This window comes from Lupinus angustifolius, chromosome LG18 (genome assembly GCF_001865875.1).
Source record: "Lupinus angustifolius cultivar Tanjil chromosome LG18, LupAngTanjil_v1.0, whole genome shotgun sequence".
Lineage (NCBI taxonomy): Eukaryota > Viridiplantae > Streptophyta > Magnoliopsida > Fabales > Fabaceae > Lupinus > Lupinus angustifolius.
In genome coordinates this window covers 297030-438103 of record NC_032026.1, presented here as the reverse complement: position 1 = coordinate 438103, position 141074 = coordinate 297030, and the positions used below count along the sequence as shown (strand labels likewise).

At 33.4% G+C, this 141074-nt stretch overlaps 18 protein-coding genes across 34 annotated transcripts; 8 read left to right on the top strand and 10 right to left on the bottom strand.

The window, feature by feature from the left end:
* Window positions 4493–5361, top strand: LOC109332702 (defensin SD2-like). Its single transcript, XM_019567724.1, has 2 exons — window positions 4493–4647; window positions 4947–5361. Exons 1-2 carry the CDS (start codon window positions 4584–4586, stop codon window positions 5222–5224), a joined length of 342 nt encoding a protein of 113 aa, XP_019423269.1. The 5' UTR covers window positions 4493–4583; the 3' UTR covers window positions 5225–5361.
* LOC109333477 (actin-related protein 2/3 complex subunit 2A-like) lies at window positions 10841–16305 on the bottom strand. The gene is made up of 10 exons (XM_019568979.1): window positions 16159–16305; window positions 16002–16068; window positions 15572–15779; window positions 14175–14344; window positions 13275–13352; window positions 12912–13044; window positions 12737–12828; window positions 11593–11649; window positions 11009–11083; window positions 10841–10901 (listed from the first exon to the last, which is right to left on the bottom strand). Exons 1-10 carry the CDS (start codon window positions 16218–16220, stop codon window positions 10866–10868), a joined length of 978 nt encoding a protein of 325 aa, XP_019424524.1. The 5' UTR covers window positions 16221–16305; the 3' UTR covers window positions 10841–10865.
* On the bottom strand, window positions 17918–27910 carry LOC109333332 (phototropin-2-like). 4 transcript variants are annotated; one of them, XM_019568770.1, is made up of 22 exons: window positions 27137–27904; window positions 26838–27020; window positions 26427–26518; window positions 26066–26354; window positions 25638–25854; window positions 25281–25351; window positions 24840–24946; window positions 24507–24556; window positions 24273–24377; window positions 23986–24045; window positions 22874–22963; window positions 22539–22615; window positions 21864–21948; window positions 21680–21760; window positions 20860–20963; window positions 20445–20494; window positions 20196–20302; window positions 19830–19952; window positions 19568–19619; window positions 19063–19175; window positions 18710–18854; window positions 17918–18165 (listed from the first exon to the last, which is right to left on the bottom strand). In XM_019568770.1, exons 1-22 carry the CDS (start codon window positions 27832–27834, stop codon window positions 18137–18139), a joined length of 2928 nt encoding a protein of 975 aa, XP_019424315.1. In that variant the 5' UTR covers window positions 27835–27904; the 3' UTR covers window positions 17918–18136. The 4 variants fall into 4 exon arrangements, with proteins under 4 accessions (XP_019424315.1, XP_019424314.1, XP_019424316.1 ...); XM_019568769.1 differs by having other exon boundaries at window positions 18714–18854; window positions 27137–27903; XM_019568771.1 differs by lacking the exon at window positions 17918–18165 and having other exon boundaries at window positions 18777–18870; window positions 19000–19175; window positions 27137–27908.
* Window positions 31892–37518, top strand: LOC109333337. Its single transcript, XM_019568780.1, has 10 exons — window positions 31892–32133; window positions 32637–32706; window positions 33464–33588; window positions 33814–33922; window positions 34015–34078; window positions 34163–34218; window positions 34672–34779; window positions 35594–35743; window positions 36794–36964; window positions 37041–37518. The coding sequence occupies exons 1-10, from the start codon at window positions 31928–31930 to the stop codon at window positions 37272–37274; spliced, it is 1293 nt and encodes a 430-aa protein (XP_019424325.1). The 5' UTR covers window positions 31892–31927; the 3' UTR covers window positions 37275–37518.
* On the bottom strand, window positions 38020–40761 carry LOC109333338 (protein RMD5 homolog A-like). Its single transcript, XM_019568781.1, has 2 exons — window positions 40693–40761; window positions 38020–39454 (listed from the first exon to the last, which is right to left on the bottom strand). Exon 2 carries the CDS (start codon window positions 39407–39409, stop codon window positions 38246–38248), a length of 1164 nt encoding a protein of 387 aa, XP_019424326.1. The 5' UTR covers window positions 39410–39454; window positions 40693–40761; the 3' UTR covers window positions 38020–38245.
* On the top strand, window positions 45246–48999 carry LOC109333446 (ASC1-like protein). Of its 2 annotated transcripts, none has more exons than XM_019568937.1 (7): window positions 45246–45419; window positions 45509–45738; window positions 46037–46192; window positions 46980–47165; window positions 47507–47691; window positions 48180–48256; window positions 48678–48999. In XM_019568937.1, exons 1-6 carry the CDS (start codon window positions 45258–45260, stop codon window positions 48209–48211), a joined length of 951 nt encoding a protein of 316 aa, XP_019424482.1. In that variant the 5' UTR covers window positions 45246–45257; the 3' UTR covers window positions 48212–48256; window positions 48678–48999. The 2 variants fall into 2 exon arrangements, with proteins under 2 accessions (XP_019424482.1, XP_019424481.1); XM_019568936.1 differs by having other exon boundaries at window positions 48595–48999.
* On the top strand, window positions 52052–57671 carry LOC109333274 (plastidal glycolate/glycerate translocator 1, chloroplastic-like). Its single transcript, XM_019568670.1, has 8 exons — window positions 52052–52393; window positions 53327–53642; window positions 54678–54939; window positions 55555–55670; window positions 56007–56116; window positions 56513–56690; window positions 56870–56999; window positions 57293–57671. The coding sequence occupies exons 1-8, from the start codon at window positions 52067–52069 to the stop codon at window positions 57441–57443; spliced, it is 1590 nt and encodes a 529-aa protein (XP_019424215.1). The 5' UTR covers window positions 52052–52066; the 3' UTR covers window positions 57444–57671.
* Window positions 58906–62528, top strand: LOC109333301 (protein WEAK CHLOROPLAST MOVEMENT UNDER BLUE LIGHT 1-like). Its single transcript, XM_019568712.1, has 4 exons — window positions 58906–59060; window positions 59558–59628; window positions 59947–60093; window positions 60696–62528. The coding sequence occupies exons 2-4, from the start codon at window positions 59602–59604 to the stop codon at window positions 62346–62348; spliced, it is 1827 nt and encodes a 608-aa protein (XP_019424257.1). The 5' UTR covers window positions 58906–59060; window positions 59558–59601; the 3' UTR covers window positions 62349–62528.
* On the bottom strand, window positions 65655–66167 carry LOC109333346 (auxin-induced protein X10A-like). The gene has a single exon (XM_019568792.1). The coding sequence runs from the start codon at window positions 66054–66056 to the stop codon at window positions 65784–65786; it is 273 nt and encodes a 90-aa protein (XP_019424337.1). The 5' UTR covers window positions 66057–66167; the 3' UTR covers window positions 65655–65783.
* LOC109332681 (SUPPRESSOR OF ABI3-5-like) lies at window positions 73633–81806 on the bottom strand. 3 transcript variants are annotated; one of them, XM_019567702.1, is made up of 16 exons: window positions 81650–81804; window positions 81178–81299; window positions 80914–80954; window positions 79844–80654; window positions 79690–79761; window positions 79503–79595; window positions 79347–79426; window positions 79083–79218; window positions 78806–78893; window positions 78634–78725; window positions 78454–78522; window positions 77695–77865; window positions 76939–77110; window positions 75521–76450; window positions 74890–75068; window positions 73633–74021 (listed from the first exon to the last, which is right to left on the bottom strand). In XM_019567702.1, exons 2-16 carry the CDS (start codon window positions 81226–81228, stop codon window positions 73845–73847), a joined length of 3162 nt encoding a protein of 1053 aa, XP_019423247.1. In that variant the 5' UTR covers window positions 81229–81299; window positions 81650–81804; the 3' UTR covers window positions 73633–73844. The 3 variants fall into 3 exon arrangements, with proteins under 3 accessions (XP_019423247.1, XP_019423246.1, XP_019423248.1); XM_019567701.1 differs by having other exon boundaries at window positions 79083–79221; window positions 81650–81803; XM_019567703.1 differs by lacking the exons at window positions 73633–74021; window positions 74890–75068 and adding an exon at window positions 75223–75437 and having other exon boundaries at window positions 79083–79221; window positions 81650–81806.
* On the bottom strand, window positions 83191–89833 carry LOC109332682 (probable leucine-rich repeat receptor-like protein kinase At5g49770). Of its 2 annotated transcripts, XM_019567704.1 has the most exons (20): window positions 89564–89833; window positions 89401–89501; window positions 88514–88637; window positions 88330–88401; window positions 87778–87852; window positions 87623–87694; window positions 87391–87552; window positions 87061–87135; window positions 86899–86970; window positions 86700–86771; window positions 86534–86602; window positions 86268–86342; window positions 86111–86182; window positions 85882–86016; window positions 85321–85793; window positions 85082–85234; window positions 84809–84948; window positions 84450–84669; window positions 84076–84311; window positions 83191–83805 (listed from the first exon to the last, which is right to left on the bottom strand). In XM_019567704.1, the coding sequence occupies exons 1-20, from the start codon at window positions 89575–89577 to the stop codon at window positions 83284–83286; spliced, it is 2934 nt and encodes a 977-aa protein (XP_019423249.1). In that variant the 5' UTR covers window positions 89578–89833; the 3' UTR covers window positions 83191–83283. The 2 variants fall into 2 exon arrangements, with proteins under 2 accessions (XP_019423249.1, XP_019423250.1); XM_019567705.1 differs by having other exon boundaries at window positions 89401–89833.
* Window positions 91369–111595, bottom strand: LOC109332680 (protein PHYLLO, chloroplastic). 6 transcript variants are annotated; one of them, XM_019567695.1, is made up of 27 exons: window positions 111231–111595; window positions 109947–110155; window positions 106917–107034; window positions 106625–106741; window positions 105090–105191; window positions 104201–104260; window positions 104012–104080; window positions 103214–103318; window positions 102941–103135; window positions 102516–102614; window positions 101643–102209; window positions 101263–101487; window positions 100680–100982; window positions 99975–100042; window positions 98839–98997; window positions 97591–97716; window positions 97370–97501; window positions 97131–97248; window positions 96328–96483; window positions 95784–96026; window positions 95541–95708; window positions 95262–95405; window positions 94097–94558; window positions 93245–93538; window positions 92839–92996; window positions 92625–92732; window positions 91369–91867 (listed from the first exon to the last, which is right to left on the bottom strand). In XM_019567695.1, the coding sequence occupies exons 1-27, from the start codon at window positions 111567–111569 to the stop codon at window positions 91621–91623; spliced, it is 5091 nt and encodes a 1696-aa protein (XP_019423240.1). In that variant the 5' UTR covers window positions 111570–111595; the 3' UTR covers window positions 91369–91620. The 6 variants fall into 6 exon arrangements, 5 of the variants coding, with proteins under 5 accessions (XP_019423240.1, XP_019423241.1, XP_019423242.1 ...); XR_002105916.1 differs by lacking the exon at window positions 91369–91867 and adding an exon at window positions 91913–92245 and having other exon boundaries at window positions 92280–92732; XM_019567696.1 differs by lacking the exons at window positions 109947–110155; window positions 111231–111595 and adding an exon at window positions 107245–107541.
* Window positions 113997–115627, top strand: LOC109332683 (mitochondrial carnitine/acylcarnitine carrier-like protein). Its single transcript, XM_019567706.1, has 2 exons — window positions 113997–114424; window positions 114885–115627. Exons 1-2 carry the CDS (start codon window positions 114033–114035, stop codon window positions 115384–115386), a joined length of 894 nt encoding a protein of 297 aa, XP_019423251.1. The 5' UTR covers window positions 113997–114032; the 3' UTR covers window positions 115387–115627.
* Window positions 116287–119387, bottom strand: LOC109332685 (cadmium-induced protein AS8). Of its 4 annotated transcripts, none has more exons than XM_019567708.1 (4): window positions 119278–119387; window positions 118017–118263; window positions 117529–117804; window positions 116287–116572 (listed from the first exon to the last, which is right to left on the bottom strand). In XM_019567708.1, exons 1-4 carry the CDS (start codon window positions 119278–119280, stop codon window positions 116562–116564), a joined length of 537 nt encoding a protein of 178 aa, XP_019423253.1. In that variant the 5' UTR covers window positions 119281–119387; the 3' UTR covers window positions 116287–116561. The 4 variants fall into 4 exon arrangements, with proteins under 4 accessions (XP_019423253.1, XP_019423254.1, XP_019423255.1 ...); XM_019567709.1 differs by lacking the exon at window positions 119278–119387 and adding an exon at window positions 118389–118453; XM_019567710.1 differs by lacking the exon at window positions 119278–119387 and having other exon boundaries at window positions 117529–117642; window positions 117736–117804; window positions 118017–118377.
* Window positions 121259–126587, top strand: LOC109332315 (phosphoenolpyruvate carboxykinase [ATP]-like). The gene is made up of 12 exons (XM_019567259.1): window positions 121259–121560; window positions 121826–122004; window positions 122816–122969; window positions 123235–123319; window positions 123854–123954; window positions 124345–124643; window positions 124771–124944; window positions 125009–125074; window positions 125261–125439; window positions 125531–125700; window positions 125796–125964; window positions 126190–126587. The coding sequence occupies exons 1-12, from the start codon at window positions 121319–121321 to the stop codon at window positions 126331–126333; spliced, it is 1962 nt and encodes a 653-aa protein (XP_019422804.1). The 5' UTR covers window positions 121259–121318; the 3' UTR covers window positions 126334–126587.
* Window positions 126676–128372, top strand: LOC109332387 (protein TORNADO 2-like). The gene is made up of 2 exons (XM_019567357.1): window positions 126676–127393; window positions 127953–128372. The coding sequence occupies exons 1-2, from the start codon at window positions 126896–126898 to the stop codon at window positions 128262–128264; spliced, it is 810 nt and encodes a 269-aa protein (XP_019422902.1). The 5' UTR covers window positions 126676–126895; the 3' UTR covers window positions 128265–128372.
* LOC109332637 (RING-H2 finger protein ATL52-like) lies at window positions 128978–131217 on the bottom strand. Of its 2 annotated transcripts, XM_019567649.1 has the most exons (3): window positions 130970–131217; window positions 130374–130939; window positions 128978–129177 (listed from the first exon to the last, which is right to left on the bottom strand). In XM_019567649.1, the coding sequence occupies exons 1-3, from the start codon at window positions 131059–131061 to the stop codon at window positions 128984–128986; spliced, it is 852 nt and encodes a 283-aa protein (XP_019423194.1). In that variant the 5' UTR covers window positions 131062–131217; the 3' UTR covers window positions 128978–128983. The 2 variants fall into 2 exon arrangements, with proteins under 2 accessions (XP_019423194.1, XP_019423193.1); XM_019567648.1 differs by having other exon boundaries at window positions 130374–131217.
* On the bottom strand, window positions 134249–136713 carry LOC109333504 (heat stress transcription factor A-1d-like). The gene is made up of 2 exons (XM_019569020.1): window positions 136356–136713; window positions 134249–135533 (listed from the first exon to the last, which is right to left on the bottom strand). Exons 1-2 carry the CDS (start codon window positions 136626–136628, stop codon window positions 134292–134294), a joined length of 1515 nt encoding a protein of 504 aa, XP_019424565.1. The 5' UTR covers window positions 136629–136713; the 3' UTR covers window positions 134249–134291.

Below are 141074 nucleotides of genomic sequence, written 5' to 3'. Positions count from 1 at the left end.
GATTCCAATTTTACCCTTAATTAAAATTAACACTATACTTTTTCGAACTTATGAAGAAAATATGTTTAATTGGACATTATATCTATACTAACTTATAAAGCCAAAACACTTGATAACCATCCCATGGTGTAATTTTAATTCCAATTTTACTCTTAATTAAAATTAACACTATACTTTTTCAACTTGTGAAGAAAATGTGTTTAATTGCACATTATATAACTACTACAAATATTCCATGAAACATGAGGAGCAGTTTTCTTATTATACATCAAACTAAAAAGACTTCTATCTTTTGTTTCATTATTCTATTCTCTCCGACTTTCTATAGATTACTATTTGTTCTATTGTTCATGGATATTTTTTGGAGAGATACTGTACTGAGAAACCAATTATCATTTTTATTTTCTCTCTTCATTGTTAATGACTTGTTTCTTCTTTTTAAAATATAGGTGAGTACCATGATTTCATCTATATAAGTATCAATCAAAATATGTTACTTTTTTGTTTTCCTAATTTTTAATAATCATCTCTTCTGCATATTCATGTAACATGGAAATGAAGAATTTATGTAGAAATTTGTGCACTAAACATATTTGATAAAATGCTTCACTCATTGCTTTTGGAGATAAATACTGCACTGAGAAACCAGATAAGTATCATAGTTTTTCTTTCTTTATTGCTAATGATCACTTCTATTTTCTCTCTTCATTGTTAATGGCTGCTTCTTCTTTTTAAAATGTAGCTAAGTACCATAGCTTCATCTACATAAGTATCAATCAATATATGTTACTTTTTCGTTTTCCTAATTTTTAATAATCATATCTTCTCCATATTCATGTAACAAGGAAATAAAGAATTTATGAAGAATTTTTTTCATCAAACATGTTTGATAAAATGCTTCACCCATTGCGTTTGGAGATAAATACTGCACTGAAAAACTAGATAAGTATCATAGCTTTCTCTTTCTTTATTGTTAATGGTCACTTCTATTTTCTCTCTTCATTGTTAATGGTTGTTTCTTCTTTTTAAAATGTACGTGAGTGCTATGGCTTCATCTACACAAGTATCAATCAAAATATGTTACTTTTTTGTTTTCGTAATTTTTAGTAATTGTCTCTTCTGTATATTCATGTAACATGGAAAGGAAGAATTTATGGAGAAATTTGTACACCAAACCTGTTTGAGAAAATGATTCACTCATTGCGATTGGAGATAAATACTGCACTGAAAAAACTAGATATGTATCATAGACTTTTCTTTTTGTATTGTTAATGGTCACTTCTATTTTATCTATTCAATGTTAATGGCCGCTTCTTCAAAGAATCATGCATATAACTTATAAAGGCAACACACTTGATAAAGTTTTTTTGCATGAGATTCTTTCATTAAATTTTAATTTCTACATTCATAATAAATCTATAACAAATCAATTTTGCATGAGATTCTTTCATCACCATTTAGGTCTTTCATATGATTATCAACTTAACCTAACATATTTGTCTCTTATATTCTTCGGAAATTCAGGAATAAATGATAGAGATTCGTAGTTATAAGTTAAATTTGAGAGAAAGTGGTTCCATTAGAATAATTAAGTTGCCCAAAAACAGAGTTATAATGTAACAATCAGACATTAAAAATTATGTTTTTGGCAGTTTCTTAATATAACTTTGTAATTATCTTTTTGGCAGTGATAGCAATATGATCTTCCATTTTTATGTTTTAGTTCTCACCTTCATCCTTATTTTTAAATGAGAAAGATCTTTTCAATTTTTATCTCTATCTATTGATGGAATACTTGGACTTGAAAATAGGTACCATGGAGAGAATGCAAGGGGTACCAAACACAATATGGGTGAAAACAATTGTGAGCCAAACCTGTTTGGTGAAAAAATTACACTAAATGCATTTGGAGAGAACGCAAAACAATCAAACAAATACGAGTTCTCTTCTAAATTCCAAGGTATATTCATAACCTAATTTAATTTCAAGTTTGCATGGGATTCTTTCATCACCATTTATGCAATTTATATGATTATCAAGTCAACCTAATGTCCTAGTTATTAGTAAGATTACATAATGCATTGCATGCTTCTACTCTATTAGTATGACAATCACATTGATTTATTTTTTAAGGTTCATGTGATATATCGCTTCTTCAAGACTTTCTATCTTTGTGTCTGATATGAAGGTATTGTTTATCCTTTCCTCCTTAATTGCAGGATATGGTAAAAGTCCAAATGAGTAAAGCTTACATTTTTTGTTGTTGTGTTTGAAAATAAGTTTCAAGTACAAAGCTTTCATTTTTTTGATGAAATTTTTATTTGTCCATGCTCTATTGTTATTTTTGTTTGGGTAAGGCATAATTTTGAAGTATTATATTAAGTAAATGTATGTTAAAGCACAAATTTCACTATTTCTTATGGACTTTATATAATCGAAGTTGTCATTTTAAATGAAAGTATATAAATCTTTGATTTTTTTTGTAAAATATTCATCTTTGTGCTGGAGTTACTATTATTTATTTGCTAAGATAATTTTTATTTATATAAATCTTCTATAATTCTTCATTCTCTTAGTGAAAGATGATTTGGTATTAATATATGCAGGTATGTTCAAGTGTGGGAATAGTTGTAGGCTCAGATGCAAGACGCTGCGACTTTTTTCGTTTCTTTTTAATAGTTTTCTTTGGCGCATATGTAATCAAACATTCAATTTCTATAATTAATACAAATAATTTATTCTCAAGTCAAGTACAAGTATTAGACATGTAGCAATAGGCTATATTATCAAAAGCCTTTTTTAGCTTGATAACCTTTCAATGTTACCTCTCTTACTGGTTTACAAACTCAAAAAATAAAATATTTGTTGCATCCTCTAAACTATTAATCATGTTGGTGTTGATCTTTGGAATGTCCATGATGGCTATAAGAACTAGCCCTATGAGAAGCGATATGGTTCGTGCCGTTTCTCGCACTATTATCTCTTAAGTTATCCAATAGTTTGAGTCTTCTTTTTTTATTTAAATGGTATATGAACATGAGATTTTGAGGTTCCATGAATTGTGTTAAATAATTTGAAATTAATATAAAATTTGATAACGATATGGTTACAACCACTTCTTTCTCTTTGAACATGTTAGACCAAGATGTAGAGATTTTTTACTTAAAATTTTTGGAGTAACACTTTGAGAAACTTAAGCTAAAATATTTTAATCAATAATAGTGTCATCATTACTTTAAGAACCAACATCATTCATTCAAGATTATTATATTCTTCTTTATCTTATCCTACTATTTTTTTTTTGTAACTCAATTACAAAAAATAAGAATGAAGTTTACAAACATTTCATGATGACCTTAACTATTACGTTTTAAACATGATAACTTTATTTCAATGATTACACCCTAATTATATACTTCACTACAAAGATAATTGTGAGTGATGCACTTATTCGAAAATTCAATTTTTAAAAATAAGATTGAACAATTACCTCAATCGAATATATTCAACTATAAATTATAATATATAACACAAATTACTATATCTGACATTTACTATAATGTGTAGTCCTATAGATTTCAAATTTTATGCCCTTATTTTACCTATTACGTTTTAAACATGATAAGTTTATTTCAATGATTATGCCCAATTATATACTTCATCTACAAAGATAATTGTGAGTGATTCAATTATTCGAAAGTTCAATTTTTAAAAATAAGATTGAACAATTACCTCAATCGAATATATCAACTACAAATTATAATACATAACCTAGATTACTATATCTGACATTTACTATAATGTGTAGTCTTATAGATGTCAAATTTTATGCCCCTATTTTACCGTACATGCTTATTTACTATATTTGATATTTATATCATGTAAACTATATATTAAAAACGATAGGAAAATGGGTTGACAGGCATGGCAGTGCCTGTCAACACGCTAGTATTAATAATGGTAATGCTGAAAGATTAATTGTTGGATATTTACTATGAAGTAAATAAATAATTTCAAAAAAGATATTCTTTGTTCTATATATATATTAATCATAAATATTTAATAAATTGTGAAATTTTATACTGATAAAATAATATATTTATCATATCTGATATTAGTCTCTTAAAATAAATTATAATAAAGATGAAGGAGGGATGGTGAATTTATTTCTTTTTCCTCAAATCATCTTTGAGTGATGATAATACTTTATTTTTACTCCTTAAAATTTGCTTTTCATTAAATAAAAAATGAAATAATAAATAAAAACATTTTAATAAATAGTTAATATAAAATAATAATAAAAATAATAATATAACTTATTTAATAATAAATAGTAAACGCCAAATTAAATAAATATGAATTTTTTATTACTTTATAATATTAAAAATATTCATAAAGACTAGCAATTTTTTATTACTTTATCTTAGTTTGTATCCAATAAAAGGACCTCAAAATCTTTAAGAATGTGTCTTGTAGCAACATAAGAGTACTATTTAAGAGCCATCAACTTTGTTTGCATAGTGCACCAACCATTCCAACTTGTTCACTCTCTTCTAAATCTCTTTCAAGTGCCAACCTCAGACATGGCTCGTTCTGCTCCTATTGTTTTCACTATTTTCTTTTTTGTTATAGTTCTTCTTGCCAATGGTGGGTATATCTTAATCTTTAATACTGTTAGTTTTTGTATTTTCAACTAGGCCTTTATATCTCAGTTTTTAAAATTGTTCGCAATTTCAATATATGGCTTTTATCAAATAAGATGCTACTATTTAAATTTGACTCTTATATATATCTATATATTAAAGTTTTGGGAATTGTTGAAATCATATTGCGATCGCAATTTGGAAGTTTCCGAAAATACAATCATTATTTAAAATTTTGGTATTATATATCACAAACGTCTCTATGGTTTACCCGCTTTATTGTTTGTTTTGTGACTTGAGCAGAAATGGGGCCAGCATTAGTGGCAGAAGCAGGGACTTGTTTGTCTAAAAGCAAACACTTCGTAGGATCATGTTGGAGAAATGCCAATTGTGCTGGTGCTTGCAAGAGTGAGAAATTCTTCGGAGGGCATTGTAAAGGCTTTCAATGCCTTTGTACCACAAAATGTCCTAAAGATTCTAAAAATAATGGACCCCCACCGCCGAATCAAGATGGTGAACGCACCCCACCCCCAAATCAAGATGATCAATCCACCACCCCCCACACCACCAAATCAAGTTGATGAATCCACCATCTCTTGACTTATGGATTTCGTGTTTGAGAATAAATGTTAAGCATTCTAGCTATTTCATTGTCATATTTTATTTTGTTTGTTTTAAATCTTATGATCATGTGGGTTAAAATGAAGGAATAATGTAAAATTTATGATTCCTGTGTTCTATTATCTTAGTGATTTTTTTAATCTATATCTTATCATAATTTTAAATCAAAATCAAAAATCTAATTTGTGTTCGATTTGAGTAAAATATGCGAATTCCTACGAGAGGATTGTAAAACAAAATCAAAACTACAGAAATACCTATAATAATAGGGACAGATGTCACAACTACATAGCTCCATAGCCCTGCAATAGAAATAATTTCCTTAGTTGAAAGCTCAAAAGGTTGTCCAAATATAAAAATAATAAAATAGAAAATAAATATGACCCACCTGAACCCAGTCTCAAACATTATTTTGGAAATTTTTTAAATCTTTTGGTATAAGAAAAAGTATTCATGCATTTTACACTTTGAAGTGTAAATTAGCCTGACTTTGATAATCATAACTACAAAACAAAAAAACAAACTCTTTCTATCAAAGTTTTTTCATAGGCAAATTTCTTTCTGGGAAATTCTACAGCTCACACTTTTCTTTTTTTCTAATTTACTAAATATAATAGAAATATCACATTGTGATAATTCAAAAATAAGTGGAGGAAAAGAAATGAAGTCACGTTCCTTCCTAAAACTTTATATTGCTTTAATCATCAAGTTTGATAAAAAGATTATTTAATAATTTAAATTAATTAAAAATAATATTATTATATATCCTTCTATACTATATATAAAGTCAAAACATGATGTTACTACCATTATGATTTAATTTTTATATTCATATTTTGCCCATAATAGTTTTTTTTTATTTCTACAAAAAAATCATGCAAAATAAGGTAACTATATAAAAATTACATAAAGAACACTCAATATAAAAAATTATAATTCTCTAAAATAAAGTATATAAAAATTTTAAATATTTAATACCATAAAATAAGAATGTTGATCAGCACACACTAGTATTAATAATAGTAATGTTGATGGATTGACTATTGTGCATTTATAATTAAGAGTAATTACATAATTAAAAAAATGATTATTGATCATGATACATCATTTCTTTTTCAAATTGCACTTAGAGATGCATAACTATAAGATAAAATAATGTCTGACACAAGAGTAAAAAATATAATTTTTATTTTTAAATAAATAAAAGAAATAAACAAACAACTTTATGGTATAAATTAATTCATACAACTTACTGCTTTAATATGGACGAACGATGTGTTAATATTTTCCCGATCCATAACCAACTCCTAAATCTAGATCCCTAATTTAAAGAACAACACAATATAAAGATGGTTTTATATATTTTATCTGCAAAAACATTATGGGTACTCAAATCTATTCAAAGAGGTTATAATTTCCCCTCTTGCTCCCCTTAAGTCATGTAATCGATGCTAATCAAAAATTAGGTCGCAATTCATATTTTCCTTGTCCAATATCATTAATGTGTATTTTAAAATTCATGTTTTCCAGATCTAATGTTCTTGATGAACATTTTAAAATCATGCTTTCAAGGTCCCATACACTTGATATGCATTTAGAATTTCATGCTTCTCTGATTACGTACTCTCGATGTGCTTTAAAGAATAATTTTTTCATTGTCATGTACTCTATGTGTCTAACCAAGTTATGGGCTTATGGCATTACCGCAACATGGACTCTAGGTGGTTTTTTATTTCTCTTTCTCAAGTACCCACATTACTCCGACTTGTGTTCTTGGTACTTTTTATTCTTGTTCTCAAGTTTTCATATTACCCTGACATGCATTCTTAGTTGTTTTTAATGCTTGATCCTTGTTCCTGAGTTCCAGCATTACCTGACTTGTGTTTTTGGCAAGTTTTTTTAATACTTGTTTCCATGTCCCATGATTATATCGTCTTGCATTCTTGGTGGTTTTTTATTCTTGTTCCCAAGTTCTAGCAATATAATGACCTGCATTTTTTGGAGCACATCTTAAGTTCCAAAATGTGTAACACTCTATGTACCATTTCATTCTCATTGGTCAGAAAATATAAAGTTAACATATATTTATTTTATGTTTTACTTTTCTAACCAATGAAAAACAAGGGATACACAGAGTGGTACTAACTTTAGGACATAAGATGTAACTCTGTTTTTTTTGTGGTTCTTTATTCTTATTTCCAAATTCTAATAGTACCACGACCTACCATTTTGGTGTTCTTTCTATTCATATTTCCATGTTATGGAAGTACCCAGACTTGTGTTCTTAACCAATGATCTTGAAATCGGAGCAATGAAACTCTAGGAGGAGTAAGATCGTGTTATGAACGTCTTGGTGATGAAATGTTGATAGGTGAGTTCTCTCTTACTAGTTACTTATCAAGATATTATTCAAAGGATGACACAATGAAAATAAATGAAATCAAAACATTATCATATTAATTAAAAGTTAAATTCTTATATTAATAATGGCAATGTTGAAATATTAATTGTTTGATATTAGTCTCTTAAAATAAATTATAATAAAGATGAAGGGAGAATAGTAAATTTATTTATTTTCCTTGAATCAATATAATAAGAATCAAATCAAAATTTACACAGAAAATAAGGATGAAAAAATAATAACTAAATACAAGAAATACATACAGAAATTGTAAGTTTGGTAAATCTCCAAAGTCTCCAACTAGATTCAACATTCATAGATTCATATGTTATAAAATAAGTAGTTAACGTGGATGTAAATGTAAGTAGCAAGAGTGAATTAAAGAGAAATAAATGAGATAAAATAAGATAATAATTCACCTTCTGCTTAAAGAGAAAAACCTAAAAACTGATAACTTATGTGAAGAGAGAAACTAAACACAAAAGAGAGAAAAATGATAATATGAGAATAGAAAACGAATGATATGTGTATTATTGTGTGTGAAGTTTTGTTTTTAAATTTGCAAAGATTCATGCTCACTAAAACAAGCGTTGTTTGAATGTATGACTTTTAACGGCACAGCAAGCACTGTTGAATGTATGAGTGTATGACTTTTAACAATGCTCATTGAAGCAAATGTTGTTAAATGTGTATTCACCTTTCATATTTAACAACGTTTACTTCACCGAGTGTTGTTAATTCTCTTCCGCCTTACATTCAATAGCATTCAACACACAAGCATTGTTAAATATCAATTTTGGCATAGCTAATTTTGCTTAACATGTGTTACACTTTTGCCAATGCTACCCACTTTTTGTTGTTCCTTTTCATTATGTGTTTGTGTTGTGTTCATTAGAATTACACAAGGTTTAAATTCGAGTATTTGACTCTTATATACACCAATATGTTATAATTTTGGGAGTCGTTAAAATCATATTGTAATCGCAATTTTAGAGTTTCCCATATTGTAATCATTATATAAAATTTTAGTATAATATATCACAGCATCCATAGGTATGTGGGGCTAACTCTCTCAGACGATATTTTTTCCATTCACAAGACTCGAACTCGGGTTCTTGCTTAAGAGGAATCAAGCATGTACCACTTGAACCAACGCCCGTTGGTACTTGGATTTTATGTTTGATAATAAATGTTAACCCTTCTAACTATTGTGGTTGTGAGTTTGTGTCATTGTCATGTTTTATTTAGCTTTTTTAGATCTTATGATCATGTGGGTTAAAATGAAGGAAATGTGTAAAATTTATGATCTCTATATATTAGCTAATTTACCTAAATAATGCATTTTTTTTAAAATTAATTACGTAAATATAGTAGTTTATAAAGTATTTACCAATTTGTTGGTAGTTCAAAAAAATATTTATTAAAATGGATCAATCAAACAAAACTATTTACCAAAGAGGAGTAGTCAAGGGATTATTAAATTAAATTTGTCATGACACATGTCACTTTCTAATTGGTCCAGGAAAATTTAAAATAAAAACGTGAAATTTAAAGTAAAAAACATTTATTTATTTATTTATTATTTAAAAATAATTGGGTGAGACCTGCTGTCATATGTCGTCACTCTAATAGTGCCACGTGTTGCTAAAATTCAGTTTTTGTTTTAAATTTTTCTGGACCAATCAGAAAGTGACATGTGTCATGGCAAAATTAATTTAATAATCCTTTAACTTTGACTGCCCTATTTGGTAAATAGTTTAGTTTGACTGCCCTCGTTTTGATAAATATTTTTTTGAACAACCCACAAATACATAATTAACTTTAAAAAGTCCATTATTTAGGTAAATTAGTCCCTATTATTTGTATTCTATGGTCTTAGTGATTTTTTAATATTTATCTTATCTCAACTTTAAATCCCAGTTTGTGTTTTTTTGTTTCAAAGAAAAAATTTGAAAAGAGAGGTGGATGCCTTTTTCAATGTCATATTTTATAGTAGTGTGTGCAGCCTCATTCTCTAAAGAATCTATCCAATGAACTCCACTCATTCGCGCTCATCATGATGAGTGGACTACATTAGGTAGATTAGATAGAGAATATTGCTATCACCTTCAAAATATTGATGTTCAAATTCTAATATAAAGCGGTTTGGTGCACGAATTTCCATCTAATGGAATCTCATGTTTTATATGTCCCACAGCTCTACCAACTAGTCTCTTGCAGCCATAAAATATTATGATCTTATGTATGCAATACCATCAACAAACACATTAGTAAATCAAAATTAAAAAATGAAAATCATCAAAGTAAATTAAAAAATGAAACACATATCCCTATACTAGTTTTTTCGTGGGAAGCTCCAAAACCTACATGTTGGCATGAAAATGCAATTAAGAGTGTTTGTGAGAGTTGTGGTTATGGAAGGTGTGAAGATAAGATTAAGATGAAGGAATTGAGGATGGTTTCTTCCCACACTTTCTGCTATCATTAATATTTGAGATACACATGGTTGTGAGATTTGTTAGGTAGAAACAAGAATATGATAGAGTAATCATAGTCAATATGTCTTAATTATTATAACTTAGAAGAATAGCTTAATCAATTGATCACCCCAAAGGTTTTAGAGAATTTTCAATTGATTGTAGTCCCCAAAAGTTACTTGAGTTGGTAGAATTGTCTAGATTGCAATGACATAATTTTACTTCAATGTATACAAGAAATCATGATTTGTTTGAGCTGCAATCAACAAAAGCATGTTACATGATCTTCTTGGTTTAAAACCCCTCAAAGTCAAAGACTAAAACAGTTATAAATTAAATACTACTAGATAATTTTACAATAAAAGGAAAAACTAGACATTGTACCCAGAAAATGAAAGAGAGAAAAAGCACATGAAAGACCCCAAAAAATGGAGGTATACACAATACACATACAGGTCATAAATAATTGTACATTATTAACTAATTTTGTTGGTAGTTTATCTTGTCCCTTTTTTCATGAATAAATTACAGGCACCTTGGAGCATTCTGCAAAAATAGGTTAGCAATTCCTTTGATACTGACCCTTTAGAGTTCAGAAGGAGAATCATATCTTCAAGTTACAAACAACTGAAACAGTCCTCATCTTTACTTGTTTGGCAATGAACATTGCATAGTTCAAACGAAGCACGAAATCTTTACTTCCTCATCAAGCTTTCACCATTTTTATGAAAATGAGTTGCCTCTTGAATCCTTGAGGCTCTATAATCAAGTACAAAAAATTTCAGAAGTATTATTATAAAATAGCTACAAGAACGATACTGGTTAAAATACCATTGCCACAGTCATTAAGCATGCAAATAACGAACCAGTCGTTTGAAGGATCTGTTCTGTGATGTTGTTTTCTTTGCATCCTCGAGATCTGGTTTGGCACGATCAAGAGCCTACAAAACAAGTGTATTTTCTCTTGCAAATTAAACTGAAATTCAACAAAAATGGCAAGGGAAAATGGCAATTAATGCACATATGTCAGAACAAAAAAGTAATTGATAAAAAGCACAAACTTCATTCATCATAGGCCAATGCCCAAAGCATGTTCACTTCTACCATACAAGCTCTTCAACGGGTTGTGTGCATTGTTTAACTTGTTTGGGATTTATTTGGGGGTCTAGGCTACCAATTTAGTCTTTCCTAACTAGGTGCTTTATTTTGCTACAACCAAAAACCAATATTAGGACAGCATATAAAAGGAGAAAGTGAACTTTCCCTACTGATAAAATATTTTCAACACAGCATACCAGAGAGTAACCAAACCATTAATGTAATATATATATATATATATAACAATTAAGCATATCGAACTGAAAAGTCAAACGTAAGGTACAAAAAAATCATTAGTATGAGCTACCACAAAGATTTATTTGAACAAGCAAGCAGAAAAATGTTAGCTTACCTGAATCAAGGACTCCACTCGACGCCGCATCCGTGTATGCATAAATCCTTCTGAGCACTGTTACAAATATTAAAAATCTAAAATTGGCTAAACATCTTTTATCATTGGATGCTTAAACTATATAACAATGTTAGCAGAAGCTTCAAACTCCTTTACACAATTGTTAAATCTCTCGCTTTCACATTACTCCTTTCTTCCATCAATTCTAACACACAATTTCACTATAAGTATTAAAATATATATGAATGAACTCCACTTGCCTAACTCAACCCAAATTTTTTTATCAATTCCAATATTCCCAAAGTACACAACTAATTGGGTACATGTCCAGGATCTATAGGTTTATCTGTACAAGATATTTAAAACCAGCTGCATATGCCTAAAATGTATGAACATTTGACACTGATCCCACTCTTTTTATAAAACAAAAGTTCTAAACTTGTTTAGAGATTTAGTTCTTTAAACTTGTATTTTTATTAATGAGTTAAGATTTGTATTTACGTATTAAACATTAACAAATACACTAAATAAGTGTCATACAAAAATAAAATAAAATTACATTATTAGAGACAATTTAATATTTAGTTCAATGGGATTATTATAGTCCTATTGGGATAATTGAGGGTAAGCTGGAACTATAGAGACAAGCTCTAGAAGCACATGACTTCCATATATGTATATTAAGATGGAGTATAGAATTTAATTTAAGCAAGAAGTGCACTAGCTTAGAGGTGAAAGTTGGACCATCCCACAAGTTACAGAGCTAAGTGTCATGGATCATAGTATCATAAAAAGAGATAGAGATGTAAACAATAGGATGCAAACATGGTGCATACAAGAAGACTATTGAAATTATCGACACGATAGTTTTGTAAAGATGATAGTTAAAACCCCTAGCTTCATATTGCAAAGTAATAATTCTACGCAAAAGATGGTAATTGTTGAACTGGAGGAAAAGAAATAATAGACTCAATAATGAGAATGATATCAATACTAATATGATGATAATATGATATAAAGACAAACTTAATAGTCCTACATTTTTCAGATTTTTTAACAATCATTCCTTATGACCTCAATACTGAACACATGAAAGTAATATCATATATATGCAACTAAAAATATAGTTAAAAGAAATCCCCACCTTAACATGATAGCTGACATATGCGTGGAAAGTTGATAGACTCCACACTGTTCGGTCCAGTTTCTGTCCTTCAACATGACGAGGGAAGATAACTGCAGATTTGAACATATTACATTGTGGTGATACTGGCAAAAGGAAATGCAATAAACATTGAGACACTTTTCCAGACACTAACCAAATGTTACAAATCCTGCATTTGCAGATAATGCATCAGAAGAAACTCCTTTCAGTTCCAGTGGAGAAGTATGAGACCACGAACAAAGAGGGGTATTATTAAGTCCAGCTGTACGCCTGGCTTCGACAAATTCCTAAATTATAATAAACCTTGAAAGTTGAAACCATCAAACCACCCAACAAAAGAACAAAGCACCACATAAGAATGATTGTCAAGATTAAACAAAAATGCCCCTCTATTTCTCTATCTCCGGCCACCACTAGGTGACAGCCTTGTGCACGGAGCTACCCTTTTTTATCTCTCTCCACACTCTCTTACACCCCAGTGACCCTTATAAGAATAGTGTTAACTAAGAAACCAAACCTGCAAGAATGAAGTTGCAAGGACAATGTCTATTGAGTCGCTGAATCTCATAGGATACACCACAGTGACTTTATCAGCCTGTCAAAAGAAACTGTTTATCATATAATCCTAAGAGACTCCTCACAATTAACTAACTAAAATGGACCAATTTAAACAATGCAGGCATCAAATAAGTCAAGACATTGACAAATCTACAAAGCCAGAGACAATATATACTTTTAAACATAACAGAATTGAAACCATAGCAAATAAGATTTTCCCAATTTCACATCCACATGTTTTATTAATGACTTCTCATTTTCTTTATTTTCCAAATTCCAACTGAAAAGTAACATTAAATATGTTGGAATTTTGCAGACTACACAAACAGCATTATATCCTAACATCTGTGTTATATGCTTACTAGATTGAGGAGGTTTCTTTGGCACAGCAGCCATTTGATTCTACTTGGTGTTAAGTGATTGGTCTTCTTAGGGGTTTCCCTAGGAGATATTGCTCCATTGGTCATCTGTGTTATATATACCCCAAAAACCCCAACAATCAAGCCTTAATCTCACTAGGTGGGTCAGCTACATGGATCAAACGATGTCATAATGCTCTATCATAAATTGTTTACATTGAGAAAACATTGATTCCTATGAAAACAACCAAACACTTAGGAACTAAGACATTTTGTCATGTAACATTGCACACCATTGTTTATGTGTGACCTCTTCTCATTTCTACAAAACTACATTACATTGGATAAATTAAAACTGACGAGGAACAGCATTAAAGCTAAAAGTTCATCCTGCGTACAGTATATTGTTATGGAACTTCTGCTTAGTGCAAGAAAAAAATCTAAATGAAATACTCCAAGCAGCAATAAAGTGAAAGTAACAGTTTCATCTACTATCACACCTGAGGAACAACAAAGAAAGACTCCTTTGGCCGATGAACAAGGGCAACAAGTGGATCCACGTTCGGAGCTACAGTTCTGGAAGCAAGATGCTTTAAAATTACTCTCAATGGTGCACCAAGGACAACCTCTCTTATTGATGCAACCTTGACCAAGAAAGCATGTTTTTGCTCTGCACAAGATCAACGCCGCCAACTGTTAAAGAACAATATCAACAACCAAATAATTGAATATACAAAGTCCTAGTATTCTTTTCATACAACAACAATTTCAAGTCAAGGCAGACTACAAATAAGCAGAGTGAATAGAAGTTATTTTGACTGCCATTGGGGAAAGAGATTATATTTAGAAAGATTATTATGATAAAAACAAAAGCAAAAGGATAGAAATATATATTCTTCTATGCAATTTATTTAAGCATGAGGTACATAACAAACTTAAAACTAACTCCACCTATATACTGTCTAAAGGGAGATTATGGAGGCTTGGCAGAAGAAGACAACCTTTATAACCCTGACCTAGTTTGAACATAAAAGCCTAAAAGGTCAGAAGACTTTCTAGTAGATATTGTCAATTACCAATTATTCCAAAACCATAAGTTGTAAGGTGGAGACTCATGAAAGGTTTATTATCTAACATGCCCCCTCACCAAAGAGAGCGCGCTTTGGGCTAAAGCGTTGAAAATGCAGAAATCCAACCAACTTTGTGCTGAAATCCAACTTTTATTTAGACGAATGGGCCCAAAAATAAGCAAAATCCTAATCACTTGTTCATAGAGACTATGAAACCAAGCCAATCACCAACTTTCCCAAAAGCTTAATACTTGGAAATAAAAAAACTGGATAATGTTGAACTTGAAAATTGGAGATCAGCTACTTACGACAGAGGAAATTCGTCTTTAAACCAGAAAATAAAATAACAGCACAACAGTAACTACCACCCAGAAAATGTGCAGAAACCAAGCTCACCAGGGCCAAGGCCTCCCTAAACTACAATTAATTCTGTGATACCCCCTCCCAAATTTTGATCTCCCCAAAAATCATTTGCGCCCGTAATTCCCAAATCCAGCTCCCCACTTACCCTCTGGCAGCTGTCCATTCCATTCTGTTATGATTTTCCCAAAATCCTCCTAGTGATTCCTTCACTCTGCTCATTAAGATGCATATTACCCTTCTTATATTCATTTTTCCTCCTCTCATACACACTTAGGCCACTGTTATTGACAGGGCCATTCTTCATTCCCACCTCATTCTTAATGCATATAAAATACAGCAGCTAAAAAATTCCGCTTAAGAGGAAAAAACTTCTAAAGAAGGGAATATCAGTTAAAACTTTGAAACAATTTTAACTATAATAAAATCCTCAAAATATCATCAACCTATACAGAAACACAGCATACCTTGATTTGCAGGAAGCTTTGAAAGATTAATTTTCAACGTGAGGTTAAAGGCATCCCTAGGAGGATCAAGAATTTGTACAAGACCACCATACGCAGCTTTTATCGCTTCTATAGCTCCAAAAGGAAGTCCACGAATAAAAATAGTTTCCGAAGATGGAGTAGGCAATGATACTGATAGCAACAAAATATGAGGATTCTTGATTGACACCTACAACAATTGACACGTACAATTATTATATCTAACAAAAAACTATCAAATGCTGAATTCATAGTTACACGATAAGCCGTTCGGCTATATCCTAAGCGATTCATGTATATACACAGTTCGTCATTTTTTACATTATTACGACACCAATGAACTCGGCTACGCAAGTTAAATGAAAGAATTATGTAACTAGGGTTAAATTTAGTTGAAAAATTGAAATAATACCTGAACATGATATCGAACATCATCAAACTCAACCCAGTGGTGATCAAGTTCAACAGATTTTTCAATACTGGAACATAAATTAGGGTTAAAAAGCAAAAACATTAGAATTGGTTAAAAATGAAGAAGTAAAAAAGAGAGAAAAGTGGAGTGAGAATACTTTTGAATACGATTGAGCAATGTGTGAAGAAGGAACCTAGATTGAGATTGCAAAAGTATCATGGTGCGTGGAAAATGCAGATCCACACACACTCACTGTTATTCTTTTCTTCTTCTTCTTCTTCTTCTTCTCTCTCACTTTTTGATCAAATCCCAAATCAATTGCGTTATTACTTCGTTCTATTGTTTTGTTTACTTTTCTTTTACATTATTTATTTTTTTCTACATATATTTATAGAAGAATATATATATTTTGATAGTATAAGAGTTTTTTATGTTGTCATTGTACCACATAGTGTATCATTTATTTTTATCAATCCTGTCCGAGTCGGGAACATGTATCACTTGAATCAAAGGCTCATTGGTACATGTAACTATTCTTTGAGAAAAATATGTATACATTTACCGTATATGAGTTCTATACATTATCGTTGTATTACATGCTGGTCATTTTCAATCATTATTGACTATTTAAAACAATTAACCGAAATGAAGGGTAATTAATGTACAAACTATGTATAATTTTTACATATTATCAGTACATAAATATTACTCTCATAATTATCATTAAATAAATAATTATCATAAACCTTATTATATTATTACTTGAGTGGTTATTAGGATGGTTGTGTTCTGATTTTAATTAGTTTTTAGGAGAGAGAAAAATAATTTGATAAATTAAAATAAAGTGTTGAATTCAATTTGATCCAACTTCAATTTTGTAGCATGAGTTAATATACTAAACTTGATTACTCTATTAAGAGTGGTTGGAGTTTTTTTATATTTAATATTAATAAAGACCCAAAATCTTTTTAATTTATTTTGTTTTTTTATATTTAATATTAATAAAGACCCAAAATCTTTTTAATTTATTTTGTTTTTTTATATTTAATATTAATAAAGACCCAAAATCTTTTTAATTTAGATTAAAATAGATAGCAAGTCTCCATATAACATTAGAATTGTTAATCTAAAGGTCATTGATTCAAATTCCGAAAACAATTTCTTCCGATACTAAAGTTACATACTTCTACTATTCATAATTCTCATTAGGTGGAAGCTTACATGTAGATATTACATTAGGTAATATCAAAAGTGTGATAACTTACACTGATACACACGTGTGTATATCAAATGTGTGAAATTAAGTAGCCAGAAAATTGAATCATACATGTGAAGTAAGTATTTTTTAAGATCATGTTAAATGTATATAACTATTTATATAAAATATATGCAAGAGAATAAACATAATAAATATTTTTTGAAGTTGTCAAAAATCTACTGAGATATAAAAATTGACCATTGCAGTATGAATTATTTTATGATTAAAAAAATATTTTTGAATCTAATGCGGTCCAAAAATCGGCCGCATCATTGTGATTTTGAATCACATCGCAATTGCGGTGTGATACGGTTGCGGTGTTCACCGCAAAATATGGAGATAATATAAAAGGTGTTGGTGTGATATACAAAATATTAAGTTTGATTATTGGTGTTCTATCAATGAGCATAACTATGAAACATCTTCATTATACATAACAACTGATCCGAGAATATCTGTTGTCTCAGAAAAGGTGTCACTTGATGTGATTGGTTGAAAAATTTTATTTAAGTTAAAAGTTTAATGGTTAAGTATTTTTTCCTGATCAATCACGGCCGATGGCAGATAGAGTGACACACTTTATGGGACATCAGATATGCTCACATCCTACCCAACTTGTTTGGATTTGGTTCCTAGTTTTCTATTACCAAATCACAAGTTGGCAATGGATTATAACCAATTTGAATGGATAGAGAAATGTATCATTATACTTGAAATTCTCAATGATTTTCATTGTTTCTTGAAGCACAAGTTAAGGTTGATGATAGCATAAAATCTTCCATAACTTCAAAAAATCTCCATATCATCAAGCTTGTTAACAAGCACACCATCATCTTCCCACTTCACATCCTTGGCTATTGAATCTTTCCCTATCAATTCAAGAGGAACTTCTAATGGAGGTGGACTCTGCAGGCATACAAATAACTCGAAGTGGTTAGGCTCTAAATATCGAAAATGGTTTTCGAGTGTGCGTTTTAAATTTGCGGAATCACAAGAACGTGTTGTCGGATTTGACATAACTACACTCAGTGTCAATCTTCTTTCAAAAGTTACTGTTGTTCGCGTAGCTCGCAACAATTCTAAATGACACGAAATAATCCTTACTGTCTGAGTCACGACCATGTCGCTCTCTTTAAGACGTTTCATGGTACTGCTAAAATTGTGCAAGGAGACTATCAACCACGCCGTTCCAAGATAAAACAGCCAAACATCATTTTTTCCAACAGTTACACTAACAGACTCTGAGGTTTCTATTATCATTGTACTCGGCACTTCTGAAAAGGGATACCGAAGTTGCACCGATAGCCGATGTAATTTTCGAAACAAGAGTGGTGTCAGGAGGGGGATTGGTTCTCCTATATTGATCTTACCAGTTGGACCAACCTTGTATTGGCTTCTTTGAAACAGTAAAAATGTTTCTAATCACTAACAGAAATTACAAGAATACTACCTACCACGTTGCGGATTAAAGGCCAATTGATTCCGCGAAAAAACGGATGTTGTTTGATTTCACTGGATCCGGCCTTCGAGCCTAGACGACTGCCCGGATCTCTTTGCAATAGTGCATTAATCAATTGCCTGGCTTGCAGACTTGCCTGAAAAATTGTGAAACTGTATTAGTTCATGCACAATCAGAACATTAGGTATGCATTATAAGAACTTATGGATGTAATTTATATCTATATATCAGGTTATGTATTTCAGTACTTGATGCATGATGAAACCAGTGCATATGTTTACATGCTTAAGGTCCTATAGACTATAGTTTTCCACCACAAATATCAAGTAGTATTTTTCGTATACCGGGATACTGCTCGGAAAGGTAAGATCCTTGTGTAAGATGTTGGAAAATGTCTTCTGTCTATTCTTTCCTCGAAACGGTGTACGACCATAGAGCATCTCATACAGCAAGATACCTATAATCGGAACATGAAAAACAGAAGTTGAGGATATTAATTCTCTTATGGAATCAAAAGATTCAACAAATATTTTGAGGAGAAGAAGCCTAATGCTGTCACTAAATCAATAATGAATGGTTTCATTGCAGTATTCCATCGAAATTTACTGATGCATTCAAAAGAATTCGATATATAAAACCGTTTACGACCGTGCAATAGATGGGCAAGCTTTAATGAATAATGACCATTTCAACATTGATTTTCACTAAAATAAACTTTATTGGAAAAGAGTTAGAAACTCATAAAGGTGGACTATAACAAATCTTTTAAGAAACGCAGCAACAAAAGATGAAGAAAACAAAGAAATCTCATGATTTTTCGTATTCGAACATTAGTGCGGCATTGCTTACCGAGGGTCCACCAATCTATAGCACTAGTATGCCCAGCTCCAGTTATAATTTCCTGATATCAAGTAATTTCAAAGCATCATTGAAACAAATTATGAAACTGAAGCCACTTGTTTCTAAAGTTAGCACTAGCGTGACAAACCGATAATTTATAACAGGGATGTCGATCTAACTTTAGAAACAAAGGAGATTTACACATTAAACCTGAATGCAGATCTTTTTAGATTACTGAGATATTATGAAGTATAACTAAATTTCAACTTACAGGAGCTATGTACTCTTCAGTGCCGACAAATGAGTTTGATTGCGCAACTGGCTCTGCAACTAAGGTTGGTAGAGGTTGACTCCGCGATTTTCTTCTATTGCTAGGTAGTGGCTGTTTCACTACCTGCATGCATAAATTCCATCTTTAGCATTTGACAATTATCAAGCCGAAACAAAACACCGGAATATCGTTCCTTTACTAATTCAAAGATGCAAGCCACATTATGTAGTATGAGAAATAACATGGCAATGCATTCAATTTTCATGTAGTGATAGTTAAGAAAAGTTGTTTTACAAAAGATCTTGGTCAAGAATTTCCAATGATTTACATAAGTGGACTAGTTTATACCCGAAAAGAAATGCATACCTGGGGTTTACAAGGTGTCATGAATGATAGATCGAAATCAGTCAATACAACATGTCCATCCTTCTGAAGTAAGATATTTTCAGGCTTCAAGTCTCGATAAATTATACCTAGATCGATCCGGTACAAGAAAATTATATTCTGACAACATAAAGAACCATAATCTATTGATGTTGTGAAAAATAGATTGAGGATATATAAGCACCAAATTGCCTAAGCAGGTAATATGAACTAATAAAATGAGCAGCATACCTAAACAGTGGAGATATTCCAAACCAATGATAACCTCTGCTGCATAGAATCTAGAGATGAGATCAAAGTTAACATCAAATATATGAGTATAAATTAATAATAGTAATACATATAAAAATCTTTTTTAAAAATCGAAAGGGTGGCTCAGTATGCTAGACTCCCACCTAGTCGGATTTAGGGAGGTAGATGTATACAGGTTTACCCCTTCAAGCGGAGAGGTTGTTTATAGGATTTGAAATCGTGACCTTTTAGTCACTAAGCAGCAAATTTACCGTTGTGTCGAGGCTTACTCTATTATGTAGAGATCTATTTAAATAAGGATTTTTCACAAGAATCATGTACATGAATACAGAAAAATTCAAGTAATCACAAGGCCTAGGACAGTTGACTTAGAAAAATGGAAAACCAAAAATACCTCGTCGATTCTTCGTTAAAGAGTTTCATGGGTTGCTTGTCGAGCAAGGCAAACAACTCTCCCCCTTGGCAGAAATCAGTAATCAAACATACATGTGTAGAAGTCTGTCAAGTCAGAAAACATCAGAACAGTTATGATCCTAAGTCATCCTGAACATACAATGGGTTAAAGTATTAAAGATGCACATAATGCTCCAAGTATTCAAGAGTCCTAATATTCGGCCAAAATGACTCTAATAAAACTTGTTAGGATCGGGACTATAATACCAATTGTTAGGATCAGAGCTCTAATATCACTTGTTAGGAACGAGGCTCTAATACTAGCATCGCAAGGAGCAAAAGACTGGGAGATCTTCAATAATTGGTTAAGCTAAGAAACACATGATAAGTGTTATGACCGAAAGTCCAATAGCCGAGGGATTTTCCAACCAATGGGTCAAAGAAGAACTACAATAAGAGGATTAGACATCACATCTTACTCCAAAATCTTAAGGCATTGAGTGTAATGTGTCCATCCACTTATAAGGCTTCCAAAGTACCCGTAATCAACCAATGTGTGGCTTCTCAACCATATATGCTTCACACTTGAAATTTTCAACAATAAGTAGACCCAACATCATATCTTGACCCAAAACTTTAAGGCAAATAGGGTTCACGGGTCCTCGATGTGAGACTTATTTCACTCACTTAGATTCCTAAGATTTCTTTTTGTTAGAGAAAAGGTCATCTTGGGCAGAGACAGTTGAAATAAAGAACACTTTCACATGATACATAGGTTTCTGGATTATAAGGTGATATGAAAGTTAAAAGAAAAAGCATACCTGAAATGAAGTGTATAGTGTTGGAAGAAAAGGATGATCAAGTAATGATATGATCTCTCTCTCGATGCATGCACGGTGAACCTGTCATAGGAGTCACATAAACATATGATCATACTTGTTACAAAGACAAGCATGCGAAAAACCGTTAAGCAAGATAACTACTAACTCTCTTGCATATCCGGACCTTATTACGATTTAGCATTACAGATTTTTCCATTGCCTTCATTGCATATAGTTCGCCCGTACCTTGGAGTTCCACCAAATGAACACTGTAACACAAAAAATAATGACACCTTGATCAGAAAAAACACCAACTGTCTTAAAAGCTTAGTGCTTTAACCTGGTAGATAAAAACACAACATTGGTTTTATATCTTCAACACACACCCTCATGCAAAAGTTCTTTGGGCTTTGTTAGAAAATTTTAGTCATTTTGATATCTGAATATTGTTAGTCTCATTGTCCTTATATATCAGTGGAAATAGTGATATGTTATAAGTATCATAGGAAATTATGAGTGTTAATGTTTTTTTGTAAAAATTAGTCATAGGAAATAGTGGATAAGTCTTATATATGCAAAATGTATTTACACTTTTGTGCATATAGAAGTATCAAAATGTTAATGCTAATAACTCAAGAAATTCACCGATGTTACATCTTCCAATACATTGCTATTGATCAATCAGATATATATAAAGATATGCACTATCCAGAAAACACATCAATGAAAAGGAAAAGATGATCAATAGCAATGTATTGCAAGATGTGATGAAATTTGATTTTGAGGATAAATCTGGAGAATGCATATGCCATATATATACAACCTTGTAATGCAAGCTTGGGAGAGTAAAACAAATTACCTGCCAGTATCTCCGCAACCCAATGGCCTTATCGGTGAAAAATTGTGCAAGCCAATCTTTCCGTCTCTTGCAGCTATCTAAAACAGTCAAAGAAATAAAGCTAATGAATCAAACAAACCAACATAGACCAATTTATAAACACATCAAACACATTCAAATCATGGCAGAAAAAGACTCAAGTTTTAATGAAGATAATTGTATAGAATAAATCAAGTGTATTTCGACATTTACTCCATCAATGAATCAAGTTAGACAAGGAAATACATATTATTACACATGCTTTTGCTTTTTGTATAAATGAGATGATAAAGTTGGTAGAATACATAAATTGGTACCTTTTGTATTGCTACCCAAGAAGGATTGTCCCTTTTGTGGGGTAGTGGAAATACAGGTTGAGAATGAATTGCCCACAAATCTTCTGGTCTCTACAATAAGAAAGACCTATAAGATATCATAGAACATAAATACAAGACAACTTCTTCATTTGACACAGCTATAGAAAAAGTAAAATAAAGTGATAAAACCATTCGAACAATAATCTAGTCTTTCGGTTGATAACTTGACACGAGGAGATGTTGAAGCAGAAGCAGAAGCAGTTAGATATATGAAACCATTCACAATGCTTTACTTAACATCTTTATCTATTAGGAGACTTGGTATGAAAATACCCATTGAAATTTGGATGTATTTAGGGAAGAAAAGGATAACTTGGATTACTAAGTTTGCGAAGTGAGATAGCGAGGTTTATGAAAATGGAGATGAATGGAGGAGGAGCACTTCGATGCCTATTTATAAGAACAAAGAAGACATGAAAAATGTGTACACTAGAGAGGAATGAAGCTCAAGAGCTACACTATGAAACTTCAGGGAAGAATAATCAAGATTCAAGAGTATATTAATACAAGAGACTGCATTCGGTTGATTTTATGTCCAGAGATCAACTACGTGCTAGCTTGTGGCATGACGACTAAAAAATGGCTCGAGTTAGAACATTCCCTCGTAGCTTGAGCCGGAGTGTTCGAATAAACATGTGTTTCACATATAAAATACATCTGTCCTACATAGGAATTAGATCCAAGGAAATAGTTCAATGCTTATAGGAAATCCAAATTGTATATACTCCATATAAATATCAGTGTATAGAGTGCAAATCACTTGAGCAATTCTCAACTCTTGAGTTTCTGTTCCCTCTCTTTCTATATCCTCTCTTCCTTTTTCCCTACCTGAAATCTACGAGTTCAAGAAGCTTATTTATGGCACACCAAAAACGGTATCGATACGAGATTGTATAATTTAAAAGAGATCGGAGGGCTAGATGACATTCATGATATTTTATTATGCAACAGTTGTCTTGTCTTTTGATGAATAACTTCCTATGATACAGAAAATCAGAATGAACCAACATTAGTTTATAAACCTATATGCCATTCCGAAAGGAATACCTTACCAAGTTGGCATCCGGAAGTTCTCGGACAGCTCCATCAACGTTTTCTGCAGTAGCTTTAACCTGATAAGAGGGACAAACAAATATATTCATGTAAATAAGAGTAAAAGTGATAAACATTTTAAACAGCTTCATTAAGAACTTATCCAATAAGTTACTCCGAAATAAGCTAAGAAGAGCTTATAGTAAGATCATAAACTATTTTCATAAATTTATTTCCGTAAGTTGTTTTTATAAGTTCGTCTAAGTTCCGCCTGAGAAAATGAGTTAAAAAATTATGCAACACTCACCAACTTAGTACTTTGTAGCTCAGCTCTTTCGGACAGACGATTTTGTAAGGGTTCTACGTGATCGCTTCCGTCTAATTGAACACCAATGAAGTATTGAAGTTCACCCTAAACATAAATCATTAAAACTAACATAAGAAACTAAAACAAAGGTGTGAGACAAGGGATTAGTGAAACAAATTCCAAAACTTTTCATGATTCAAATAAACTTTCTTTCTAGAAGAGCATCACAATCACCTTTTGGTCACGCATAGGTTGCAAGTGAAACAAATTCCAGAACTTCTTTCCTATTGATTATAAACCAGATACAAGTTAGAACAAAGCAAACAGATGTTGAATACGAAAAACTTAGCTCAACAATGTCCATTTTATTGCAAACTTTCATGCAACTTTCTTTTATAAAGAAAGGCAGGAATGCACGAGACTCTTACTTAGTGAGGTCTGATGCGGCAACTTTCTTTTAGCTTCCGAAAAAATAGAGAAATACAACTTGAAGAGAGAATAACTCGTCCTCAAAAGATGCAAGATAGAGAGATGGAGCTAGAAGTAAAAATAGTTTAACTAAAGTACCACTCTTGGTATAGTTGATCAATTGAACAGTGATCTCCCTCTGCTCTTTGATAGCATCTCTAATCTTATCGACGGTCGACATATCTGTTTCCGGTCCTTGAAGAAACCTATGAAATAGATGAAGTGCACTGAAATGTCACTGGCCTAGTAAAAAAATGCTTGCATGAAGTAAATATTAATTACGAATATCCGAAACATGACATGATATTTAGTCTGTCATATAATATAAAGCTATGAATATAAATCATTCAGAGTTCTTTTGTATCTCAGTCTATAAATTTTCATGTCATTTTGTCTATAGAAAGAACTTTTGAGTTTTAGAAGAAACTAGCAGAAAGTGATATGAGGCCACACAATCAGGAACCACTGAGACTAATTTATATAGTTAGTAACAAGAAGTGAACTTGTTTAATATGCAGATGTAGTGAAAAAAAACTATACCGACAGTTTCGTCCCAAAATTTCTTCTCGGGTATATTCTGTAAGTTCAAGAAAGCTATCGGATGCAAATATCTGCACATGAACCAACATTAGTCACTTAAAAGGTATTATCAGAACACTCCACAATTTCATACTTTATACACACATGATCAATGACTTTTTGCATATGTGTATGCAAATACATGCTTGGATGCCACTTGAAGTACCAACTCTCGAAAAGTTTAAGCTATTAGATAAACGTCGAAGAATGCTTCTATATCCTTAATATATAGTATAGATATAGGTTAGATAATGAAGCTGGTTAGAAAACAAATGGGGACAATGGTCTAAAGAAAATCAGAAACAACATTCATCTTACAATCGGGTTATCGGGAAGTCTAGGATCAGAAATCACAAAATTCTTTTCTATACGCTCCAATGTTGTTGCTAAATCAATTCCCTGCCTTATATCTCTTTCTCTTTGCGAACGCTCCGAGCTGTCAGACCGCTCTATTTCCTTAGTCATCAAAACCTCTGGTTCAACAATTGGTGTCTCTTCCTCTCCCCTGGCAGAACTCAGAGATTTCCGTTTGAAACTGCGATAAAATGGGAAACATATCAGGCATGTATTCTGAATCCTGAAAAAGTGTTCTAGCTAAACATTCATCAAACTCGATAAGGGAAATATTCAAAAAAATCAAATCTAAGAAAGCACAAAAGGTTTCAACATATTTTGGTTAGTATTCATTTCAGGATATTGAAGACAAGAGCTGGATTTCGGATAAAATTCGAAGAAAAGTTAAATACCTCGTGGAGGAATTCCGTCCTGATTTTCTTGATGACTTGCTCTTCCTATCCTGAGTAGAACTCAGGCGTGATACATCACTTTGGATGTTAGTTGAAGAAGGTTTTCTACCAGGTGTACTTGTATTCCTTGTTTCAACAGACTTCGGCAAAACAAAATCAACATTGACCTTGTCTTGCTCTACAAGGTTGTTGGAAGTATCATCATTCCTAGCCCGAACAACGGATTTTGGATCCTTAACAGTTTGGACCACCTCGGTCATGGAACACAGAGCTGTCTCCTTCTGACGAGCTGACAAATCAAATCAGATGATTAAATATATAATCAGAATCACACACTGCCAAGAATGGCTCGATATATTACCATCATAACGAATTAATGATTTCGGCAATCCATTTGGCCGTAACGCCTTTTCATTCAGACCTTCAGTGTACTTGCTCACTTCAACCTGCATTCTGTATTAAGCACACTTTAGATTTTAATAATACCATTTTTTTGCTAAAAATATTAGATAGTTATATCTCTAACAAAGACCAACTCTCTTAAAAACTTATACTACGATTTTAGTATCGGCAAAGAAGTGATTTTATATCTCTAACAAGTATCTTGTTTCAAATTTCGAACCTTTTGTTTAGCGAACGCAAAAATCAGTTAGGCAATTAGAATTTCCGTATCGTGTGAACTTTTATTAGAAGTGTCACGAGTCATTATACGTAATATAGTGATCAAATGCTGTGATATGCAAGAAAAACCAGTTCGAAAGGCTAAACTGACCCTATGAATTTGATTGTATTGCCATTATCATCTTTGATGGGAGTGATAGTGAGAAGATTCCAGAACGGAGTTCCATCTTTCTTGTAATTTAAAAGCCTGCCACAATAACTTTTCCCATTTCTAGTTGCATCCCGAATTTTCGCCACTTCATTCGTATCTGTATCCGCCCCCTGAAGAAATCGGCTGCAACCAAAAAGCGGCGCTTTGAATAAAAATTAACTACATTTTCTAGCTAAATACCTCCTAAGGAAAGATTACATATCTTGCTATCTATATATAAAGGCAGAGCACATTCTCACCAGTTCCTTCCAATAATCTCCTTCGACGAATAACCGGTCATACTAAAAAAGCCACTGCTGGCATACATGATTGGACAGTCCGGCTTCGTTGCATCTGAGACGACAAATGTCTGTTGTAGCGTAGCCAATGCATTCTTCAACTCTTGTGAGACCCTTGGGATCACCCCTGATGATGACTCGGACTCGTAATTTGATTCCCCGGATGTCCTTGCCGATTCACCGAATCTATTGGATAATTTTTTGATCCTATCACCATCAAAAGAGGAAGCAGTTGTCTTAAAACTCTCCGAGTTCACCACAATACCCCACTCATCAGTTCTCTCATCTATGCTTTCTTCAGTTAAAATTTGACGATGACCGGAAGATGACTTCCCATTTTGATTAGTCCTCAAGTTGTTGTCTTTCGTTATATTTTCATCCCCGGAAATAAACTTCGCTGAAGAGTTTCGATCATCAATTTTGGGCGCCATAGCAAATGCCATCCACTTGTTGACAGATTCACCCCTCCTGCTTCCAGAATTAGAGGAAGCAGTTATCAATTGTCCATCAAATCTTACATCTTCTGTATCATTTTGCTCTCTTCTACTGCTTTCCTGTCCAACATCCTGCCTCTCCGATGGTTCGAATACACGAAATGAACCCGACCGGTCCATGCTGGCATCAAGATCATAATTAGCAGATAAGTTCAGTTTCTCCATTTGAGTTTCCACTACCTACAGACTAAAGGGTAGCACCTGCCAAAAACTGAAAACAAAAACATTTCTCACAAATTCTGAGAAATTTAACAAAAAAATATACAAAAAAAGAATCATTACAAGACACACATAGAATTGTAAGTTAAATTAAATGCAAAATAAGATGAATGCTGATATTTTTATGATGAATGCATTCTTATAATCACAGTAAATTACATATTAAAGAATCAGCACTACAGTGAAAGAGGTTACGAGTTCGAGTTTCGTCCACAATAAAAACAAACATACTAACATTTGCCGATCAAAAAAAGAGCAGCTAGGGGAATTGGAATAACATACCATACCATGTTCATCACATCAAATCATGCAGAAATTGAGAGATTCTCTTTTTTCTCACAACATCAAGAGGGAAAGCAATAAAGAGATTTTATGAAAAGATACTTCAAACTTGAACACTCTAATGGTTTATATGTTCTGTCTGGCCTTATAAAGAAAGTGACAAAGCATGAAAACTAACATGAGTCTTGTGTTTGGATAACTAACCTTATAATTGTTTCCGACATAGTTACATGGTTCCTTCGATTACGCGTATGTACGACATTACATGTCGCATACCTTATTAAAATAATAATAATGTAAAAAGTGACAAACCGTATTGAATCGAGTAATGCGGACAGGAATCATAACTCTAACAATTTAAACTATAGTTTGACTTCACTTAAAAGCTCAGCCTTAGACAAAAGATAGCGTTCAAGGTTCACACAAATACAAGAAACATGATTTAATTGTGACGTATGTTACTCTGAAAAAATCTATAGTGTCAACTAAAGTAATCATTTAACTTTTACACTCATAAAGTGTAATGTGTATTAAGAATGGTATAGATTACATGTTTAAAATCTATTCACGACATTGTAAAGTTTTTTACACTATAGCACATTATTCATCGTTGATTTGTATTACTTTTGTTTGAAAGTCAATTAGTTGTGATTAATATATGAATGGTTGATAATTTGATGATAGTGTATACATATTAAATCGATAAATCATTCTAAAGTTATATCATTTTGGTTTTGGAATTTAAGATTTTTTTTTCTCCACTCCTCATAACTAAATATATAGGCCACATAATCAATCTCTCATTCTTATATTATGATGATTTGGATTTCAACCTTCTGTTTTTTTTGTACTAACAAGTGTATCTCATACTCTATGGCTAACGCTCACAGAAATCGAATCTTTAATTTTTTAAGTTTTTTTGTGAATCTAGTAAAGCATTAAGTCAACGCCTTGTTGGTAACCTTCGATCTAAAATCGAAGTTAAGATTAAAGTTAGAAATTAAAAAGGGATGGTGTGGTGTGTAACATTTATGAGGCCATAGAGCAAGTGGGGTTTAAGATAAATTTCATAATCTAAATTTAATGAATTTGGAACTTTACAAAAAAATGAAAAGGATGAATAAATAGAAATGTGGTGATGAGTAGTTCCACGTAAAAGTGTAAGGGAAACCGACATAAGTCACAAATATGAGAAAAAGACCATAGTGATGAGTCATTGCATTACATTGTATTGCCCTTGTTCCCTTCATCATGACCCACAATGGGGACTCTCATGCACCATTGTCCGATGTTCTGTCCCAAGAGGATTATGTCTCCATGTCTCTGTTTATTGAAATATCACCAGATAATATAAAAATATCAATTTATATTTTTATAACTTTTTTTTTAAACAGAATAATATATTTTGATTAGCTCGAGACTGAGAACACCGATAAAGACAGATGATCATCCCCATTACCTTACCTCTATCCTCTATTATGTTTGAGGACTTGAATGCATATTTTTATATATGTATATCACTAACAAAATTCCAAATTTATAATTCATATTTCATAATCTATTCAAAACTCTCTAAATAACCGAATATATTATAACAAATTTATATTGTATCATAAGACTACAAATATCTTATCACACTTAAAAAGCTCAAAATATCAATAAAAGCATTGATTTACATTATGGAAGAACCTTATCAAACCTCTCTCGAGTTGACTGAACTCAAGAGAAGCACACCTGTAAAACTCGCCTAGGTCTTGCGATATTGAACTCGCTCAGACTGGCTAGTTCGACCAAGACCAAAACAAAAAATTCTTCTATCTCATTGTTGTGATGATAATAACCTCTACCAAGTAATTTGAAGTATAACAATAGGGGTTATACACCAATAGATATGCACGAATATACATTTCTTATAAAATGAATATCGATTGTAAAATTTATTTACCAATAGCCAACTAATGATATTTAGATTTGTTGGGAGGGACAATCACACATCCTGAAATAAATTAATTCATTACTCAAAAGGGTGAGAGATATATCATTTGTAGTACCAAAAAAATGACATTTACACTTCCAAAAGAAACCACAAATATGATAGTACCTAACATCAAGAATCAAGAAATATATATTCCAAATGAAAATAATCAATAGCAAAAATGTTTTTCAAAGAAGCATTTACATTTTCAAGTTGAGTCAACCAAAGAACAATTAGAAGTATAATAAAAGATGTGATGTCAAAAAATCCTACACCAACTAGTGTTCATGCAATATCTTGAAAAAAGGCACACACACACAAGTAATGAAGTCCATTCCACAATTATAAATAGAAAAGTATTTTAGCATTTCAAAACATAATGAAGGTGAGAATGGTTACCTAGAAGCAAGAAATCACACAATTATAAATAGAAAAGTTTGAAAATGAGCAATTACAAATATATTTTACCGGTTCCAATTAGGAATGGAAGAGAAAGATAATATGTTTTTGGTTTCCCATATGTATCATCGTACTGGAGGCAATCATATCCGAGTTGAGAACATCCACAGGTACGTGGGGCTAACTCTCCCAGTAGACATTTTTTCATCCACAAGACTCAAACACGATACCTTACTTAAGCGGAATCAAGAATCAAGCATGTACTACTTATACCAACGTAAAAAGAACACATTTTGGTTCCAATACACTTTTTGCTAACTTTAATGGCTATCACATCATTTATATCACATGCAACATGTTTCATTTGGTACTTGTACTATCATATTGATTATCAAAAAGTTGTTATCTATAAAATAAAGTATATGTCACATAGGATCAGCTTTAGACATATTTTTCTCATGATCAAATTGTGATTGGTAGGGGCAGAGGCACTTTTGTCCTGAATTTTTTTATATAGTACTCTTATAATTCAATATTTTTTTTTGCATTTTGGTTATATAAAATTGCACCAATATCATTGAGTTGTTCTCTTCTGATACATGTTGGATCGTCTAATCAATGTTATTAAGTTTAAATCGGGTATCGACTCGATTAATTATTTTATTATTAGTCGGACTAATGAGTCACTAGTTAGATCATTTAATTTGATTTACATTAAAAAAATCAAAAAGTTTTATAATATTACCTAATATTATTTAATAATATTATACTTGAATCTTAAAAACATTAAGATCATACAAATATCCAATTAATCGATCAACAAAAAGGATTTTATAAAACAAAATGTTACAAATAAATTAAAAACAATATCCAATGGTATAATTTTTACATTTTGATCACATCAAAGCCCACAAATAATTTTAGAAATTAATTAAGCAAATTAGGTTTTATTACAAAATAAAATAATAAATGAAAAACAAAATTTCAACAACCGCAAACATAACTATAAATATATTGAAAATACAATATGTTTTTTATCACAAGACAATATTTTGATGTTTTTTTAAACGATTGATTCGACTAGTCCGACTATTTCAATAGTCTGAGTCATCGAGTTTTAAACATAAAATAACTTAATCAAACCAATTCATACAAATTTTAGTAACTTAGATTGGGGTTAAGTGTATGTTCTATATTGAACTGACCAGTCCAATTAAGTTTAGTAAACTACATTCATTATAACTGACACAAATTGCGGGATAGCAGAAATATTCGAATTCGAGTTAAATGTTAGAAGAGTTGTGTGGAACACTACTACTACAACACTATTATTGACCATTCCATTAGCATTTCATCAATCTAACAGAAATAGGTTGATAAAGTATGAGTACATCATATTCATGGACACCAAGCTTGTACAATTTCACATCCAAACCTAACTCTTCTCCTCTCTTCATTTCATCACTTCCTCCTATACGTCGTCGTTTTGCTTCTCCCCAAACCACTATCATTTCCTCCAACATCAACAACAACAACACACCTTCACAACGATCCAATAATTCAATTCAACTTTACTCTCAAATTGAAAGGTTCTCTCTCTATATATATTATATTATAATATTATATCTAATTTAACTGACTCAGAGTCGGGTAGATGTATGCAGTCTTATTATTTTTTAAATTAATTACGGACTCACTTAGTAGGGTCTCGAGCCAGATATTGTTTCCGAGATTTGAATTCATGAAACTCTATAGGTCACAGAAGTAAACAAGGTTATCGTTGCGCCGACTTATTCATCGTGTTAGTCCTTGGATGATGGAAACTACATTCATGGTTCCTGATATGTGTTTCATCATTCAAATTAGGCTTTGTTTAGATAAGGAGGTAATCCTATTCCATGGGACTGATTTGAATGACAAATTGTACATTGAAGGATCTGTGGAGTAATTGCCATCATTCAGGGTTAGGTAGGGTCTAATATGACCGAATTTGATCGTTTACTCGATGGATATTTGACTGGTAATTAGGTTACCGGGTTTTATGCGATTGACTGCGGTTTTAAACTCATGGTTTTCCTTTGTTTCTTTGCAGACTACTTACTGATTCCGTTAGACAGTCACAGGGTGCCTGGTGGAGTTCCGGAGATTGGACCGAAGTTGAGGTATATACTACATATTGTTATTTATTACTTTATATCCACCGTCATAATCATATAGCTCGGAAATCGCCTCTTCGAATGTGAGGGTAAGACTGCATACATCTACCATTCCTATACCACACTAGGTTGGAGCCTGAGCCGACCTTTTTTTTATCATAATCATATTGTAAAAGTTGTATTGAGTTGGGAAATTTGTCAATCTATATTTTGTACTAGCAGTACTTATTTTGGAAAAAGGCTCTCACTTCTTGGACAGTCTGATAAAGATGATTCTTTCTCGCTGACCATAATGTTAGAGAAGGTTATATCATAATATGCATGAGGAATTTGAGTCTTAAGCGGAAGATTGCCTTTTTAATCATGAAAGACATAAACAGAGAAGTCCAAACATTCATATAAACATATATGTATTCTGTGATTTGCTTTGGATTAAGGACTTTGACTTCTTTACCTGTAAAACCTGAGGTTCTATATTAACATTTTAAGTGAGTTTTAGTTATTATATAACCTTAAACACTTTTAGTGCCACAGTGTCATTGAAACACAACCAAGAAGTGAAAACTATCTCAAAAGTTTAAGCTATTACGTGAAGGCTCGTGAAAGGCTTTATTACACTTAACAGTTTCTAAAATACCAAAAGCAGCGACATGGTTTTGGCTTTTTCCAGAAGCCCATTGGAAGTGACAAATTATTTTTTCTTATCCCTTTGTTTTAAAAGTATTCTCCATAAACATTGTATATGTTCAATGTATAATTTCAGGGAGCATGGATTCTAAAACCCAAAAACATCAAACCCGAGTTCGTTGTACATTTTATCGGGGGTATATTTGTTGGAGCCGCCCCTCAGCTAACCTACCGTTTGTTTCTTGAGCGCCTCTCAGAAAAGTAAGTCCGTGTTTCTGTCCCTGACATCCACCAAATTACATTCTTATCACACAATTTTGTTGAGATATTATAACTAATTTTTGGAAGTGTGCTTCTCAGATGCCTATTTCTTTTTTGGATGTTTCAATTCCCTGACAGACTCTGTTGTATGAAATATCCTTATTTCTGCAAAATCCTTGATCTATCAATGGAGAAAACTAATCATAAAATCCTTTCTGTTACTAGGGGTGCATTGATCATTGCAACACCATATGCTAGTGGGTTTGATCACTTTCTCATTGCAGATGAAGTACAGTTCAAATTTGACAGGTGCTATCGTTTGCTCCAAGAAACCGTAAGTTTCAACTTATGATCTGAGTGCTAGTTTAGTTCTGTTTCTATTTTGGTTTTATAAAAGGGAATTATTGAGGATACTCTCTGATTCAGGTCCAAGACCTTCCTATTTTTGGTGTTGGCCATTCTTTGGGATCAGTTGTCCACCTTCTGATTGGTATGTTAAAAAAGATCTTCAAACTTGATTGTAAAAAAATTTGAGGTGATTTGTGACTACTCAATATTTTGCTTACTGTACCAGGATCAAGATATGCAGTGCCAAGATCTGGAAATGTTTTCATGGCATTCAACAATAAGGTATTTCATACAGAAAAGAGAGAAAAGGGAGGAATACTTTTCTGCTGTCTTTTATAAGTGTAGCTTAATAAATGGAAATAAGTGGAAAAGTTGAAGATTAACTTATCCTTGGTGATCTGATAAAATAGTCACTCTACTTCGTGACTTGGTAAAAACTCAAAGGATTGAAAAATCTAAGTTTTCAGAATTAGACTAGTTATTTTTGTTCTTGATCTATCATCTTCAAATATGATCTATTCAAATCTGTGGTGTAAGAAATCTGAAGATAATGGGAGAAACAAGATGCCCTTCCCCTTAATTCGTTGTCCCTTCTATTAGTTTCTTTACTGCTTTAGAGTGGCAAGGACATATACAGTCTACCTTGGAAGAAGGCACATTTTGTCAGTATTTCCTAGGTAAGTATCTTCTTTATAATGTAATCGTGACTAACTAGATTCTGTTTCGTTGTTGCAGGAAGCAAGTTCAGCCGTCCCTTTGTTCTCTCCAGTTATTGTCCCAATGGCTCAAAGCATTGGTCCAATTCTATCAGATATTTTATCATCACCAACACTACGTGCAGGGGTCAGTATTGCTACATAACTATCTTGCCCGGAAACGGAGGAAGGCATCTAATTAATATTTTCTAGGAGAAATATGAACAACCTCCATAGAGGTATGTCGAATAGAATTTGGCTCCTTTGCTGTTGATGTCATTACAACAACCTTCCCTTCAGTTCCAGTTAGACGTTTTTCAGTCAAACTCTTGGGCAACTCAGTTGGCTGTTACTTTATTTTTATGAAAGACAAAGCTGCAACTTCGAATAAAAAGTTTTTTAAGAAAATAAAATTTCTTTCATGACATAGGAAATTATTATTTCTCCTGCTTCAATTTTATTACGAAATGCTTTCAAAAGAGAACAGTGGAAAATAAATTGCAGAGTATCACCAACAAATTTAATGATGAAGGACCTGTGATTTTCTTAAGGGAGGTTGTTGCTATATGATATTAAAAACTTAGGGAGTCAAGTTCTATGTTAGAAACATGGGGAAAAGTCTTGGTCTCGAGAGGTTACTATAATTTTGCTCAAGTGCAATACTGTAATTGCATGGTAGAAGTTAACAATGTTTCATGGCTCGGAAAGTTGTTGCAGTAAGGGAGCCAACTACAGTATTGGAAACAAAGTGGGCAGTCTCTTTCATTTGACCATATCTCAGGATATTACTTTAATTTTCCCTATTCTTTCAGTAATCCTTGTTCTGACAGTGCTTGTCGTATCTTTAGTCTTGGGAATTTCATTCTAAAATTACATAATGTTTTGCAAATGCCTTCAAATGCTGCTTTTCACAGTATTGGTGTTACTTCTTTAAATGGCTAATTTTAGATGCATGTATGCAGGCAGAGATTACTTTGAAACAATTAGGAAATGTTAGTCCTCCCATTATGAAGCAGGTTCTACCTTTAGTTGAGCAACTCCCTCCCTTGTACATGGACTTGGTCAAGGGAAGAGAAGATTTTACTCCAAAGCCTGAGGAGACACGTCGACTTGTATGTGACTTCTCTAATTACTAATGTTTCTGACAATTTGATCCTTGTAATAAAAAAAAGGGTTTGTTTAACATTCATCCTGCATAACCTCTCACCATTGCATTTCAATTCTCTGTCAATGAAGATATTTTTTTGCTAAGAATGAAAATACCCCTCTTGCATAAATTCTATTTTTAATTAAAATAGATGTTACAACTATGTTCCTAACTGCATCAAATTCTTAAGGTCTTAAAATTTGATCATATTTTTTCCAAGGATTATATAATCACGTCATAGAAGACAATTTTAATTGAATGTCATTTTAGGACCAAGTTTCTTTAAATTTAGAGAATCCTGCAGTTACTCTCATGCCTTACATTATATTTATTGGAACCTTCAAAATTGTGTGTGGGTCGATGGGGGTAAAACCATAAAAGTCTGTTATATACTTATATCATACAAAGTAGAATAGACGAGATTGGCAATATTGTCAATCATATCCAACTAAATTATGGTATTGTTTGTTAAGTATCAAAGTTCTATGTTGGTTGAGAATATGAACAAAGATTCATTTATCATGGCTTGGACCTTCCTCCTCCTATGAGCTAGCTTATGATATGTAGTTAGGCCCAAATGTTCTAATATGATATTAGAGCCTACATGATGGTGGTCCACCTGTAGATGTTCATTATACGCTCCATATGGGTAATTTTTCGGCATGAAGGATGTGTTAAGTAGGGGTGGAAATGAGTACAGTCAAGCTTGACTCAGCTCGACTCAATAAGGATTAGCCCGAATCGAGTTTCGAGCCGAGTTTAAGGGGAACTATTTTTTAAACTCCAATTCCACTCTAGTTAGGCACAAACACGCTAACATTGTTAAAGTAAAATTACTACTCTAAACTCTAAAGTAGGTTCCAAACACCACCTTTTGTGAAGCATTTTATTGAAATTCCATGTAATTCTTGAGAGCATGAACTTTTTCTTTTCTTTTCTCTCTTTTTTGTTGTTGGGAATCTCATTTTCTAGGTTTGCATATAATTTCCCTAATTCTTTGTCTCTTAATTCTCAGATAAAATCATACTATGGCATATCTAAGAATCTTCTGATAAAATTCAAGGATGACTTAATAGATGAGACTTCAACTCTAGCACAGGTGCTTAGTGCAGAATCAGCCATTAGCTCAATTCTAGACATGTCAATACGCAAGTTGCCGGGAAATCATAGTCTTCCATTGCAGCAGGTAGTTCTAGCTAAATATAACTTGATTATTCTAAATAAGCTGTTATCCTTAATTTCTTTTATTTACCTTGTTGCAGGCTTTACCGAATGTTCCACCGGCAATGGCCGATGCAGTTAATCGTGGAAGTGAGCTTTTGTCAAACCTCGCAATTGGAACACCATGGGAGACAGTTGCCAAAGAAGTAGGGAACACACTAGGCATGGATTCAAGAGTCCTTAGTGCAGAAGTATCAAAGGACATTGATCTGCTTGTGGATGTGATCTCATCTTGGATAATCTCTAATGCAGGGCCTAATCTTCTGAGGCCATAATAAGGTCACAATTTCTTCAGCATATGCAAATAGAAAGAAAAAAAATGCAAATAGCTCTATTAGTATTGTAGAATGCCAATCATGTTTATTCCATACATAGACTCAGGGAATCACTTATTCACCCATTACTTCAAAAATATGATCTATAGGTTGAAAAATAATTGTCATATTGAAAAGTTATAAAAGAACTTTGATTTAATTTTAAAATTATTTTCATTTATTGTTGTATTATAGATATTTACTTAAGTTTAGTTAGATTAAAATGAAATTGACATTTTATCTAGTACAATATACCAAGTAACATTATGTTTTATTGATAGTTATTGAAGTGAGATATGGAATACACATTAATGGTACTTCAGAATTCACAGAACTTATGGTTTATGTAATTTATTAATGGAAATTCAACATTGAAAGTAAAGGAAAATTAACATTAGGAGTTAAGAAAAACTTCACTTGATTAAATAATAGTTAATGCAACTTCAATGACTTGTTTTAAAAAATACCTTCCAATAATTAGAGAAACATTTGGGTTCCATTAAAAAAAATGATACAATGAGAACACGTAATCACCAAGAAATATTGAAAGAAATGCTCTGACACGTAATCAGGCGTTGATGTAGTGATGTAAGGTCCCACTAGATCTCCAAAACAATTGAAGAGTCAAAGATTCGATTCATGTGAGTGACATTTGATGGAAAGGATAGTCACACACCCGGAAATGAATTAATTCCTTACCAAATGGATGCAACTTGCAAGTGATATCCAACTTTTAAAAGAATTTCTATTTACAACTAATGTATGAAACTTACATACATCACCAACTAGACATGGATTTTTGCAATCACCATACACAGGTTATGCTTAACAAAACACTATTCAACCCATGATTTTCAGTACAAGAGTAAATCCTAAACACTATTTGACACATGTTTTTCAGTACAAGAGTTTCATACAAATATCCATGAACATCACAAATGTAGCTGCCTACACTGTGCTGAATCAATATCAGAGGGACAATATGAGCACTTGAATACCCTTGTGCTATTCCTGGACATCATTAAGATGGTCTGCTTACAAAGGACATGGCCACAGGGCATCAACATCGGAGGGTTATCATCGGTTGCTTGGATTTTTGAGACCGGGCAAACAAAAATAGAATGGAACTGGAATTCACAGTCCACATCAATTGGTACAGGCAACTGGTTCATAGAGTGCCAATCCTGCTTCATCTCTACCATGATAGTCAAGAATTTAAGGATAATCGGCAAAACCTGGACCCCTGCTGCTACGGTCACACGCAGTGGACTGGTGTATGATTTGCCCAAAAGATTGCAGAACTGCCTTTTGAGATCCTCAGCCAACCTTTCCCAGTTAGACGGGGATGTTAACTCATTGTATGGAGATTGATCAAGCTTTCCGATCCACAGAAGACAGATCATAAGATTCTGGATATCAGCCGTGTGAGTGGAAGCGAAAGGGGAAAGGTAAGTTCGGGCATAATCAAAAGCTTCATCTCTACTTCCATTTTGAATTACTTTCATAAATTCCATGGAGCGAAGTTTCAACACAATATCAGAATCACTTTGAGCAAGCTTGTCAGAATTAGTAGCAGCCCAGTTTAGAGCTGGCTCCAGGTTTTTATCCTTCATAGCTTCAAGTATTTGATACATTTCTAGGAATGAAGATTTCATAATGGCAGCAGATTCTGGTTCTCCCACCACACTTACAAAATGGTCCCCGACATCGAAAAAGCCCTCGTGATAAAAATGGTTGGAAATTATTTGGTTTAATGTGTGTGTATCAATGTGAAAATTTTCATAAGCCTTGGATATATTAGGGTTGAAATATTTCTCAAGAAGCTTCCCATGCTTGCTGAGTTGTGCATTTAACCCCTTCTGTATGTCTTCCATTCGGCTAAGTGGAGCAATTCCAAGTAATCTGTTCTTGAGCTTATTGAGAACAGCTTTACAATCAAGTCCATGCTCGGTATAACGCATCGTGTTTAAAGCAATCTCAATTTCCAGTCCGATCGCATCAATCACTTTGTCGGTCTTAGAACTAGATAAATTCCGCGTCTTTGTAACAAGATCAAATGCATCTTTAATAATACTCAGCTCCATTTTGAGTATCATCTGTTTTCACAGTTTGTGATATCTAAAAGCTAATATGTCATGCACCTGCAAAGGTTCATAGCATTAATACAATGAACATTCAAAACAGAAGTGTACAAACTACTTGTTCTACACTTTCTTATGCTTTTATTCTAAGAAATTAGATCAAATAAGGCTTCATTGAGAGAAAAGGAATACAATGCAGAAAGTAAACAACAAAGGGAAAATAAAAGGAAAAAAGTACATTGGTTCAAAACAAAGGTTGAAGATGGAAAAGTAAGTGCAAATGTGTACATGTTCAAGATAGAACAATCTCGGATGGTTGCACAAAGCGACATAGCAGTAAGAGATAGAAACAGGCTAGGCTGTCTATTGGGGTCAGGCTACGACTTTTTAAATATGTCAAGTTTTATGTCGTCTATAAGGTCTAGTTAACCTAACAAGTCAGCCTATTTAATTATAATATATTAATATTTATATTATACTATTTTAATATAACTAAACTGATTGTATATTAAAATTTCATGTTAGAAAATATATATGAAGCGTATTTTAATTGTTGGTGTTCAATATGCTTATTTAAAAGTATGCATTTTAACCTATTTAAAAACAAACTTGTTGGCCTATTCTTGTAGCATAATAGACTTTTAAATAAGTTTATAGACCAAACTTTTAAATAGATTCGGCCTCACAAAATTTAAACAAGCCATACACATGCTTCTATATATTATATAGGTTGACTAAAGTCTAATCTACTCTATTTCCACCTAATAACACATAATTATGATTAACATGAAGCATAACTAATAACAAAAGAGAAAAAAGATGTATGCATGGAAAATATATCAGTTTTTTACACTTTCATTATATCATATCTCATTCATTTTTAGTCATGGTCGACTCTTAAATAAAAGTAATACAAATGAATAATAGACGATGTACTGATTGTACATAAATCTTTACACCGATAATGCATAAATATTAAACTCATAACCAAAACCATCACAATACAAATGTGTGTTTGGCCACAGAAAATTGAAACAGAAGTATCAACTTGTGAATAGCAGCACAATATGAACACTGAATCACAATAATTTCACTTTCTTTCTAACCGAAAAAATATTAAATACAATCACTGCCACAAGATCAAAAATAATGCTAGTATAGTTGAAACAGAAAAAGAAAGATTACAATAAAAAAAATCAAGATACCTAAGAAAATGAGGTGAATAAAACCAATTCAAATCAATTTAACAATGAAGATAACATGAAAATGAAGGATTATGGATAGAGAGAGAAGCTTACAGAGAAAGGAGGAAAAGAATCTGTTGTTGAAAATTTGGACAAAGAAAGAAGAGAAAATCAAGATTTCAAATTCAAGTCTCTTTTATTTTCATATATTTCTTTTTAGAGAGTAATATTTATACACAATTACGATAATGATTACGATAAATATTTATTAAAGAGTTAATAATGATTTAAGATGAATGATGTAGATATATATATATATATTTTCATTTCTACTTGCAAACTAACTTGTAAACACATTTACAAAAAAAATAGTTATTAATCAATGTAATATGAGTTACGTAATTAACCAAACATAATAATATGGTTCAGTTTATCTCAATTAACCGTAAGTTTTATTACATGAATCGAACTAAATCGATGATGAATGGTTTTTTGTACTATTGAGAGTATCCCTCATTTTATAGGTAAAAAACTAATTCATTTCGGACTATATAAATGTCGCTCTCATAAATCGAATTATTAACATTTTTGTCATATTGGAAATCTCATAGAACCTTACACTACTGTATCAATATCTCACAAGGCCTTACTGTCGAACGGTTGATGAATGGTTTCGTACAGTTTTATTCCATTATGAAAAAAATTAGTTAATATTATAAAAAATTTAAATTTTTTGATGTAAATCGGGTCTGTCAGTCTAACCAATAGCTCATTAACTCAGTAGCATAACCCGAATCATTGATTGAAAAGTGTTAGATAAAATGATTCAAAGATCAATTTAACTAATGCTAATAAGTTCTATACATTTCATTATTTTAAATTTAAGTTATATTATTTTATTCATTAAAACATTAATTTATAATGCTAAATTTAACCAATTAAAAATTGATGGCAAACTTTTATTATTTCTTAAATTGTCACTAAATATTACTATTATTGCTGTTAAGAAAAGTGATGAAACAATTACTATGAGGTAAATATTCTATAATAAGTTAATAACAAAGTTCATCTCCTTATAATAAGTAAATTATCATCTTTTTATCATGTTATGTTACCCTCTCTAAAACTATGTCTTATCTTCACTTTTAATTATTTTCTGCTAAATTTTATATACTCCATTATTTTAAAGTTTATGCTTGGAAACATTAATCTACAATATTATATTTTGTCAATTAAAAAGAATACGAACTTACTCAGTCTTTCAGCATGGACTCGACTCGATCCTCCTATCATATGACCTAGTTATATTGAATTCAAATAAGGTGGTGTCTCATAGGGTATAGGGTTGGTGTTGGGTTCAAAAGTTAGACTCAATCAATATATAGGGTCAGATAGGATATAATAATGACTCGTCCCGTCTCATAGTCACTCACTCACCACGTTTATATGTGTCTCGGTTCAAATATGTACAAAGTGATAACATTGCTTTAGTCAAAAATATCATTGATTCTCTATTTTCCCTCATATATGCATGATTACCAATATATATACAAATATAATTTTATATGTCAAATTACATATTCATAATAATAAGAGTCATAAGGTGGTCTGATGGTGAAGATGGCGGTCGTAAGAAATGAAGTGTAAGAGGTTGTGGGTTCGAGTCATTACTAACAATTGCCGATAAAAAAATATTCATAATAATAAGTAGTATTCAGTCTTTATCTAAAATTGACATACATTATATTTAATCGAGTCTAAGATTGATTTCAAAGGTTGACTCAATCGATATTTAAGGTCAGGTTAGCATCATGTATAAGACTATATCCGAGTTCAAAAAATGACCCGACTAATAAGTGTGTATGATTAATTCAGTTGCATATATTTCTTTTTTGAAGACAACAACTTTTTGGTACAATTGCACATAAATAAGTGTGTAAGATTTTTTATATTTAAAATACAAAATAATTCAAAAGTCCCAACAAAGATTTTATTAATTGTAAGAAAAACAAAAACAAACTACAAAATTTATTTTAGAATTGAATATAGAAATCCTTTGACAAAAAATATATGGACCCATAACCTATATATTCTTAACACGTTAATATATAATCAAACGTGTCTAAAATCATAAGTAGTGGGAATGCACAAGATTCCTTGACCAAAGGAATTTTTGGATTTATATAATGAATTTATAAAATGAATGCATGACGTGGACACGCCGGAGTGGTTATCGAGCATGACTAGAAATTATGTGGGCTTTACCCGATTCGAATCCTATTTATATAATTATTTGTTTACGAAAATAATATAATACTTAACTTTAGAACGATACTTCATAGCATCTATATTCTCAAGCTTGTTGTTAAAGTTGATAGAGACACAACATTAAGAGAAAAAGGTTCTTTAAGTTCAAACATTGCTTTCACGTAATTGAATAATTTGAAGTCAAATAATAAAATAGAACTCTAAATGGTTAAGTCATGTCATTTATTTATTATTATCATCACATATTAAACAAAGTCTTGAAGAAGAAAAAGTAAGTTAAAAGTATACTAAGGAAAATGATAATTTTAAGAAGTAAGTTAAAAGTCATAATTTTTTTTAGTACTATGAAAATTATAAGAGAGAAAAAAACAACAATAACTAGGAAGGCAAAGAAAAATCCAAGTCAATAAAGAATTGACAAACCAATGGAACTAAAGTCCAGGAACTCCTCATAAGAGTGAGATCTTAACTTAACCTCTTAACTTAGCCATGAAATCTGTCACCATATTAGCTTATCTGACAACAAATTTAGTCTCTATCACCTAGTCATGGGTCAGCCAAAACCGAATATTGTTGGCTATAGATAGAATGTGTGAAATTCTAATACACCTGTTTTCTCACGATTTGTTCACATTGCATTAGTTGTGAGCAAGACCCAATCCTACCTGCTCACTCAATATAGTTGGTATTGATTGGGTCCAAATAGGATTGAATTCATCGGATCTAGGATCATCCACTCATCATATTTGTATGTATCTGTATTCAATTGTATACAGAATAATGATACATTTTTTTAGCGAAAATATCATTTATTCTATAATTTTTTCATAATATAAGCATGATTACCCATATATACATATACTATTTTGTATGTGTAATTATATATCCATAATAATAAGTAATACTAAAAAGACTTTATGTAAAATAAATATGCATTATATTTAATCAGGTCTAGGGCCATATTCGGGTTTAAAGGCTGACACAATTGACATTTAGAATCAAATTAGGGTCAGGTCTAAGTTCAAAAAAATGTCCGACCCACATTCAGGATTAGATAAAGGATAAATTTTACCCAACCTTATATTACCTATGCTCACCTCAACCTCATATTAATAATACCTTATGTTATTAATGGTATGAAGATTTTTGGTTATATGGTATAGATCATATCCATCGATTTTCTTCAAAATAAAAAAATAAAACGACTTACTTTTTATTTATCAAATACTATATACATAATTTTTTTAGTAGAAAGAGTAACTGAATTCAAAACATTTATCATATTCTAAAATAAAAATTATGAGATTTGAGTTTTACAAATATATATGAGTGATTAAGATTAAAAGTAAGTTAGTTATTTGTCACATGATTACTTAAACAAACAAGTCATGTTTATGTATTTTTTAATCTTGACCGTTCAAATAAATTCTAATAGTTCATACTATCTATTCTCATTTTTCACGATAACAATTGTTCTTGCATCACTTCTTTTGGTATATTTGAAATGATAAAAAGAATCAACTAACTAGATCCATCCATATCTAAAATGTTTTCCACTCCTTATAAAGGAAAACACCAAAACTATAGATTATCGTAGGGCTGACAATGAACCGAACCGATTTGACATTCGTTCGAAATTCAATTCGTTAGTTAGCTTGATAAACTTGGTTCATGAACCAAATGAGCTGAACTTAAGTTAGAAGTTGAGTTCGTTAAATAAATGAGTCGAACTTGAGTTGAATATAGTTCGACTCGTTAGGTTTATGAGTTGGTCCGATATATATATATATATATATATATATACTAATTTTTATGTTTATTATGACTCATACATTATTTTTATATTTAATGTTATTATATATATATAAATAAGATTATATTTATATATAAAACTTTTTGCATTATTTTTCAAATTTTAATTACTTATTTAAGTTGTCCAAATGAACCATTCAAACTGAACCGAACAGTTCGCGAACTTTAATCGAGCCGAACTCGAGTTAAAAAAAATAACTCGTATCGAACTCGAGTCGAATTTTGAGCCAAACCAATCTTTATCGAGCTGAACCGAGCTGAGCTCTGGTTCGACTCGGTTCGACTCATTTCCAGCCCTAGATAGTCATAACACGTTTCTAATTTTTGCTATAAAATCTGCCTCAACTTCAACCTCCTTTAGAATAAATCGAACTTGAACAAACCCGCTATGAGCAATAAATAACTCACAAATATTTTTCACCACGAATGAAACCGGATTTACGCGAACTAGATCCTAAACCCATTCATATATAAAACTTTATCGGTATATAATTTAATTAGCGAATATCCCGATCCGACTTTTAAATAAATAAAATAAGTACAAAAAAAGAAAGATAAAGGGTAGAATAGTGAAAGAAAAGGATGTTACCAAAAGAGGAATGAAGAAGCCAATGGGTTTGATTGAGGAACTGGTTTTGTACTCTTCTTCCATTGATTGGCACAATGAATCTTACCCTCACTACCATGATTTTCTTCTTCTTCCTTTCTTCGCTCTCTTTTTCCCTTCTGTTCGATTCTTCCTTGATACTTTCATTTTCGAGGTACTGATTCAGTGATTCTATCCCTTTTTTTATGAATTCTGTTGATTTTTATACATTTTTGTATGAATCTGAAGTGATTGAATTTACAGAAAGTGGCGAGAAGATTGATTTTCGGAAAGGGGAATGAGATGTTGGATTTTCATACAGATGAAAGGAGAAAGAAGATTAAGAAATTTAAGGAATCAGCATGGAAGTGTCTTTACTTTCTATCTGCTGAGATTCTTGCTTTATCGGTTACTTATGATGAACCTTGGTTTACTAATACTAGTCATTTTTGGGTGGGACCAGGGACTCAGCTATGGCCAGATCAAAAAATCAAGTATCATTATTATTGCAGGATTTCATTTTTTTTAATTCTTATTAAATTGAAGTAATTTTTCCATTTTTCGGGTCTCGGTGCACGAGGTTGTCACTTAGTGGGATCTGAGGAGGGTGGATGTACCCTGCCTTGCCCTGGCAGACACACAAAGACTATTTACAGGATTTGAACTCGTGACCTAAGCAACAACCTTATTGTTGTGCTGAGCTCGTGCTCTTTGTGGAAACGTATAAGAACTGTGGAATTGTATTTGCTATGAATTTTATGGTAAACTTAAGTTCATTGTTTAATATTTCAGGTTGAAATTGAAGTTAGTGTACATGTATGCTGCTGGATTCTATTCATACTCCATTTTTGCTTTAATATTTTGGGAAACTAGGCGCTCCGATTTTGGCGTGTCCATGGGTCATCATGTTGCTACTGTCATACTCATTGTGTTGTCCTATATTTTTAGGTATGTGTTCATTGACTTTTGTTTCTCTTGTCATCCAACCAATTTTTGATGTTAAATGATTTCTTGGCAAATATTATTTTGTAGCTGTTTTAATTTGTTTGAATTTACTTTATCTGTTTGTAGTTAATGCATTAGACTAGATTTTTTTCTTAAATTTTCAGATGCACATAAAAGGTGAAATATATAGTGTCTTTTATTTTGGAATTTTGTTGTTGTGAAGATTTTTCAAAAATGTTTTTGTGAACGGGCTTATTAAGTTGTTTACCCAAATATGCGTAAAGAGGGAAAGAACTAGCATCTATCTGAGGGGGTTATGTTAAAGTGCGGGATGGGCTTAGATATTCTGGAATTCGGAAAGGTTTTGAGGTGACTACCATTGGGCATAGACAACACTTTTAGCCTCCCCGATTTTCTTCTTTCTTCTACTTACTCTTGCCTCTACATTTTCTTTTCCCCACCGTTGTAATGGGAGCTTGTCTTGCTATTTTCTAACATTAATATCAGTTCCCATCATTTGGCATTGGTCCTTTTTTCTTGTTGATATCATCAGTAACAAGTTATTGATTCATGTAGTGAGTTGTATTAACTTGCTGACTGTTAATGGAATACACAAGGTAAAATACTGTTTTAAAATCTGAAGCAACCATTTTAACTATTGATAAAGACACGCACAAGCACCTGCATGCGCACTCACACACACACCCTAGTTCTATTTTAACTCAATATACCTCACTTTACTAGGTTTCTCTTACAGTATTTTGTTTGCCTTCTTGTTTAAAACATTCAGGTTTGCTCGTGTTGGATCAATTGTTTTAGCAATTCATGATGCTAGTGATGTGTTTCTGGAGATAGGGAAAATGTCCAAATACAGTGGTGCTGAAACAATGGCTAGCTTTGCATTTATTCTATTTGTTTTATCTTGGATCATATTGCGTCTTATTTACTACCCATTCTGGATTCTTTGGAGTACCAGGTTTGCATTAATTTAGTTCCCAGCTTGTATTATTTTTTCTTTTCTTCTTTGCTATATTTTCTGGTTCTCATATGTGGCATAGAATTCATCCAGAATCATTTTGATCTTATATTTTGGACTTTTTTAACCGTGTCGTCTAAGCCGATTTATAAAATACAATCTGTCCACTAGGGGAAGTTTGTAAGTAAATCTTGCTGAAACCTAATATGCACAAGGAAATAAAATATTGTTTCTGATTCTACAGCAAGTTCAACAAATCAGTATAGAGTAATACTTGCCTTGAGCTGCCTGTTTTTCATGTATCATTCATTCCTCTGTTCAATTGTTTCACATATTGCCAGCTATGAAGTTTTGCTCACATTGGATAAGGAAAAGCATCAAAGGGATGGTCCGATATATTATTATGTGTTCAATAGTCTTCTATACTGCTTGCTTGTTCTACATATTTATTGGTGGGTGCTGATTTTTCGAATGCTTGTTAAACAAATCCAAGCAAGAGGGAAACTTAGTGAAGATGTTCGATCTGGTAAGTTAAAAGATGTGTTTTGTGTGTGGTTTTCTGATGTGAAGTTTCAATTGAAAGTGCAACCTTTTTAGTATCTGCATTGAAGTAGACACTGAATATACAGTGTATTGCTGTTGTAGAATTTCTGGCTTTCAATTCAATCTGTAATCTGGATCAATAGTGTAGGCGGTCGTATTGACTTTTACTTGGGTCACAGTCTTTTTAATTCCCCTACTCAATGGTGATACTGAAGTTATTGACAAAAAAGAATATGATGTTAAGACATCTGTGTGACATAATCACTTTGATGTGTTTATCATAGAATAAAAATGAATTGTTTTTTATTCATTCGCTCTTGATTTTGATGAATATACCCTCACTAAGTCATTGTTGTTTCAGTATGCCCCTAGTCTGTAAAAGTTTAACTACATAGCAATGTGTGTATTGCTTAACATGAAAATTCATTAACCTGTTATCTTATTATAAACTGCTTCATTTTTTTTGTGCAGATTCGGATTCAGATAATGAACATGAAGATTGAGTAGGAAAGCAAGATTTGGATGCATGATATAACTTTGAGGCAAAGGTGAATTTAAAAATGGCAATGAGTTCTTTTAAATCCTGGACATCTAGGATATGGTGACATTTTATGTAAATTTGAGTTTATATTATCAATTTATCGATAAAGAAAATGGTTTGAGCCTTTGTCACTTTATCTCTCTTAATACACATTTTACTATAATCCTTTGTTAGGATTACCTCATGGTATAGTGGGATTTGAGGCAAAAGATATAATTTAAAGTTCATGTTTGTTAGTTGTCGGTATGAATAAAAATAGTAAATGAGATACAACTGCAGTAATTTGAAATTAATTTTATATATCCTTAAATTAAGGAAGATGCTGTTTGGTTTTATTTCTTGCAGATGAATTGTTTATAGCTTCAAACGTCTTCCCATATTGCTAATTTTTTTCCGAATCTTCATTCAAATTGGAGGGTGTTATACAGATTTGAGTTCAGAGTACGGATCTGATTTAAAAGGGCAGCGGATGAAGAGAATTTTCAATCTTCTAAACAAATGGTCTATGCTGCAGCTCACCTCCTCAGGTTTTGTGATGTTTGACTTGCTTGAATATTTTCCACTCAATTCTCATTTCAATTTCAAGTGTGAAGGACAATGACCTCTAATGTTTTCTGTGCAAATGTGATTCTTGTTTTTTATTTATTGGAGAAGAAATTTGTTAGTTGATTCTCACAGATGTTTAGCCAACATAAAGTTGATTTGCACATTTTAGTTCCAATTCTTAACAAATGAAAGATTTATTATAAATTGTTTTAGCAAGTCGATTACGGTCATGTCTCTTGAGAAAGCGACTTTAGTTGAGGCTTTTATCTTTATCTTTTATTTTTATCCTGCTTAGTATATCAGGAAGTTTAAGGGTTTTTTGTGATACTTATATCCAGGCATGTAGGATGGAAACACTGTATAATTAAGCGTTGATTTAAACTAAATAAATTCAACTGTTGAGATATGAGATAGTGAATGGCTCCCGTAGTGCATTGATGAGAAGGAAAGAATGGACATTTGAGCATCAAAGTAAATGCAATAAGGATTTAGGGCTAAAGAGATTGGGGGGGAAAACAAATCGTTGAATTGGCTATTCAACTGGGAAGAGAGTTGGAGGTGCGAAAGTGAAATGTCGCAGATTGTGATGGCGAATGATAAAGATAAGAATGGAAGGGGTGGCTGTGGCAGGAATGTGAATCCCAGTGAGTAGAGGGGACCCAGTGTGGTGGCTGGAGATTAGTGGGGGTGTGTCCCTCTGGTTTCTATTCTAGGCATGCCTAAATGGGACCATGTATAGCATTTTTTATCTAGCTATAGATATGGCAGCACTGTTCCAGCCGAAAACATCCACAATACTCTTCTTGCTTAAGGGAAACAATCACGTACTACTCGAACCAACCACCCATTAGGACCACGTATAGCATTTGAGTGTGAGATGATGATTGAAATTGCATTCGAGAAATAATGATTTCTTTTGACAGAGCTACCAGATACACCCTCCCTGCTCGGGAGCACATCTTCCGTCCCAAAAAAGATTACAACTGATGTCACATGGAGTGTCACACTTTTTGGGACAGAAGATGTCAACCCTCCTTGCTCAGTCTAGCTTAATTAACGAATGGTATTCCAGCAAAGAAATGATGCTTTTTCTGCCACAAGAATTAGTATATGACATATTTTAGTTGAGTACAATTATATTATGCAGACTATTAGTATATGCAAAATATTAAATATAAACTCAAATGAGAATATCTGAGTTGAAATAATTGTGTTGCCAGCTACAATGCATGTTGTATGTTTAGTTCTTTAAGTTAAAATGATTTGGTGTTGCTATCTACAACATGGGTTGCACATCTAGAGAGAAATAATTAAGGTGTTGCCAGCTATCAATACATAGTATTTGACATTACAAAAATATAAAAAATTCCCTGTCCCTGTTATTGGTATGTTACTTGCAACAAACAAGTAGTAGTATTCTATAGTCTTATGATCATCACTCTAATTGAATTTTACACTGTTCTTTTCACATTTATTGCTGATACTGGTAAGGTAGGAATTGATGATTTATATGGAAAAGTGAGAAGTTGTGCACACAAAAGTAAACACAAAATTTTGTTATTGATTCAAGAGTAAATACATGTTTCAGTCTCTCATGTTTTTGGACCTTACCTGTTTCGTCTCTTAAAAATTGAAAAACCCAAAATAGTCCCCAAAAATTTTACATGTTGGTCAAATTAGTCCCTATTAGGTGTTGTAAAACATGTAAGGTCGAAAAATATGAGAGACTGAAATGAATATTTACTCGATTAGATTAGATATGCCTCCAAAGGTCTTTCTACTAGGCTTACACATTCACTATACCTATAACAGTCCACAAGATGATCAATGGTTAATCCTGCATGTTGCATGAAATAGTCCACTATAATTGGACCAACTAACCAAAACCAATGCTTTAACAGGTCCTTGATGGTGCCTCTACTTTTTGATTCCTCAATGGAAACATTTCTTGGGTGTTTGCAACTGTTAATCACTGGTTTGTGATTTATATAATCCCATATATAAGTACTGAATGATCCACATTCCCCTAACAACTTGTGGACAAAGGATCAAACATCAAATAACTTTGCTATCAATGGTTAATCCGACATACGTATTTGTATCCGAGCTTCATAGTTGGACTGCATGCTTTATGTGTTGAACATCAACAAACCAGTCCTCACTAACCAACCAACAAAGCACCCAAATAATTTCTACTTTCTACTATGCAGAAACATTTATTTACAAAAAATATCCAGAAATGAAGCATACAAATATTTTGATAAATAAAGAGTGAGTTAAGGGGATTGATGGGTCTCACATAAAGGGGTATTTAGAAAAGGCATTATGGACATTACTGCACACAATTGCTTCATAATTGGGTTCTTGGGCATGTTGGTAATTGTTCTATTTATGATTGTGTGAATGGAAAATGTATATGCTATCAACTCCACTCTCCATACTAAAGAAATGAAGTACTTATGGAAAAGTAAATGCATTTAATGTTTTGGGAATATGAAAAGTACTCAATCCTTTATTGATACATATAAATTGTAATGAAATCTTAAATACAAATGAGAGAGCTAAGCTCTTTACACAGTACAAGCTAAGGTGAACAAAATCTATCACTTATTTCGATTTTTTTTAAAGTCAATAATAATTAAATATAAATGGTAAAAACTCATATAGCGATACTCCATAAATCATTTTTTGATCATAATAAGACAATTTCTACAATAAAACGTTGTCAACCTAATACATTTGCAAAATGTATAAATTGTAACATTATGCGAGACTAAATAATTGATGAATTAATAAACCAATGTTGGTCTAGTGGTGTAAAGTGCTTAATCCCTAAGAGATCAAAAGGTTAAGAATTCAATCCCTATGAATGATATTTATTGAGAGATACTCACACATAAAAAAAATTAACTCTTATCCATAAGATGAGAATACCTATTATAATACAAAAAAGAACCATATAATATAACTATAACTAAGACATCTTTACAAACATGAAAACCAATACTATTCGATATAAACATAATATTACACCATATAACATGAGTTTAATATCTATACACTAATAGTATCTCTCGAAACGATGATAGTCTGAACTCATCCAACATAGATGAAGGATGAAGAGTCTATGGTTGTAAACATGTATCTCATCCCAAACTAATGTTACAATTTATTTTTGTCCATCCAATTTCTCTTTGATTGGGTCCCACAACATAACAAATGTGTGAGTTTGAGTTGTTGAAGTTGTAGCTTCAGTTCCTTACTTCCTTCCATGGCAATCCTTTTAGCTACACCATCGTCATTATCATCATCATCGTCATCATTATCATTATCATTTCTCAATCTAAAATCACTTCAATCTATATCATCTTTTCGAACATCATCGTCGTCATCATCATCGTCATCACTATTTGCTATTAATAACTTCACTCCAAAATGCTCCATTTTTTATACATCACCCATTCCAATAAGAGGGTTTGGATCCAAAACAAGTTTGTTGGAAGTGGGAAGAGGGAATTATGGAAGTTACAAAAGTAGAGAGATTTCAACAAAATCAAGTGGAACTCAAACTGGGGGAACTTCTTCAATAACCCAAACTGTTAGTACAATCTCTCTCCTATTTAAGACAACCTTAATAATGTTTCACACATTGCGATATTAGAAAGAGTTTTTTACAATATTACTATTGTATTATCCATCATTTATTTTCAATTATCGTTAATTCTTAGATAATATTAATACAAAAAGCCAATTTGGTCCTAAGTTTTTTCCATAATGTTCCATGTTGTTTCAAAATTTTCCACTATTTTGATGGTTTTGAAAGCTGATACATATTTTGTACTCTACTTTTTAATTATAGACTTATTTATTTTCATAATTTATTTTCAATCATGATTTACTTTCCGATAAAAGTATTCCAAATGAAATGGTGTATGATGCACTAACTGTGTATAAATCTTTACGCGGTCAGTGCATAGATATTATACTCTTATTAAAATGATGAATGATCAAAACTATATTTTTACTAAATTTTTTGTTGTGTGAGAAAAAAAGTATCATCCATTATTTTTTATAAGTGTTTTCATAAGTTTTTTTTATGGTAAATTAGTGTTTTAATAAAATTGCTATTATTTTTCCTATTATACCTTCTTAGTTCTTAGTTCATCTCCCCATTTAATTTTACAATTATTTATTCTCTCTCCATAATAATGATGTCTAATTAATAAAAAATCATTATGTAATATGAACAATTTTTTCCTAAAATAATTAATAGTTTAATACTAAGACATGAGCTAACACTTCTCTTGCTTAGTTTTGTAAAGAAATTACACTAATTTAGAAATTATTGTGATTTCTAAACCAAGAGAGTTGTCATAGATAATTTAGAATCAAGTCAAATTTAAAGAGATATCAATATAATTTTCCTTGATTGAATTCAGTTGATGAGTGTGTACTAATCTTATTTTTTTTGATCGGCAATTGTTAGTATGTTAGTACTAATTTTATTTTTATTATCATATTTTTTCTTCAGGTGTTTGGACTAGTGCATTTGATTGTATCCTTAGGACTTATTCTTGCAATGGATAAGTTCTTGAAGCAAGCATTTGTAGCTGCATCAATAAAGTTTCCAAGTGCATTGTTTGGAATGTTCTGCATTTTCTCTGTTTTGATCATTCTTGATTCAACTGTGCCTTCTGCTGCTAAGGCCTTGATGAATTTCTTTGAGCCTGCTTTTTTGTTCATACAAAGATGGCTCCCTTTGTTCTATGTTCCATCTTTGGTTGTTTTACCACTTTCTGTTAAAGACATTCCTGCTGCTTCTGGCATCAAAATTTCCCTTATTGTAGGTTGGTTCATATCTAAAACTCATCTTTTCCATTTCTTTTGTTGTACCAAAATTTGTTTTTTTTGGTTATTTAGATTGTTGGTTTGGCTCAGTTTCTCAGATTATGCATAAGTTCATGTTGCTAGAAGCATGTACATATGTTGTTTTTCAGTTTGGTTTGGTGAAATCATCTATTTACCATAATTTTAACATGCTAATTGGTAGCATTTTGATGGTTAGTTTGCTATATAAGTTCAGCATAGATTGTTAGATATTACAAAGTCATAACTGAATCCCTGAATCAATGTTCTCTGATCTACTCCTTTGATATACTTTTTGAGAGAGTTTTGATATAATGGCCTTTCAATTTTAGAAGTTCTATCGGTTATCAGAAATTAGATCACTTATTTTCGTAACCCAAAATAAATAACCGATATAATTGTATAAATATATAATGTCCACCTTAATTAGAAATTATAAATATACCTGTGTGTTAGTTGGAGCCTTGGAGGTAGAGATAGACCAAGAAATGGTATATTACTATAGTTGAAAACATTAAAGGTCTGTTTGCGAGTTTGGTTTTGGAGGGGAAGGAAGAGGGAAGGCTTGAGAGCCATCTCACAAGTGTATTTCATGGCTCCCAAGCCTTCCCTTTCCCTCCAAAAACCAACTCGCAAACAGACCCTAAGAAGGATTTAGGTATAAATAGTTTATCTATAGATACGATTTATGACAGGACATTATGACACCATTTAATCTGGGAGCATATATGCTGTCCTATAAAGTGTGCCACTTCATGTGCTACTATTTGTGATTGGTTGAAAAAAATGTATTGAAGTTAAAAATTTAATGATGAATTATTTTCCTGATCAATCACAAATAGTGGCACATAGAGTGGAACACTGCTTTGGGACAACAAATGTCTACCAATTTAATCTATGTAGCCGACCTCATCTAATCAGAAAAAGGCTTTTGGTTGTTGTTTGTTTTGGGTTTGTTGCTGCATGATTTTTATATTGGACTGCAGAAGAATGCTGATTTTTGTGTTGTTATTCAGTGGGAGGATGGTTGGCTACACTTTGTGTTGCTGGTTTCACAGCTATAGCAGTGAGAAAAGCTGTGAATACTCAATTGGTAGATGCTGAACCAATGGGAAAACCCTCTCCATTTTCTACCATTGAAGTTTGGGCATGGACTGCAGTTCTCATTGTATCCTTTGTTGTTGCATTGTTTTACCCAACAGCACTTGGGACAAGTGCCAGAACATGTCTTCCTTTTTTGCTTGCAGCTACAGTGTTAGGTTACATAGTTGGTTCTGGGTAAATATATTCCTTCTCACTACTGCATATCCATATTGGCAATTACTTTTTTTCTCTCATTGTATTGGGTCTTAAATAAAGGTTTTATCGCATAGTTATAAGACCTAAGACTGAATGTTCGACGATAAAATGTCAACAAGAGAATAAACTCTATGCAGCAGAGATGAGAATGTTGCGTTGGATGAGTTGACACACTAGAGAAGATAGGATTGAAAATGAATGCATCAAGGGTAAAGTTGGAGTAGCTCCTATTATAGAAAAGATGGTAGAATCGCGCCTTCAGTAGTTTGGACATCTATGGAGGAAATCGGTAGAAGCACTTGCAAGGAGAGTAGATCAAATATAAGCTAGTCCAATTCCTAGAGGAAGATGGAGATCAAGAAAAATGATAGGGGAAATGATACAGAAAGACTTAGAGTTCAATGTTTTATCAATAAACATGATTTATAATAAAGCATTATGGTTTTTTTCGTAGCCGACCCCATCTTGTGGGATAAAGACTTGGTTGTTGTTGTATTTGGTTTTAAGTGAACACAAAAAAAAACTAGTATGTCACATGCTATTGCTATTATGGTTTTATTATAAACCATTCTTACTATTTTCTTCTGTTTTCAGGTTGCCATCAAATGTGAAGAAGGTCTTCCATCCAATAATTTGTTGTGCACTATCAGCAGATATAACAGCATATGCTTTTGCATACCTTTCCAAGTCAGGACTTGAACCTATTCTAGGTGTGATTATAATATAACTATTTAAGTACTATAGTATACAACTTTTTGGTTTATGATGAGAATTTGAAGTTTGCATGCAAGTTGAGTAATGTGTATTATTCTTTAGAATCTGGTGTATAAACTTTTTACCAAGGCAATGGTTGAACAAAATAACTCTCTGCAATCTTCAGCTAACGTGGTATATAAAGTATATCCTCGTACCAGGATATAACTTATCTCCTTAAATCCATTTATTGTTTGACATGTATCTTATTTCGTAAAGTATCTCATTATTTTATTAGTTCCAAGCATAACATATCTATACTTGTTTTGTTGATTTGTTGTCAACATTCACAGGATATTATCTTACAAAGGTATCCTCTAATCCTGGAGCTGGTGACATTTTAATGGGATTTTTGGGATCCGTTATTCTCTCTTTCGCCTTCTCTATGTTCAAGCAAAGAAAGGTAAGAATACGCGCAACTACCCTCCCTAGGCCCACTGAGAGCCTTGTTTATTTGACCGCCCTTTTAAAAGAGGGTGAACCTGGCGCAACAGTTACGTTGTTGCTTAGTGACCATGAGATCACATGTTCAAATCCTAGAAGCAGCCTCTCCAAACCTCATTAAGCGAGAGCCTCATGCCGTGGGCCACCCCGTATATGAATTCAAACTAGAAAAGCAAAGTACATTGCTCATATCTTATTGTTACACAAACACATGTGCCTATTGCCAATCAAAAGCATGATATATATTATATACCCAAATACAAAACATGTTTTGCAACATTTTCTTTCTCATCTCATAGTCAAACAATTTCTATTCTACTAAATAATTAACTAATGATTCATCTGCCATATTCAGCTTGTGAAAAGGCATGCAGCTGAGATTTTTACCTCTGTCATCATCTCAACAGTATTCTCTTTGTACTCAACTGCCCTTGTCGGACGTCTTATCGGATTAGAACCATCTTTAACTGTGTCCATTCTACCGAGATGTATAACAGTAGCATTGGCCCTCAGCATTGTGTCTTTATTTGAAGGTAAATATTATGCCTGCAGTACAACCATTTATGCCAATAGTTTTTATCAATTGTGAAACTCAGATCAAAGTTACTGGAATAAATCAAAGGTTATGCAGCCTTAATTTGCTTAAGGAATACACACAGAAAAGGACACTCGTCGTAAGTTCGATCTTTGAATGTTCCCTTTCTGTCTGCAGGTGCCAATCCATCTCTCACGGCAGCTGTGGTTGTAGTAACTGGTCTGGTTGGAGCAAATTTTGTGCAAGGAGCACTTGATAAACTCAGTTTTCGTGATCCAATTGCTCGAGGAATAGCAACTGCGTCTAGGTATGTTCTATAATCTATAAATCGTTCACTTCATCAAAAAACATTTTATTAAATCACAACACACCCCGAAAGTGATTAGTTCCTTACCTATAGGGTGACGGGATACCATTGGTTATACCAAAAAAATCACACGGCCTCACTATCCATTTAGTCGGTTCCACATGAAATTCATCGATTACAAAGAATATGTTGCTGGTATTACTCATTCCATGTTTGCATCAAATAATACTAATTCAGGCAAGATACATGCATACTAGTATTTCATTGGTTGCTCTTGAATGAACTTTTGACAGTGCCCATGGGCTTGGAACAGCAGCATTGTCTGCCAAGGAACCTGAGGCTCTTCCTTTTTGTGCCATTGCTTATGCTCTGAATGGTATATTTGGATCCATACTTTGCTCGATTCCGGTTGTCAGACAAAGCTTGCTCGCGATCATTGGTTGAAGTTGTCAGAATAATCGTCTCCGGATGCTATTTTCATTCCTTTCAATGCCATAAGTGTGCATATCTGATGGCTGCACAAATGTATAGAGCAATATTAAGAACCATTAAGTTTAGTATCATTGTCTTGGAAGCAATGATTCATTCATTTATGAAAAATGTCATATTCTTGATGACAATGATCTTTTCTGGATTTTGCATTCTCTTGAAGTTAGTTCCCAACATTTTCCTTTTTTCAAACTTGCAAAGAGTGAAAAATAATTGGAAGTACAACACTCACACTTTAAACATATAGAATCAACTGCTACTCATCTCTACCTATACTCAATTTCAAGTGAGTAAACATAATTCCATATTCGATCTTATAGATACATAGATACATATAGAATTCTATGGAAAGCCGTATTCGATGAAAGTCGTATGTACGAATTGGAGGGGGATCTTTCATATCTTTCGAGATCCACCCTACAATATGGGGCCAAAAAAGACAAAATAAATGATTTTAGCCCTTAGAAGTTATAGAAAAAACAGATTCCTCCTTTCACGCTCATGTCAAGGTTTTTTTGGTATAACCAAGAGGGAACGGGATCCTCTGTCCCTTAGAATTCCTGTCCTGTGTCCTAGACCAATCAGTATTTGTCAACAAATAAAAATAACACTTTATTTTAATTCTATTTTACAAAATAATACATTATATCCACACGTCTAGATATAAGTAGCGCGGACAAGATTCATGACACCAAATTGAAACAGACGATCCCATCCAAACTAAGAGTATCCCTTAGTTCCTCACCTTATGAGTAATGACCTAATCCCTTTCGGAACATTTGATTAACAGCTACTTTGCAAGAAAGGAAGTTGGTAATGAATGCACATTATCTCAATTTTACAGCCACAAATACAATCAATTTTTTTTGTGAACAACATCAACAGCATAATGAGGGTGTAGCTCTCAAAGCAGAGTTTTATCCATATAATAACATTGGGAAATCTGTTGAATTTTACTCACATATTAGGACTTCTAAAACGATCAATTTAAAATTAAAAAGAAATGTTTAAATATACTTTTGGTCCATGTAAATTAATATTAGTCCATTTGAAATTTATCCCTCCATTTTTCATAGCAACCAACATTTACATGAACCAAAAACATATCTAATAAAAAATGATGCAGATTAGAGTGTAATATATATACACTATGTACTGTGTCTAATATTTATATATTGTTAACGTAAAAATTTATATATAATTAATATGTTATCCACCATTCATATGTATTACCTTTTTCCGAAGAATGAACAATGACTAAAACATGATGATAAATGAATAATAAACGATATAATAACAACAATTATAATATGAGTTGTGAATTGTGGGTAATGAAACACGTGTTTGAATATCATATTCTATTAATGAATATTATGCATGCATGTACGCATGCATGCATGAGTTGTATGAAGAAGAAAGAAGAGGTCACGAAATGACGTGACCTGTTTCTTCTTCCTTCTTCATCACCTTTACCACCCTCTTCTCTTCTCTATATACATTAACACACCTCTTCATTATTATTATTATTATTATCACATTCTTTTCTTTTTATATTTCCATTTTCTAACCCAGGTTTTGTTTACTTTCTTTTATTTTCTTCTCTTTTTTTCATTATATGTCTTTTCATTTGGACCATTTTTGTCTTTTATATGCTTTCATTACTTATATCTTCATACATGTTATTCTTTGTCTTTTGTTTTAGATGGACAAGTGCTTTATATTTTATTCTTAAGGTTATGGACTATTGTCGAAAAATATAATCGATATACTCACAATTGTGGTCTGCTACGATCGCGGGAGATCCCAAAACCTTGACGTTAGTTGTAGTCTTAGTTGCAGAAACGAACCGAAATTTAAAAATTTGGTTATTAGTTATGATTTAAAAATTTAGCATTGTTTGAATAAGGAGGATTTTTGAAAGTTCTGATTTTAAGAGAACTATAGGTACCTTGTTAAGGTATGAGAATATTGTGTCACAAAAGTTCTATCTTTACTTGCACTTGCATGCTGCTATGAAAATTTTCAACATACATTTTGCTTATTTGTGTTTCTATTCATTTGAACTTCAGATATTTTGGTAAATATTGAAGAGGTGCCACTTTCAAAGTCCTCCATGGAACCAATTCAAGAATCCCCTAAGGTAATTGCTCAATCAATAAACTCACTAGAAAAATCATTCTTAATGTGAAGGAGTAGAATATTGTTTACATATAAGATCGTGGTCTTGGTTTTCGTCAAAGTACGGATGCCAAAAATCTTGTTTTTGCAAATTGGTGTTTCGACCCGTAATCTTGTATTTTACGGTCAGCTTTTTTGTTTCTGGTAGCACCCGTTGTGCTTTCTTAATATACGGTCTTCTTTGCTTAGCGAAAAAATGTGAAGGAGTGGAATCTAAAACTACAAGAACAAGAATCAATCAGAATATGGTACTAATATTGTTTATTATCCATAATTTCAGGCTTGTGATTCTCCAGGAAATGTTGGTTCTCCAAAACCTTCAAAGAATTTCATTGATACAACAGCACCTATTGAATCTGTCAAAGATGCAGTGTCCAAGTTTGGAGGAAACGTTTACTGGAGGGGGCGTCGAACGCAGAGTATGGAGGTATATTGTTCGAAATTGTGTTTACTCTCACATTTTGTTTTTGGTTTTAGGTTGATTACATAGCACCATTTGCATTATGCTCTATGAATCTTGTTATTTCACAAGGACATGTATCTTTTGCAACAATACCATGTGGACAGAAAAATGAGAGAATCACCAAATTTGAAACATGCTAAATATAAACAATGGTTGATGGAATTGGTGTTCAAATGATGAAGGAATTTCGCCATTGACTCATGTCATGACTTTACTACAAGTCTTCCTATAAATCCTCTTAACCAACAAATCTCTTTCGGGGTGCGTAATTGTCGATCCAACAAATGTGGCTCTCAGGAATCGAACCCTTGGCCTTTTTGGTCTTTCTGGGAATCTAGCGAGACTTTATACCAATAGACTAACACCTTGTTGGTTGACAAATATTACATGTGTTACCTGTTAAACATTAATTAATTTTGACGTTTTTTTTTTATCATTTTCTCCTTTTACAACCGTTAAGAGGATTTGTAGGAAGATATAACATTGAGAGTTGCATGCATACATTTAGAATTGAATGTGTTAAACCAGTTGTCTTATTTAGTTGTCTACTTTAACTGGCTTAACAGAAAAGCAAGCTTGAAGGACTGAATTTCGGAAAACCAGATACTGCAGAGGAATTGGAAAACACTAAGAAACTCATAGAAGAACTCAAAGTTAAATTAGAAAATGTAGAAAGAGAAGAGGGTGAGGCAAAAGAAGAGGTTGAAATTGTGAGTCTAAAAATTGAAGAGATGGAGCAGGATATTGTTAATGAAGCTAGTATTGAAGCCAAGGCACAAGTTGAAGTTGAGAAAGCAAGGCATGCTGCCGCGGTTTCAGATTTGAAATTTATCCGAAGGGAACTAGACTCACTGCATAAGGAATATGATTCTATGGTCAGTGGAAGGGATATAGTTGTGAAAAGGGCAGATGAGGCTGTTGCTGCATCCAAGGAGGTTGAAAAGGAACTAGGAGATTTGACTGCCGAGTTTATTTCAACGAAGGAGTCCTTGGACTTCGTACGAGCAGCGCACTTGGATGCAGAAGAACAAGGATTAGGAGTCATGGATGAAGAATGCCACAACTTGAAGGTAGAATTTGAGCAAGCAGAGGAGGAGTTTCAAAGACTCAACCAGGAAGTTTTGTCGGCAAGGGTTCTCAAATCTAAACTGGATGCATCTTCCTCCTTACTGCGTGATTTGAAAGATGAATTATCTGCGTATATGGAATCAAAAATGAAAGACGAAGGAGACAAAGAACGAAAAAAGGAACTCGAGGAAGTAAAACTGAACATAGAGAAAGCAACTGCTGAGGTTAAGAACTTGAGGGAGGCTTCCGCGTCACTACAATTAAATCTACAACAGGAGAAGTCAGTGCTCACCAACCTCAGGCAAAGTGAGGAAACAGCTTCTGCTGCAGTTGTAACTCTTCAAGAAGAACTCGAGAAGACTCGGTCTGCAATAGCTTTCCTCAAGATGAAAGAGGAAGAAGCGCGAGAGATGATGATCGAGTTGCCAAAGAAACTTCAGCAAGCGGAACAAGATGCTGATGAAGCCAAAGCACTCGCTCAAACTGCTCAGCTAGAGCTTGTTGAAGCAAAAGAAGAGGCTGAGCAAGCCAAGGCCAGAGCAAGTACATTGGAGAGCCGATTACTGACATCACAGAAGGAGATAAAAGCTGCCAAGGTTTCTGAAAAGTTGGCAAAAGAATCAATCAAGGCATTGGAGAAGAGTGAATCAAGTAGAAACAACAACGACACAAACTCTTCGGTGACAATCACACTGGACGAATATCACGAGCTCAGTAAGCGAAGCTATAAGGCGGAGGAGCAAGCTAGAGCAAGGGTAGCTGCTGCTAATTCTCAAATCGATATGGCTAAGGAGTCTGAGTTAAGAAGCTTGGAGATGTTGGAGGAACTGAATGAAGAGTTGGCTGTGAGAAGGGAATCTCTCAACATCGCGACCGAGAATGCTGAGAAGGCAAGACAAGGGAAGTTAGCATTAGAAGAGGAGTTAAGAACATGGAGAGCAGAACAAGAGCAACAAATGAGTGATATAACTACATCAGAAGCAGCAACTGAGCCTGTACATGATTTATTAAGCTCAAAGGGTAAAGCTCCTTTGAATAATGCCGAAACTGGATCAGCCCCGGATACAAAGAGCAAAAAGAAGAAGAAGTCATTATTTCCTGCAAAGGTTGTTATGTTCTTTTCCAAGAGAAAAACCCACCCAACAAAGTGAATCTAATTCCTTCAACTCAAATTAGTAAACCAAGCCTTGAATAGTCTTATTTTTTAAGGGATTGTGTATTGGCTTCGAACTATGTGAATTTGTATTATGTTATTTGGTTCCATGAAAATATATGATCATTTATTTTATTGTATATAAGGATTCAAAAATGTTATTTTTACTTTGACATTATTTTTCCCTATTTTCTTCCACAAAACAAGATAAACATGCTTTGTAATACACTGTAAATATGAAATTCAATATACATAACATGTAGGATCAAGACAATGCATTCATGAGATTAGCTTCCACTTCTTCAGGAGACAGGTATGGTTTGACAACCACTGTCTTCCTTATTGATATGTAATTCCGAAGCGCCCACCTAGTAGGTCTAGGGAGGGTAAATGTTTGCAACCTTATCCTCACAAGCGAAGATGTTGTTTGCAGGAATCGAAACCATGACCTCCAGGTTACAAGACAAGCAATCTTACCGTTGTGCCGAGGCTATTAGCCTTAAAATAAAATAACATAATTCTAACTTGAACAAAAAGGTATAATATCTCCATTCATAACTGTTCAAAACAGATGCATTTTTCAGTTACAAAAGGACAAACAGAAAATTGAATGTGTCTTCTGTACAATTTCAATTTGCTTCAGCTAATCTGTGACAATGTGCAAAGGTGGTATCTTATGTATGATGATACACATATATGTTTTGATTTAGAATTTATTATAACAAATAGTCTCATTCTTGTTAGGGTGAGTAGTCTTGCTTTTGAGAAAAGAACATCAGAGACTAAGTGCAGGGAAAAGTGAACAATGTAGGTAATAAAGGGAAGCACTTGAGAAGTTGAGTTTGTTATCATTAGACACAAAAACAGATGATATAATCTGTGAATTTATCATTCAAATGGTCTACATACTAATCTGTTGTACAAATTTTTACTACTAATCTATGTCAGTCATCTACAATGTGGCATTTATATCCCATTCAAGCGAGAAGTTGTTTGTCGGAAGATAAGTTCACTGCAAGGAATTGTGAGACCGCCCATTGGATGATCATATCCAAACTCTTCCTCAGCTTGACTCAACAAGTCTTGAAATGAAGGCCGGTTCAAATATGATATCGGGATCACAAACCGTTTCTGTTTCTCTCCAACATACACCGCAAGGTACCCCTTTGGGACTTCAACACATTTTGAAGCTGCTTGGCTGGCACTGAATGATGCTCTTCGAATAGCAGGTAAACGGAAACCCATTTTTGTGTTAGTTGCAGGAAGAATAGAAAGACAAAGTTCTCAAAGTTGGGAAGAAAGTGTATAAATTATAATGTTTAAGGATGTGAATGTGTTGTGTTGTGTTGCTTCTAAAGGCAAGAGGGTGTTTATATATAGATTTTAAGAGTCTCTTCAAACCGAATTCCTAGAGATATAATTGATGAAAGGGTTAAAGTATGGGGCCATGCAGAAGAAAGTTCACATGGTATTGCCTATAAATGGCACTATCAAGTACTAACAACTTGTCTAAGTGTGCATGCTCTACCTTCTCAAAGGAATGGCCAAAACAAAAGCCACTTGCATTAACATGAGTTGTGCTATGGTAAAACCCAATGTGTGTGTTGATGGACTAATGAATAGTTCTGATTTTTATAGACATGCTACAGACAACTTCACATGTTTTCTTCATTTTGATAAGGCCTAGATGCCATTAATATTAGCCTCATAAATTATATGGCTATGGATAGCAATACCATGAGACATGCTTTAGACAAGTCACATGTTTCTTCAATTCATAGTTCTGCTCTTATTCGTCTGTCAAATCTGTATAAGTTTATCAGGACCTGATCAATAATAGCTCTTAAACATGTAGTGTTTGAAGACAATAAGAAAACCAGAATTGAATACAGGTGACATGATCACAAGCCATCATGAACCACATTCTATATGTACCTCTGATTTGAAGCAACACCATGTGAACTTTGCATACATGATATTTGCAGGGGCCCTTCTTCATTCATTAGTCCTCCATTCATATGGTGGGACTCTTGTTAACAATTACAACACATTGATCATTGAGAAAGTTCTCTTAGACAACACCATGTGACCTCTTGAATGCCCTTGTCCACTAATAGGTCCCATGGGCCATGACTCCACCGATCATTCAAGTAGCCAATGGTTCCTTACATATCCATTCTGCTATATATATTCATGCCTGCAAGCATCTAAGACCAGCAAAAATCATTCACATCCTGAAGCATTCAAAACTCAAAAACTTCAATATAATCCGTTTAAATTTTCTTCTCAACAGACGCAACAATGGGTTTTCGTTTACCTAGCATCATAAGGACATCATTTAATGCAAACAAAGCATCTTCACATGTAGTGGAAGTGCCGAAGGGCTATGTAGCAGTGTATGTTGGACAGCAAATGAAACGATTTGTGATTCCAATATCATACTTGAACCAATCTTCATTTCAAGAATTGCTCAATCAAGCCGAGGAAGAATTTGGATATGACCATCCAATGGGCGGTCTCACGATTCCGTGTAGAGAAGATGTGTTCTTGAACATTACTTCACACTTCGGTAGCTGCTAACAATACCAACATAAAGCAAGCTTGACATAACATACATTACTTATAGACAATTTTTGTAACACAATCTTAGATTGAAAATGTTCTCTCTTTTTCTGATTATCCTACCTGGAAGTGTACAATATATGAACCAGAAATTTATTAACACTAGCATATTTCTTTCATTTTCTCCTCAAATCTTAGTCTGTTCTGCAACTCAATGCACTGTGCTCAATTTAGAATCTTTAGTAGAGAAAATGAAATTTTCTTTTTTGTGCTCATAAAAAAGGAAACATAAAAGAAAATCAGCTTTATGGTTCACTTCATATTGCAAAACAAAAAAGAAGAAAAGATCGCAGCAACTAATATGATTCAATAACGGCGAATATATGGTATAAAATTGTACGAGTCGCTTATGTACAAAAGAAACATCGACATAGTTATTCGATACAAAATGTATGTTACTTGAGTTCCAAGTTAAAATAAACCAGGGTTAGATGTGAAACTTAAAAATGCTAAAAGTTGCACTGAGAGAAGAAACATGAGCAGGAGTAAACTTAGGAAATTGAAATACATAATTTTCTGATCTACTTAATTAGCTACTATCACTTGTTGTATCTTTTTCAAATAGACAATAACTTTGAAGGATGAATAAGTGGAATTGTATATGAAGAGAATATGCAAGATAAGGGTTGTCTCTTCCATATATTAAACTTTGACAAAGTTGTAGATAAATAATATGAAGTGATTGAAATTTGACACAAAAATGTAATATCTCTCTATTCATAAGTAGATGAACTTTATAGTTACAAAAGATGGCCAATTTCACTTTGCCTCAAGTCCTCAACTAATCTATGTCAGTCTCCTTCGGTATGATTTACAGTCTGGTCAAGTATGAAATGAGGTCTAAGAAAGCATCCTCCCTGCAAGGAATCGTGAGACCACCCGTAGGATGATCATATCCAAATTCGTCTTCGGCTTGGTTTAGTAATTCTTGAAATGAAGGTTGACTCAAGTATGAGATTGGAATTACAAACCGCTTCATGTTTTCTCCAACATAGACTGCAAGATATCCTTTTGGAACTTCCACAGCCTTGGAAGCTGCTTGGAATGAAGCCCTTCTAATAATACCAGGTAACCGGAATCCCATTGTTATATGTTGTTACGAAGCAAGAACAATACAATGAACACAAGGACTTTTGTAAGAAAGAAATATTTGAACTCTTATTGCAAATGACTTGTTTTGGTTAAGAATGCCATGATGAGTATATATAGATATACATTATCAGTACTGAAATGAATGGTTGAGACAAGTATCATGAAATATCACATGGTATTGTCTCCAATGTGTTAAAGGGTTACTTCAGATATTAGAATTCATGCCAACAGAGTTGCCGTCTTCGGAAAGAGACTTAACAATCAATAAGGTAATAATTGTATAGTTGATGTAATAGCCTACTTGTAATGTTCCTGACATGCTTGGAACATATCACATTTAAAAATGAGAAGATTACATTTTTTTGTGATAATATCCGAACTGATATTACTAATATTTGCAAGACATGAAGCATGTGAATGTGACTATGGTCCCATAATTGAGGCAACCACTTCAATAATCACTGAAACAGTACAAAATTGTGTACTGCATAGTGGTTATGTACCATTTCTTGCATTCTCCATGTAACAAAATTGTGTACTTTAAAAGATAATATCCCAAGTTCCCACCTAATGTAACAAAATTTTGTACTTCAATAATCACTGAAATAGTACAAAATTCTGTACTGTACATTGGTTATATAGATTTGTTGCATCATTCATGTAACCAAAATATTGCTTGTACTCTATCCAGTTTTTGATCAAAGTAGTGGATCCATTATATAGTCTTATATAGCCATGTTTCTGGATCTAACATAACCAGTTTAGGCACAATTTTAACTGATTGTATCAAATGAACCAAAATTTGAAGATTTGGCGAGTTAAATCTATGATTCAATTATTTAAAACAATGCTTATAGCTTAACCTCAAATTTTAGAAGTTGAAAATTGGAGCTTTATTGATTTGTGCCATTTCTCTAACTTTTTCTTTCAATTTTCCACATTGACCAAAGAGCTAGTTAGAATGAGAAAATAAGTAAATGTAGAGAAACAGTACTTGACCTTTGTTTGAAACACAGAAATATGATAAATACAGCCCTCGTCATCGACACTTGAAAATTGAGTGATGCTAAACAAAACTTGGATAAAGAAAGTAAAAACCTAAACATACAGAATCATAGAATGAAAAATATTCTAGCTCTGCCATGGCAATGAAATTTATTGAAACTAACCAAGTTCTGTTTTTCTTGCAGCAAGATGCCTTGATCATTCATACTTAGTAAGCCCATAATTTTAGGTACAAGTGATTATTGTAATCTGTAAGTAATATACATAAACTACTTGAGTAATTGAATTCATTGTCATTACTAAAAGCTTGTGAGTATTTCATTCAAATAGTCTCCTTTTTACAAGTTGAGAAGATGATAATTGTACAAAATGTCTATACTAATCTATGTTAGTCACCTATAATGACAGATTTACAATCTATTCAAGCAAGATGTAATATTTTGAAAGATATCTTCGCTGCAAGGAATTGTTAGGCCACCCATTGGATGATGATATCCGAACTCTTGCTCAACTTGACTCAACAAGTCTTGGAATGACGGCTGGTTCAAATATGATATCGGGATCACAAACCGTTTCTGTTTCTCTCCAACATACACTGCAAGGTACCCCTTTGGGACTTCAACACATTTTGAAGCTGCTTGGGTGGAACTGAATGATGGTCTTCGAATAGCAGGTAAACGGAAACCCATTTTTGTGTTAGTTGCAGGAAGAAGAACAAAGCAAAGTTCTCAAAGTTGGGAAGAAAGTGTACAAGTTATAATGTTTGAGGATGTGAATGTCTTGTGTTGCTTGTAAAGGCAAGAGGGTGTTTATATATAGATTTTAAGAGTCTCTTGATTTCTAATTCATAGAGAAATAATTGATGAAGGGGTTAAAGGTAGGGCCATGCAGAAGAAAGTTCACATGGTATTGCTTATTAATGGCACTATCAAGTACTAACAACTTGTCTAATGTGTGTTGATGGACTAATGAATTCTGATTTTTATAGACATGCTACAGACAACTGCACATGTTTTCTTCATTTTGATAAGGCCTAGATGCCATTAATATTAGCCTTATAAATTATATGGCTATGGATAGCATCATAGCAATAACATGAGACATGCTTTAGACAACTCACATGTTTCTTCAATTCATAGTTCTGCTCTTATTCATCTACCAATTAATATCATAGTGACAATGTCGAATCTGTATACGTTGAGCATGACCTGATTAATAATAGCTCTTAAACATGTAGTGTTTGGAGACAATAAGAAATCCATAATTGAATACAAGTGACATGATCACAAGCCACGACGAACCATATTTTATATGTACATCCGATTCCAAGCAGCACCACGTGAACTTTGCATACATGACATTTGCAGGGCCCCTTCTTCATTCATTGGTCTTCCGTCCACATCGTGGGACTCCTGTTAACTACTACAACACATTGATCATTGAGAAACTCTTCTTCGACAACACCATGTGATGTCTTGAATGCCCTTGTCCACTAATTGGTCCCATGACTCCGCCAATCATTCAAGTAGCCAATGGTTCCTTACATATCCATTCTGCTATATATATTCATGGCTGCAAGCATCTAAGACCAGCAAACATCATTCACATCCTGAAGCATTCAAAACTCAAAAACTTCAATATATTTCAGTTACAAGTAAGTTTCTTCTCAACCGACGCAACAATGGGATTTCGTTTACCTAGCATCAGAAGAACATCATTTTATGCAAACAAAGCATCCTCTAATGTACGGGAAGTGCCAAAGGGCTATGTAGCAGTATATGTTGGAGATAAAATGAAACGCTTTGTGATTCCAATATCATACTTGAACCAATCTTCATTTCAAGAATTGCTTAGTCAAGCCGAGGAAGAATTTGGGTATGACCATCCGATGGGCGGTCTCACAATTCCGTGTAGAGAAGATGTGTTCTTACACATTACTTCACACTTCGGTAGCTGCTAACCGTACCAACATAAAGCAAGCCTGACATAGACATACATAACTTATAGACAATTTTTGTAACACAATCTTAGATTAAGAATGTTCTCTCTTTTTCTTGTTATCCTACTTGGATTTATAAACACTAGCATATTTCTTTCATTTCCCCCTCAAATATCAGTCTATTCTGCAACTCAAATGTACTGTGCTTAATTTAGAATCTTTAGAAGAGAAAATGAAAATTTCTTTTTGTGCTCCTATAAAAGGAAACATAAAAGAAAATAAGCTTTATGGTTCACTCCATATTGCAAAGCAAAGAAGAATAAAAAATTGATGAGTTACTTCTGTACAAATATACAATTTTGTGATCTACTTATTTAGATACTATCACTTGTTGTCTCCTATACAAATAGAGAGTAACTTTGAGGGATGAATAAGTGGAATTTTATGTAATATTTTGCAGAGTAATTTTTCTTTGGTGAGAGTTTCTTTGAAATTTTCTGTTGCAACTTAAATATTTGAAGAGCAAATGTACCTCCATGAAAGTAAAGAGTTATAAATTTGACTCACTCTTCATGCATTTAATTGTGTTACTAAGACTTAACATTTTAGAATAAGAGAAATGTTTGTGTTGCTTATTTGATCAATGTATCAAAGAATTAGGATCATCCTTGTTTTCATAAAAAATAGGGAAATGTCTTCAATTGGTCTTTGAACAACATTCAATAAGTGAAATGTCTTCAATTGGTTATATATAATTCTTACTTCAACTAGAACTTAATTTTAGTGCAACAAGTACCTAATGCATTACAGAATAAAAACTAAATTTGAAGAGAATGTGAAAGACAATGGTTGTTTCTTCTATATATTATATTTCATCAAGATTGCAGATAAATAATATGAACTAATTGAAGCATTTTCCTGTTACAAAAGGTGGGCAATTTCAATTTGCCTCAAGTCCTCAACTAATCTATGTCAGTCTCCAACGGTATGATTTACAGTCTATTCAAGTGAGAAATGAGGTCTAAGAATGCATCCTCCCTGCAAGGAATCGTGAGACCACCCGTAGGACGATCATATCCAAATTTGTCTTCGGCTTGGTTTAGTAATTCTTGAAATGAAGGATGACTCAAGTATGAGATAGGAATTACAAACCGCTTCATGTTTTCTCCAACATAGACTGCAAAATATCCTTTTGGAACTTCCACAGCCTTGGAAGCTGCTTGGAATGAAGCCCTTCTAATACCAGGTAACCGGAATCCCATTGTTATATGTTGTTACGAAGCAAGAACAATACAATGAACACAAGGACTTTCGTAAGAAAGAAATATTTGAACTCTTATTGCAAATGACTTGTTTTGGTTGAGAATGCCATGATGAGTATATATAGATATACACTATCCTATTTTTATGGAAATAATTCAGTACTGAAATGAATGGTTGAGACAAGTATCATGAAATATCACATGGTATTGTCTCCAATGTGTTACTTCAGATATTAGAATTCATGCTAACATGGTTACCATCTTAGAAAAGAGACTTAACAGCCAATAGAAAATAATTGCATAGTTGATGTAATAGCCTACTTGTAATGTTTCAGACATGCTACAAACATTTCACAAGGTTCTTATCTATAGAAAATGAGAAGACTACATTTTTTTGACAATATCCCAATTATTATTCCATGAAGTATGGGAATGTGACTATGGTCCCACAATTGAGGCAACCACTTCAATAATCACTGAAACAGTACAAAATTGTGTACTGCAAAGTTGTTATATAGATTTGTTGCATCCTTCTTGTGAAAAAAATAGTGCAAGTTTTACATCCAATTTTTGGTCAAAGTAGTGCATCCCTTATATAGTTTATGCAACACAAGATTTAAAAGGTTGTGTTGCCACTAACTTATATAACATCCTATCTTTCCTGATCTAACATTACAAGTTTTGGCTGAATCAATTGAACCATGATTTGGAAGATATGTCAGTTCAATCTATGATTCTGTTTTTTTAAAACATTACTCATAGTTTAACCTCATAAATTGTAGAAATTAAAATTTGGAGCTTTAGTGATTTGAACTCTATGCTTATGAAGGTAAGGCTGCGATCATTCCCTTCCAGGACCTGACTAAGTGGTAACCTCGTGCATTGGGCTGTCTTTTTTTATTTATTGATGTGTCATTTCTCTAACTAGATGAGTATCCAGTTTATAGAGCTAAGCCAAATTTGTGAACCTTCCTGCTTTTGTAGTACTAAGCATTCAAAATTTGGATAAAGAAAGTACAAACCTACATATACAGAATCATAGATAAACATCATATTAATGGTACAAGACATAGATTTTGCTATAGAAGTAAAGCAATGTTATTAAAGGGACATCCTAGTATTCTGTGTAAGATGCCTTGATTATACTTGGTAAGCCCATAATTTCAGGGAGAAGTGATTATTGTAATTTGCAAGTAACAAACATAAACAACTTGAGTGATTAAGTTCATTGTCATTGCTAAAAGTTTGTGAATTTTTCATTCAAATAGCAGCATTTTTACAAATTGAGAACCTCCTAGTTGTACAAAATGTCTATACTAATCTATGCCAGTCACTCATGATGACAGATTTACAATCTATTCAAGCAAGATGTAGTATTTCGGAAGATATCTTCGCTGCAAGGAATTGTGAGACCACCCATTGGATGATCATATCCGAACTCTTGCTCAGCTTGACTCAACAAGTCTTGGAATGAAGGTTGGTTCAAGTATGATATTGGAATCACAAACCGCCTTTTTTTGTCTCCAACGTACACCGCAAGATACCCCTTTGAGACTTCGACACATTTTGAAGATGCTTGATTAGCACTCAATGATGCTCTTCGAATAGCAGGTAAACGGAATCCCATATTTTTTGCAGGAAGATGAACAAGGCAAAGCTCTCAAGTTCAATGTTTCAGGATGCAAATGACTTGTGATGCTTATGAAGGCAAGAGGGTGTTTATATATATATATATATATATATATATATATATAATGATTGTTGAAGGGTTAAAGGATGGGGTCATGCAGAAAAGATATCACATGGTATTGTCTATAGAGACCTCTATCAAGCATTAACATGTTCAGTTACAAAGGAATGGCCTACAATGCAGCCACTTACAATAACATTATACATGTTCAGTTGAAACCTAATGTTTGTCTTTGGATTCTTTAATGAATACTCCTTAATTTTTGTAAACATGCTTTAGACAATGCCATTTGTTTGCTTCATTTTAATAATGCTCAATGCTGATAAATTATATGGATATGGATAGATATAGATCATAGACATTTGTTAGCATGCAGCACTAGAAAATGTAAACATATGTTGGGGTCTACTGATAGAGGATGGATCATAAGAAATCACATGACATTGTCTAAAAAGGAAATAATTATGGATAATGCTCGGCTACAATGTTGTAAAAACCGGTTCGTGTCGACCGGTTCAACCGGTAAACTGGTACCAAAAACGGTAAGGTACAATAATTATATTGTTCATGCAATCATATCGATCAAAATTGGTTAAAACCGGTCGAAGCTGGTCATACTGGCCGGTTTTCAATTGAACTGTACCGATTTTTATTTGAAATTAATTTTTAATGAAAATAAAAAAAATTATTGGTCTCTTTATTGATTTTACAACATAAATGTTAATATATTATATATATCTATCTAACTTTGTCAATATACAGTTTAGTTAGTAAACCACCGGTTGAACCGTTATACCACTATATCAATATCTTGACCGGTTTGATGACGGTTACGATATTAATAACACTCGCATACCCCATCTAGATAATGCACAACATATTAGCCACATGAAATCATTTTTTATTGGAGGACATATATGGACATACATGAAATTATTTCTTGTTGCTTTTGTTAATGGATATACACATCTACACCATTAGTTATGCTTTATTACATTGAAATTATAAAAGTGTTTTGTAAAATCAATAGCATTGATCTGTCTGGGATCAATTCAAGATCATTAATCTCAGCACAATAATTTCTAATGAATTTGATCCTCTCTTTTTGGTGAAATATTCTTCTTCCCTTTTAAACGGATCTTTATTTAATATAGAAATGAAAGTATGATATGATGGAAATGGTTGCAACTAATATTCAATTGCAGGAGCATCAAATTCTATCCAAGCTCAGCCTTACACTACTTTTGAACCAAACTATGATTATTTTTTTTGGTTTCCCACCTGTATCCTCGCACCGGAAGCAATCCTGTCCGAACCGGGAACATCCACAAGTATGTGAGACTAACTCTCCCAACGGACATTTTTTCCATCCACAAGACTCGAACCCGAAACCTTGCTTAAGGGGAATCAAGCATGTACCGCTTGAACCAACGCCCATTGGTAAATTATTTAATTTTGAACCCAGAACCTCAAACTTATGTGACCTAAACTTCTTCCATTAATGATATGAGCTAATATGAACAGTCCAATTTAATACTCTTTCTAGCAGAGGAATACTTTTAGAAATATGTAAACAGGACACAAACCAGGCATTGTTTTTTATGACCACAACAACCACAACCTCAAAAATAATAAAATCAGAAAAAGGTTGAAGCTAAGTAAAGAAACAAAGGGCAAGAAGGCAATATCATTCCAATACACATCATCTGAGTACAACAAAAGAAAAGATGAAAGTTTGATCATAAATTGACTAAATTTCAAAATAAAAACTTGAATTTTATGTCCTGGCAAACTAGTGTTCAAGTAGGAATATATCATTAAGACCCATAAATTATATATTTTCAAAGCTAAAATCCTAGTTCTGGGTTCAAACCTTTAACATTCTTACATTTCCCGAAATCTGGCAAGTGCTTTTTTATGAATAAGCATCTTGTAACTATCCCCTGCCTGCACCTCGAGGCTAGGATCCAACTTCTTCTGCTGACTCCCAAGTCCTGCTCTGTTTTCCATGGCTTGTGCTTGGACAGGCTCTACCATTCCACTTCCATCCTTTCCAAGTCCCTGTGGATAGAATAATTCATACAACAAAAAACACAATGTGGAAATGTTAGAACCTTTGACATACTCAGAGTAATCACCAAATGTCCCAGGGCTATGGAGCACGGACGACTCATAATAGATACAGTATCCATATCAGACATGCACCCTTTTTTGGATACCTTACGGACACCTTCAGACACTCCTTAATGTATTATACACTTTTTCACTTTTCTTTTGAGTTTTAATTAGCTAAATGATAGCATTTTATTCTATTGACAATTATTAATGCTAACTATCAAAACATTGTCTCCTCACCTAATTTAAGATTTATGATTTTGAGTTAATGTTGTCCAGATATTATATTGTATACAATAGTTAGTCATCTGTGTTTTATCCGTGCTTCCTAGGTCCAATAACAACAACCAAACTCTGGTCCCACTGGGTGGGTTCGCTGCGTGTATTGAACAATGTCATAATGTTATATCATAAACCATTATCCATTGACAAAGCATTGAACTCTAACTGCTTCGCCTATGGTTTTTGTGATATCAAATAAAGAGTTTGAGCCTTGGCGTAACAGTAAGGTTATTGCTCATTGACCAAGAGGCCATGGGTTCCAAAACAGCCTCTATGCTTGCAGGGGTAAGGCTATATACATTTATCCTCCTGAAACCCCACTTGATGAGAGTCTAATGCATTGGGTCACCCTTTAACTTCAGGTTGGGAAATATTTTCTAGACCTATGATTATATCACTAGCACAGTACATAGGAAATTTGAAGATGCTGGAAATAGATTGAAAAACCAAATGACTATGTCCAGCTCTACTACATTTAATACCAATAAAATAAATTTTAAACTCAATTAGTGCAAAGAGAACGAAATGATACCAAGCCTTCTTGCCATCCCATGTTGCGAAGCATCCGGTTGCCAACATTGTTTTCATCAATTGCTTTGTCAGCCGTAATCACCTCAAAAGTATCAAGGTTGACATCTCCAACCACACGCCCTCCACCAACCCCGGGAGGGAAAGGCATCGGATCACCCTTCCTCGATGCAAATTCTCGATCTTCAAGGTTACATAGTAAAAGAATTTTTTCAAAAGTCAATCCACATGTCAAAGATAGAAATTTACCAGGGGACCTAGAGGCATCAAAACTCACTGATTGGTTATTTGAATTTTCTACAATCTGTGATACTAAGCATCTATACTTTGCTACAAGAAAATACACACAAACATCTAATTAAGTTTCATTTCCTTGCCCCGGCGGTTTACTTAACTTTCAATAATACAAAAGACAAATAAACAAAATATCAAGTCTTCACTCACACACCAAGGTCTTAGTTAACACCTATGTCCTAATGGAAAACTAACTTCCTCTACCACCAGAGCTTTTCATCGGGAACTGGAGAATATCTAGAGATCAGCAATTAATTACTGTTAAAAAAAAATTACCTCGACAATTGTACAATAGTAGTTTAACACAAAAGAAACAGAACTCATTAAGAACTGAGACTTACTTGAACCCCCAATTTCAAGGTCAGACATATCATTCCCAACTGAAGATGACGAGCCATACAAACTTCTCCTCTCAGCTGCACGATCCCTGTAGGTTGTTTGAGATTGTTCCTTGTGAGTTGAAGCAGAATTGGGCATTTCTGAAAACCTTCTTCTGCCACTTATAGAAGCCACAGATGGTGTATGTGAACTCAAGGCAGAGACATCTGTTCTAAAGGGAGTTGAAATTGTCTGTGCATCAATGTTTGCTAAAGAACCTGACATAGACGATGCCACAGCTGCAGAACCCGAATAAGTATCTGATTTAACAACCCCTCTTCCCGAGCCCCTTATAACCCCCATCAAAGAGCCCCCAAGGCTATTACTAACTGGCCGGGGCTGAGGCTGAGAATCCAAAGCAACAGCCTGGGTAACACTTGTATGAATTCCTAAAGTAGATGATGCATTACTTTCCCTTGCAATAGTCTCATTTTTTAACTTATTCATTGCAGAATGTCCTGAAGAATATTTATCATCAGCTGAAACAGAGAGTTGATTATCTTCCAGAGCCACTCGAGTAGTCTGCCCCTCATGGCTCCTCTGCTTCCACATTGTCAACACATTGTTCATTTTTTTCTTGTTTGCCAGAATACTGCTTTTTGAGGCAAGTTTTATCTCCTTTGATTTTTCTTTTTCTTTCTTCTCTGCAGCTAAAGCAGCTGCTGCTGCAGCCTGGACAGCATCTGCCAACGAAGCTGGCTTCTCAACTGATGCAACGGTAGTTGCTGTCGCAGAAATCACCACCTTTTTACTGCTGGAACCATCAGATGCTTTGGACGGTTCAGACAGGTTATTAGCTGTTTTATTCTGATTTTGGTCAGTGCAAGGGATGTACTGCTGAGTTTGATTGTCATATGAATACCAAATCCCATTATTACCATCATAATACAGACCTACATGTCAAAAGTCAAAACAATATAGAAAATAGAATGAGAACAGAGAAAGGATAACTTCTTGACAAAAATGTTTTTGAGTCTTAATGCTGCTCATAAAATAGGCTAAACCAAGTTACCTTGAAGAAAAAAAATTGCCAGCGCTTGACAAAAATGCGCACACAAACATATTAAGCAAACAGGGAGATGAACAAATTGTGCGGCCTACTGCCATCCTTCCGGTAGAAACCAATTAGCATGAACCGAAACAACATAAAAATTTACAAGCACTACCGCACCAGTAAATGCAAGAGCAGAACAAACATCATGCATGTTTATGTGTCAGAACTATCAAAACTTGCTTTTGGCTTTGTTTGAAGTGTCAATGAAATGAAGCAAAGTCTTATTAACAAACTCAAAGTAATTCAACAATTACTTTTGCAACACCCAAAAAATGCTTTCGAGATGTTTTGTGATACTTTGATGATCAACTAAACCAATATACTTACCAGTGTTCCCATCATAGTAAAACCCAGAAGCAGCATCATAGTAATAACCCGATGCTTCATCCCAGACAAAGCCTGATTGTGGAGCACCAACTTCTGTGCCAGTTTGCTCTGGACCAGCAGATTGTTTGTCATCTGGATTATATTCTTTTGGAGCCCATCCCACAGTGTCATACTAAAGATCAAAGAAAAGTAGAAGATACAAATCATATATACCATAACTTGATAGTACCCAACTATAATTAAGAACAGCAAACTACATGCGAAGTACTTAAAATTAATGTGGCAGATTCAATGTGATAAGAAACATCTTGCTGGGGAAACCCTCGATAAGAAAAATAATCAGTGGAATAATATACATACAGAAACTCCCCAACACATGGGGAAGGGAAAAGCACCTACGAGCTTTTTGACAAATTAGAACTGATTTTCAAATTTCAATAATGCATCAACGCTTTTCTGCTTTAGGAAAATCAGAACAACTAATGCATGGTGATTCTCAATTTGAAAAACAAATACTTCAGATCATTTTCAAACAAATTTTAAATCTTGCTTAACACTTAACCGTCAAGCAAATATTTCATTGATATATTTGCAACACCTTTTTTTCCTGGTAAGACGACATGCAGAATCCCAGCTAAAATTTCCACCAGAATCCCACTAATAATTTATTTTACTTCAACTATCAAATATGAAAGTCTGGAGTAGATAATGAGTAATCTCCAGATAACACTGGTGACAACAGAAAAAAAAAATTACCTGTTGAGAAAATGTTGCAGCCTCAATAGCAGCAGCTGCAAGACTGCTCGATTGGGAAGCTCCTGATCCAGGGCCCATGATACTTTTTGCATATGCTACTCTTAGAATTTGCCCATTCCTCTCGAGGGTTGTTCCATTTGTTGCCACAAGAGCTTTGGTAGCATCCTCCACCTAAACAAAAATATATTGTCATTAACCATAACTATCACCAAAACACTTTTTAGGAATCAGCCTTTCCATTCCAGATCCCCAGCCATTTTTAACCCTTGAGAAAGCGAAGAACGAAAAAGATGTCAAAACAAACAGCATCATTTGCAAAGGACCCAAACAGAAAAGACAAACAGATTAAGTAAATATAATTTCTTGTGGGTGTTTCGTGGACAGGATTTTTTTGGTAATACCTTCCAAAGTGTTTGTTTTGTTGTTTGCAATGGGAGGTTTTACATTTTTGTTTTCCTATCTTGTATTTTCCGCTTCATATCTAATACCATTTTTCTATCCTAATAATATTTCATGACAAAAAGTCATGTTTTCACACAATTTTATGACATCTTTGCATACAGAGCAACACTAGAAAATCCTAGAGTACAACAAATACAAATTGCACTAAGTTATTCTGGAAGAAGATGTCACCATGTGATGTAAAATCAACCCTAAAAATGGATAGTACAAATGAATGACATATCACAAAGTGAAACAGCATAAAAGCATGCAACAAGACCTGCTCATTCATTATTCATAAGATGTACCACTACCTACCGAATGAAAGTGTACAAATGCAAATCCCCTTGAGACATGAGTAAACTTGTCCCTGACAAGACGCAGATCCTGTAATAGACAATAAGAACACTTAGCACGTAACTGGCAACAGAAAACGCAAACAATGCCCCACCTAGCAAAAGGATCAATTAATTTTGCTAAACAATTTAGTAATCAAACCTTAATAGGAGCATGTTTGGAAAACTCATAGCGGAGCATCCCCTCATCAGCATTTTCATCCAATCCACGGACAACCAAAACATGAGTCGGACCTGCATATAAATTTAGTTAATTGCGGTACATGAATTCAAATCGAGTCGGATAGAGTTCATACTTGTATAGTTGTACTAACCTGCCTCCAAACCTTTCTTTCCTAAGGCAGTTGAATTTGATGATGAAATATCTGCTGCAGGAGCATCCTCTGTTCGTGGATCATTACACTATAATGATGAAATAAAACATTGAGTCAAATCAATATTGGCGCATATGTACATAAGTATACATATAACGCAACTGAAAAATGGTGGACCGCCCTAAATGATTTAGGCATGATGACGACTGTGGCTCAACAATACCAGTACCAATACCAATACTAATACCAATACAAAATGATGCAGGGAAATATGAACCTGGTAGCAGGAAGTCCGACGTGCAAAATTGATGTAGCCACATATAGTGCATATCCAATCAGATGGTAATGTCATGCTCTTATGATTATGACCTGATTTTATAGCTCCATCTGGACCTGGACCTCCAGTTGGCTTACTACTGCAACAAAATACATGGTCCAAAATTGTATTATAGATGCTTGTAAGCACAATTTTTTTCAGATGATTTTCATATAACCTCAAAATACAAAAAAATTAACAAAGATCATAAAAACAAAAAGGTACCTGTATTCAAAGAAAAGCTTTCTGCCATCCACAATAAGACCATCATCTCCTAGTTTTTCCATCATTCCTTGTGCAGCTCCCTAATACGTAATATTATTCTCATTATAACATTCTTGAAACAGAAATACAATATTGGAAACCGAACACGATTAATACCACATAAGGAAAATCAATAAATGCAAATCCACGAGAGATGCCAGAATTTCTCTCCTTTATAACACGGACATGACGAAGGGGACCCCATTCCGCCTATGTGGTATACAAATGATGTCAGTAAAAAACGACTATGAAAATCTAAGAGAGTAAATGATAATGCTGAACAAATAGATAAAGTAGCACATACAAGGATTTGGTATAGATCTTCTTCAGTCGTCTTCTGTGAAAGACCTTTAACAACAATAGTTGCAGATGGGGCCTAGGAAAATACTTACTACATCAAATCTTCTGGCAATAGTAAGATATTGGCCTATAAAATAAAAGCACCATTCAAATCATACCACAGAATAATGTTCACGATGATGTTTGTCATCACGATCCCTATGTCTTTCACTTCTGTCATATCGACTGTCAACATAGCTGTCTTCTCGATAACTTCGACCATGGCTTCGACCTCGAGGGGACTTCGATCTTGGATGATCATCATAATCATATCCACGAGACTGGGAACGGGAAAGGGAACGGGAATTGGATTGGGACCGTGATCGAGAACGGGAACGCTCATGCCTCCTATGTGGACTCAAATCCTTTTCCCGACTAAGATCTCTTTTATCACGTTCCCGATCACGGGATTCATGCTGCTTACGGTTACTATCTCTTCTACTACCTCTTTCATAATCAGAATCATAACTATGGCGACCATGATCATAATCCCTCTCATGGCTATCCTCCCTACGATGATGAGAAATGCGGGATTTGTAGCCATAATCATCATACTCATAATCATTGCGGTCATGCCCTGCAAACCTGGCAGGTTTATCATATCCTCGATCACCATAGTTATCAATGCTGGCATAGCCATCCTGGAACTTATCACGTTCTGGGTATGTGTCAATCTCACGATCCTCAAAAGCATCAACCTGATTATATGATTCATGATAAGGCCTCTGAAAACGTCTAGATTCCTTGTCGAGTGGGTAATCTTCATCGTAACCTCTCCGTTTCGACTGACTCCACTCACCAACAGCAGGTCCTGGTGGCAGATAGGCCTCCCTATCCAAAATGTCACGATGGAAACTATTTCTCCGGTATCCAGCATCCCTTGGATATCTTTCATCTATAAACCGCCTTTCATCATAAGAACCTCCAACCCTGCCAAAGAAAGTGACAAAATGGGAGGAGGGAACAGATAAAATTTGATAGTATGCAATGCATCCAAATGAATATATTATTTATAATTCTAAAGCAAACATTACATGAAAAAAGGACACAAATCGTAATTGTACAAATCATAGATAAGATACATATACTACCACGAAATACCAAGTATTTCCAATCAATCAAATTTACCGACAGGTTTTATATTATATTACCATAGTGATGATGATAAGCAACAAGCAGTTGCACTCACCGAAAATTTGGCTCATGGACCGCAGCATAACCCTCAGGAGCCTGTGGATTCAAGAGAATAAGGTATGTCAGGAACAAATAATCAATGATGAGAGGAGGTTAGGGAAATCTCAGTCCATATCATATCCTGACTTCCCCACAGCTAGCTAGCTTTCTTCCTACGCATGACATTCATCCATTCCCCACCCCTAAAAGTTTCTTTGAATAATGATTCATTCATCCCCATAATAGGTTTGAATTTATTTAAGGAGGAAACCACAATTACGCTGTTGTTATCATCCCAGCCTTGATGCATTCCGTAGCGACCAGGATCCATTTTCTTGGCAAGCCAGGCGGTGATTTCGAATTCGGAAGAAGCAAAATGGGTCCAAAAAACTTTCTCCTCCCCTGTAATAATATGCACAACACAAACATATAGAGAGAGTTATATCCAACACCATGAACCAATAACCACCTTGTTGCATGGCCTCTCCTTTTCATAAGTGGAATCCTCAAAAACATAAATAGGGTCTTCAAAATCAATCCCTCTATACACAACAAAATCCATCAGCTTTATCTATAACTAGTTTCTATAGAGAGAAAATGATATAAATTTAACAATTATGAACATCAAACAAATCCAAATGATGAAAACATAATTAAACACGTACAATATCAAGAAAAAGGGAGGAAAAAATGGAATTTGAATGAGCGTAGAAATGAATGAAAATTGAAGATGCAAGAGTTAGGGTTTTTACCAATGAAATTGGGATTGTGTGGAATAGGAAGCAACGATTGAGGATTAGGGTTTTTGGTGAGTGGCAGATTCAAAGAGAGAAAGTGAAATTGGAAGTAAGCTTAGATTAGAACTCTTTCTGGAATGGCAATGGCTGCGTGCGCCAATTATGCTACATTACATCGATCATAATCTCATAAATTTCAACAAATACTCATTTCAATCTTCATGTTTTCGGACGTTGTCGATTTAGTCCTTCAAATAATGAAAAACCTAAAATAATCTCATAAATTTTAAATATGGATTACTAATTTGACTCATATTTAAAATATTGGAGACTATTTCAATTTTTTTTTTCGAATGAGTAACATTAAAGGGAATAAAATAAATATTCACTAAAATTTGTAATACTTTTTTTGGGTACTACTCTCACTTTTGCCAAAAAAAAACTAATTCATTTTTAGATATATAATTGTTCATCCTAAATATTACTCCCAAGAATTTATTAAATCAACGCCTTAGTAATAAAATATATTATATATAACCTCAATAAAAATATATAACATGTACATAATATATGAGTAAAAAGATGATTATATATTTATTTTTATTAATAAATTTTTTTCCATATACTATGATATTATATACTTTAAATATTATAAACTTTGGAAATATATAAGAGAAAAACCACTCAAAATGAAAAACAAATAAGTATTTGACATTGTATCTGAAAATAAATAAAATGCAAACAAAAAATAAAAAAAAGGGAACCCATTTATAAATAATCTCTTTATTAATTAATATTAATACTAAGAAATGGAACCCATTTCCTATCTTATTTATAGTGATGGAACTGAATGGATTCATTTATTAATTTTCTTTAAATGACAATTTAGTTTTAATCTTAGCAATTCTAGGTTGTCTTTCACGATTCTTGTAAAGTCAAACAAAATCAAATCTCTACACCTAGTTGATGGAAGTTCGTGAGTTCCGACATCCACCGAGTTCGTCTCCCTATGTATGTGGACGCATTGAATATTTCAATTTTTGTCCAATTAGGTCCTAATAACATCCATCAAAGAGACATAAGAATGTAACTGATTACAACTATTAGTAATCAAGTCGATAACTACCTTGGAATCACTTTTCGATAATTAATTTCTTCAAGCCTTTACTCCAAGCCCATAGTTAGCATAAAGTAAATACCACATCATGGTTTACATCCTATATAGTCCAAACAATTAGTTTTTTTTTGTTTCCCACAAATATCCTCGCAATTGAGACAATCTTGTCTGAGCCGGGAACATCCACAAGTACGTGGGGCTAACTCTCTCAGTGTGCATCTTTCCATCCACAAGACTCGAACCCGAGACCTTGCTTATGGGGAATCAAACATGTACCACTTGAACCAATGTAGGTGGTTAATTAGTTTGAAAAAGATGTAAGTAGCTTTAAACAATTATGAAGTTGATAAACAAAAGGTATAATTTGATAATACATGAATGATATCTATAAGGATAAAACCATTGACAAAACCATTACTTTATATCTCATGAAAACTTCAAGTCACAACACATTCAAATTATATCTATAAAACCATTGACAAAAATTGAAAATATACATTACTTTATGCTCTGAAACATTTATATATAGCATCTATTTTGGTTCAACTATTGCTGAAAGTGTATAGCCACCACTGTAATCAAAAGCATTGCTTTCATTAATATCATTCTCCTTCTTAGTAAAAGTAGCATCAATATAAGGATGTCTCATTGCAGCACCCTTAGGAATTCCAAATTCTGTAGCAGATGATGATGCAGAAGTAGAGTTTGTGTTCATACCATCATTCTGTAAAATGGTTTCAAGTGTTTTCACAACTTCACTCATTGTTGGTCGGTCCGAGGCCGAGTCCTCCACACATTGCATTGTCAACTCTAGGAACCTTCCAAATCCTATGAGGTTTGGTGTGTTTCTGACCACTGGATCCATGAGTACCCTCAAGCCGTAATGTTCTTCATCGTACTTATTCATCGCGGTTCGCACCTCCCGGACAATGTATTTGCCCTTCTCAATAGGTTGTCTGGAAGTTATCAGTTCGAGCATAACTACCCCGAAACTGTATACATCACTCTTTTCTGTTAGTTGTTGGGTCATGTAGTATTCCGGATCGAGATAGCCCTGCACATGTTAAGTGTTTCAATTATCAACTTGTTGTAGCTAAAAAATCAAAAGAAAAACAAACATGGTAATTGAATTAAACTCCAAAAAAATATTAACATAGTAATTCAATTACATTAGGTGTGTGATTGTATATTGTGCACCTTCATGTATAAAAAAGACGGCAATGGAGGTGTACTATGAAACAAATATGAACAAAGATCTAAACTTGTGACAAAACAATAATGAACATGTGAACAACATAAGTTGATTGTGAATGTTGTTTCTCACCAATGTCCCTTTAACCTGAGTAGAAACATGCTCTTTCTCACTCTCTGATACTAGCTTAGACAAGCCGAAATCTGCAACCTTTGCTGTCAAATTCTCATCCAGTAAAATATTAGTGGACTTTACATCTCTGTGGATTATCGGAGGGTTGGCAAGTTCGTGTAAGTATGCAAGTCCTCTGGCCGAGCCGAGAGCAACGCGGAGTCTCCTCTTCCAGTCAAGATGGATGTCATTTCTCCCTGAAGTTCACATTGATTGACTCTATTATTGTTATTATTATTCAATATTTTCTCTTGTAGTTGTATAATAAATGTCAAAAACAAGCTGCAAAGAAAAATGTGTACTATACTTTATAATAAACTCAGCTTGAGTGCTACCTGATAAACTCTCCCGAAGTGTTCCGTTGGGCATAAACTCGTAAACCAACATTTGTTCTCCTTGTTCGAAGCAAAATCCTACAAGGCCAACAAGGTTCTTGTGGTGAACTCTTGAAAGTAACTCAATTTCGTTCTTGAACTCGAGTCCTCCTTGCGTTGATCCTTGCTGAGCTCGTTTTATTGCAACGATTTTTCCATCAGGGAGCACCCCTTTGTACACCTTAAGCATTTTAAAAGAAATATGTTATTCTCTTATCTGTGACACCTGTCCTGGCCCTACTGAGTCCGTAAGACCCGACTCACCTAAACTTTTATATTGACAAAAGGAGAAGAAAAATGTTAATACACAGGTAATATACCTTGCCATAGCCTCCGAATCCTATCTCATTTCTTGCAGAGAAATTACTGGTGTACTTTTTGAGTTCATCATAAGAGAACCACCTTGCTCCCTTCAATTGCGGTGCACCTCCACTATCCTTGCCACTTGGTGCCCAGGATGCTGGAACATCGATAACTTACACTATAAGCAACATTTCTGATTGCTTTTTCTAGTGTAGGATGATTTGTCCACACTGATTATTAAAGCTAAAGAAGTGATTACATGAAAATGAGTAGGTTATGTTATTTATTACCAAAAGGTCTGCTTAATCCGATGGCTTTCTCGGCACGCTTCTTTTGCAAAATCGCATATATTCCTAACCCTATGAGGCTCAGAACCAGAAAAGTGCAGCTGCTCGCTATCCCGATAACAACACTTCTGCTAAGAGAACTTCCTCTGTTGGAATCTGAAATAGTTTACATCTATAGTTTTACATAGCTGTAATCATTTTCGTAGAAGTTGAAATTAAGCGTGGTGTGTTTCTATGTTTACCTGGGAAAGCATAAGGAAATGCAATGAAGTAATAGGGTCCAAACTCGTGCGGAGGCTTGTAAGTTTGATTACTCAATTGAAATCCAATTCTTTGAACTTCTGACCTATTAAAATATTGCCCTATTGGAGGAAAGAGTGCTAATTGTACTTGAAGATAATCGTCGCCGTTGAAGAAGGGGTTTTGTAAAGAAACCGAGCCAGGTGTTAAACCCAATTTCACCCATAGGCTCATTTCAAGTGAATGAAAAGTGTTTACATTTGATAGTTCTCTGAACAAGGGTCCTCGGAAGTACAACATTCCTTGATACGGATAGGCACATTCGCAACTTTGCGGGCTGAGCTTTTGATCCGGGGGACAAGATCTGCCTCCACAATTAGCCAAGCTGGTGGAGTAGGGTTGTTTAGGCTGTTGCTGAAGTTGGCAGTAATTAGTATTCGAGAGACCGGTAGTGCACACTGGATTTCCGATAAGACTGGAATGAATGAGGTTGAAATCAGAAAAAGGCCATACCAATGAAAGAACACAACAAGTATCAACTTAAAGAGCCAAAACTTTCTCACATTAGAGTTTTTTTGTACTGTGAACTGAGTGTTACTGAGGAAATTTGGTTGTCTTGCAAATCTACTAGCTGCAACTGAGGACAAATGCTGTCACCCATGTCCAACGTATTGTTTAGCGCATTGCTTCGGAGTTTCCTGAGAGTAATTTAAAAGGTGTGAATTATGACAGCTACCACTTCATTTTTAATATATTGACAGTAACTTATAGCTCTTCTCATGTTCCACTTACACTTGCTGTATTTGAGGAATGCTGAAGAGTTTCGGTGGAAGAGAACCTTGCAGCGATCCGAACTCCATAACACTTAAAGCACAACATAATTGTAGACAAAAAAATGTTGTTAGGTTAATGGAGAAACTCTTGTGTAAAGTAGTTGTTAAAGACTTACAGAGTGGTGAGTGATGCTAGAGTTGAGAACCAAGTTGGAGCTTCAGATGGATCAAAAGAGTTGTTACTTAGATCCCTACACAAGGTTATAAACTGATTAGAAAGCATCACAAGTAAGATAAAATCATATTTTTTTCGGTAAAGAAAAATCGTATTAAACTGAATACAAGGAGTGTCAGCCCAATACAAAAGAAACGGTCAACTAGTGATCTATTTATCATATTAAGGGAAAGAATGAAGAAAAATCAACTCAAGCCAATTACTTACACATAGTTGAGGGCATCCATTTGACTCAAATCTGGCAAAGGACCTGTCAAATTATTGTGAGCCAAATTCCTGAAAGAGAACAACATTGTATAAGTAAACATTTATTAAGGTTGTTCATTATAAAATCCTGTTATAATATGTCAATATCTCAAATGTAAGTACTCACAATTCATTGATGTTTGTAAGGTTATTGAGATTTGATGGAACCTCTCCTGTCAAGAAATTTCTATCGAGCCGACTGCCATAAATCGGAAGAATAATTAAAAAGGTCATTTAGACAAGATATTTAGTAACAATAATGAAAGGAAGAAGGAATGTAGTGAATAAAAGACAACATTTGAAATATGAAGGAAGGAAATGCTTACAGAACTTCAAGTGTTTGAACGAGTCCTATAGTCGAAGGTATACTCCCGGTAAAACTATTTCCATCAAATAATCTGGATGAAAAACAAACAACAGTTCAAAATACCACAATAGTTGAAAGTATGAGCTTATAAACACCAATAGTTTTCAAAAGGTGAACTTACATGTGTATGAGTACCATATCAGAGCTGAAAAGTTCGGTAGGAATTGGACCTGAAAGCTTGTTCTTATTGAAATGGCTGCATTGAGTAGGAATAAGTAAAAACTGCTTCTATAATACTCAATATAGCAAGTTGCACTCAAAGGAAAGATGAAAAGGACACTGTTTCTAATACATTGTTCTTTGCTGCACTCGAAGTTTTAAATTGCAGCCCAACGATCGCATCGCGAACGTAATAGTGGTGGCATCAGGAGCAAATGTAACCCGATCGCAACCACAAATTTACAAATCATGGTTGCACAAGTAATACAAGTTTCGATAAAAAAAAACTCACAAATGCTTAGCCTTTAAAAGAAGGTCTAATCCAGGGGTGGTGGAGGTTGAAACCGGAATAGGACCAGTAAGCTGATTATCTGCCAAGTCCAGCCAGTAAACTTTGGAGAGTTTACCCAATGAAGGAGGTACTTTTCCAGTGAAGTTGTTTGAATTTAAAGCCCTGAGAATTCAATGTAAATTAATCACTTATTTTCCATGCATGCAAATTATTCTTCCAAGATTATTCTTACAGGAAAGATAGCTCTGAAAGATTTCCTAATGCATCTGGAATGTTGCCATTGAAACTACAACCAGCCAAAATCCTGAATCATGGAACCAATTTTAACAGATATAAGTTGCATTTGAGATGATATTAGGAAATTATCTAGTTTCTTGAAAATCTTACAGAATATTTAGCTTGCTTAAGTCTCCTAATTGTGGAGAAAGAGGACCAGTTAAACCTCTGTTGAATGATAAGTCCCTACAGTTCATAAAATTGACTTAGTTAACAAGCACACTTTGGAACATTAGTTCTTCTTGTTTTGACATAAAATTCTGAAGTAATTAATACATGAACGATTGTGGACCAACAAGGTGTTGGTCTAGTAGTATAAGACCCTGCTAGATCCTCAAGATGACCAAAAGGTCAAGGATTCGATTCCTGGGAGCGACACTTGTTGGCAGGGGCAGTCACACACCCTGAAGGGGATTAGTTCCGTACCCAAAGGATGAAGGGATAGATACCCTTTGTAGTACCAAAAAAACATGAACGATTTGGATGATGTCATGACAGCGTATAAACCTTTATACTATAAGCGCATATCTTCAAACTAAATCGATAATACTTAAACTCTAGCATTCAGTGTAAAAACTTCTTCTTCCAAGATTAGTAGCATGATTCAGAATCAATGATTATCTTCATTTTCATTCTAACAAGAGAACAGAAAATCACACTTACAAGGATCTTAGTTCTGTGAGTCCACCAATGTCTCCACTCAATTTACCCTTAAGGCCCATAGTTGATAATCCCCTATATTCAAAGTGCATAATAATGTTTACATAAATTAGCAATTGAAAAAAGAGATTAAAATAATATTGATGAAACTATCATATACTAATGTTTTGAAATGAAGAATCATTACAATGAAGTAACTCTTGATTTGTTGCAGGCAACTCCTTCCCATGGTGAGCCACAAGGATCATTTGATTTGTCCCAACTAGGTGGTGTATTTTGCCATATATCCTTTAAAGATTGAAGTACACTAGCTACACCATAAAACAAATGCAAAAGTTTACATTTTTTTTCTTCTGTTTAGCAATAAATAGCAAAACTTTTGCCTAATAATACATTCTAACTTACCCAAAACTTATGGTTATACATCATGGTCAATCATATGTAGTAGATATTTAGTAAAAACGATAAAACTAGTTCTGATAATTCTATTTATATGCATAAAATCATGTATTCATGTCAAACATAAAATTGGATAGCATGTTTAACAATGTAAAAAAATTGGATAACTTATCAGAAAATGGAAAATAGCTTATTGGATAACCTATTCAATTTTATGTTTGGACCGATAGGTGGAAATAGAATTGTCCGATAGATTAATATAAGTACTGATCAAATGTGTTGGTGCAGCGGAAGCAATCGTTGCGTAGCGTTGGCCAAAAGCAATCAAATAAAGGCATAGAATAAATAGAACATAAGAAACAAGAGAATTTGTTAACGGGGTTCGGCCAATTGTGTTACCAAGATATTATTAGAGAATAAGGATTACAAATCCTAGCACACCCATGAGTCTACCTGCCCATGGGGTGTTCGTATTTGGTGCTTATATCTGGTGCACATTATAACAAGGAACTTGAGTTCAATATATAACATTGGTATTCTACTCTATTCTAATTCTAGGCAATGTGGCACTTCATATAATAACATATTTCAAACATCCCTAACAATATGGATAAAATCGAACAACAAACACAACTAACATTTTTGATCAAATATATATAAGAGATGACACATTACCATCTTGAGGATCAGTAAATGAAGAGATGCCATGAATTTCAGCCCACAAGAATCCCAGAAAGAGCAACACATGCAGAAATGTCATATCAGCAAGAATTTGAGTTGCTTTAATACACTTTTTGATTATTGTATAAAACCTTAATGAAGTAAAGCAAGGACATGCATTGAATGTAACATGCTAACTATGAATGCAGCATATTGAGGGGGGAAAAAAGATGAAGCAGTAAAAAAATACTCTCATGTTTGACATAGAAAAAAAGAAAGACTTAAACTTTTGGTACCCCATTTTATTGATTTTGCTTGTCTTAGAAGTTACTCCAATTTTGGCACTACCCATAAAAGTAACAAAGAACACCATCATAGCCTTTATCACACTTTGCCTACCCAAACTACAATGTAATCATAAGGGAATTGACATTTTAACGTTTCCTTCACTCATCAGCTAAGTGAAGAGTTTTGAATCTTGTCATATATTGTCTTCATTTTGCTTTTGTAATAACCAATAAAAAGACATTTTGTTTCATATGTAATAAGTCATTGGTTGTTTTGATAAGATTATTATGTTTGAGTTAATGATTGCAGTTAGCTATGTTGGTGTGAATTGGTCCCACCCCACTAATAATATATATATATATGTCCCAATGAATTGTAGCCAAAGTTAATCCGTGGCTATATATGATTCTTAGTTAATTTTATACTCTTTGTTGGTGAAAAAGCTAATAGCTTAATTGATACGGTTTGGTATGATTTATTTTGAGTGCTATTACATATTAAATAGAGAGTAATTAACAACACTTTGTTCTTCCATTTTACTTGTTATTCAATCACTTTCATATTTATGCACTATCTACTGTGTTTTAAATTAACTAATGGCCAGCAAGACCATATCCTATTCCTTCATTTGGTTTAACCTGATCATGAATGAACTTAAATTTGGTCAGATTTCATTACATAAGGGACAAACGTGACCCAGTCCGATATATCCTATAGTCATCCATAACTTCTGTTTATTTACATGTGTCGGTTCAATTGTGTACAAATAATGATATTTTTTGGGTCAAAATAGATAATGCATTTTGTTACAACAAACTATCTATTAATATAATTTCATATTTTCAATTGTTTTTGCTAGTTATTTAGGGTATGCATAAATAAATGATTTGAGTCACAATGTGTATATCATTTTATATGTTATTGATTCTCTAATCTTTTCATCATTTATACATACATGTAAATAATTGTTAACAAAATATCTACATATATTAGATCATATGTCAAATTACATGTTCATAACAATAATTGAGAATTTTTTTTTAAAATGGGAAAACATTATATTTAACAAGTCTAAGATTGATTTCATGTTCAAAAATTAACTCAATCAACATTTAGGATCAGGTTAGTCTTCGAATCTAAATCGAGTATTTATGACCACATAAGGGACAAAACCAACCTATTCCTATTCCTGATGCACTTTGGATTGGCCTTTTCATGGATGTTGTTAAGGTTTGCCTTACACCAAGAGGCAAAGATTCTGTTTGTGTTGTTATGGACATGTACTAAAAACAGGGGCACTATATTTCTGTCAATGAGACTAGTATGTTATGTCAAGAAGTATTGTGTATTTGTGTTGGATCATGACACTAAGTTCTTGAGCCATTTTTGGAGGAACTTGTGGAACAAGTTAGGCATAGTTTCTCTACTACCCCACTTATCATTGGCAAGTAGGGATGGTAAAAAAAACTCAACCCATGAATACTCGTTATTCATACGGGTACTGACAAATAGGTGCAGGTATGAGCACAGATAAGCAATACCCGCTGGCCTCGTCGCCATCCCCATCCAAAGCAGATGTGGATAAATAGAGCCAGTAAACCACATCTTTCTACCTAGCTAACCATATACCCTGCTGATAGCTATATCAATTATAAACTTTAACCCAACAAACACTTCTTTCTAGTATAGATCAACTAATTTTAATGATCTTATCAAATAAGTTCATGTCAGCTAATAACAACTTGGCTAAAAACAAATATTCAGCTTAACCAGCTGACAGAAACTATCAACTAATCGAAACTCAGCTGTTTTTAGTGCTAACATTCATAAACACAAAAGAATCATTACTGCTTACAATGTAATGTCTGAACTTGCATAAAGCTACATTAATTAAGAAGTTGCATCATCTTCTGATCTTACAGTTGGAACATGCACCCTTTCATGGAATTACAGTCTTGTCATGAATTGTCTCAAGGCATCGATGATAGGTAGAGGGTTTTCCAAATGGGCAGCATGACCGCATTTGGGAACCTCAAACACCTCATGGATGCCATTCCCTTCTTCATGCTTACTTCCCAAGTCAGAGCAGAGTGTTTTCATCATTGCTTCTGCAATTTTCTTAAACTTCATGTCCATTTCTCCGTGTACGATAAGAAGAGGTACTTTGCAATTCGGCAAATCTTCCCACAATGACCTGCCATTCACAGAAAAATAAAGATATAACAATTCCATGAGTCCTTATGATTGTGTCAAATGTTGATTATATTATTTACAGGTATACATTAACTGCAGAAAAGACCAGGAATTACTGATTCATTACTGGCTTTATTATAACAACAGATAAAATCAATTCAACCGGATCCAATCTTCAGATTCTCCACTAAAATAGTTCGAATTTTATAGATACCACAGATCATGGTTACCTTGAATTTGAAACAACCTATTACCTATATTACATTCATTTATTTATAATCAAAATCTATATAGAGTAAGAACTACACTATTTCTTTAATTTATGCATTACTTCCTTTTTTGGGTGAAACAAACGTTACTTCTGAGTGCAGTAATGATCCTTTCCACCACCACATACAAACATCATGGAGATCCTTTACCTATATTTTAGGCAAGCATCTGTTTCTCCTAGTCTATATAATATAAATTCTTGTGATGTTTTATCATTCAGTCATATAATAATAATATTTATCTTTTTTCTATTCAAGTCAACTAAGGAAACATATAAAACAAAATAAGGAAAAAAATAACCCAAATACGGACACAAGATATTTGGGTTTCACTACTCTGCAAACCTAATCAAACGCAATAAAAGGCATATTAAGAACAGAATAAAATACTGCGGATGCAAATTTGAATCTCATCAACCACATGGAGATTCCCATGTGGCTAAGATGCTAATGCTGAAAAATGAATTAGTCAAAATTTAATTGGCGTACGGCTGCCTTCCTATGCTTAATCCAGATAGCATCTTTGCAAGACTCTGCATGCCATCATGTTGCATGCGACTAGCAATGATTCGATTGAAATGGGGATGGCTTCTTAAGCTGCTCGATTAAAAAACAAATGAGAAAGGATCAAAAGTTTTAACAACAAATCAGTATGATAAGAAAAAACAATGCACATTCGAGAGATTTAAATTGAAGAGGTCACCTTTTCCACAGTGCTCCCGCATACCAGGAATTGAGAAAAGGTTGTAAACCATGGGCAATGACAGAGCGTGCTCTGGAATCATCTTTAGCTGCACGAATTTTTCTTGATAATTTATCTTTTAAGCCAGGGCTCCCAGATATTAGCACAGCTCCCATTGTCTGAGTGATAGATGTTCAAATTGTTGATCAACACTCAAGAAAACTTAAAAACAAAACTTGTAACCCAGAATTTTTCTATTTGTGTGTAGAGAATTTCTTTTAGCTTCCATTGCTTTATAGAGGTTGCAATATTCAATTCCTCTGTTTTAGGGATTACCAAAACTATGGATACACACAATGAGTATAGACATAAAATCATAGGAATATCAAGAAAAACAAAGTAATAAAACTGAATATCACCATTATACCTTACTAGTAAATCTCAGTGCCATGTACAAAGCAATCCTTGCTCCCATTGAATACCCCACTAGTGTAACTTTTGCTGGAGTTATTTGATGGATTAGTTTTTGTAATACATCAGCAATTATCTCCATTGACCACAATGGCTCCTCACCAGTATCCTTAGCACAATCTACTACTGATTTTCCATGACCAGGAAGGTCAAATGAAATGCATCTTGATGATCCAGAAAAGGTCTTCATGATGGTAATCCAGTCTTCACCGGTCCCAAGAAATCCATGAAGAAATACTAGTACATTATCCTACATTCATTAAATCAGACTGAATTAGATTGGTACTTAGGAAGCAAACTTTTTTCTGAGGTGAGCACTTTAACAAGATGGAGCATTTTTACACATCTTTAAAATAGATTCGCCTTAAAGAGAAAGTAAAGACAAAAACCTTGGAACATGTAAAATCTAATCATACTATGTGTCTTTGGTCTTGTTCAATAATTAGCCCTTTTCAATCATACAGTAAACTAAATAAAAAACTAGGGTTTCCACCCATCCACATTTTCAGTCAGTTGAAGTTATGCTCTTAAAGAAATCAGGAATCCAAAGATATAAACACCTATAGTTTTCTGTTCACTATATTCGTTTATATTTTCTGCTCTATATAATGCAAGATTAAAATGTGTGCATAAGGACTTGAGGTCCATGATAGATATCCATTTCACCATCCTAAAATTCTGAATCTAAATTATTGAGTAAATATGCCAGGACAGTGAACCAGGATATAATTCAGTAATCAATGGTAATTTATTAAATTTTAAGAACTTAAATAAAGCTAATGTTGATATTGGAAACTCCTAAACTTACATTTGTTTTTTGGCCAGTCTCAAAAACTTCAAAAGAACAAGAAAAACTGTTATGCTCTACTTTCAATTGGTACCGACGAACTTGCTTCTCAGCAATAATATTACTGATGACATTTTGGTTGACTTGAAAATCATGCAGGAGTCGACTAGCATCTGCCACAGATGCTCCAACAAAACCACTATGAGGACTACAACCAATCAAAAGAGGATTAGCTGCTACATCCTCCTTTAGCCAACGATAGGTTCCTAAACCGTGAGCTACGGAAGGCACTTTCCGGTCATCTAACACTTTGAATGTACTTAAACTCAGCAATTCAAGATAACTAGCAAAAAGAGTATATGCAGCTAGACTTATACTGCTTTCAAATGCAGCACTAACAACAGCCACCTTGCCCAGCCGGTGTGCCCATTGTGCAATTAATGCTGCATTTTCAAATCCACCAATGGCACTTGGCTTGATAACCTGAAAATTTGATATAAAATTCTAAGAGAGGATTTTACATTTTGTATAGACAAAGTCATCAACTCATTTTTCTTCTTTTCGAAATGAATATTGCATACTCCTAATAAGGGATCATGCAAGATGATTCTGTTTAATCTAATTAAGAGATTATCCAATCTGTATCACAGCTATAAACAAATGTCTTCACGACTCCAGCTTAGCCAGTATCAGCATAAACATGAAGGTTGTGGTCAATAATAATTATTTTGTTTGTAGACTGTATGATTCATGAGGAACAATAAAAAGGTACATATATGGATAACTTAGCAAGCTTAATTTGGAGACTTTATCAAAATAAATCCAAATATTATGATTATCTGAATTCGAAAGAAAAGTGACATTGCAATTTGATACTTTAACTTTACTATTTTGATTGTGTAAAAAGAATGCCGCACATAATATATGTTGAAAGTTTTGGCTAAGACAACCAAAACTATTGGCATATTATAGAAAATTGGATATGAAACTTTGTTATTAGCTAATACAATAATCTAATGCACCTATTTATACCAGGAACTAGGTCAAATACTAGTACAAGTACAATACAAGCCCCAACCCACTACTAATAAGACTATTAACCTAATATCTTCAAGCAATAACAATATCCAAATAAATTAAAGCTACCAGATCCTTAAATATCTAATTAAAATTCATATGTACTTACAACAGCGACTATTCCTGGATGTGTAAACTTTGCAAGCTTTTCCAGGGGATTTTCTTGAATTTTATCCACGGTTTCATCTAGGGCAACAGGTAAGCCACTTTCTTCACAGAACTTGAGAATATCATCTTCATTCTGAACAGGCTCCTGCAAAGGGGACATTGAAATCAAGTGATTAATGCTTCACAAACATGTGTCAAAATATAATTTAGTGGAGACTAGAAAGAAAAGCTGAACTGTAAATCCAAAAATTATGAAAAGTGTCTGTTTTTGTTAATCTACCTCAATATACTGCAGGTTGCAATCCTTAACCAAAGAGCTGAATTCCATAGCTTCTTCATAAGTCCATTTTCGGTTTGCATCTGCACGGATGATGATCTGGCCACCAACTTTCTTTCTCACTTCTTGTATTAATATAGCATCTTGCACTGGATTACCCCTTCGTGCAACCTGTGTAGCAATATAACCTAATGGCATTCTAGCTTATTCAAAAATCAGTCTATATAACAATGGAAGACTAGCTACCTTCAGTTTGATAGCAGAAAATCCTTCCTCAACTAGTGTGGCAGCAACATTAGCCACTTCTGTTGGAGATGGATTTGAATCAATTAGCGCACAAATCTGAGCTTCTAATGAACTTTGACATTTGTCATTTTCATTTATTGGGGGATGGAGTATGTTCAACATGTTGGAGCCTTTTGCATCAGCTATGGCATTAAGAATGGCCATTTCCAAACCACATCTAACACTGGGAAAAATAGAAGATGGCTGTATGACAGACAATAGCAACATTAACATCAACAATAGCCATTTCGAAATCAGAATTTGATATAATACTCAGGAAGCGGTTGTTTGAAAAGTTTAAATTGATAGGTTGTAGGAGCACATTTACGAAATGTTTTCTACTCATTCTGTTTTTGGTGAACCCACATGACACAAAATGCTAATGTTATGGAATTTTTGACACAATGTCGATGAATCCATCAATTAAAAAAATTAAGCTGTTAGGCATAGTTTTGTGAGGGTTTTTTAAATTCATAAAATAACTAATGCAGATTAGATAGCTTACCAAGATGCCCAACTCATTCCATATCCAATAAGAAAATGAACCCTTCAATAGAGAGAGAAAACCACCAATATCGACATGCTCCATAACATGAATAAGAAACCTAAGTTGATATTCTGCATCAACCAGATTTTCCCTGTGGATTTCAAGAGGTGCAACCTGCTTGATGCCAATAATGCATAAAAGGTAGTTTTTAGAGAGTATAAGAAAACTTACAGGAAATAGAAACAGAAATGGATAACAAAAAATGGATCCTTACATAAAAAAAGAGCTAAAAAGTTTCAACTGAAGACCCATTTACCACTCATTTGGATAATTCAGCTCAAGAATGCATAATGATTAATCATTCTTGAACTGGGAGAACCATAGGTGATTAATGGGTCCTTAAGTATAAATTTTACTATCTACTCTTTATGCAACTTTCCAAAAAGATATGCTGTCAGCACATTAACAAAGAAAAAATAACATATTTAGCGGCTTCATGTAAGTTGTTTTTCCTCATGTCAACAACTGAATCCAGTAGAAGGATCAGGCACGTGCCACAGTGGATAGAGAATGAGAGAATTTTGTGTAGGTCTCTTCTAAGGCTTGGGGCTAAACCTTTGGGTTGAATCATCTCCCTTTCTTCTTACTTTCATGGTATTCCAAGAATTTTCCCAAATCACTACAATGGAGGGGATTAAGACATAATACACACATCTGGTTTCTGTTTATTTTTTTCCATTCCTATCAGACTATTAGTCTATTTATCAAGTACTTACTATCTTAAGATATGAAAGATGATACAATATCAAACTAATACCAACCTCACCAAAACCAACACTTCCATCTGCAAGGATTATAGATAAAATAAATCCTTCTCTGTACAATTCCTTTAGATTATTGTAGTCAGAAGCAGATGTTGGTGGAGCACTTAGTGCAATTCTGCCACAGAACCATCACAGATAAGAGAAGCAAAATAGTAAAATAATAATACGGAAGTAAAATAAACAAAAATAAGTAGTGACTTAGTAGATCAAAATCTCAGCATAAGGTGAAAACTCACCTATATTTTAAACACTCCACTTTACGAATTCTGTTCAAATAAAGCTCATCTCCTGTAGAACCTCGACTGAAAGGCACTGAGAGGAATCTTCTGGTATGTTGTGCAGTTTGGAGGGCGAATTTTTTCAAAACACTGAGTCAAGTTACAAAGGCGTCAGCAATGAGGAAATAATCTATTGATGTATAACAAAATCTTGCATAAGAAGCAGTCAACCTATAAACCTGTGAAAATTGGAATTGGCCTCAATGGAACTCTCAATCTCAACCAAACAATCCATCTTTTCATGTTGAACTACACACAAAGCTTCTTCAAGTTCAGCCTTTGTCTTCACATGTAAATGTTTAATACTGCAAGTACATTGATTTTTTTTTCCTCAGGAAGGGTGGGACTGGTTAAGCATGGACTATCAAAATCACTAGGAACATTATTTCAAAGAAAATACATAATTTTCGGGTTATTTACTTGCCATTATATATATATAATGCATTTTTGTGAATAGTTATGCTGAGACCTATTACACAAGAAGAATAATGCCAACTACTCTCTTTTCAGTAGTTGCTTGATCAAGTGTATAGGCTAAATTCCGAGCTATGGCACAATGTTTCTGGAAGTTATTATGGATGAAGATTATATTTGATGATCTTACAATAAAGTATGAAGGTCTTAGGAAGCTGTTTTGTGACAGTAAATCTGCAAATGACATTGCTAATAATTCGGTTCAGCATGATAATACAAAACACATTGAGATAGACCAACATTTCATCAAGTAGAAACTGGATAGCAGATTGGTAGCAGGGGTGGACCCACTCAAGTCATAGTGGGGGCAAATGGCCCCACTAAATTTTGGAACCTTTCTACTATGTGAAAATATTGCCATTGATTGATAGTAACTGCATCAGTTCCTTCGGGAATCCAGTTGGCAACTAAGGGGGAACCAGAGAGAGGTTTCAAGATCTTACTAGTAAGGTTAGAAATGATAACCATTCACAAGCTCGAGACTGAGTGTAAATATAACATTTTGTAAATATTTGTATATTATGTAGTTATCAGGATAATTATCTCTTTCCTTATTTTATACTATTTTTAGGATTTTTTATTTATTTCTTGCTGCCCATATATATATATATATATTAAATCCTTGTAAAGGCATTTTCGACATTCACAAATAATATCCAACTTTTTCCATTCCAAGTTTACAATATATTTTTTTATAGGCAAAGTTTTATTAAAGGGGAGGGGGAGAACACCGTTGTCGGGGTTTGAACCCAGGTGCTCACACTTAATGTCCTGCAACTCTACCAACCGAACTGTCTTTTTTTCTAACTAGAATCAATTATAGAACAAGAAAATGGAAATAGTTAAATCAACAAGCAAGCAGAGAAAGGCAGTGATATGACAAAAAGAAAATAGAATGATGGATGATTAACGAATTTTTGTGCATAATTCCTGCCAAATATTTAGATTCATACCCATGTGCTGTGCATAGTCCATGGATCAAAATGTTATGAGACGTGTAGAAATATTGATGCATTATGTTGGGTTCAACTTTATCTGCCAAGGGAAGAAGACTGAAAATTGCACCTCCATGATTATTTACCACAAAAATCGTCATTGGTTTCCGCAGTTTCCTAAAAGTTGACATATTTCTATATATTAGCTAGGAATTGTAAGTTTATATGCAATAATGATAAATTCTAGATTTATTAAACAATAAATACACAGTAGATAATAAATACTTTTGTAACAAAGAAATAAGACAGTTTCAAGTTTATGTGTGAACATGACCTTCCATTAGACTATTCAAACAATATATACGTAAACCTTCACTATGATTCATAGAAAGGGTGCAAACCCATGATTCACATAATCTAGACATGTTGCCAAGACAGGGGTTGATGGGAAATTGAATTATGTCCTTGCAGCAAGACCAATATATGTCTTGAGCAATGGCATGCTGAATTTTGTGAATTACTATGTTTGAGGACTGTATGGGATGCTCTTACATTAAGACATCAAGCACCTATGAAGCTATTTTGTGACTATAAATTTGCCATTAGAATTGCTCATCAAACCTTGAACATAATAGAACTATACACATTGAAATAGACTGACACTTCGTTACGGATAGTTTAGATTATTGAATAATAGATTGCTCATAGAAAGTTGTATGGATCTTACAAGCAATCCAGAATGATAGATATCTATTGACCAGCATGAGAAGGAGTGTTATCAGACTTCCCCAGTCCCACAAATTTAATACCTATGTAATTGTATGCGACAATTGTCAGGTGGATATTAGGACATATATTATTTGTCTTTATTTTTATTTTAGGCATGTAGTTAACACTTAGTCTATGTAATGTAGCAATGTAGTGAAACCTTGTATAGATAAATAATTCAGAAATAATATTCAGCATTTACTCTCTTTCAAGTATAATTCTTTTATGGATATATAAACTCTCCCGAGAGCTAAATCTCTCTCAAGCAATTCAGTTACTCTGCTTTTTCAGTTTCCAGTATAACAACATACGAATAACACATGTTTCTAAAAAAATAATGAATAGACCTAATACTGAAAGAGGAAATTTGGTATATAATTTCCTACCTCTGCTTCAAAATAGCCAGACCATTTGTATCATGCAGTAAAGAAATATCTCCAATAACAAAGGACACCTGAATGATATTAAGGAAGTAAAATAAAATTGTGAAATGAAATAGTAAAGCATAAACAAACAACAACCCAGCTGTAATCCCACTAGGTGGGGTCGGCTACATGGATCGAACAACACCATAATGTTCTATCATAAATCACGTTCATTGACAAAGCATTGATCTCTAAATCTTTCCTAACCATTTCGCCTATGGTTTTTCTTGGCCTCCCTTTTCCCCTAGTAATTGGACTAACCTCTGTTTAATCTACTCTCCTTATTGGGGCCTTTTTCCGTCTCCTCCACACATGTCCAAACAATACGAGCAGCATTTTACCATGTGCTCAATTTAGTCTTCCTAGTGTACACTCTGTTCACTAATGGGCCGCTATCATATTCAGTCTAAGTCTTATTCTATGCCACCATTTTAGAGAAGTTGATCCTTATTTTTTAAAAGTGGAGCAACACAAGGACTTTGTAGGAGATCACTCATCCTAGATCGACTTTTGCTCAATCAAATATTTTGTGTATTCTTTCATGTATATAATCCAGAGTCCAGACTACTGAGAGAAAACTGTCTCAAAGCAATTCAGCAATAATCTGAGTTATCACTTCATGTGTGTGTTTGTGTAAAATGTACAGATCGGAAAATATAAACATACCTTTTTGTTGCATCCTACGGCAAAACCAATGGCTGTGCTGAGCAAACCATCAATACCACTAGCCCCCCTATTAGCAGCCACCCTTATCAAGTTAACTGGTATGTCTAAATTTAACATGACAGATGTAACACTTCTGTTGCATATGGACCAACTATGCCCATACATATCTGCATCACGAATTGGCATGCTGTTACCAAGAAAAAGAGCAGACTCGGAGGAAAGAGATTTTGATATCACATGTGCAACATAAGGTTCAGTTAAGGAGCATTCAGCATTAATTTGAAATTGTATCTCCCAATCAACCTGCAAATTAAAATGTTATGAGAGAATGTTTACTAGAAAAAGGCTAGTGTTATCCAATATCAAGGCACTATTACCAAGCACAGACAAAAAACCCAAAGTATACTCATCCACTATCATCGGACAATATTTTAATGGAAAAGATTGGCATCATTAGAAATGCTTTGAAATGATATTAAACTATACATATGTTACAGCAGGAATACATCAGATTAGATGTAAAAGAAATAATTGTCAAAGTCAATGCAAGAATTAGTAATTCTTCATTTCTTCAAATTATTACCATTTTACTCAACAACTGGAGGGAAGTGCCCCACATGCACACTGTCCGCGGAACTGTAGCCTTCATTAAACAAGCCACAAAATCAACAATGGTAGTTTGTATCCGATGGGTTATAATGTGTGATGGATCATGACGAAATGGATGTTTGTCAACCATAATATATGAAAAGGGAGCACATTCCTCAAGAACTTGACAGATCCGTTTGCTAGTTATCTTGCTTCCTATCTGCTCCACATACAAAAAAGCAAAAGAAACAAGTACCATTGTCTAAGTATCATGTCCAAAAATGAATATGCAGAAGCGAAAGTTATTAAAATAAAAATTGAATTATGGTAGGAAATAGACAGGGAATTGGAAAAAGATAGGTGAATAAGTTGTACCTGAATAACAAAATCGATCTCTAACCAGCCCTTAACAGAATCTGAGAGTAGAGCATGATCCAGATTATCAACAAATATAAAGTTTCTTTCAATATCAGGAAAAGAAGTTGAAAGCTTTTTCAGACGCAGCCCTGACAAGATATCTGCCACAACAGGCCACCGGAGGTGTTTAGCCAAAAGAAGAGCAGCCCACATCTCATCCTCTGTATGGATTGCACCATATAGTAGAAGACCGCGGTTGGCTCTTTGAATCAGATTTAAAACTTCAACTATTTCTCCATGACCATTTATACAAGTCTGAGATAATGGCATATGAATATACTTGGTAAATGGTTCAGCATTAGTCCTCCAAAAGTCTAACCCCTTTAAGCAGCTTGACATCCATCCAATAGGACTGCTTTCCAAAGGCTCTCTGAAAGGGCAATTAATATGCACTGGACCACATGGTGAAGAAGTTGCTCGATGTACTGCAGAATCAAGAGTAGTAAGTACCATCCTTGCAGGGATCTGATCACTGGGTGGAGGGAGATTGAAGAAAAATCTCACAAAAGAACCAAAATGATTCACCTGATACATAAATGCAATGTCTAGATTGAGTAACCAAGGAAAACATGAACATGTAGATATTCCTTCATTTAAAACAATTAATCTACATGCCAGTCCAACTAATTTCAATCTAATTAAAATAATCATAGCATCTAATCTATTAGAGATGTAGACTGAAGTTAATAATAGATAGAGTTAGAGGTAGTTAAGCAACAGTGCAAGCTGTCAGGTTGGACCCCCCCCCAGTTAGGAATTATATAACCATAAATGAACTGAATGATATTTTCACATACAAACGCTATATTTATAAACATCAATGGTTTCAACCTGATCAATAGCTTGGTTTGCACCACAATCCAGCAGCTCTGGAGGTCGATCTGCTGTAAGTAAAACAAGTGGTACAAAATCTTGACTAGCTTCCACAACCTGCACGTTGTACTCACTTAAAGAGATCAAAAATCTTATTTGTATATCAACAAACTTGAAATGCATATACCTCAAGAGAATGAAAACTGAGTGGTTAAAAATATTTAAAAATGAAAAAACAACACTGCAAAGCTACCTATGGTTGAACCAATCGAAATACCACAAAGAACCCTAAACTTGATTATACAATAAAAATCCAAAACAATGTCTTAGTGGAAGACCACAGAATGATGACAAGCAGGAAGAAGGTTTTACCTCTATAGAATCAATAACTCATTATGCTTTTAAAAAATTCACGTCATTTAAAGAATATTAATGGAACTCACAGCAGGAAGAAGGTTTGAAACTGCAGTGCCTGATGATGTTATGACTACTGCAGGAATGTGAGATCCTCTTGCATATCCAACAGCATGAAATGCAAGTGAACGCTCGTCAAAGCATGAAATACAAGTGATTAACTCATGACTTGAAGCAGCAACAGCAAGTGGGGAAGACCTGGATCCAGGAGCTACACAAAAATACTAGAAGAAAGAATGAATCAAACTCTTTAATCACATGGGTTCATAGCAGATTTCTAATGAGTTATCATATCACCTCACCGTCAAACCAAGTCTTGAGCATTCTTCTACAATAAGTGATGCCCAAACAGCATTGATATTGGCACTTTTATTGAGTGAGTGCAATAATTTATTGGCATGATCCAACTGACAATTAGAGAGAGACATAATGTGAACAATATTAAGCCAAGTCTACTCATTCTAGCATTGTTAAAATAAATCCTCATGTTCTTCCTACTAGAATAAAAAATAAATCTGAGATGTTAGGGAAGCAGCCGAAAATACCTTGGCTAGTGAATAAGATTTCGTCTAATCCATTGTAAAAAGGGACCAAATCTCCCAAAGGACTTTTTCACAACCTTCAAAAAACCAGATTCCTAGGTTTTTTCCAAAACATTTTCTTATTTAAACTGAATTTGATATAAATTTGTTCTTAAAAATTCCAACTTGGTTTTTTCTAGTTCCATTTTTTCCAGACCTTCTCAATCCTTTTATTATTCTCCTTTCACATTTAGCTAGATTGAAGAATTTTTGTTGGAAATGATAAAGTGGTAGAGACTACTCATCCATCCAAAAGTCAACGAGAATTCCAACTCATCAAGTTTATAAGTTTGAATATTTAGAATTGTTTTTAAATTAGTTTTGATCTAAATTCAGCTTAAGTTTGAACTAGTTCATTTTAGTATGGGCTTATGCAACTGGTTCCATCTTGTGTCATTTTAAACTAGTTTTGAAAGTTTCCAAAAAAACTCTAATATTTTCTTCCAATGGTTTCTAGTAGATAAACAAACAAACGCTAAATGTACACTTTTCCCTGATTACTGACATAATAATATTTACCATGTTATTTGAAACAGTAAGGGTCGCTGAAAGTCTGACACAGAATTGACTAGAAGATGGAGACTCTTTCTGCAATAAAAGTGAAGGAAAATAGAAATGTTAAACCATGCAGAGAGTGCGGGAACATATTCAGGTGGAAAAAACAAAAACAACCAAGTTAAAGAAATTTGTTCAGTAAAAAAAGGATACCAGTTCCATGATGTTACCCACACTTTCTCTTTCTCCTGGTGCAATAGTGTTCATGTAGACCTAGCAATTCATGTAGATAAAAAATGGAACAACATACAGTCAACAATCAACGGACTCAGCAGTTAGCAACTTCCGGGTAAGCTTTTAGTTGAAATAAACAACAATAACCAACAACCAAGCTTTTGGTTGAAATGTCTCTAGTAAAATTACAATATCTTGTATTTGTTGTATGTGTTGTTTGGGTAGACTATTTCTTACCTTACTTTCGCTATTTTTTAGATCAATAATTAATTATTTCTCCTTGGTATAGATGACGTAAATCCTTCAGGGGAATAAATATTCAGTCAAAATAATATTCTGTCTTGCATCCATTGGTATCTTTTTATGGATCAAGAAAAGTCAACCACTCTACGCAGAAACTGGAATAGGAGCTTACACGGATATACTAATTTAAAAGAGATAGGAAAACAATAAAGATAGGAAACACCCAAACATTTCATAGGAGCAGCTTATTAATTTCAATTTTTAACAAAGAATGAATGAAAGGATATAGAAAGAGGTAGAATTCTTTTACAATAATGATAGTGAACGCAGATACCTTTAAGCAAGAAACAGAGAGTGAAGCGTCTATACTTTTCCTTAAATACAAACTACAAAATTCAATGCCTTGCAGCTGATATACTCAGTATTCAAATAAATGTAAGCAAATATTATAATAAAATAGTAGTTTCCATGCATTAACATTTAACAAGAACCATGGGAAAGGAAACTCGGGAGACAAATATAAACTTACAGTAGCAAGATAAACAAATATTGGCAGTTAAGGATGTAAGCAATTATCAATTTTGGCAAGTAAAACTTACATATTAGAAAATAAAAGTATTTATACCCGAGAAATAGATTTATCTTCAACCAAATTGAGTTTTCTAAGGGCAGCTGTAGTGCATTTGGATTTCTGTGCATCAGTGGTAGAGCAGATATGAGATATAACCTGCACAGGCGGAAATATTAAATCAACCACGGGTACAAAAGGAAGTAGACAAATGTGCAGCAAAAGCACCTTTAGGTCTGAGGCCAAAGCCTCCAACTAATAAGGAGACAGGAGAAGAGATTTTTTTCATGTATTAACTCTCCTAAAAGCTTAAGTAGTTTGGTAAAAGCACCTTAACAATATTTGTTTTACAATTCCATGATAAATTTTTCCTCTCCCTCTTGAGTCGAACTAGGATCTCGATTTTGACAACTTTGCCATTAACCAACTCTAAAAAACTTAAGCTTTTGAAGGGACATGAAAGTTTTTTCTTATACCTCAAACTTCTTTTAAGTACTCCAAAACATGAAGTGTGCGATTAATAATAGTTCATTGAGAAATCAATTGTTTAGACTTTTAAACAAAACAAGAACTTGTTCAGAAAGATCTGAATTTATAAACTTGTGAGAACATCACTCCCTTGATTTTCTCATTAGCAATTAGTACTTGGATTTTACTCACTTAAATGCACCCTGGATTTTACTCTTAGATACCACTTGGATTTACTCTCTTATGTGCACCCTGTATTTTGTAGGAGCTGAATCCATGAGATGAATTCAATAAGTAAAAAAATAGTAAATAATAAAAAAAGTTTGTGTGTATAATAGACGCCAATTTCCATAGCCAGACACTTCAAGTGTATATAATGTGATAAATAATATGATAGTAATGAGAGAAATAGGCTTAATAAATAATACGAAACTGGTATCAATCTGATGAAATAATAATGTGATGCAAAATACTACCTAATAATCCTAGGCCAATTCTATTTACACCCACAAGAAATCTAGTAACACTCAGCTTTTACATATTTTTCACCCTAAATTCCCAAAATATCCTATTTATCTTACACACATTCCCAATCCATTTCTGATACCCACACCCAAAAATCCTTACACCCAAACCAAACAGCCAGTTGCACACCCACACCTCGCGTTAGCACCATTCAACAAGCATACACTGTAAGCTTCTGGTTGAACGGACCAAAATGCATCATAACATGATAAATGAGTGGGTGCAACTTTATATAACCAGGGGTGCAAAAAAATATTAACTATAAGGGTAATATATACAAAACGATTTCAAGGTGAGCATCTGCACACCCTCATGTATGAGTGGGCTCAGCCACTGGCTAGGTGTGAGTAGACTTTTTGTAGGCGTGAATAGAGTTGGACAGATGACTACATTTTTTATCAAAGGGAAAGGGTAGAAGTTCAGTGAGCAACAACAATGCAAATGTCCCCTCAATACATGCTCATCCTAAAGTTTTGTTCATTAAATTTGGTGTCTTTAAAGCACCAAAAGTGTTTGCAATTATATTGGCAGTAGGATATTGGCATTGACAGATAAACTGAACAAAACCCTTAAAAATATAACAAAGGCATGGCAGGCACCTGGTTTAGAGAAACTTCAAGAGAATGCAAAGCTTCTTCAAAAGTAGAGGGGGAAAAGTCATCCCATGCAAGTGTCACTATCAGAATGGAAACAGTCTCCATCTCATCTAACTCGATCTATCATGACAATGTTTACAATTTAACATCTAGTTTGGAGACCATCAAATCAAACAAGATTATCAGTGGGATTATTAGAATACAAGGTTATGAAAGAAATGCAAGAGGGAGAATAAAGTGACATATAGTTAGCAATGTCTGTTAACTAAGGGCAATGACGCCAATAAACCTTAACCTGAGGAATGAAAAAGCAAAAAGAATGGTCCTCATAAGTCATGGAAACCAACTCATGATCTAAGTTGATATCCATAAAACCATAAGCCACTATATGGGTTGAATCAGTTGAGATGTGTCTGCAGACAAATAAATTAACTATTGGATCAGTTCATAAAAACTCAAAATGATAAAATAATACTTGAATGAAAAAGAACTGAATAGTATTATTTCTGAATCACTAGCTATCCAAGGTATGGTTACAACATATAGACTAAGACTTTTAACTACTTTCATACAATCTATAATAGTTACAAAACATTCTATTTTAATATGGGAATAACTGTTACAAGTTACAACACTCCCCCAAGCTAAGAAATGTATATTATCATTGTCGGCATGACAATGAGTACTTGAAACCTCTTTGTGGGTAGCCCCTTATTTAACACATCATCTAACTGGAACCAGAAAGAAGATGAATTATGGCAATCAGTTCCCGATCCAATTTCTCTTTGACAAAGTGTCAGTCTGTGTCTGTCTCAATGTGTTTAGTCCTCTTGTCAGGCTGAACCGAATTACAAGCAATGTTAATGCCATATCTGTTGTCACAAAAACAGTTGCATAGGACCTTCATACTTTATATAAGATCATCCAATATAATCGTCATCCATAGTAACTAACTGACTCCTTGTGCCACAACTTGAAATTAAGCATCTGAGCTTGAACATGCAAAAACATAAAGTAACCAGATGTTGACATTCTGGCAATGACTGATCCTGCATAATCAACATTGGCATACACCTCCATAGGTAGATTTCCATTTCGTCTAAATAATAACCCTCTTCCAAGTGTAGTTTAAAGACATTTTAGAATTCTGCCCATGGTGTGTAAGTGTCTCACTCTTAGGTCATGCATGAACCAGCTAACAACACTGATACTTATAGCATATGGTGATTATGGTCTAGTATGTGACAGCCATATCAAGTGTCCTACTAGTCTCTAATGGGAAAATGGATTAAGAGGAGGTTCCCAACAGCAGAACACACGCAACCCCATTGATCCACCTTAACTTCGCTCATCATGACTCTCAGATGGTCTGCAATTCTCAAGCAGTGTGGCTGGGTGGCACAACTCCTTCTCAAGAGCAAACTCTATTAAACGCATGAATGAAGAAGAAGCTGAATCACATTTTAGAGGAGATGTGGTCATCAATATTTTGTCCTCACATTAGAGCTTTGGTTGTCTGCAGAGTTAAGAGAAAAAAGAATTTTGGTTTGCTACTAAAGGAATAATACATTCACATGTTGAGAAAGAAAAGAATAATGGCTGGTGATGGGAAAGAAGTGCAACTGATGGTTGAATAAGGTGAACACGTGATGAGGAAATAATCTGACAATGGGAACGAAAAGTGTTTGGTGATGTTGTGTAGGCTTATGCTTTAGTGGAAGCCACTACATTTACGGTTAGTTGAGCACTTACTCTCTTTGGTAGAGGATGTTGTTCTTCTATCCACCCTGTGTTTCTTCTACCTTTGCCGTGGCTACCAGTTCTGCTGAATCTCACCCACCTTACAACATTAGATTAATTATTTTCAATAAGTTACTACCTCCATTCCTAAATAAGTGTCTTTTTAGGAAAATAATTTTGCTCTCATCTATCTGTCTCTTTAGAAAATCAAGGTAACATTATTATTTATACAACTCTACCTCTACCTAATTATTAAGGAACATGACAAGTGGAAATGAATAACTGTAATTATTATAGAGAAATAAAGTGGTAATGTTGTGAAATATACAAATTTAATACAAATAATTACATTTCTTAATCTGTGCACTAAAACCTTGAAAGACAGTGAAATAGGAAAGGAGATAGTAACTAGTTAGTTGCTTCTTCTGCTTTTAGGATGATGGATCAATAAGATAATGGTTAGATAATTGTAATATCATTTTTCTGCATTTATTGAATATTTTTAGGTGTCATTTAGTTAAAGTAACTACTTGGAGTGGGTATTACTTTTTATAGAAAATGGAGTGGAGTATCATATCCTCAAACCTGAAGGGGTGTGATTATAATTTACTTTTTTTATAGGCAAAGTTGTTTGATGAGGAGGGGGGAATTGTGTAGCTAGTAGGGTTTGAACCCAAGTGCTCACACTTAATGTCCATGTAGTAATACCAACTGAGCAACCCATGACTCCATTACATTAGAGCTTATGCCTCAATGAATACAGCTGTACATTTGGATTCATTACTGACTTTGAAAGGATAGCTTTTAAATGAGATTAACTCCAACAATTGAGACTAGGTGTATCCTACATGGTGCTTTCATGGGAACTAATCAAAACTTTCTGGTCATAACTCATAACTTATTTTTTTCTCATTTCCATTCAATACTTTCTTAATTCTTATCCCTATGCACTCCATTACCATTCAAATTCTAGTAGCCACATGTCTCCCAGGTCCAAGCTTGTTCTATGATGCTCCTAGCAGAAATTGCAGCATGTGATGCTCCATTTACATGGGCGATTGGATTTGCTTATATTTTGATCACCGGCTAAGAATTGAGAAGTGTAAAAATGAAAATGATAACATTGTCCTTGCTTCTTATCCCACCTCCAACCCCAACCTTCACCTACCACCACCACCCCCAACCACATTGCACCGGCACCAAACAACCTAAACATACACCTGCCCACTCCTCCAACAGCATCACCACCATTAATTCCGTACCAAATTTAAAAATAATAAAATACCTAGATTTACAGATGAAAATCTGTTTCAATTGCCCTTCATCAAAATTCAGGTTGTGTTGTGTTCCAGATTCTTTCTATCAGTCTTTGGCCCTGTTGGGAGAAACCATTTTGAGGAACTCTTGTTCATTTTTTCATATATATTTTCTTCTTGAGAAACTTATTTTCCTAGGGAGAGAATCGTAGGATCATCAGATGTCTCCTTATCATTTGTATCAAGAGTTAACAAATGCAAACTTGAATATCTAGCCATCAGAGATAAAAGCTATCACCAAAAGAGAATGAAAATCAGGTTAAGCTAACCTCCTTATCAAACTCTGGTTTCCGGGGGAAGAATGTGCAAAAGAAACAGCAGTACCAATGCCAAAAACTCCACGGCTTCCGTTCACATGAAGTGCCTTAAACGTCGGATTGTCCATGTTCTTAGAAACAAAAATCAAGGGAAACACGCCTGATGACTCTGGCTGACAGCAAAACCAACTCAACGCCTTTGGACTAGGCGGGACAGCCACCTGAACATAACCACATTCATATAATGATAACTCAGAAGAGAGCATCACTTCAAATATTACACCATAAATAACATTTGCCAAACTTCACCTACCATAGATGAGCTTATAGTATATAAAAATAAAAGAGAATAAAGTATCTCCTGGTATAAGAAGATGAGTTATTTCCTCCCGCCAGTAAAAATATAACATGTGTCTTATTTAATCATTTTCTACAAAAATATTTCTAAAACTAGACAAAATAGTACACATATCATACTTTTACTGCCGGAAGGAGATAAGTTATCTCCTAGCATAAGGAGACACTTTATTCTAAAAATAAAAACATTAACTTCATAATTTGGCCTTAGCAATGCACATACAAATATTTTTTAATGTGCACCAAGTTTATCCCCAGCCGATATCAGGAGACTAATACTTTCCGACTTTGAGGCATAATACTTTCCGACTTTGAGGCATAAAGACAACTAAGGGTCTGTTTGAGAGATTTTTTTTTGAAGAGTAATATAGGGAAGGAGAAGACTTTGAAGTCTTCAATTTCCTTTCATTTCCCTCCAAAAATCAACTCGCAAACACACCTTAAAGTAACTTTTGCACTTACAGCATAGTTGTTTCCTTTATAGTACGCTTAAGAACTCAATCATCTACCAAAAATATTCACATTAAGTCAATTAAAGTTGATTAACGTGTAGCACATGAAATGTGAAAACCAGCTTCAAAACGTGCCATGCCCCTCCCTTGAAAAAAATAATATTATGCATACAAATTTGCTTTCATAAAATATGAGTTTCTATATTTGCATTACAAATTCACAATCAACAAATTTCAAATTTAACTAACATTTCCATAACATAAAAATCCTTAGGGAATAGTATATGGGAATGGAGTATCTCCTGGTATAATGAGATAACCTCGTACTAGTGAAATCATGAGTCATATTTCATCATTTTCTATAAAAATATTTTAAAAAATAAACAAAATAGCATGTCACATTTTTACTAGCTAGAGGAGATAAGTTGTCTCCATCTCCTGATATGAGGAGATACATTATTCTCGTAGTATGTAAAGAGAGATAAACCTGAAACCTAAGAAATCCAGTAGAGGAAGGAGATGGTGATGCCTTCAACAATTGAAGAGCTTCCTTAATCTTCTCAAGACCTTCCTCCAATGTTAACGCCGGAGGTAGATTCCGTGTAACACAATTCTCGAAAACGACTTCGTTTTGGTCAATGTCGGTGGTTAGGAGTAGTGGACCGTGAAACCTCACTCCTCCTCTTCCGGTGACATGAACAGTCGGCGAGAATCTCCGAGCTCCGGCGAGAGGAGGAGGAGGAGGAGGAGGGAGGAGAAAGAAAGAGGTTGCAGAATTGCGGAGCATGAGGGATTGGAATGGCACTGCATGCATTGGTGAAATCATGGATAAGGTAACAATGAAAATGAAGAAAGAAGAAAACATGAGATTATATATATATAGAGCATTATCTACTTAGTTTGATTAAGTTTTTTAAACTTACCTCATTATAGTTATCAATTTTATATTTTTATATACATCTAATGATTTAGATCTACTTACTAATTCAAATAATTTGATTTCTCGTAGAATTGATAGCTAAGATAAGGAGTAAGTTTAAAAAAGTAGTACAAGTTCAAAAAAAGAAGGTTCCTATAATTCTAAAGAAGGATGCTAAATTACCAAAAGAAGTTCAAGGTTCCATTAGCGAGAGAGTTAGATAGGTGTCACAACTCAGAAAGAACTTTATCCATATTTTTGTTGGTGTCTCATAGGTATACTCGCATAGAAAGTATTCTTGTCGGAGTCGGAAACATCACGTGTATATAGGGTTAACTTTCTCAACAAGTATTTTTTCATTCATAAAACTCGAAATGAAGACCTTACTTAAGGATAATCGAACATGTACTACTTTAACCAACAAAATATAACGAGTTAAAAAAATTTACTCTTGAAAAATTATTAAATGAAAAAATTTAATATTTCACACCTCTATATATATTATGATTTTACACTAAAAAAATAAATATATTCAGGATTTAATTTATAACATAGTTTTGGGAGTGTAATAAAAAATGAAATTAAATGATGATCAAAGTTGATGATAAAATAGAAGGAGAATTACTTAACTCTTCTCAATCTGTAATAAATAAGTTGAATTTTGAGAATTTTTTTATATTAATTTTTTTTAATTTATAACATAGTTTTGAGATTTTTTTTAATGACAAAAGAAATATTAAATATATATTTTTAAATAAAAGTGTATATGTTTTTTCTAAATTAAATAGGAAAGCACTATATATAAAATATTAAAAACTAAATTACAAATCATTATTGATTACAATATTAAATACATAAATAATTAAAAACTAAATTTTTATTTTTTATTTTAATATTTCATTCATGAGCATCATTTCTTTATTGATTTTAAATACCAAAAAATGATATTCCTCATTTCCATACTTAAGTCACTATAATACCAACAATAAGTGACTTTTTTAGTAGAGACTCGAATATTTGTTTAGAATACTCGATTCGGAAGACTAACTACCCATAGATTTCATGGCCAAACTGAAAGTTCTTAAAGACTTTGGATGAAGAGTGTATGATATTCCAGTAAACATATCACCTCTTCTTATTAATGGCTAGTTGGTCATTGTTACATAAAATTGTAATTTGTTGTTTTCTTTTTCTTTAGTTGTATATAAAAAACCTTCAATAACCCCTTCATTCTCCATGCACTCATTCTAATAAATCAAATAATGAATCAATTAGTAGTAGATACTAAGTTGGTGGTGGTGGTGATTTGGGGAAAATAAAAGATGAAAACATTTACATTCTATGATATACTTATTATTACGAACTAATTTTCAGTTCTATATTTTCCCCTAATATTTTTTTAATTTATACCAAAAAAATGATATAAATTAGACATTATAATGCATACAAAAATTATAATATAAAGTATATCAAATACAAAAATATTCAATTTTCTAAAATGTAATATATAAAATTTGAATACTCAAACATACAAAATAAAAAATGTAGGTCGACAAAAACGAATGAATATGAATATTATAAAAGTAAATACTCATTTTAATCGCTCATATTTTTCGACCTTACCAGTTTAGTCATTAAAAAAAAGACATGGTCCCAAAAATTTCAAATGTGAATCAAATTTGTCCTTTTTGAGGTTAAATTAACATTTACCAAGTATTAAAACATGCTAAAAATCAACGAGCGTTGGTTCAAATGGTACATGTTTGATTCCCCTTAAGCAAGAACTCAGGTTCAAGTGGTATATGTTTGATTGCCTCCAGTGCGAGAATATCTGTGGGAAACAAAAAAAGACATACTAAAAATAACTAATTTAACCTAAATTTAAAATTTTTGGGAATACTTTAAGTCTTTTTTTATAAGACTAAAGTGGGTCGAAAAAATAAGAAAAACTAATATTTGTATTTACTCAAATTATAAATGTGAAAGAATTATTGAAAACCTAATTGCAAATAAGGAAGATATGAGAAAAGGTTGGAGAGAGTGAGAGTGAGAAGAAAATCTCCAACATTCAATATTCCAACACTGATTCCTTCATATTGTAAACTCTTCCATTTGTTTTATCCATTTCAAACAAGGTACATTCATCTTTTCTTATACATTTTTCATCACTTAATATAATAATCCATTTCCTCATACTTTGTATTATCATATCTTCATTCATAACATGTTCCTTTGTCGATCTGCTAGAACTGTATAAATGTGCTGTTTTCTCAAAGATTATACCTTTAGTGTAATACTAATTTGATTTCATATTTTTGTATTACATTGTCTTAATCATTTGTTTCCCTCGTTGGAATTTATATTTTGCAGATGGAAGACATGGCTAAGGATCTTACAGCTGGGACTGTTGGAGGGGCAGCACAATTGATATGTGGGCACCCCTTTGACACCATCAAGGTCAAGCTCCAAAGTCAGCCTGCACCACTCGCCGGTCGGCTTCCCATGTATTCTGGTGCAATTGATGCTGTCAAGCAGACAATAGCAGCCGAAGGCTCGACGGGTTTATACAAAGGTATGGGTGCCCCACTTGCTACAGTAGCACTCTTCAATGCTGTGCTGTTTACAGTGAGGGGACAATTGGAAACATTATTGAGGTCCCATCCTGGTGCCCCTCTCACAGTGAGTCAGCAGTTTGTTTGTGGAGCTGGAGCTGGACTTGCTGTTTCGTTTCTCGCTTGCCCCACCGAACTCATCAAATGCAGGTCTTAATGCTGTTTTTCTTTTCTTCATTTTCCTTGTAGTAAGTTCTATAGATTATGACTGGTTTCTGAGCCTTTTCTCCTTTATCCTTTATAAAAAGTTTCATAGATGCTGATCACTTCGAAAACGGTTTAATTAGGTAGCACTTACATAATTGTTCCAAGTACATGTTTAAATGTATTTTGTGTTGAAAACTGATACTCCCAACACCTCTTTTTGAGGTGTAGGGAGGAGATATATAGGAAGAGAAGAGAGATAAGTGGTTGGTGATGTGATGTGAAAAGAAGAAAGATAACATGTAAATGAGGGTGTAGGAGAAAAAGTGTTAAGAAAGTCCTGAAACTAAGCCGCAGATTAATCGATGTTGATTTTCCCTTTTAATTTTTCATGCATTTTTTAGTCAGAGGTACTCAAAATATGGTTATATCTTATAATTCAATTGTTTTTTTTGATGAATACCAGGTTGCAAGCACAAGGTGCGCTTGCCGGCACAGCAGCAGCTTCTGTTGGTGTGAAGTATGGAGGCCCCCTAGATGTGGCCAGGCATGTTCTTAGATCCGAAGGGGGAACCAAAGGTCTTTTCAAGGGCTTGATTCCCACTATGGCACGTGAGATACCCGGAAATGCTATAATGTTCGGTGTATACGAAGCAGTAAAACAAATGATTGCAGGAGGCACTGATACTTCTGGACTAGGTAGAGGTTCTCAGATTGTTGCTGGAGGCGTGGCTGGAGGTTCATTCTGGTTCTTAGTTTACCCAACTGATGTTGTCAAGAGTGTCCTTCAAGTAGACAATTACAAAAATCCCAGGTTTTCTGGTTCATTAGATGCTTTTAGAAAGATTAAAGCTTCAGAGGGGTTCAAAGGCTTGTATAAGGGTTTTGGTCCTGCAATGGGTCGAAGCATTCCGGCAAACGCAGCATGCTTCTTGGCATATGAGATGACAAGATCAGCTCTGGGATGAATCATTCTTTATCATTTTTATGTTCTAAAATTATTCATTTTCCACACATTAGAAGATAGCTCCTCTTCCATTGTTGCTTCAACCAATGAGGCAGTCTTTTACAAGTAGTAATAAAAACATTCTTTCACAGGTATGTGTAGTGGAAAGGGAGCACAGGGTGGGGAAGAGGTTAAGGTTGTTTAGCATGAATGTTTTGAGTGGTAAGTTTTCCCCACCCCCATGCAAAATTTTGCCAAAACAAGAGTCTTCGAATCCGATCTGCGATTGATCTAACTCGAAACACTACCATTCGGTTCGGGGGTAATGTATTTATAGACCAGATTTTATTATTTCATTTAGTCATTATTCATTTGTTTTCTCTTATATCTTCTATTTTTATCCCTATTGGGCTATTTTATGCGCTATTTGTGTTGCATCATGAGCTTGTGTGACGCGAATAAAATCGAGATTCAAGTGATTTTGGTAAGAATGGTTTGAGTATCTGCCAGTATAATTAGCATTGTCACTTACATAGTTTTTATATAGTTGTTTAGCATTCATTTTATTTTTCTCAAGAGGATGCTTTGGCCCTTAAATCCAGAGGACCAAAAGGAAATGACAAGTAGAATGTCCTCAATAGAATCCATTTGGCCTTTAACTGCACAAATAATGATTAAGAAGCTTACATGTTTAAAGCATCTAATAGATGTCACATTTATACATGTTTAAAGGGAAGTTTGATTACCAAAAACTAGTTTGGTATGAGTCATAGTTTCCAAACACACCAAAAAAGTGAACTAAAAAACACCAAAACACCATGATATACTTTTGCTGATGTTTTAACATCCAACACACCAATTTTTTCCAAGGGGTCCTAGAAATAATGCAGTGGGACTTTTATGGATACTAATGTAATAATAAATAAAATCAAACACATTTGTGATTCATTTCATCAAATAAGTAACATCCCATTTGAAAGTAACCAACATTTAATGGAAATATGTGAGAATGAATATGGAAAATGGTACTCAAACATATGACACCCATTCCCCATTATGCAAAGTTGCAGGAAACTTCATTGTGAAAGTAGTGTCATGACTGTGTGCCTTATAAAGAAGAACCATTAAAATCTTCTAAATGATGCCTTGCGATTCGGACTAGAAGGAGTAACCAACCTAGCTCGCACGTCGAAGCTATCAATCTTTCCCTGCAAATAACAGATGCAAATGTTTCAAGTTTACTTCCTTCAGCTAAACCAACTAATCAAATTTCATATTGAAAAGTGAAGTGCAAGAATCTTCTAAAGACTCTTATTGTCATATCCACAAACTATGACTTTCTACTGAACTAGCTTTAGGAGAACATCTGCTACATGCACACCTGTCAAAAGGTTCTGCAATATGTTCTTTTACAAGAAGAAAAATTCACCTTGGAGAAACCAAAAATATAAGTCTAATCCTCATTGTGGAGGGGACACGTTAAGAAGTAAATCCCACATCACTTGCCTCATTGTCTCGGGAATGATTTAAATATCTGTTGGGCTACTTTTCCAATTGCCAATTAGTTTTGAGATGGAACTGTAACACTATCCTGACTAATGGATAGTCCATGGCTAATGTCGTAGTGATTGGGGTGTCATGGTTGACCGAAAAGATACAAGCAATGGTGTGTCTTTTGTCAGGGAGGATGAGGAGCCATCCTAATTTCTCTTCATCTTGGATCTCGGTTCTTCCAAACAGTGCTTCTCTTCTACTCTAACCTGTGTTTGGAATTTGGATGGATCATCAGCTGCTACTGTACACTATGTCTATGGGTTGAAATTCGTTAGTAAACTTTAATTTCAAGGGGAGTATTAAGACATAAGAGTTATTAGGTGTCAGTCTTATTGTTCACGAGCTCGGGCTTGGGCTTGTACTACTAGTATTTGGTTAAGATATTATATCACATATATATCAATTATATTTTCAGTATACTAATGCTAGTCGTTTATCTCTCTTTTCCTCCATCTCTAACTGTAAACCCGTGATTATTGACACGAAGATAATGCATAAATAACATCAACAACAAAAAAAAGTTGAAAAAGAAGAGCAAGCAATTCATACAAGACATATGCTAGTTCATAGAGGAGATATGACTTTGATTTTCTTTAAAATAAACTAATACCTCTACGAGAGCCGAACAATTTGGTATGGGATGCTTGTATACTGTTAAAGGCAGATGTAGCATGTGAAGCCAAGCTGTCCTTCATGTCACAGAAATCAATTCCCTTCAATGATAAATGCTTTTGCTTAAAGGAAAAGAATTTTCCACAGGCTTCTCTTTGCAAGTCAGAGACACAAGGAAAATTTCTAAACCAAATATCTGCTATCGTGTCTGTTCTAGACAGAAGACCATTGGATCGTGCTAGCTCCAATGCAGAGCTTCTTGTTGCCATAATTGCTGGATTAATATTCAGATTGATGTGCATTAGTTTAAGACTAAAAATCGTATATTCAAAAAGCAGAGTATATTTGTATCTGCTATTTGGGAAAAAAGCAGTTCCAGATGCCTCTAAATGCTTACAAAAACTCTAACTTCTCGAACAACTTTCACGAATTAAGTGACACTTTCAGAAAAAAACATCATCGTATTTGCTTAAAAAAGAGGTTTACCGTTATAAGGAGCTTCATAGATGATGTTTGCTGGAAGGCCAATACCAAAGCCAGCCAACGTGACGCCTACATTGAAGCCAATGCCGCAACCTGCTCCAACATAACCTATCACTTCAGGGCCAAACCCAGGACCCCATCCAACACCACAGCCAATGCCGACACCCATTCCCCAAAATGCTCCAGAAGTTGGATGAACAGGGTTCCATCTTTCATATCTTCCAAACAATCCTTTTATAATCATTGAGACCTGAGAACAAAGGTAAATAAGAAGAAACCACATAACAACATTATTGTTGAAGAGGGGATCAATGATCCTAACCCATAGTCAACTAATATAACATAATTAAACATTCATATAGTGTATTAACTAACATCCAACTCTACCAACAAGGCGTTGGTCTAGTAGTGTAAGACCCCGATAATCCCCAGAAAGACCAAAAAGATCAGGAAACATATTGGGAGAAGATATTTATAAGCCACTTGTTGCTTTGCACAGAAAGATAGCATAGCATCAATATTCTTCTAGGCACTCAGAATGGTGATAACTTGTAACCTAATCCATAATCAATTTAGTGTTATAAACACTCCATGATAATAAGTAGCCAATCTGACCCAATTAGTCACACCTTATCAATAATGAACTAATCTTTTTCTGGGTGCGTGACTGCCCCTCCTAACAAGTGTTACTCACAAGAATCGAACTCTCTAACTTTTGGTCTTTCTGGGGATCTAACGAAGCCTTATACCACTAGACAAATGCCCGTTGGTCTACGATATAATATCCTAAACAGTATTCTACAAGAAACTTGGGAATTTGTATATTCATAACACTGAAAATCCACATAGCCAAGTAAAAGAAACAATAAATTGGAGGAAGATAAGCAGTAATTAACAGTATGAATTATGAATGAAAAAAAAAGCTCCTTTAAAGTGAACTTGTTTGCAACATGAACAAGTAAGGATATACCCACCTTCTTAATTCAATCTAAAATGCATTAAAACCTTATTTGAAAGGTAATTAACTAAGTGACTCAAAATGAATTGAATGAAAAAGTTTATAAAAATTCAATTTTTCCTTCAGCCACCATCCAGATAAAATGAAATAAATTGAAAAAGATTACACAACACTTATATGGGTAAAAGAATAAGCAATAATGCACTGAACAGAACTAAAATGAGAACATTAACAACTCAAAGACAAAAATGGGTAGAAAGTTGATTTGTTTGTAAGGTGTTTTGAATAGAAGAAGATATGAATTACCATAAAATTGTGATTAGAAGGAATGCAATTAATATGAATTGGGGTAGTCGCTGTGAAATCTTAGCCATTTCTGATTTTATCTTCTTATGCCACGTTTCATAATTGAGACAAAGTGGTTTCTTTAGTTGGGTTTTTTCCAACAAGACAAGAGGGAACAAAGAAAACAATGTTTTTATTGGTGTACTACATCCACATCACTTGTCCCATACTGTGTCTCATTTTACATATCAAGTCGATCAAAGTGCTCTATTTTATTATTTTTTGTTTTAAATTTTTTTATTTTATTCACGTGTTAATATATTATTAGTTTGAGATAAGAAATGAGATATCATTTAGGACAATTGATCCCCATCCATAGGGATTTGAGTTTCATATTTTTAAGATTTATAATTTACTAATCTTTTAAGATTTAATATGTATATTCTTACAAAATAACTATATTTTACACGGTTATTTACATGGTAATTATTTTTTATTCTCAAACAAAAGTAATAGAAATCAATATTAAATAAAAATGTATATATTATCACTGCATCATCATATTGATGTTTAATTATTATTAACTCTTCACAAAAGTAATATAAATAAATAATAGATGATATAATATTTAATCATCATTAACTACCACAAAAAGATAATACAAATAAAACATTTGGATACATTGATGTTGCCCATAAACTAGACAAGTTAAGATGGAAGTTATAGTTTATAAGACCTATTAGAGAAGGTGAAGTTATTCGTACTCATGATGATCTTTGGCTATTTGGGCTCATGGAAAACTTCGGCACTAAGCATCGTTTTGAGTTGACTTGGAGTTTGGGTCATCGCCAGGTTACTTAAGAGACCGACTACCTTAAAGCAATCCATATCATTAGTAGTAAGGTGTATATTTGCTTGAATCTTATTGCTAGAGTTCTTGATAACATTTGTGGGATGCTTATGAGATATTAAACTATAACATATTTATAGAGAGTAAAATATGATGACAAATTACATATCTAAACTTACTGTGAGTCTCTATAAGAACTTCATTGGGACTCTCTACTCACATGACATGGGTACACATTTGTTGTTCCACAGTTTGTATCACTCCATGTGTCATGAGTTTGTAATTGGTCAGAAAAAAAATATATTTAAATTTAATACTTGAAATGGAAAAGAAGCTTGAAAAGACATCAATGGAAATAAAATTAAACAGAGCATATCCAAATCATTCATTCTTTAACATGTAGAAATCAATCATTATAAATCCTTTGATTATAAACATTAGAGAGTGCATCTTTAATAACATATACCTTTAATTTGTGGATGTTTTTTTATTAATAACAAATATAGTCAAATATGTATGACTATATGCCACATTTTTCATATGCTAAGCTATCACAATAGTAGAATTTAACATAAATGTAAGTATAAATAAAAATTATATAATTATTTTTAAGAAATATATATAAAGAAATATAGATATAAAAAATAAAATATTTTACATGCTCTAAAATGATGATAACCTAGTTTGTTATAATATTGTAGTAAGATCTTCATCCATGTGTTACAATATTTCTTTCATGGGCTAAGTGAAAGAAGCATTTAAGTGGAAGTGGGTTTAACACCACATTTTTACCCAAAACCGTAAGGCGTTACGTCTATGGGTCTATCCACTTATATGTTCTTTAACTCATCCATTTTTGCGTAACGTGAGACTTCTTCATTCACATTTGGAATATCCGACAAATATAATGGAATTAATTAATGCATACATGGTAACATGAGTGTGAAAAAATCAGTTATAGCTTGAAATTAAGGACCACAAGATAGTATTTTATGAGATTTGGAATCCTTATATTTTGGGAGCTTAACCCTAACTATTAGGTCAAATATTTAAACATGCATTACTAAATTTACATGTCAACATGCCCCTCTAACCCTAAACACTATATAAGGTTGTTGCATTTTTCTAAACTTGTATTCAGTTTCTATATTTCTCATTAGTTTTTTTCTTTCTGTGTTGTTATAGCTTTGGAACTTCATTGTTTAGAAGAAAATGCCTACTAGTGGCAGCATTAAAAATGAGAATAGTGTTAGAAAGATTGAGACACAGAAGAAAGAGAACAAGGGTTGTCATGAAAACAAGGACATTGCTCTAACAGTGAAGGCTCAAACCATTGATGAGCTTCACTTGTTGCAGAAGAAAAAGTCTGCACCAACAACTCCTAAGGGTTCTGAAGCTACCTTGTTTTCATTTTCTGAGGATGAACGAAGCAAACAACAACTTCAATCCATAAGGTATATTATTATTAGTTAACAATCATTTTCTAAGAATAACAAAGTGGAATAGTAAATACATGGAATCGGCATGGTTGCCAATTTATAAAAATTGTACATCATTTACGTAATATTCAAGACAGTAATTTTTCGGTCAAGGTGTACCATGCAAGTAACTTTTCCTTCTTCTATTGGTAGAATTGTGGGATGAAACATGAAATGACATAAAATATGGGGTTAAGATTGAAATTCTAAGAAGAATAAATGGTGTTATTTGTTGGAACAGTGCATCTTTGGCATCTTTGACAAGAGAAAGTGGACCAAAGGTGGTGAAAGGAGACCCAGATAAGAGGTTTGAAGGCAGAAGAGTTAGTCATGTATCTCACCACCGCATCACTCCCACCATTGCTGTTAGTGATAGTGCTTTGAAGTTTACTCATGTTCTTTATAATCTTTCACCTGCAGGTTCTCTACTTTTAACCCTTTCTTTTCATTATTCTATGTACTTTCTCAATCTTCCATGCATAAAATGATATATATGTATCTATCTATCATATATGGAAATTTGTATTTCAATACAAATGCAAAGTTAGAAATATATATGCCAAATATAGTATATACATTCTTTCTTTATGTAGTTTATGATAAGAGTCCCATATTAGAGTAGTAAATTCACCGTGATACTTAAGTTATGAGACTATCCCACCTAATATACTAGTATTTTGGGTTGAACTCTCCTCGTGTGCTTAAGTCCTAACAATTGATACTTTCATTGAGAGTTGTGTCACGGAAAAAATGCTACTTATAGATTGGATTAAGGTACAATACCGAATACTGATATGTGAGTGAAGCTAGCAAAAGAGAAATGACTATCATCGGGTCAGTGCCGATAGAGTGAAAGCTGCCATGGATGTCGACCCTTAAATGAGATGACAATGTTAGGAGTACCAGATTGAATAGAATAGTAAACTCAATGTGGTATTAAGTCATGAAACTCTCCCACCTAATAGACTAATGTTTTGGATTAGATTCTTCTCATGTGCTTAAGTCGAACATTTTCTTTATAGGATTTAACTTTTAATATATTAAATGCAACTTTTTAATGTAAACAAGAATTACATTTTTTTTATAAGAAGTAAGAGTGATAATTTTTAATAAAATAATACTACAAAGTGGTTAGTTATTTGGATAACCCTTATATCCACGCATGCTCTTATTAGAATGAAATTGTGCTATGCTATAAATTCAACTTATACTGGGTTATGGTTTGATGTAGAACTTTATGAGCAAGCAATAAAGTATGAGAAAGGAACATTCATGACTTCCACAGGGGCATTGGCAACACTTTCTGGTGCCAAAACTGGTCGATCTCCTAGAGACAAACGTGTTGTTAAGGATCATGTTACTCAGAATGAACTTTGGTGGGGAAAGTAAGCAAAATGCACTTTTCACTACATTCCTAATATTACTATAAACATTGCCAAAAATTTTCTCTTTCATTATATGTTATACGCGTAATATCTATGCATGGTTAGTATGAAAATTTATACACACTCAATATATCATCCAACAACCATCGATGAAAAACCTGAATGGTGGATGATACAGTGACAAAGGATAAAACTCATACACGGGTAGTGCATTTATTTCTTTTCTCTTCATTGTTTAACTATATCTTTGTCCCTTATATCATAGGGGTTCCCCTAATATTGAGATGGATGAGCACAGTTTTATGGTGAATAGAGAGAGAGCTGTTGATTATTTGAACTCTTTGGACAAGGTCATTTTTCTACTCTTTATGTAAATTATGTACAATGAATCAACTTTTTCTAGGATTTTAAAGTACATTGAAAGACTTATAAAGAAAACATAACAAAATCCATTGTTTTTTACAACATTTGCCACTAACCAATTACCTTATTTATGACAAATTGTGACAGAAACAGTTCCAAATTGGTTAGTGTTAGGTGATGTAGAACATGCACTGTCATTTTGTCTAAGCGAAGTATATCCGAACCATTAAATCATACATGATGCCGATCAAGATTAAAAGTTAGTTGTTACTCATATGATTACTTAAAGAATCACATGCATGATTTAATGATTATCATTTGTTTGATCAATTGATACATAATACTTGCAATAATATCTAGTCATTTTGATCTAGAGTGTAAAATGGTTCAGTTTGATGAAGAGTGAAATTAGTAACTTATAGAATTCAATGAAAAAATACACCATAAGTTAAATACAATGATTTAATCTTATATCAGTATTAACTGCAATGGATAATGTACCAAAAATTTATGATTTCCAGGTTTTTGTGAATGACCAATTCTTGAATTGGGACCCAGAGAACAGAATCAAAGTCAGGATTGTTTCCACTAGAGCTTACCATTCCTTGTTCATGCACAACATGTAAGTAAAATAAAAAGTTTTATCCTTTCAAATGTAAAGGTTTTAAATTGCGATTGCGAGAAATGTTGCTGTTATAATGATTATGGTCATTATGACCATTACGATTCGGATCGCAGCCATTACAGCGTAAATTATTTTGTGATTACAATAATATTTTTGAATTCCATAAAGTCTGATGCAGTCCAGACGTGATCTGATGCAGTCCAAACGTGGTCTGATGTGATCACATTATTGTGATTCAGAGTCACACCATAATTGTAGTATGATGTGGTTGCAGCGGTCACCCCGACTGCAATATTGCAGCTGCATCACATGATCGCAATTATGACATTCTTTTTATAGAATGTATAGGATGGTAACAATTGATATGTTATATACTTATGGTTATAGGTGCATAAGACCAACTCCTGAAGAAGTTAAGAATTTTGGTACACCAGATTTCACTATTTACAATGCTGGACAATTCCCTTGTAATCGTTACACTCATTACATGACATCCTCCACTAGCATAGATCTTAACCTTACTAGGAAGGAAATGGTGATACTTGGAACACAGTATGCTGGAGAAATGAAGAAAGGTTTATTCAGTGTTATGCATTATCTTATGCCAAAGAGTCAAATTCTTTCTCTTCACTCTGGCTGCAATATGGGAAAAGATGGTGATGTTGCTCTTTTCTTTGGACTCTCAGGTATTGTGTCATTGAATCAAAATGTAGACAACCTTTGTGTGTGTGTGTGTGTGATGTTGTTAAGGATAAATGTTTGTAAAACATTTGATTAAGTTGTTGTATCGGATGGACTATTTTTCGTTGTTAGGGACTGGTAAGACGACTCTTTCTACGGATCATAATAGGTATTTAATTGGAGACGATGAACACTGCTGGAGTGACAAGGGTGTCTCCAACATTGAAGGTGGTTGCTATGCCAAATGCATTGATCTCTCTAGAGAGAAAGAACCTGATATTTGGAACGCTATCAAGTTTGGCACAGGTATTAATCTTAGACAAAAATGCATTTCGATATATATTTCTTCACCTAATTGTTTAACTGTCAGTTTTGGAGAACGTGGTGTTTGATGAGCATATTCGAGAAGTTGATTACGCCGACAAATCAGTTACAGGTATACAACATTTCTTGAAGACAAATTTGTGTTAATAATGATTTAGACTGCTAACATTTCTGCTTCAAATTATTTCATCCAATTTGAATACTATTCATATTTCATACATCATATATACATGTTGCTAATACAAATCAATCACAAGAAACCATGCAGATAAACATAGACTGTTCTTTCATGTTGCAGAAAATACTAGAGCAGCTTATCCAATTGAGTACATTCCAAATGCAAAGTTACCATGTGTCGGTCCTCATCCGAAAAATGTGATACTTCTGGCATGTGATGCATTTGGTGTGCTTCCACCAGTGAGTAAGCTAAGCCTGGCACAGACAATGTATCATTTCATCAGTGGATATACAGCATTGGTAATGTCTAAATAACTCTACACCCTTTTATCTTTCTAATCTTGCTTCTACTTTAATACTCATAAGTTCTATGGTTTTCTTTTTATTAAAGGTAGCTGGCACAGAGCAGGGTATAAAGGAGCCACAGGCAACATTTTCAGCTTGTTTCGGTGCGGCTTTTATAATGCTACACCCTACACAGTATGCGGCAATGCTAGCCGAAAAGATGCAGAAACAAGGTGCTACTGGATGGCTTGTTAACACCGGATGGTCTGGTGGAAGGTATGTTACTCTTGGTTGTGAATTGTGATCATTGAAACATAATTTGTTCAGTATAGAATATAAAACTAACTTCGTTCATGGTTCGGTCAAATTAGCTATGGTTGTGGAAGTCGAATTAAATTAGCCTATACAAGAAAAATCATCGACGCTATTCACTCTGGAAGCCTCTTGAATGCTGAGTACAAGAAGACTGAGATTTTTGGGCTTGAGATCCCTACTGAAGTGGAGGGAGTGCCCTCAGAAATTCTGGACCCGATGAACACGGTTAGTTACCCTTCAAGTCTCTATCTTTTCAACAAGAGTCTCATTATACGTACATTGCTGCATGACACATTCGTGACATTTTTCATATTTATAGCGCAAAATATCCATACATTATGCCATAAGCCTGATAAGTGTCTCATACTGGTGTACGCAGAAAAATTCCGCTTCAATTATTTTTCTCCGTTTTCGTAGTCCTTTAACATTTGAGGTTTTGTTGGATGACAGTGGCCAGATAAAAATGTATACAAGGAGACACTATTGAAGCTAGCTAGATTGTTCAAGAATAATTTCGAAACCTTCACCAACTACAAGATTGGCAAGGACAACAAGTTAACAGAAGATATTCTTGCTGCTGGTCCAATCTTCTGATGCTTAAGGATCTCCACACTTCACATTATGACTCTTATTTCAACCCACAATCAGGGTCTGATAAGAACTACGCACTAGTAGTTTCTATGCTAGGTGCTAGAATCACTAGAATGTTATAGGATAAATTGTGCAAGGCTACTTTACTTTCTCTTTTTTTATTAGTTTAGCATTGGTGGAACTCATTCAATTCATTGTAAACTTTCAGATTTCAAGTTTCCAAATCAATGGAATTCAGGTTCTAGTCTTTTGATTAATGGCCTTATTTTCCAAAAAAGACATTTTTCTACTCACTAATAGAAAGATATGTGAAGTAAACTTAGATGCAGCATTTTCTACCTTAGTCTGTAAGATATTCCTTTTCAGAAAGTTATGCTCACAGTAATGTGACCAAAAGATCAAAAACCAAATCACAAAATTTATAAATTATTCTAACTTGCATTAGAATAGCTTTCTTGTATCCAAGGCAAGGAATAAACTTATGTAGGGTTAGATATCATATAATGACTCATCTATCTTGCTATCCAAAAACTCATATCATTCTCATTAGTTTTGTTCTATCAAAATGGCATTGAGTAACAATGTCATCGGAGCCATAAACTTCGTCGCTGTGCTCCTCTCAATCCCGATCCTTGGCGCTGGAATCTGGCTAACAACCGAGCCTGCAGATTCGTGTGTCAAAACATTGCAATGGCCTGTATTCGTGCTCGGTGTTCTAATCTTTGTAGTTGCTCTTGCAGGGTTCATTGGAGCATTTTGGAGAATTCCAAGGCTCCTAATATTCTACCTCATTGCAATGCTTGTTCTTATTCTATTGCTGGCTTGCTTAGTTGTTTTCATCTATGTTGTCACGGTTAGAGGACATGGAAACATCGAACCGAATCGATCGTACTTAGAATACCATGAGGATGATTTCTCAGGATGGCTTCAAAGAAGGGTAAGAAGTTCATACAAGTGGGATAAAATCAGAAGCTGTCTTAGCTCAACAAGTATTTGTGCTGAGTTGAACCAAAGTTACAGAATAGCTCAGGATTTCTTTAATGCACATCTAACACCAATGCAGGTAAGCCTAATTCCTCATATTTCAACAAATCAAAACATATATTATAGACTCTCATAACTTACCAAATATGTGCTTTTCTTTTCACCATTTTTTCCTTAAGCCACTTGTAGAAAGCATGCAAGAGTTATAGTTTTGGTGTTTGCATTTTGTATTTTCTTTCATAGCTTAAATCTCCTTTTCAACACATCCTTGCATATTCTCCAAGTGTTTGTTTGCGAGTTGAGTTTGCAAGTTTGGCTCCAAAGCCTCCTCTTTCCCTTCATTTCCCTCCGAAACCCAACTCGCAAACAAACTCTAAGGGCCAGTTTGCAAGTTTGGTTTTGAAGGAAAGTGGAAGGCAGGCTTCAGAGCCATCTTACAAGTTTATTTTATGGCTCTATAACCTTCCACTCCAAAACCTAACTCGCGAACAGACCTGAAGTAAATTATTCCGAACTCGCATTTCTTATGAAAAGCCAAACATAAGAAAACAAAAAGTTCAAAAGAGTTAACTAACTAAAGATTCTTGAACCCATGCATTGTCCTTACTTTTGTCCCTAACATTATTCTTTTCTTGCAGTCAGGGTGTTGTAAACCACCAACCAAATGTGGTTACACATTTGTGAACCCAACATATTGGATTAGCCCAATCAACATAGCAACTGATATAGATTGCTTGCATTGGAGCAATGACCAAACACAACTTTGCTACAATTGTGACTCATGCAAAGCTGGTTTATTAGCTACTCTTAGAATAGAATGGAGAAGGGTCAATGTAATATTACTCATAACTCTTGTTGCTTTAATTGTTGTCTATATTATTGGCTGGTTTGCATTTAGAAATGCAAAAACTGAGGAACTATTTCATAAATATAAACAAGGGTATACTTAGAAAAGAAGAGAAATACTAAACTTTGGTGGAGAAATTAGCACATTTTGCTTTTGAGTTATTCATATGCTATTCAAGGAAATGGAAATGTGCATGTATGCATTTGTGTTACACATTTTAATCATATTATATTGTTTGCTTTGTGTTATTAAATTTTGTTATTTTGTCACCTATTCTTCAATGCTCAACTAATACTCATTTTACCAACAATTCGTTAGTCTAGTGATTTAAGGCATTATTATATCTCAAGATGACCAAAAAGGTCAAATGTTCGATTCCTATGAGTGACACTTGTTGGAGGGGTAGACACGCACTCCGAAAGAGATTAGCTCCTTAGCCAAAAGGTAAGAGATACTCTTAAGGTTTGAAGACGCTCGATCCTTCCATATTATATAATTAAGGCAAGCAAGGTCCCACGCCTCCTATTTCTTAAGGGGGGCGCGCTGGGAATGAAAAAAGAAAGCCTCCATTACTAATAAAGGGCTAACACGCACTTCTGTTTTCCCTTTACTAGTAGGGGTCCCGTGGTTCCTATGCCGCCACGTTTCCGTAGTACAAAAAAAAACTAATATTCTTTTTAATCAATATGGAAATAGAGTTACGATCTGGAGAAGCAGATATATAAAAAAATGAAAGAACACATTTACTTTTATTTTTTAGATATAATGATTTGAACTTATCATATTAATGGTTTCCATTAGAAAAGTTGATCTTGATTGCAATTATGCAAGTGAATGATCCATAGAAATTGACCTAATTGATTTAAAAAGTTCATCTCTAATCTGAATTATTGTATGCCTTTGTTGAAAAGTACCCAAATCACTAAAAGCACGCTTTGAAGGATGACTAGTGATATGTGTAGTTTCTCCTTCCACCGCACCAATTTCAGTGTCACTTTCAACAATTATGTTTTCACCTGCATATATGGATCACAAAATATACTAATAAATTTAACCAATTATGGGAATATTAAAAGATGATAGAAACAAATATATACATTTATATACTATTATTGCTGCATCACTCATCATTAGTATTTCATCATTTGAATTTTAATCTTATATGTACAGCGTGTTTGACGGACATTGTCATGTCTGTCAATCAACTTGTTTTATATTGTTTGTAACATGTAGTTTTCCTGCTGTTAGTTTAATAATTCACAGTAATATGGTTTAGTTTCATTATATAATGGTTTCACATTCATAAAAAATAGGATAAAAAAATTAAATTAGCTATTTATTGGGAAAAGTGATGGTTATAATGCATGACAGAAAAATAAGTTAATCAAATAATATGAAAGATGTATTGGGTGGAGAATGATATGATTATATAGTTTTTTTTGATAGAAATTAAAAGATAATGAGGATAAAATAGAAAATTATAAATTACAGTGTAATGAGCTGATCACATTGAGTGTTGACTTTAGACTTTAGTGATAAGTATATAAGTTTAGATATATATCCAATAGAAAATATTATATATAACAATTGTACAAAATATATTCAAGAGTTTAATATGATATCTGAGTTTTTTAAATTTTGAGCACATCATTCGGTTATTATTAATTTGTGTTATTTATTTTTATTTTTTATTTGAGAATCAATAAATAATAAATAATACATAAAAGATGTAGATTATATATTGGTTGAGTAAAAAACTTTAATATATACTCTAATATTAGCATGTACATCACTTTTGTTTAAATCATATGTAAATTGGTAAGCAATGCCCTAAAAAATATTGATGTATCAACGTGAAGATAACGATATGTTGTGTTGAATTATGTTTTAAATTATGTTTTAGACTATGAAATTGAAGCAAAAACAAAAAAGATAATGAATAATGTATACATGATATATTTTGTGAGAAAAAGATGTATACACTTGATAGTGTTTACACTATCACTATATCATCTATCGTTTATTTTCAATCATCATTAACTTTTGGAAGAAAAAAAGTAATTCAAATGAAAAGTGGATAATGCACTGATTGTGTATAAATGTTTATGATGTTAATGTATACATATTACACTCATATCTTTATTAGTACGAGACATAATTTAAGACACAGTTTTGCGACAACAGATCTCAGATACATCTGAATTGGTGTTACCTGCATGTTGATTTTCTGACAACATTTGATTCCTTGAATGGACCATTTCTATGACCACTGATGATGAAGCTTGAAGTGGTGAAGCATTGAAGTTGAATATGTTAGCACGACAAAGAGGACAAGTTGAATGAGATTTGAGCCATGCATCAATGCAAGGAATATGAAAAACATGGTCACACTTTGGTAACACTCTAACACTTTCATCATCTTCAAACTCACTTAGACAAACTGAACAATCAATGAATCCAACAAACCCATCATTATTATTATTTCCTTTTTTGTACTTACAAATCATAATAGACTTTATAAGATTCTCATCTAATCCTCTAGTAGTAGTAGTAGTGGTTGAAGTTGAAACATGCAAATTATGAATGTGATTATTGTGTTGTAATAATTCATCATTTGGGTCATGGTTATTCTCTCTATTGGAATAGTATTTGGACATTATAGTATAGTAACTTAGAAGAAGAATAACAATGGATATGACCCCAATGATTGAAATAATAAGAGGTGAGAATTTTGGGTTTGAATCATGATATTGAAAGGGTTGTGGTAGAGGAGAATGAGAATGAGAATGAGAATGAGTTGTATAACACCATTGTGGACAATAAAAGCTACAAGATTCTTGAGAACAATTGTTGGTGTTCATATATGGAATCCAAGTTCTTGGATTTCCAAGAGAAGCCATATATTATTAGTGGTTAACTCAAAAGAACCATGCAAGATAAAAGGACAATGATTAGAAGCATAGGAACAAGATAAAGGACAATAGTCCTAAAGATTGTGTGTGCTAGAGAATGGAGAAGAAGTAGTGGAATTAGACAAAGAGAGATACTAGCATTCGAAGTTCCTACTAAGGGAAAAAAGGAAAAATAGTAATATACAAGATTTTTTTTGGTTTCTCACATGTATTATCGTACTGGAGGCAATCCTATCCGAGTCGGGAATATTCATAAGTAAGTGGGATTAACTCTCTCAGCGAATATTTTTTCCATTAACAAGACTCGGACCCGAGATATTGCTAAAGGGGAATCAAACATGTATCACTTGAATCATCATAAATTTATTCAAAATTTGAAGATAATTATACTCCTTTTCTAAACAAGGAAAATGGGGGTAAGGATTTGGCATGCTTTAACATTTTCATTTGTTTTATTTTGGTGTTCATATCATTTTCTCTTATCTAGTTTATCTTTTTAGGTTAAAATGGTTTCTTGACTAAGGAGGTTGTGTAGTAGCATTGATGTTGGTTGGGAATTTATTATAATGATAAATGCCTTTTCTCTTTAATTTCTCTTGTCCTACACACTATCCAAATTCAATGAGGTTTCAACCAAATACACATATGTTTGTACCATAACGGGTATCACTGCATGTATTATGAGATTGTGATTGATTGAAATAAATGTATTTAACTTAAAATTTAATTATTAAGTATTTTTCTGACCAATTAAAGCTTATAGTATATGAAGTATCACAAATTATATGATATAAGATATGTTTCCGTTTCAACCTCTTCATGAATTATGATGGGAAATTATCTGATGTCTCAAATCAGTAAAAACATGACATAACAATTAAAAAATTAAATATTTATTATTTTTATATTTTTCTCTGATTTGTCATTGATTTGAGATATAATTTGGTCGAATTATAATGTAAAGGCGTTATATCTGAAAAGAAAATCCATTAATGCACTTATGGGTATGTGTGGAGGTAATTTGGCCGTCAAGTTAGTTGTACCTGACACTGACGTGGAGTTATGCTAAACACTTGAGGACTTTCTATGTTTTTATTTGCAAGCATCATATAACATAAAACTTTGTAAAAATCAGAAATATGCATGTTCTTGAAAATTATTATATTATGTTGTGAATAAATAAACAGATAATAATGTTTTTGTTCCCGACTTGGACAGAATTACCTCTAGTACAAAAATAAACAAAAAAAAGATAATAATGTTCTTAACAAGGAATCTATTTAGTAGGAGTACTCTAGGACTCTAAAGTAATGTCATTTGTACATTTAAAATTTGGAAATATGTTATAGAGAAACATGATTTCTAATGATTATTATTGTTGTTCTTTTTCTCTCTTTTATTTATACAAGCATTTCAAAAGATTCACATAAAGTAGCTAAATGATGGTATATATATATATATTTTAGGAAGGGTATCTCCTCATCTAATGTATAAAGAACTAATCATATTTAAGTTTTGTGACTGTCCTCCTAATGAGTATCATTCACATGAATCAAACTATTGATCTTTTAAGTTGGTCATCCTAAGGAGATATCTAGGAGAGTCTTATACTATTAGACCAACGTTAAATAATCTCATCCAACAAACTTGAATACAAATAACACTACTAATATTTTAAAACAAGATAGTGTTAATTATAACAAGCCATTTTCACAAAACCATGGGACCATTATTGAATGCATGACCTGTACAATATTGGGCAGATATAGATATATCCTGAGTTTAGTTTATAATGTATGGGATGTGGCAAGATTGGTTACACATATTTTTGCTATTATGTGCTCACTATGCAAAGAAATATGCTATTTTTTCTTCATTTAATGCACTTAATTATTCAACACTTTTTCTTTAACCAAATATTCAGATCAAATAGGACACTTCTCCAAAGTCCAAAAATACCTGGATTCATGGTTTTCTTTAGATAAATGAAGAATATTTCAAGACCCTTACTTTACATTACCATGCACAAAGAGGATTATGTCATATATATTTATATATAATTACAAGTTTAGGTTACTTGTGTTTTGACTTTTGAGGGTTTATCAAGGTCAGAGTAGGTGACTCAATAAAGGTATACAAAAGTATTTGTAGAATACTCCACTCAGGAGGGACAATGATCATTTGTCCTATAATTTTCCCGTCATCATGTTCCAAATTAATCAAACTTCATAAAATAATATTAAAATATTAATTTCTATTTTTATGATTTTTGTTTTTAAATAAATAAAATTTTCTCATTGACTTGAGATACCAAATAGGATATGAATGTGGACATGTGATCCATATCCACTACCCATATCTCCTAATCAACAACTAGATTTTGAATGGGGATAAGTTTCACTTTTTGTGTCCCAATTGAATGAAAGTTGACATATACTTTAAAAAAACATAATTTTTTTTTATATTATTTAATAGTATATGATTGGTTTGACACATACAAATTTTCACTCGTATTTTAGCTTACATTCTTATAGGAAATAAGTGAATATTTACCCACTTGAGTAACTTTAGATAGAAGGAAACAATATTAAATTTCTTCTTCTAGCAAATCTCTCAATCCTAATTTCTTCTCAAATGTAGGGAAATTTTTTTTTGACATGGTCCTACTATGTTTTCTTCTCTCATAGTCTCACCCTTATTTCTACTTTGAACCAAATGGAAGAAAAGTATAAAGTAACTAACCACTCCAATTTGTCTCTTCTCATTCTCTTTCCTCACTATTTCTCTTAAGAAAGCTTTCATTATTAGCACTTTCTCCATCAAAACAAAGACACAACATGAACAACAAAGAATCAAAATTGTAGCATCTAATACTACCATTAGTTCATGAGTGTGATATTTATGCACTATTAGTGTAAAGATTTATACACAAGCACTACATCATCCACTATTCGTATATATTACCTTTCTTGAAGAGTCAATGATGATTAAAAATGAATGATAGATAATAGACAGAGAGTTTAGAAAACTCTTATAAACATAAATCCACAGAAAAGACAATTAGATTTGGGTCTCAATGCACAATCTAAACCAGAAAAATAAACAACAAATATATATGTTTTGAATGAGAGCAATTGGAGGTGTGATTATAAGTATAATATAGACATCCCAAGCATATAGTTTGGTCCAAGAATATTAATGTACATTTCATAATACACTCAAAATCCTTTTGTATCAGGAGAAAGAAGTCCCATTCGTTCTGTAAGTTGGTCCATATGTTGAGATTTGTCCCATCCATTTTCTGTTGGGTGCAGCTCATTGTCCTTGAGCAATTCTTCAATGTTGATATCAATATCCTCTGCCATTGGAGTTTGTACAATATCATCCCAAAAGGAAGGATTTCTAAACAGATCATCAATGTCTGCTTCAGGTGATATACTATCAAAATCAATGGGAAATGAAGTAGGATCCATATATCCCTCACCGCTCGTCTCGGGTGCCATGTAAATTTCGTCAGGAATATCAAGAATGCTTCCTGTCACTGTATCTGGTATCGGAGAAAGATCAGGCATGATTGTATCTGTTTGAGAAACCGGAATAGAGGGAACCTCAGCCGCTGCAAGCAAATCGTTTATTTCAGGGTATTGAGCTTTTGTACCATTTTCACAGGCTGCAACTTGAGGAGAAGATACGCATTCAGATGTTCCTTTTGACGGGGCATGCTCTTGAGTCCCTATTGCTGCTGGAATGTGAGAAGACTGCAATATAGCTGGAGGGACCTCTTGAAGAGTTACTCCAGAAGTTCGGTTCAAAGAGCTTCCCCTGTCTATGGTACTGGGTGATGATGAACCATCACCAATCAAGTAATCATCAGGGTTACTACTGTTAGAAGTGTCCAATTTCATGATCTGCCTTAGCGTTGCTTTTTCTGCTTCATTCATCTGAGGTTGATATTTAACAATCTGGCCATCAGAAGCAGTGGAATGTTCCATATCAGCAATACCATCCTGCTTGAGCCGACGTTTTTTGTTAGCATCAGCTAAACGCCTATTACTCTCATTTTTCTGTTGTACGAATTGAGCAAAGAACACAGGGCTCTGGACAGCCTTCGCAAGGAATGATATCATTTTTTGATGCCGTTGCTCCATTCCCTGAAAGCACTGAACCATTGTCTGAAGCTGACTTTCAGTAGCCTGCTGTTGCTGCCTCAACTTCACAAGCTCTTGCATGAGCACATTCTTATCTCTCTTAAGAATCTCAACCTCTTTCTCAAGTCCAAACTTCCCAACTTCTACACATGCCCCTACTGATGAGCTCTGTCCATGTGATTGCCGTGTCTGTTGATGATTATGACCATGGGCAGGTTTTCGGCGAGTTATACTCTTAAGCAGGTGCTTCTGACCCCTTAAAAATCCCTCATTTGCAAATTCCCAGCGATCTGGATCTACCTTCCTGAAACCCTGCTTAATGATGACGAGTTTCTGAGATTAGAATAGGAAAGCCAACAAGGAAGTCAAACACATCCCCAATACAAATCCAAAACTTCTGATTCAATAATCGATATACAGAACATTGTAGTAGACAAGCAAAACCAAACTGAAAATGGAGAAACATTATTATGAATGACAACTTATGGTGAAGGTGCAACAATACAACCCAAGTTGGCCAGAATGTCCAGCAATTAAAACAAAATAATTCATCCAACTCAAATCACAGTCTTTGACCTTTCTAGAGAAAGAGGAAGACCAAGAAAAACCATAGACCCAAATGATTAAGAAAGACTTAGTGATACAACATTGTGAGCATAGTAGCCAAACCCGAACTAGTGGAATAAAGGTTTTGTTGTTGTATCTTATCTAAATCTAATCTTATATTATCCAAATATATCTTATATTTTCTTAATTTTTTTTTTTATCTTTATATATCTTCACAATCTCTTCCGATTTATTTCACACGTGTTTAAATTAATTGAACCGAGTTATTAAGCTATATTTTCAGTCCCTGTTAATGGATTCGATACACGAAACATTACACTTGCAAAATTTACGCACCAACACACAGAAATAATGGAACCTCTCACATCTTCTTAAGAAACTTAACAACTAGTACTGATATACAAAATCAACAAGTTTACCAGTAATATACAATTCACTCTACAGTTAAGTCATAAGTGTCATTGCTTCATAATATTACAGTTCAAACACCACAAAAATCAAAAAAATCTAACACACAAAGATAAAGAGAGAAAAACAACGGTTACAAAAAAAGTTGAGGAAACATACATAAGTGTTTAACTGACGAACAAAGCTAGAGAAGTTATTGTGCTTGAAATGCTTTGGCAAGAGATCTCTCGCAAACTCCGGTGGATTCCAAACCACGAAGCTGTTATTCGTTGCGCTCCATGAAACAATCGAATCCGTTGAAGCCTCATCCACCATATCATACGTCTTGCTCAGGAACGGCGGTGGCGCGTTTGGATTTGGCATCGGAGTCGGCGTTGTCGCCGATGAATTGGTGGCGCCGTCACCGCCTCCGCCGTTGATCGGAGCATCCATAAAGAAAGGGGAAGCTGGGATGAGTGAAGAAATGTGAAAGGGACAGGATGCAGATCAGCATTGTTGCCCAAGCTTAAACCCTAAGATTAAAGAATATACTATCAAAATATCACAAAATTAATATATTCTTAATAAATTATTTTCCGACAAAAAAATGTATGCAGTCACGATGTAAGAGTATTTTTACACTATTATTTTATCTTTTCCAACATTAAGGCTATGTTTGGTTGGTTCTATAGAAAATGAGAGGAAAGAAAATAAGTGAAAAATGTTGTTTTCCATCATTTGGTTCTAACATAAAATAGGAGGGAAAGAAAATACACAAATGGGCCAACCATAAAACTTTTCTCCCCTGTTTTGGAAAGAAAATACATAAAAAAAAAATCATAGAAAATTACAAATTTGTCCTTACACCATTAATAAATTAAAAGAACTATATTTTAAGTGAAAATAAACACAATATAGTGAACTTGTTTATTTGTATTCATTTATATGTAAAATTAGTTTACTTAATTTCAATTTTATTACTTTTGAACTAGTAATTATATATGCTCAATAGAAATATAGCAAAAAAAATCATAATTTCTTAAAATTACATATAAAATGATAAGTAATAAATAAAATTATAAAACAAAAAGTAAATATACAAAGATGATTAGAAATATAAAAGTAGTTATCAAATATGAGTTATGATTTCTTTAGATACATTAGTCAGAATAAATATAAGATATTAATAATTTTTATTGACTTTTATAAAAGTGACTATATTAAACTTTATAATTTACATGTTAGTTAAAAATATTAATTAATATTATTACAAAAAAAATATTTATATAATTTGTAACAACAAAGTTTAGTTTTTAAATATTAGACATACTACATAATTTTTTATATAAAACTAATGAGGGCATTTATATCATTTTATATTCATTACATATTTTCTTTCCTCTTACTTTTTTTTTTCATTTTCAATCATATCAAACAACAAAGTTTTCATCTCATTTTTCACTATTTTTCTTTCATTCTACTTTCTTTCCTTCCACTTTCTCTCCTTGACAATTCATAAATATTATACTCTTATTTTATATATTAATGGTTGAATTGAAAGTTTATATAATGTAGGTTTTAGAAAAATCATAGTTTTATGTTACTTCTTTTATATGCATCAAAATTATTCTAATATATGTCTTTTAACATGTATGAAAATAGAACTAATTTATTACATATTTATTGATTTTTAAGTTTTCTCAAATTTGGAGATAATAATATCATATGATATAATTATTAATGTGGGGATGGATCAATGTAATATAACTCTTATAAAATAATATTAAGTTGGTATAAAAGGTTTATTTCTATATTTAATATATTACAAATTAATCGATTTGAAAAGTCACTATCAAAATGGCATATTACATGATTAATTTGGTTGCACAAAATAAAATAGAGAAAAAGTGATAAGTAAGAGAGTGAGAATAAAGAGAAAAATAAGGAATATAATAGTTTTTTATAATATTTAGTATAATAGAAAAAAGAAAAATGAAAGAAAAATAAAGAGAAATATATATATATATTATTCTCTTACTCTTTTATTTGATTGAATAGAAACATAAAGAGATATATGATGTTATGTTTTAAATGACAATAATATCCTTAAAATAAATAAAGAGAGGAAATTAATATTCTTTTATCATTAATTATAAATAAAGGCTATAATATTATAAATTTTATTGTAAATTTCAATTAATTTTTTAATTAATATTATTTTTTATCAAAAATAGACTTATACATGTTAATAGTAATTTTTCGGTACAAATGTTAATAGTAATTAAAACCAAAAGTATAAAAAAAAATTGAATGACATTTTCACATTTCCATCAAAATTATCATTATTTTTCTACTTTCTCACTAAACTAAAGGAGAAAGAATTTATGATAAATCACACAATTTTAATTTTATTCTCTCCTTGTCCTTACATAGTCAAAGAGGAGAATTATTATTTTCTATTAAACTAACTCTCATTATCTTCTTTCTATTCTAATTGTACTCTACCAATAAAATAACCCATTTAAATTAATTTTTCTACATTAGTCAATACCCAATTAAATTGTTGTGTCTGTTTGCATCACCCATGTAACTATTTTGGAAACATTCATTTTAATTACTTTTGAAAGTCTTTTTCCATTAATGTAAGACATAAGACTAGATAGTTACTTGGGACCACATATTTTAATTTTTTTAAAGATGACACTAGAAGTACAAGTTTTAGGCTTTAGTTAAAAGATAACAAAAAAATTTGAAGGTATTATTGAAGATTTTAAAATAGTTTCATATATATATATATATATATTCTAATAAATAACCATTTATCTAGTCCGACATGCTTATATGGAGGAGCATGTTTCGTTCTTTTAAATACGATTTAAATATTTATTGGGTTACTCCTTTAATAATTGTCAATTAGTTTTAAAATGAAATATTTACTTAAAAAAACTTATTAATAGATGATATTGTTAGTTTTTTCCAAATATTGTAAAGGAATACAAAGTGAAAATGAGAAGATTATGTTGAACTATTTGAGATGGATATCAAGAAGCAAATAGGGTCTAAAATATCATGGAATAACTACTTGCCATGATGGATCTCTAAATATATATAAAAATCAAATTCATCTAAAAATTGATAGAAAATTAAATAATCATTCCTAATGTATTTTGACAAATATATTACATTTTATGTCGGTTTTCTTGGTAGATTATTTTATGTATGGTGTATTTTATTGTTAAAAATGCAATATATGATAGAAGAATAATAGTATCATTGAATAAAAAATTATTGATTTTATGAAGAGTTCTAGGAGTGTTTTTTAAAGATGTAGCAAATCATTTAATGTCGTAGAGCCGGTCTTCCAACCGAAAATCGGGTCGTGATAGCAAGTATCATCGTGTTATTGCCCCCATTATGTCTGCTTCTGAGATGCACAACATAGTGTAGGTAGCATGCGGCGTATAGTAGTGATCTATGTCATGTAGCCAATGTGGCAGTAGAGTGTTAGAACTAATTTCGTATTATATTGTCGCTTCTGCTTGACCAGCACCTGCTGGATTGGACGGCCTGACTGAGGTGAGGGAGTGTCCGAACTATGTTTGCCTTGCTCGGTTATTATCTTTGCCTGGTGATGACATGTATTCTGAAACTGGGTTGGAATAGTCACCATGGTATAGGTAAGCCACAAATGACGCCAATGTTTTTTGGTCTTGAGAAGGTAGATCTAAATAAAGGGAATCTGCTGGAATATTGTAGAATAATGTGAAGGATGCTTGGACCCGCCGTGGGGAGATAAAGAAAATGTCCTCTAACGATCAAATTAGTATATGACAGAGATATGTAGAATATTATAAAGTAATAAGTAAGAGATATAATGGGAGAATATGCAAAGAGAATAAGTGATGAATGTGTGCAAGTCTAAGTGGGTATGTAAAGTAAGAGAGTATGTAAAATTATTTAAGGGAGAGAACCCTTATTTATAGTGGAGAAGTATGGGGAATATTCCTTTATAGATGTTGTCGGTCTACTCAATCAAATGGCCTCTCGGGTCTATTCCACACAATATTGCTTTATCTTGTGTCAAGCAGTTGTGAGCAGATCAATACTCTATGGGCAACTAACTTTCTCTCCTATTGACATGTTTCACCGCATCATTAGTCCATTTTGTATGTTGCTAAGAGGCACAACATGGTGTAGGTAGCACACGATGTATATCAAGGGTTTGTGTCATGTAGGCGACCTGGCAGTAGAGTGTCGGAACTGATTTCATACTATCTTATCGCTTCTGCTTGCCTAGTACATGTTGGCTTGGACTACTCGACCGATGTGAGAGAGTGTCCGAACTATGCTTGCCTTGCTCAATTATTGTCTTTGTCTGGTAATGATGTATATTCTGGAACCGGTTTGGAGCAGAGGGTGTAACAATGATTTAGAAGGGTAGGAGTACTAGCTTATAGCCTTACACTATGTTTGAAATAAAAGAATATGATAGGAGAGAAAATGGAGAAAGAGAGAATGAAAAAAAATGAAAATAAATCACCCTTGTTCAGTAGAGTTCGAAGAATGCATTTTATAAGTGTTTTCATACACTAAATTTAAAATTTTCTAGATGAAAATGTATTTTGTAAAATGTTTTATGTAACATAATTTGTAAATGCCCATATCTTAGGTATCATGCTTAGATACAAGGAAATCTCCTACTGACTTTTGCATTTTCCTTGAATCATCCATCATATCTTGGACGACTAAGAAACCAAACATAGTCAGCATGTCATCCCCTGAAGTAAAAAAAATATAGAGTACTAGGCAGCCTTGTATGTAAACTTCAATGACTAAATTATCTTTTTGATGATATGCATATCCCTTACGTAGCTCCAATTTCGGTTTACTATGATAATA

What these genes read in the sequence shown, in the direction of transcription:
- LOC109332702 (XM_019567724.1), top strand. Translation starts at nt 4,584, where the DNA reads ATGGCTCGTTCTGCTCCTATTGTTTTCACTATTTTCTTTTTTGTTATA. An exon ending in TATAGTTCTTCTTGCCAATG is followed by an intron (nt 4,648 to 4,946) that starts GTGGGTATATCT and finishes TGACTTGAGCAG; the next exon opens with AAATGGGGCCAGCATTAGTG.
- LOC109333477 (XM_019568979.1), bottom strand. Translation starts at nt 16,220, where the DNA reads ATGATACTTTTGCAATCTCAATCTAGGTTCCTTCTTCACACATTGCTC. An exon ending in CTTTCTTTGTTGTTCCTCAG is followed by an intron (nt 13,353 to 14,174) that starts GTGTGATAGTAG and finishes TTCTTTTGACAG; the next exon opens with GCTGATAAAGTCACTGTGGT. An exon ending in ATGTCAGCTATCATGTTAAG is followed by an intron (nt 11,650 to 12,736) that starts GTGGGGATTTCT and finishes TATTTGTAACAG; the next exon opens with TGCTCAGAAGGATTTATGCA.
- LOC109333332 (XM_019568769.1), bottom strand. Translation starts at nt 27,834, where the DNA reads ATGGAGAAACTGAACTTATCTGCTAATTATGATCTTGATGCCAGCATG. An exon ending in TTTAACGAAGAATCGACGAG is followed by an intron (nt 20,495 to 20,859) that starts GTATTTTTGGTT and finishes TCTCATCTCTAG; the next exon opens with ATTCTATGCAGCAGAGGTTA. An exon ending in CTGAAGAGTACATAGCTCCT is followed by an intron (nt 19,620 to 19,829) that starts GTAAGTTGAAAT and finishes ACTTGATATCAG; the next exon opens with GAAATTATAACTGGAGCTGG.
- LOC109333337 (XM_019568780.1), top strand. Translation starts at nt 31,928, where the DNA reads ATGAGTACATCATATTCATGGACACCAAGCTTGTACAATTTCACATCC. An exon ending in CTTGAGCGCCTCTCAGAAAA is followed by an intron (nt 33,589 to 33,813) that starts GTAAGTCCGTGT and finishes TTCTGTTACTAG; the next exon opens with GGGTGCATTGATCATTGCAA. An exon ending in ATCGTTTGCTCCAAGAAACC is followed by an intron (nt 33,923 to 34,014) that starts GTAAGTTTCAAC and finishes TCTCTGATTCAG; the next exon opens with GTCCAAGACCTTCCTATTTT.
- LOC109333338 (XM_019568781.1), bottom strand. Translation starts at nt 39,409, where the DNA reads ATGATACTCAAAATGGAGCTGAGTATTATTAAAGATGCATTTGATCTT.
- LOC109333446 (XM_019568937.1), top strand. Translation starts at nt 45,258, where the DNA reads ATGAAGAAGCCAATGGGTTTGATTGAGGAACTGGTTTTGTACTCTTCT. An exon ending in GTGTTGTCCTATATTTTTAG is followed by an intron (nt 46,193 to 46,979) that starts GTATGTGTTCAT and finishes TAAAACATTCAG; the next exon opens with GTTTGCTCGTGTTGGATCAA. An exon ending in TAGTGAAGATGTTCGATCTG is followed by an intron (nt 47,692 to 48,179) that starts GTAAGTTAAAAG and finishes TTTTTTGTGCAG; the next exon opens with ATTCGGATTCAGATAATGAA.
- LOC109333274 (XM_019568670.1), top strand. Translation starts at nt 52,067, where the DNA reads ATGGCAATCCTTTTAGCTACACCATCGTCATTATCATCATCATCGTCA. An exon ending in CTTCTTCAATAACCCAAACT is followed by an intron (nt 52,394 to 53,326) that starts GTTAGTACAATC and finishes TTTTTTCTTCAG; the next exon opens with GTGTTTGGACTAGTGCATTT. An exon ending in AGGACTTGAACCTATTCTAG is followed by an intron (nt 55,671 to 56,006) that starts GTGTGATTATAA and finishes CAACATTCACAG; the next exon opens with GATATTATCTTACAAAGGTA.
- LOC109333301 (XM_019568712.1), top strand. Translation starts at nt 59,602, where the DNA reads ATGGAACCAATTCAAGAATCCCCTAAG. An exon ending in CAATTCAAGAATCCCCTAAG is followed by an intron (nt 59,629 to 59,946) that starts GTAATTGCTCAA and finishes CCATAATTTCAG; the next exon opens with GCTTGTGATTCTCCAGGAAA. An exon ending in GTCGAACGCAGAGTATGGAG is followed by an intron (nt 60,094 to 60,695) that starts GTATATTGTTCG and finishes CTGGCTTAACAG; the next exon opens with AAAAGCAAGCTTGAAGGACT.
- LOC109333346 (XM_019568792.1), bottom strand. Translation starts at nt 66,056, where the DNA reads ATGGGATTCCGGTTACCTGGTATTATTAGAAGGGCTTCATTCCAAGCA.
- LOC109332681 (XM_019567701.1), bottom strand. Translation starts at nt 81,228, where the DNA reads ATGGATCCTGGTCGCTACGGAATGCATCAAGGCTGGGATGATAACAAC. An exon ending in GTCGGACTTCCTGCTACCAG is followed by an intron (nt 78,894 to 79,082) that starts GTTCATATTTCC and finishes TCATCATTATAG; the next exon opens with TGTAATGATCCACGAACAGA. An exon ending in CTGCAACATTTTCTCAACAG is followed by an intron (nt 77,111 to 77,694) that starts GTAATTTTTTTT and finishes TTTGATCTTTAG; the next exon opens with TATGACACTGTGGGATGGGC.
- LOC109332682 (XM_019567704.1), bottom strand. An exon ending in ATTTACTGATCCTCAAGATG is followed by an intron (nt 88,638 to 89,400) that starts GTAATGTGTCAT and finishes TTTATGGTGTAG; the next exon opens with CTAGTGTACTTCAATCTTTA. An exon ending in TTAAGCAAGCTAAATATTCT is followed by an intron (nt 87,695 to 87,777) that starts GTAAGATTTTCA and finishes TCCATGATTCAG; the next exon opens with GATTTTGGCTGGTTGTAGTT.
- LOC109332680 (XM_019567695.1), bottom strand. Translation starts at nt 111,569, where the DNA reads ATGATTTCACCAATGCATGCAGTGCCATTCCAATCCCTCATGCTCCGC. An exon ending in CAAACCAAGCTATTGATCAG is followed by an intron (nt 102,210 to 102,515) that starts GTTGAAACCATT and finishes TTTATGTATCAG; the next exon opens with GTGAATCATTTTGGTTCTTT. An exon ending in GCAACCTGCAGTATATTGAG is followed by an intron (nt 95,406 to 95,540) that starts GTAGATTAACAA and finishes TCCCCTTTGCAG; the next exon opens with GAGCCTGTTCAGAATGAAGA.
- LOC109332683 (XM_019567706.1), top strand. Translation starts at nt 114,033, where the DNA reads ATGGAAGACATGGCTAAGGATCTTACAGCTGGGACTGTTGGAGGGGCA. An exon ending in ACCGAACTCATCAAATGCAG is followed by an intron (nt 114,425 to 114,884) that starts GTCTTAATGCTG and finishes GATGAATACCAG; the next exon opens with GTTGCAAGCACAAGGTGCGC.
- LOC109332685 (XM_019567707.1), bottom strand. Translation starts at nt 118,296, where the DNA reads ATGTGGTTTCTTCTTATTTACCTTTGTTCTCAGGTCTCAATGATTATA. An exon ending in CTATGAAGCTCCTTATAACG is followed by an intron (nt 117,805 to 118,016) that starts GTAAACCTCTTT and finishes ATATTAATCCAG; the next exon opens with CAATTATGGCAACAAGAAGC.
- LOC109332315 (XM_019567259.1), top strand. Translation starts at nt 121,319, where the DNA reads ATGCCTACTAGTGGCAGCATTAAAAATGAGAATAGTGTTAGAAAGATT. An exon ending in CAACAACTTCAATCCATAAG is followed by an intron (nt 121,561 to 121,825) that starts GTATATTATTAT and finishes TTGTTGGAACAG; the next exon opens with TGCATCTTTGGCATCTTTGA. An exon ending in TCAGTGGATATACAGCATTG is followed by an intron (nt 125,440 to 125,530) that starts GTAATGTCTAAA and finishes TTTTTATTAAAG; the next exon opens with GTAGCTGGCACAGAGCAGGG.
- LOC109332387 (XM_019567357.1), top strand. Translation starts at nt 126,896, where the DNA reads ATGGCATTGAGTAACAATGTCATCGGAGCCATAAACTTCGTCGCTGTG. An exon ending in CACATCTAACACCAATGCAG is followed by an intron (nt 127,394 to 127,952) that starts GTAAGCCTAATT and finishes CTTTTCTTGCAG; the next exon opens with TCAGGGTGTTGTAAACCACC.
- LOC109332637 (XM_019567648.1), bottom strand. Translation starts at nt 131,061, where the DNA reads ATGGCTTCTCTTGGAAATCCAAGAACTTGGATTCCATATATGAACACC. An exon ending in GTCAGAAAATCAACATGCAG is followed by an intron (nt 129,178 to 130,373) that starts GTAACACCAATT and finishes CCATATATGCAG; the next exon opens with GTGAAAACATAATTGTTGAA.
- LOC109333504 (XM_019569020.1), bottom strand. Translation starts at nt 136,628, where the DNA reads ATGGATGCTCCGATCAACGGCGGAGGCGGTGACGGCGCCACCAATTCA. An exon ending in TTCGTCAGTTAAACACTTAT is followed by an intron (nt 135,534 to 136,355) that starts GTATGTTTCCTC and finishes ATCATTAAGCAG; the next exon opens with GGTTTCAGGAAGGTAGATCC.